General features: G+C 42.8%; 2 protein-coding genes across 2 annotated transcripts; one reads left to right on the plus strand and one right to left on the minus strand.

Moving 5' to 3' along the window:
• The first annotated feature begins 14,355 nt into the window (after window positions 1–14,355).
• CT47C1 (cancer/testis antigen family 47 member C1) lies at window positions 14,356–18,848 on the plus strand. The gene is made up of 3 exons (XM_055106455.2): window positions 14,356–16,149; window positions 17,031–17,183; window positions 18,241–18,848. The coding sequence occupies exons 1-2, from the start codon at window positions 15,348–15,350 to the stop codon at window positions 17,150–17,152; spliced, it is 924 nt and encodes a 307-aa protein (XP_054962430.1). The 5' UTR covers window positions 14,356–15,347; the 3' UTR covers window positions 17,153–17,183; window positions 18,241–18,848.
• Window positions 18,849–20,703: 1,855 nt separating this feature from the next.
• Window positions 20,704–92,652, minus strand: KIAA1210 (KIAA1210 ortholog). Its single transcript, XM_003812631.4, has 14 exons — window positions 92,364–92,652; window positions 89,546–89,666; window positions 65,701–65,771; window positions 58,587–58,755; window positions 51,145–51,271; window positions 50,386–50,520; window positions 47,043–47,198; window positions 38,563–38,760; window positions 36,058–36,165; window positions 35,736–35,844; window positions 28,624–31,824; window positions 27,466–27,629; window positions 25,103–25,208; window positions 20,704–23,592 (listed from the first exon to the last, which is right to left on the minus strand). Exons 1-14 carry the CDS (start codon window positions 92,650–92,652, stop codon window positions 23,417–23,419), a joined length of 5,130 nt encoding a protein of 1,709 aa, XP_003812679.1. The 3' UTR covers window positions 20,704–23,416.
• Window positions 92,653–144,179: the final 51,527 nt, after the last annotated feature.

A 144,179-nucleotide genomic window follows, 5' to 3' on the forward strand; every position in this document is an offset into this window, starting at 1 on the left:
AAAAGAAAAAAAATATGTTTAATAGTTGTAATCAGAGTCAACTTGCTTTAAAATTTTAAAATGTAATACAGTTCAAATTGAGTATTTTTGGTTATTAAACACAGAAATGCCAATTCATATACAGAATTATTCTTTTAGTTTTACTGTTTGTTTATTTACTTATTTATTTCATTTGAATCAGGGTTTCACTCTGTTGCCCAGGCTGGAGTGCAGTGGCCCGATCGTAGCTCACTGCAACCTTGAACTCCTGGGCTCAGGTGATCCTCCTGCCTCAGCCTCCCGAGTAGCTGGGACTAGAGCCATGCACCACCCTGCCCAGCTAACTTTTTTTTTTTTTTTGGCAGAGATGAGGTCTTGCTATGTTACCCAGGCTGGTTTGGAACTCCTGGCCTCAAGCTATCCTTTCGTGTTGACCTCCCAAATTGTGAGGATTATAAGTTTGAGCCACCACACCCAGCCTCAGTTTCACAGTTTAATTATTTCTGAAACTGTGGTTCAAATATTTGAAATTATTATTTTTAAAAGATTGGGTAAGAGTTTAGCTTTTGTTTTACAAGGGATATATATGTATATATACATATTTGGTTTGGAGACAGGGTCTCACTCTGTCACCCAGGCTTGAGTAAAGTGGCATGATCACAGCTCACTGCAGCTTTAACCTGCCAGGCTCAGATGACCCTCCTGTCTCAGCCTCCTGAATAACTGGGAACACAGGCATGCGCCACAATGCCTGGTTAATTAAAAATATATATGTATTTGTAGAGACAGGGTCTCACTATGTTGCCCAGGCTGCTCTCAAACTTCTGGGCTCAAGTGATCCTCCAGCCTCAGCCTCCCAAAATGTTGGGATTACAGGGATGAGGTACTGTGCCTGGTCTACAAGGGATATTGTAATAGGTATATTTAAGAAAAAGACTTGGACATTTAGTATGTAAGCATTATCCTTCAATGTAGAGTAGTTATAAAAAATAAAACTAAAATATTTCTATGCAGGAACACCTTGTCAACAGTCATTTCATAACTACTTTTTATTTTCTGCAGCATATATTATTTTGGTGCTAGTAACATTGATGAGATGTGACTGTGAATAAGCAGGAAGAAAAAACAAATGGGACAATATTAGAAACTGAAAACCAAACGAAAACACTACTACTGGTATTGTATTGAAAACAAATCACATGAAATAAAATAAATTGAATAGCCAAACTTAAGATCTACATGCATAAAAAGAGAAATAAATTAACATTATTTTTATAACAAAAGAAATGAAATCTATAAAATATGCAAATAGCTTTATCTTTTAGGTTCAATAAACACTTATTTATACTTCCTATATGATATGCTTTTCCACATACATTATATTGTGTTTCCTTGATAACATTTTTCCTGATTTTAAAAAGTAGACTGGGCACAGTGGCTCATGCCTGTAATTCCAGCACTTTGGGAGGCTGAGGCAGGAGGATTGCCTGAGGCCAGGAGTTCAAGATCAGCCTGGGAAACATAGTGAGACCCCCATCTCCACAAAAAATTAAAAAATCAGTTAAGTGTAGTGGCGTGCCTCTGTAGTCCTAGCTACTCACGAGGCTGAAGTGGAAGGATCACTTGAGCCCAGGAGGTGGAGGTTGCAGTGATCTGAGATGGTGCCACTGCACTCCAGCCTGGGCAACAGAGCAAGACCCTGTCTTTAAAAAAAGCAATGTATGTGCATGCATGGAGTCAAGATATATATGGGAACTCTCTGTACTTTCTGCTCAATTTTTCGGTGAACCTAAAACTTCTCTAAAAAATAAACTCTATTAAAAAAGGCAATATATACTTATTGTAGAAAATTAAATTTACAAAGGTATAAAGAAGAAACTTAACATAACCCACAATCTTACCACCCAGAGACCACTATTGCCTTTTCTCTTTTAGTTTTTTCTGTGCATATATATTTATAACCATTTAAAAAATAAAATAATAATCATGCTGCAGATGTAAAGCAATTTAAGCATCCTATACCTACAGGAATAGCAAAATGTTAACACCAGAAATTAATGTGCCTTTCAGCAATAAAAAAAAAGAATATATTTTGTTAACCGTGTGGTCAAATAAAAATTTATTTTCACAATTGGTGGACACGCAAAGCAGTTGAAATAGTCTGAAAAAAAACTTGGACATATATAATTAAAGTGACAAACACATCTCTTTTTTCTCTCTCTCATCAGGATCTAAGCCAAGAAACTAAAAATAAAAACATGAATCAAGAATGATCCCAACAACCATGCTGGAAACTAAATATTTCATTTTTGTTTCACTAAAGATGTGTCATTAGTGTAACTAAAGAAAATTATACTCTAATTGGAAACACAACATGAAAAATTATACTGTATTGAATCCTGCACACAATAAATTGAAAAATGAAACCATGAAAAAATGCACAGAAAAAAGCAAATGCGACATTATACATAAAAATAAGAATGTGACACACTGAAAACTATAAAGTATTGATGAAATTGAAGAAGACATAAATAAATAAAAAGATATCCTGTGTTCATAGGTTGGAAGAATTAATATTATTAAAATGTACAGACTACCCAAAGAAATCCACAGCTTTAATGCAATCCTTGTCAAAATTCAAGTGACAAGGGTCACAGAAATGGAAAAAAAATCCTAAAATTTGTATGGAACCTCAAAATACCCCAAATAGCCAAAGCAATCTTGACCAAAAGCAACAAAGCTGGAAGCATCACACTACTTGATTTCAAAATATACTACAAACTACAGTAATCAAAACAGCATAGTACTGGCATAAAAATAGACATTTAGACAAACGGAACAGAATAGATAGCCCCCAGATAAGTCAACACATTTATAGTCAATTGATCTTTGAAAAAGTGCCAAGAGCACACAATGAGGAAAGGACAGTTTCTTCAATAAAGTGCACTGGAAAACTGGATATCCACATGTCTCCTTTGAAAAAGAATGAAATTACACCCTTTTCTCACACCATATACAAAAATAAAAGAGATTAAAGACTGAAATGTAAGACCTGAAATTTAAAACTACTTGAAGAAAACATAGGGGAAATAACTTCTTGACATCAGTCAGGGCAATGATTTTTGGACTATGACTTCCAAATCATAGGCAACAAAAGCAAAAATAGATGATTGGGATTGCATCAAACTAAAAAACTTCTGCACAGCCAAGGAAACAATCAACAGAGTGAAAAGACAACCTACAGAGTGGAAAAAAAATTTTGCAAGCCATGCATCTGATAAGGGGTTAATATCCAAAATACATAAGGAACTCAAACACTCAATGGTAAGAAAACAAATAACTCAATAAAAAATGAGCAAGGGACCTAATAGACATTTCTGAAAAGAAGACACCAATATGGCCAACAAGTATATAAAAAAATGCTCAACAGGCTTAATCATCAGGGAAATACAAATTAACACTACAATGAGATCACTTCACACTTGCTAGAATGGCTATTATCAGAAATATGAAAGAAAAGTGCTGGCGAGGATCTGAAGAGAAAGGAACCCTTGTCTATTGTTTGTGGGAATGTAAATTGGTACAGCCATTGGGGAAAACAGTGTAGAGTTTCCTTAAAAAATTAAAAATAGAACTACCATATGATCTAGCAATCTCACTTTTGGGTATATATTCAAAAGAAATGAAATCAGTATGTCAAAGAGATATCTGCAATCCCGTGTTCGTCACAGCATTATCCACAATAGCTAAGATGTGAAATTAACCTGTGTCCATTGATGAATGAATGGATAAAGCAAATGTGATATATATACACAATGGAATACTATTCAGCCTTAAGAAAGAATGAGATCCTGTCATTTGTGATAATGTGGATGAACCTGGAGGACATTATGCTAAATGAAAGAAGCCAGACAGGTACAGAAAGACCAATACTGCATGGTCTCACTTATATGTGAAACCCAAAAAAGTTGAACTCATAGAGGCAGAGAGTAGAATGATGGTGGCCAGGGGCTGGGAGTGAGGGCAGTGGAAATATGTTGGTAAAAAGGAACAAAGTTTCAGTTATGTAGGATGAATAAATTCTGGAAATCTACTGTACAGCATGGTGACTACAGTTATAGTATTGTATACTTGAAAATGCTAAGAGACTAAATCTTAAGTATTCTTACCACCACAAAATAATAAGTGAGTTGATGGGTACGTTAGTTAGCTTGATTTAATCATTTCACAATATGTATATATATATATATATTACAACATCATGTTGTATACTGAAAATATATACAATTATTTTATTTGTCAATTATACCTTAATAAAGCTGGGGAATAAGTGAGTATATAACTATGTACCTATCAGAATGGCTAAAATAAGAAATAATGATAACAATGCATGCTGGTGAGGATGAATATTTGGCACTTGTGAAAGGTGAGGGTTTGCTAATGGTTATAGTTCAGGAATTTTCCCTGGAGACTCTTCAAATCAGAGGTAGCAGGCCTTTATACACATGTAATTCTATGATTTTTCCATATGTGGGAAAATTTATATTTGGCGAAATGTGCAGCCAGCTGCTTGGCAACATTTCCCAGGAGAGCTGGGATTGCAGTAAAAAGTGACCATTTCTGGCACTGTTTTTGGAACACCCTAGATTGGCTTCAATGGTTTCAAAGGAACATTTTTGCACAATTTCCTCAAAATTAATTATCCCAATTCATTTTATACCAAAGATAATTTAAGGCAGGAAATGCCCCCTGAAAATCCTTCTATCTAAATTGTATTTTATCCCCAGTTCTTCCTCCACAAAACCGTCTTAGACTCACTTGGCCCACAGTGAGCTCTTCCTGTGAGAATTCCTCCTGTATTTATGATACAAGTTCAGGTGGCCTTTCAGAGGCCATGTAATTTAGCACATTCTTCTGGGTCTATGTTCTTGCTCTGTTTGTCAGCGATTGGCTCTCTCCCCGATCAGGCTGTCTACTCCTTGAGAATAAGGTTGGTGTCAGATAACCTTAGTCATACTCCTCCCCCAGCCCTCTCAGTGGGTTAGCATAGTTTAGAACCAAACGTGTGTTCAAAAACATGCAATTGAGAATGGGCGTGGGGATGACATAAAGTCTGTGTCCCTGTAAAGCGCTTAAAAAATGGCTTCAAGAGAGCTCCTTGCACAAACACCAATTGCAATTTTCTCCTGGATGCTAAAACTATGTGTACATTATGTTGGGCTCTGTATTTAACCAGCCTGAAGTCTAGACTTATCTTCCCTGGGCCCTCAGCCAGAGATTACAGAGAAAAAGCAGCCTTGGGTGAATGTCTTGTTTGGAAGCGGAAAGACCTTGTTCAAGTGTTGGTGTAGGAACAGCAGCAGACAGGAGCTGAGCTACCTCCCTACCACCCCTCACTGGGGAGTGATCAGTAAAAAAGGAAATTTCTATGCACAGTAGATTGTGAGATTGTGCTCTATTGGCAGCTGCTGAGTGGTAGTGCTGAGATAGAAACCAAGGCAGGTTGGATCCACAAGCTGTGTTCTCAACCACTAGGTTACACTGTCTCTGACGATGGTCCCCTGTTAATGAACATACTTGCTGTTTCTGGTTTTCAAACATTTGCAGTACTCTTCCTTCATTCATTGAGCAGGGACTCTCTCTCTCTCTTCTTATCTGTCCTATCTATCTTTTATCTGTCTATCTATCTATCTATCTATCTATCTATCTATCTATCTATCATCTATCTGTCTTTTTTTTTTTTTTTGAGATGTAGTCTTGCTCTGTTGCCCAGGCTGGAGTGCAATGGTGCGATCTCTACTCACTGCAAACTCCACCTCCCGAGTTCAAGCAATTCTCCTGCCCCAGCCTCTCGAGTAGCTGGTATCACAGGTGCGCATCACCACACCTGGCTAATTTTGTATTTTTCAGTAGAGACAGGGTTTTACCATGTTGGCCAGGCTGGTCTCGAACTCCTGACCTCGGGTGATCCACCTGCTTCGGCCTCCCAAAGTGCTGGGATTACAGGCATGAATCACTGCTCCCAGCATTTTTCTTTCTTTTATCTGTCTATCGTGTTCCCTGTTGTATCCCCGGTGCCTGACAATGGTTGCTAAGGAAAAGTTGCTGAAAGAAGTCCCTCTTCTATCCCTACAGTGCTCTGTGATTGCCTCTGTCATTTTACTTACCATGCTGTGTTGTATGAGGTGGGGCTGCACTTATTTCAGACATTTCTTTGTTTCATGGAATTTTTTAAATGAACCCTAGTAGGAGGGATGCATCCATACCCCTCAATCATTTTAGTGATATTGTCAATGTCCTTTGGCCAAAGATCACTAGGCACACACATGTTGATCAACCTGGGTTTATTACTTGTTGAAGTGAGGGGGCATGTACACCGTGAAGAACTGTGAGGTATCTCAAGAACAGTATGTTAGAAAAGATTTGTTATAGGATTTGGGCATTGGCTAGATGACTGGGGGAAGGTCAAAAAAAGCTATGATTTGCCCTATATTGGATGCTGTCAGACAGTAGAACAATTCTGTGATCAAGTATTTCAATAAGTTTTAGCTAGAGGGAGGGTAGAGTAGAGGGAAGCTACAGCTCTAGTTAGTAAAGAGTAGCAGTCATTCATTTTAGCTGGGCGAGGGATGTTTTGTCATTTCTGTGGTTTGGACAGTGTTCACATTTTGTCTGGTTTCAGCCATTACAGTTATCTTGCTTCTGCCTTGATCCATCATAGTCACAGAGTTGCCTTTTCTGATATTGGCATTCTGTGGATTTATGTTCAACAGAACAACAAGACCTAGTTTGGTGTTGCTGCTAGTGCTAGGCCAGCTCCTAGCAACAGCAAGGCCTAGCTGATGGTACTAGTCCAACTCCTGGATGGTAGGAGATGCTTTTCTCTTTCTCATATGAGTATTTTACCAGAAGGGCATGCGCAGGGAGCTACCTTAAGTGCATTTCAAATAGGCTCCTGAATACCTCCATCCATCCCACAGGTGTTCTACCTCCAAAGCCCTGTTCTCTGACCCCACTGCATTGCTCTGTTTCCATCTATCCAACCCCTGCTCTATTTCTGGGCCAAGTCCTACCTCTTCTACGAAGACATCTCTGACCACTCCACACCAAAATACTTTCTCACTACTCTGATCTCGGTGCCTTTACTGTTTGATCTGTTTCTTTGACATTTTCTGGTTATATCAAGACTCTCCGGCTCACTACCATATCCTAAGGCCTAACACTACATATGGTCTAGTGAAGCGGTAGCATGTACTGCTATTTAACCTTTAATGCATAGGTTTTGTCCCCCCAGCTGAACTCTAAGCTACTCGAGGGCAGGAATTATATGCTGAGGACCCATATGTTGCTTATGTGCCAGGCTTTGTTCTAAGATTTTACATATATTAGTTCATTTAACACTCACAACAAGCCTATGTGATAAGTGCTCTTATCATCTACATTTTTCGTATTTTAAAAAACCCATTGAAGTTCAGGGAGGCTAAATAACTACCCAAGATCATGCAGGTACTAAGTGGCAGCGCTTGGGTTAAAATCCAGGCAGTTCAGCCCCCGAGTTTGACAAATTCTTTGTTTTATATTCACAGCAGGGAATTAAAAAGTACCATCCTCTGGAGAAAGGCATCCTTATTCATTTTTTCCCTGGACCTGAGGTGCCTCTCAAGGAGTTGGAGAAATCAGAATCTCCCTAATAGAGATGAGCTCAAGGGTAAAAAAAAAAATGTGATGGATAAGATCTAAGCTTACTACACAGATAAATGACTGCGTATTACCCGCATACCAAAGCACTTTTTCCTTTACAAAACCCTTGCCTGCAAATTCCTTCAAAGAGAAAGCACCCTAATGCATTTCAAATAAGCTCTCTGTAGGCAACATTTCCCTTTTCAGCCCTCCCGCATCTCTCCCCACCCGCTCCAACTGTCAGTGGAGTGGCTTGAGTGGGAACTGCTATAGGTTTTTAGAACTTATGGTAGTGAATGTGTGTCCTTTTAACTTCCAGAAGACTCTGGAGGTCAGTGGGCTGGTGAGGCAACCTGTTGCCAAACAGTGCCAAATGGTCATTTGAAGCTAAACCAGCCCAGAGGATGAGCTGTGGGCTGTACTGCAAAGGGAGTTGTTTGGTTGTTGGCATGGGGCTTCCTGAACTAGACCTGTCAAACAGCCCATGGAGCTATCTTGAAATGTTCTTTAGTTACAGTCCTTTACAGTAGCTCCTTCAATTGCCCCATCGATAGCCCTGCCATGAGAAACAAGAACCCCTTCTGCAAGCCATTTGGAATATAGAGGAAGGGGAAATCATTATCTATCTATCTATCTATCTATCTATCTAGCCAAGAGTGGCCTGATTTTTGTCCTCATTTCTTTTTTTTTTTTTTTTTTTTTGGTAATGCTTCTTGCTTTATTTATTTTTTTTAATTTTAATTATACTTTAAGTTTTAGGGTACAATTTTGTTCTCATTTCTTTGAACTGAGGTCCACTCCGTTATAACCTTGCTTTGTTCTTTCCCAGTCCTAGACTGCCATAGATAGTGGGCTTGCAGCTTTGTATGGAGGCATTCATTGGGCACCAGTGCACTGACAGTCTCTGAAGAATTATTAGGTCAGCTGGTTCCAAAGCATTTCAGGCTGATTAAGGCCCTGGAAGAATCTTTTTCCTAGCCCCTTCTGTTACCTCTTCCGTGCCTTCCCCTCCAGTTCACTCAGAGGCTGGTTCATGACCAGTTGCAAAAAGCAGGGTAGTAGTGCATATGAATCTTCTCTCTAAATCCTCTTCAGATGTATTTCACTTATAATACGTGTTCTTGAAAATATGCATTAATAAAATTGTGTTTGCTTGAATAGAGAAGCTACCATCACTGTGTGGATTAGAATGGCATTGGTGTAAAAATCTATGAAGATAATACATGCCAAGTTAGATCAATGCAGTTTGGTAGGTGGTATCTCCTTAGATCCTCACAATGCCACCCTTATCCTCCAGTTACAAGTAAGGAAACTGAGGAAGAGTGATTCCCAGAAAAAGAAGAGGAAGACAAGATAAAGAGGTAAAAGATAAGAGAAGAAAAGTACGGGAAGTTTTGGGCAGAAGGTAAGAGGATATTGGTAGAGCTTTGTGGGGGTGGGTTAGGAGAGGTGAGGGGAAGCTTTTAGGTAAGGACAGATGTCCTTATTGTGAATCTGGAAGGGCACAGAAAAGAAACCAAAACTTAAACATTTCTGGAGGCACTGCCTGGGCCACCCTCCTGGAATGAGAAGATCTGAGGTCAGAGTAGCTAAAAAAAAAAAAAAAAAAAATCCTTCTATAAATTATGCCTTCTCTTGGAGCGAAGTGCGACCTCTACTCTGAAACAGAGTCATACAGCTCCACTCAGTGGCAGTCTCTCGGTAGTGCACCGAGAGTGTCTGCAGCAGCCACCCAGACCCAATGAATCAGAACCTTGAAAGACAGAGGAGAGGCGGTTATGTTATTTTATTTAATCCCCACGAGGTTTTGATGTGATGCCACATTTGAGAATTTCAGGCCAAACTTGTGCTTTCTCTATGATATGAAGACTTTTTAATTTAATCCCCATGAGAATCTGATGTGCTGCCACATTTGAGAATTTCTGGCCACACTTGTGGTTTCTCTATGACATGAAGGCTTTTTCTGATGCCAATCAGTGTGGCAGGAGGCACCTGGGCAAAGCAGAACCTAGACCCTCTCTTTGCTCTTTGCATTCTCTTCTCAGGAGTTTCCTTCTTTCTCATCAACTATCACTTCTCAGTGCATGATTATGTATTAGGTGCTGTGGTGATATAGCATGGCACAAGACAAACAAGATGTCTGTTCTCATGGAGCTTACAGGGAGAAAGACAGCAAATCTATACTTACAGATGGTGATAGGTTCTATGAAGGTAGTAGACAGATATGGCAGTGAGACAGAAAATAACTGAGGTCAGAGAAGGCCTCTTTGAGGAGTTGACATTGAAGCCAAGACTTGAAGATTGAGAAGAAGCCAGCCATGAGAAGAGTAGAAGCAAGGTCTTGCACACCAAGGAGCACAGCTTGGCAAGAGGACTGCAGGCTAGATTTCGGCCCACCCTACACCTCAGCTGGATACCTTTGTGTAGAGAACAATCTGCACGATCTTACATGAGAGTAGGGGGTAAGGGGATTGTTCCAGCAGATGGAATTTCATGTGTAGGAAAGAACATGTATTCTAGAAATTATGAGAACAGTGCCAGGAAAAGACTAGATCACAAAGGGTCTTATGGGGTAAGATAAGGAGTTTGTATCTTATTTAATTCACAAGAAGCCAGTGAAGGTTTTTAAACAGGACGACTGAAAGGATATGAATTATATTCTTTAAAAAACTCTCTAGTTGTGCAGAGAATCCACTGGAAGGGGAAAAACCAGTTAGGAGGCTATTGAGTAGTCGAATCAGAAATGCTAAAGGTTTGCATTAGAATGAGAGTATTAATAGTTGAAGAGATGAGAAGTGGACAGATTTGAGAGACGTTTAGGAGGTAAGCCGACAGATGGAATGGATGTAGAAAAGAATTAAAGAGGGCAACCAGGTTTCCGATGAAAGCATCTTGGTGGGTAGAAGTGCCATTTCCTAAGAGGAAAGAACAAGCAGAGAGGAGGAGCAAATCCAGAATGACATTTTAGCTACTTCAAGTTGGAGAGATCTGTGAGATACTCAAGTGGAGATGCCAAGTCAAATTTGTTATAAACTTGGAAGAGGGGTTTGAGACACAGATATCAATTTGGAAATTATAATCATTGGGTTATCTTCAAGGCCTTGAAACAAAGATTAGATCACTGAGGGAAGGGAGTATAGAAAGGCAAAGTCCCAGAACAGAGCCCAGAGAAACTCTAGTTTGGGGGAATGAGGTAAAGAGTGGCCAAAGAGGAGAAAACTCAGAAAACTGTAATGCCACAGAAATCCTGAAAGGGGCTGTTTAAGGAAGAGTAATGTGGGTAGCTGCTGCTGAAGGATCAAGAAAACTGAGAATAGAAAGAGACTGATGGCTTTGACCACATGGTGGTCATTGCAGACCATAGTCGGAGCAAGGGCACCAAACTGGAAAAATAAGAAGTGGTGGTCAGAGTGTGGAATTCTTAAGATTTTTTAACCTTGAGATTTTGGGAGTGATGTATATTTTCATTAAGAAAGGTCTAGGATCCTTGGCATGGTCCTGAGAGTAAGTGGATGAGGTAGGGTAGATGGCAAATTATTGGAAATGTAGAAGCTAAGAAACAGAAACGTTTGTGTGTTCAATGGCAAAATTGTCAAAGATTTAGGGTGGAGGGAAAGTGTAGTGAAACTGTGGTTGCCAAGCAGTCTTGAGCGTGCTCATGACCACAAATTTTTAGTGAATTTAGTCAACCAATTTTCAATATTTTTATCTACTTCATTTAGTGGCAAGGAAAAAGTAATATAGTGCAATTCAACTAGAGTTTGGGGTTTTGCCTAGTAGATATGATAGACAGCTAAGAGGAGAAAGGGAATGGAGTGAGTGAGTAGGTATCAGTTTCCTATTGCTGCTGTAACAAATCACCACAAACTTTGTGGCTTAAAATACAGACTTAAAATATTAGAGTTGCAGAGGTCAGAAGTGTCATTGAGCTGAAATCAAGGTGTGGGCAGACCTGTATTCCTTCTGGAGACTCTAGAGGAGAATCTGTTTCTTTGACTTTTCCAGCTTCTACAGCCTGCCCACTTTCACTGGCTTATAGTTTCCTTCCTCCATCTTTAAAGCCAGCAACATCAGGCCAAGTCTTTCTTATGCTGCCATCTCTTTGGTTCTCTCTTCTAATTCCCTCTCCCACTTTTAAGGATGCTTGTGACTGCATTGGGCCTATCTGACTAATCCAGAATAATCTCCCTATCCTAAAGTCAACTGATTAGCAACACTAACTCCATCTGCAACGTTAATTCCCCTCTGCCAGGTAACCTAACAGACCCACAGGGTTCTGGGGATTAGGACATGGGCATCTTTGGGGAGGCCAGCATTCTGCCTGTGATAATAGCAACACATAATGGATGGAATTTAAACTGGGTAAGTAGGCAAATGAAGAAGATGGTAGGAAGGTAGAGTGAAAAAGTGGCTAGGTCAGCAGATTGGGGAAATAATCTGATGGGATTGAAACATTGTAGCAGTAGAGAATAAATTTTCTAAATGGTGCCATTTCTGGTAATGGAAAAGGCTAGTGTAGGACCATGGGGGTAAGTATCTGATGTAAGTTTGTAGAAAAGATCAGATGAGGAGGTCACGGAAGTGGAATTCCAGGTCGTGGGATAAGTCATCCCTGTGGATGTTAAAGTCACGAAGAATGATGAACAAACTTCAGTGTAGGAAAGAAGACTGATGATGCAAGAAAGGCATAAACCCCACAAGCTAGATGAGCCTGTAAGTGAAAAGGAGCCTGTGGTGGTGCAGACTTGCCCAGAATCAGAAGAATGGAGCCCTGACATGCAACTCCACTCCCAGGGGCTGAGCTCAAAGTTACAGAGTCTGTGCAATGACCCCCTTGGGATGTGGAAGTCAAGGTCAAATCCCAAGAGAGACCAGCATTCCAGACTGTCCCTCGCCCCTCCCGTGGGTTCCATGAGAAGCAGGAAGTGCTGGGCTTGAGGACCGTGGGCTCTACCTGGCCTGGAAGGAGATGGCACTCCTGTGCCAGAGTAGGCACAAAGTAGGCACCCGCAGCCTACTCTGGCTGTGACACAGTAGACTAGGAGGCAAGCAAGGGACCAAGTCACTCCCTGTATGTCAAGGGTGGGGGAAGGGTCTCCCATGAGGGGTGAGATCCCTCATTGTCCCCAGCCTCACAGCAGAATCACACTAGGTTGCAAGAGCAGAAATCTCACAAGAGGCCAGGGAGACAATCCCAAGAGAGAAAGGAAGAGGGGATAGCAAGGCCCTTTGTAGACAGTCAAGCCCTAGGCAGATAGAAGAGAAAAACACCATTCATGGTGATAGTGATTCCAAAGCCGTTTGATTCATTTAGCAAACATTTATCAAACACCGACCTGGTGCAGAGCCCTGTGGCAGGCACCGTGGGTGTTAACAAACTTGAGACAGGCCTGGACATTCACCCTAAAGGGCCTGTGCTTTCTTGGAGGAGCTAAACCATGTCCACACATACCACTGTCATTCAGGATAGTGTCTGGTGAGGGTGTTGGGGTACAGATATAGAAAAGTAGGCTGCCTGGAGGCGGTGAGTTTTGAGCCAGGCTGTAAAGGAGATCTTTGGGCTGGTCTTCCAGGCGTGTTCCCTGTCATCCCAACATTAAGTGGAAACCTCTGAGGGTTGTTGTGGCTTTAGGTCTCTCCCACTGGCCCACCTTGACCTTGATGGTGGGTCTGCAAATGGAAAGGACTTGGCCACTTCTGTTGACTGACAGAGGGAGGTGGGGTGGGGAAAGAGAGCACCTTTCCCTAAGAAAATCTGAAATCCTGTGTTGTGCCAACTACCTGGCTTGGCAAAGATCAGATGTCATGGGTGGGATAGCTGGAGATAAAGGAAAGGTAGCAACTACACACCAGAGATAAGGGAAAGTGACATCCTGGATGGGTCTACATCTGCAGACAACAGGCTCAGGCAGATAACCAAGGCTATGGAGATTGTTCCATGGACTTCTGGCTCACATACTTGCCATGAAGAGAGCCCCAATGCGGGAGCTAGGAGGACACTCTCCCTCAGTTTCACTTCAGGTAGTTTCACTTCACTTATTGAAAGCACATCTGCTCAGCTTTTTCCTTTCTCTTCTGTTTGCTGGTGCTAACTAGTTTCCCCTCCCAGGGACTTGAAAACAACTGGTAAGATAGCTTACTGCCACTGCAACAGAACCATCTCCTCCAGGATCTGCCTCACCCCTTGACAACAACTTGCTCCATAACAAGCCCAGTGCCCAGTTCTATCTCCCTGCAGAAAGAAGCAGCTACTGCTGTGTACTTTTTGCCCTAGAGACTACAAGATTGACAGCAGTCATCACATTGTGTTTCACACTCACTGATAAGTGGACAAGGCAACTAAAGAGGAAATGATTTAGTATAAACTGGAGTCTCTGCAAATATAGGAACGTTGACACTCTATGCAGCTGGGAAAGCTCAGCTTCCAGAGGTCTTAGCTAACCTCCACCCCAAAGAGGGGCACAGGAACGATGGGGGAAGAGGCACTAGGATGTAAACCATGAGCAGTCTGTCATCTTTGGATTTCATCAGTCAAACAAGCAAGAGGTACAAATGACAGTTGTAAGGAGGCATGGCATTGGTACATGTAACGCACTCAATAAATTTGGTAAATGAATAAATAAATGGTTTAATGAATAAGGTTGATCATTTTAGGTAGGAGGTGAAGAAGATCAGAGGGCACTGACCAGGCAAATACAGAAAATATTGGTGGTACAGGCTGGGCGCGGTGGCTCACGCCTGTAATCCCAGCACTTTGGGAGGCCGAGGCGGGCGGATCACGAGGTCAGGAGATTGAGACCAACCTGGCTAACACAGTGAAACCCCATCTCTACTAAAAATACAAAAAAATTAGCTGGGCATGGTGGCGGGCGCCTGTAGTCCCAGCTACTCGAGAGGCTGAGGCAGGAGAATGGTGTGAACCCGGGAGGTGGAGCTTGCAGTGAGCCGAGATCGCGCCACTGCACTCCAGCCTGGGCGACAAAGTGAGACTCTGTCTCAAAAAAAAAAAAAAAAAAATGGTGGTACAAAGAGGAGTATGTGTCCTATGGAAGGCAGGAAACCTACTTAGTGATAGTAATTACATAATAGTCTTGATATTGCTTCTGGACCTTGCAGAACCTAAAATGTTTCCTCTCTGCCCTTTACAGAAGAAGTTTCCCCAATCCAGGGTGCCTCCACATTGGATCACTATAGTGCTGCTAATAATCGTAAAATTAAAAGGACAGGACTTGTGTGGACCTAAAGGCTAGCCCTGGACACTAAGGCCTCAAAGAAAAGGTAGAGTTCTGGATTCTGAGTTGTCCTAGAGCTTAAGGGCCTTGATATTCATTGGACGCAGAGCATGTCAATCTGATGTTTTCAGCAAATGAGCTTAGAGCTCACTGAGAGCCCCTCCTTGACCCTTCCTGTCCCGCCCCCTGTCACTTACCAACCCGAATCTTTCCCGCCTTGTCTAAGTCCTCTCAGGCCAACCTCAGCGGGAGGCTCCTGGGATCGGCTCCCTGCCCTTCCCACCTTAGGGTGTCCTCAGAGACAGACTTTTATTCCCTCAGTAAGGAGACAGACTCTTATTCTCTCAGCAGCCCAGCCCCTCACCTCCCCTCAGCCACAGCCACGTCAGTGGCCACCGTCTTCACCGTCGTCACCTCAGCCTAGTCGCCACTCCAGTTGAGGCACTGACTGGCGTCATGTCTGCCACAGGGGATCAAGACCCGATCCAAGAGGACCAGGAGGCTCCAGTGAGCCAGGAGGGAGCGCAGGCCGAGGCCGGAGGTGACCGGGAGGGCGGTGACTCTGGCCCCGACAGTGGCAACACTGTGGCCGGAGTCGCAGGGCCCATGAGAGGCCTCGGGGAGGAGGAGGGTGAGCAGGCGGCAGGCTTGGCCGCAGCCCCCGGGGGTGGGAACGCCGAGGAAGACTCAGAGATCAGGATAGTAGTGGAGATGGTGGAGGAGGAGGAGGAGGAGGAGGAAGAGGAGGAGGAGGAGGAAGAGAGGAACGAGGCGGACAACTTCGACTTGGTCGCGGCCGCCCGTCGCTACCCCTTAAGAGGCTTTCGCATGGAGTTTCTGGACATGGTCCACTCCCTTCTCCTCCGCATCTATCACAACGACCACATCCTGATCAGGATGCGTGGCGGCCGCCTGATGCGGAGGCGCCGCACTGCGGCGCCCAGTGGCTCAGAAGAGCCCCGGCTGTTGCTGGTGCATGAGAGGCTGGGCGTGGGGGCCGCGGGTCCTGAGGGCGAGGGCCTGGGCCTGCTCCAGGAGGCCGCGTTGGTCCCAGAGCCTGAGGTGCCAGCAGACCTGGCCGAGATGGCCAGGGAGCCTGCAGAAGAGCCCGCAGAGGAGGCCTCAGAGAAGCCCACAGAGGAGGCCGCAGAGGAGGAGCTTGCAGAGGAGGCCGCAGAGGAACCGGCCAAAGAGGAACCGGCTGCAGAGGAGGAGTCCGCAGAGGAACCAGCCACAGAGGAGGCTGCTGCCCCTGAGGGTGAGGAACGGGCTATCTGCAGTGGCGGGGAGACAGGGACCCGTGCACCCAAGGGTTCCAGGCAGGGCCGCGGTGTGCGCACAACTGGTGAAGCAAGTGGTGAAGTGGGGGTCGGGCCTCGGGTGGTGAAGTGGGGGTCAGGGCCCTCCTGAAACTTAAGGCCAAATGTGTACCAATGAGTCGAAGCCCAATTCTCTAACGACATCTATGATTTTTGAGAAAACATGCCGCCCTCTACCAACCTGTGTTTGATAGAAGATCTGAGATCATCAATGCCATTTGGGGGGCCCACAGATGAATGGCCAGGTAGATAGGGGTTCAGGAGGGAGCTCGGCAGGAAACAAGGGACAACGGAAAGAAAAGAACAGGCAAATGGCAGGCATCCTTTTTTGTTCATGGCTTTTCAAAGTGTAAAGATTCTTAGAAAGTTGATCCCCAAATGATGAAGTGATACAGGGGCCCTTGGTAAAAATGAAACATTCAGGGGGGTGAGGAACCAATGAGCTTCACCATAGAATTTGTCTTTTGAGGCAACAAATATTTTCCCAGCAAAGTTCTGATCAAAACACTTAGAATGAGATCAGACACCATGATTCTGATCTCTTCTCCAAAGAACTAGAAATAATCAGCAGCTTTGGGTGGGAGATTTACTGGAAAAAAGGGAAATAGTGTCACTGTGGAAATGATCAAGCAGCAGCAACGTGAGGGCCATGGAACTGTTGTGAAAACCAGTAGGAAGGTGCCCAGCTATTCCTTTCTTAGTTAAGTCTATCCTCCTGCTTCTCCTGAGGGTGGAGTACTGGGTGCCGCTGCTGGTTATAAATTGGGCTATATTTTCTGTGAATGTCTGGTCCCAACATCTGTATTATTCTTCACTAAAGAAGTCACTAAATATCAGCATGAAAAGTGGGATGAAGAGGCCCAAGATGCTGCAGGCAAGGAAGAGAAAGAAGAGAAAGAGAAGGATGCTGAAAACAAGGTGAAGAACTCCAAAGGGACCTAGACGCAGCAGAGGGGAAGCTGAGAAAATCCAGGTATCGGTGTATAGCTTTGAGAATCACTCAACTATTCCTGGCATTTACCTGTTGCTGACAGTTTTATTTTAAAATAAAATTCCCAGTAAATTAATTAAGAAAAAGTTTTAGTTTAAAAATTCAATTTAGCTTACTTAAAATGTTACTAGAATATTCATGTACGTAGTAATATGAACTGCAGTGTGTTCTGAAATACACTTCATGGCTACTCATTTGTTCATGTTGAGGTCTTTTGTCCTCTAGCTGCAGGACTACTAACAAGTGGCAAATGTATCAGACCTACTACCTAAGATCAAACATGATACCATGCATATGATCAATATTTGTGTAGAAAACAGTTGCCAGACGCAGCATCTAACTTGCTTGGGCCACACATTGGTTGGGACTTCATTACTTAGCCACAGAAATGCAGGCTCCCATAGTAACTAGGAGACAACTCAATGCCTTTTACAAAGTGACTACTAACAAATAGCAAAAAGCTAAGAATTTCAAGTAGGACCACATTTAATGACTAATACCTAAATATTTGTTTAGCTATATATCTTTGTATTTTATGTGACAAATGAAAAGAATGTGTGTAATTAAGTCTTAAGGCATATCTGTCTTTGAGTATATTTAAATGGTTAACATTTTTTCTTTTTGCATTTTCACAGCTGTATTATTTCATAACAGCTTCTTTCCCATATGGTAGATATGGAAACCAAGGGTCTGGGAGAGTAAGGGAGTATCATTTGTGGAACTAGCACAGGCTTTTAAAGCTTGAGAGATTTATTTAAATCCCAGAATTGCCTCTCATGTAAAAACAACAACAACAAGCTTTTCTGGTGCTAGGGAGACAAGGTTGGTGTGATCATTTGACTGGAACCATCAGTTTCACAAGCACCCTGATATCCAAGCTTGCGAGTTACAAAAGGAAAAGGTGTTCTTCTCTACTTGTTTAAGATATAGCACACAAATGTTGCAGATATACACAGAGCTGGCCATTTTCTTCTATTTAGAAAGTCACTGGTGCTGGTTAACGTACCATTGTTTATTTTTTTCTCATTTCATTCTGTAGTTGGGAAGAATAGAAAGAAGATGAAGAAAGAAGACTCTGTTGTTCATTGTTTTTATTTTATTTTATTCAGATGCCTGTGAGAATTTTAACACATATCATTCCAAAGTTCATTACCTTAAAAGTGATATCTAGTGACATCTAACTTTTATCTTTCACAAATGTATTTGACAGTGTTTGTTCAAGTTAGAAATAAAAGTTTGTTTTAAATGAATAAATTGAAACATGGGGAGATTTTTCAATAAATAATTCTGACTCAAATCTCTCTTTTACCTCTTTGTTTTGGCCCACCATACCTTCATTGAAAGGTATTACTTTCCACCATTTAGTAAGACTGTTTTAAATTCTTTTACTGAAGCCAAAAGTCAATTAAAATGTCAAGTTTAAAACCATTTTTGCAAAGAGAGAGATGGGGCTCAAGTCTTTAGAGCTGTACTGTCTACTACCTTAGTCACTAGTAACGTTGTGGCTGCTGAGCACTTGTAATATGGCTAGTCTGTTTGATATGTGCTGTAAGTGTGAAAATAATATTGCATATCTTACTAATGATTTTCATACTGATTACATGTTGAGATGATAATACTTGAATTAAAATGAAATATTAAAGTTTTTGTTGGTTTCTTTTTATTTTCAAATGTGGCTACTAGAACATTTAGAATTACCCATGTAGATCACATTACATGTCTATTGGACAATACTGCTCTAGAGCATGGTTTTGAAGAAAACTTCATGGATGGCCCAGGTTGCCTGGAAGCCACATGGTATTGCTGAACTTGGGCCCAGACTTTGATTTGGAGCAGTGGTTGTCAAAGTTTGGTCCCCAAACAGCATCATCAGCATTACCTGGGAATTCTCAGACTCCACCCAAGACCTATGGAATCCGAAAATCTGGGGTGGGGGTCAGCAATCTGTGTTTTAACAGGCCCCCCAGGGGCTTCTGATGAACACTAAGGTTTGAGAACCAGTGGTTTCAAGCAACAGAGGAAGAAGCTGAGCACCTCCTGTCGAGCCAGGGTTAATTCACTGGCTCGGGGCTGTTTCAGGTAAACTGAAAGGGACAGCAAGGGATGGGCTGGGGAGGAGACTAGAATTCACAGGGGCTGAGGCCTAGAGAGGAAAAATGCATAAAGGAAAAAGTCGGGTCCAAAAGGATACAAACATGATACCATGCATATGACTTCTAAGAAAACATACAAATGATCACCATAAATTGATTATGGGTACATATAGAGAGACTAAAAGATGTGCTTCTAAGAGATGCATACAAGTGTAGCATACAGAAAGGTGTGCATTCGAAAGAAGCACATTTGAGATGGTGGTTACCTCTCAGGGAAAGAAAGGGAGGGGCATTCTAGCAGAGAAGGCTCCACAGCAGGCATCAACTATATTTGTAATGTTACATTTCTTAAGCTGAATAGTAGATATATTGATGTTTATAGTAACATTTTCTACAATTTTGTGTAGGTCTGAAATATTTCTAAAGCAGGAGGAGGAAGGGGAGCAGTTCTTCCCACACCACTGGGGCAGGACTTACAGGAGTCTGAGAATTCTAGAACCCAACCTGGCCTTTGAGGTCATTATGAAGGTACATTTGTCATGGAAGGAGATAAACCATTAAATAAAACATGCTGTATTCGTTTATTTAAACATTTCAAATATTTAGACATATGGTATGTGGATCCCAAGTTGAACTCTTGTTCTAAACCCTGAAAATGTTACAGGTGAGCCAGGCTCATTATCTGGCCTATAACCCCTTTCCCTTCCTCCCTCCATGCCACTTTGTTACCTGAGCACAGTAGGGCCCCTTGCTTCTGAAAAGCGCTTGTTGCAGTAGCCCATCTTGCTATCGGACTTGGACTTTGTCCCTGACCCAGGCTACAGTGCAACCACCAATCACCTTGTCTCTTCTGCTCGTCCCCCAACCACACCCCCTCTTTATTCTCCAGGTGTCCAAACGCAAAACCTCTTCAATGGCCCTTCTCCCCCATACCAAATATCAATGGTCACCTGAAAGCCATCAGCTTGGTCAGGCACACCTGCGTGGACGCCCCTTATTCTCAGCACCACCTTTTAAGAACATTTTACTTTGGCCGGGCGCAGTGGCTCACGCCTGTAATCCCAGCACTTTGGGAGGCCGTTAGACGAGCAGATCACAAGGTCAGGAGATCGAGACCATCCTGGCTAACACGGTGAAACCCCATCTCTACTAAAACTACAAAAAAAATTAACCGGGCGTGGTGGCGGGCGCCTGTAGTCCCAGCTACTCGGGAGGCTGAGGCGGGAGAAAGGCGTGAACCTGCGAGTTGGAGCTTGCAGTAAGCCGAGATCGCGCCACTGCACTCCAGCCTGGGCGACAGAGTGAGACTCCGTCTCAAAAAAAAAAGAACATTTTACTTCTCTGACAACCTTCAGCTCTGAGTTGTCAATATCCTATTTGATTTCCCGCCCCATGTCACAGACAGAGATGGACTACAGAATAGGCTTTATTGAATTTATTTGCTTTGCATATATCTTAAATCAAAAAAGTTAAAGAAGTAGAAAAGTTGTCAGAATATGCCTTTAGGCATTTAAAAAGAACTTAATCTCTTCATTTAAAAACAGAACTTTGTTGTTAACTGTGGAAAAGAAATTGTTATTGGAGAGTTCTCAGAGTGAGAATAGCTGAATACAGGTTCACTGTGAAAAAAAGGAAGGGAGGTGTAACAGCTGTGTTGTTAACTGTGGAAAAGAAATTGTTATTGGAGAGTTCTCAGAGTGAGAATAACTGAATACAGGTTCACTGTAAGAAAGGGAAGGGAGGTGTAACATCTAATCTACCAGGAGTACCCAGATAAAGGGCATCTACCTTAATATACTGTTCACTATGGGAATACAAAGGAAATAAAATTCACTCAATCAAAATAGCATTATCAAAATGGCAAAGGCACAGTATCAGGAAAAATAGATGTTATATAGAGAAAATGCAAAATTTAGCATGTAATTGTACTGTGTCACATTATACCAGCATCAGCAAAACCCAGCACCAAGTGTTTAGCTCTGACACCTCACTACCTCTCTGGATTTTTTTGCATGGGGCAGCACCCCACTCAGAATATAAAGGCACAGTCAGATGTCCAGGCCTGCATTTCTGTTTAACCAAAGCAGCACAGTGTAACAGAGGCAGACACAGTGATAACTACTCAGAAGTCACTTCTGGGTCTCCTAGAAAAATGAGCTAGGTTTACTGCCCAGACATCCAAAGGGAGCTCTCCCTTAGTGTTTGGTGGGTTTGGGGGATGGAATGAAGAGAAAGACAGAGAAAGGAAGATTTAACTAACTTCTAGTGAACCTAGATGAGATTCTAGGGTGGTCTGCATCTCAGAAAGCCAGCCAATTAAGGAACTGGCTCTGGGGGTAAAGGTGCCTACATCTTCATCCTCAGCCGAGGAGTTATTAATGGAGGCTGTGCTACAAAAGAAAAAGACCGCGTGGCAAGATGGGAAGGGAGGCATCAACATTTGCTGGGCCACTTGCCCCCTCCCCTCACAGCTGACCATCCCTCTCATCCTCTTTCTCACTCTCCCTTTTTGGTCTTCCCTCTTCTCCGTGGCTGGGGGATGAGTGGGTCACTGGAAGGTAGGGTCTCTCCAGCCTAGTAACTTTTGAGGTGTGTGCCTCTAGGAATGAGAGTGGGGAAAAGCTGATTTACTCACTTAAAGCTTCCAGGTAGCAGAAAGTTCATTTCTCTGTGGCTTTGGGATTGCACTCTTGCTTTGGGCTAAAACCTTGTGAAGCAAAGACAGCTGAGGGGAAAGGACAAGAAGCTACATGGAGTTCTCCACCTTAATGCTGGAACCAGAGAGGAAGGAGCTCCAGTGGCTCCAGATGTGCATCAAGGCAGTAAGCTTGCCATCTGCCTGATGGAAAGTACAGCTTTTGGCATCTGTAGAACTCTAATTTCAATAGGGTCTTCAGTGCTTAACAGGATATACGTGATAGGCAGTGATTTCTGTGCGATCAGAGAGGGTCACAGTAGTATTGGGACAAGAAGCAAAACATTGATGGACTAACCCTCCAGAGGAGTAAGATAATTCCCAAGAAGCATTCTGCATCATAGGGAGGTGCTCGCTGCAGCCAGGCCTGTGACAGGTCGACGTGGGGTATGTCCAAAGAGGGAGCTTTGTGTAAGTGCTCTGCATGTTACTATCACCCAAGGAGAAAGCATCAGGGGCCCCCAGGGACACAGGGAAGATGTTTCAAGGGGTGATAGGCTGATTGGAGAACTGGCTGTGCAGAAATTTTCTTGGAGACCCAGAATTTTCACTTCCACCGCCTCTTTTAGGATCCCTTGCAAAGCTTAGAGCAACAACCAAATAATTGCGGCATCTATCTAGGCTCATAAAACCTAAAGGCCAATCTTTAGGTCAAATCATCTGAATGTTTCCATTAGAATTACTTTATTTGGTTGAGGGAAATGACAATTTTCTAGTTGCTCCAACAAAATGTTTTTGCTTTCTCCCTTCTAAAGCACATTGTCCAAAGTTAAAGATTTTGCAATTTTACAGCAGTGCAAATGTTTTCGATAGTTTTAATAGAGGAAATGCTGGGTTTCTGGGTGCTGGCAGTGACTACATGGAAGGTTAAGCATTCATGGCATTTATTTCATTCAAATAATTATGTTTTAATTTGCATTTCTAAGGCTATTTTGCTTAATAAATTCTTATTTTGCTTAATAAATTCTTAGTTTGCTTAATACTTATTTTGCTTAATACAAGTGGTCACAGTAAAAAGATCACTACATAGAATTAATACAGCTATTAGCAATTATCATTTAAAATACTGATGCTTGGCCGGGCGCGGTGGCTCACGCCTGTAATCCCAGCTTTTGGGAGGCCGAGGTGGGTGGATCACGAGGTCAGGAGATCAAGACCATCCTGGCCAACATGGTGAAACCCCGTCTCTACTAAAAATACGAAAACAAAATTAGCCGGGCGTGATGGCGGGCGCCTGTAGTCCCAGCTAGTCGGGAGACTGAGGCGGAAGAGTGGCGTGAACCCGGGAGGCGGAGCTTGCAATGAGCGGAGATCGCGCCACTGCACTCCAGTCTGGGTAACAGAGCGAGACTCCGTCTCAAAAAAAAAAAAAAAAAAAAAAAAAAAAACTAAATAAAATAAATGCTGATGCTCCACACAAGAGCTCTTTATTGCGTGATTTCTGCCATGTGGCTCCATGCTTTGGCTTTCTTCCTGGCCAGTGAGAACCAGACAGGTTCAACTGGCTCAACTGGGTTCTGGAACTTGGCTGGGAGAGTTGAAGATCGTTTGGTTTCTTTTTCCATGGCAGGAACTTGCAGTATCTTCTGACCTTCAAATCCAACTGGAACCACAGCAAATAATACACAAGCAATAAGGAACCCCAGAGATATTGGGGTATGTTGTTTATGGAATGCCATATAATGTTTCCTCCTTTCAGGTTTCCTCTGATCCCCCTGCTCTAGTGCTTTCTAAACCCTTCTCCCTTTGGTGCCAGACTTCTAAAAGTTAGGACCTGTGTGATGCCATGGGTAGTATGTCAAAGGGGTAAAATCAACTTGGCTATGGCCACAGGGCCCTGGGCATGGGAAGGCCTGGGAGGTAATACTTATGGCTGTAACTGCCAATCTTCAGGTGGTTATTACTGGATTGTCTTACATCTTTGAACTGAGACCAGAGGGAAACATATTGTATCTACTTAGTTTCTAAAATTTCAAATAAGGTAATGTTATTTGTGTTTGCCAATCCACGATTTCATGTGAAATGAATTGATTGATGACTTAATAGATGCACCCAGTAAAAGTTGATGATAAATAATATTGTACCAACCCAACTACCCCAGCCAAGGAGACTACCTCCCTATTCCTAATTCCACTCCCTCCCTCATCCTGCTTATGGTCAATTGACTTAGTGACTTAGAATCAACCAGTGGTTCTCAATCCTGGCTACACATTAGAATCACCTAGGGCTCTTTTAAAAACACGAAAGCCCATGCCGTTTCCTGAAGCAAATGAATTAGAATCTCTAAGGATGGAGCCAGGACCATCTGTAATTTTTTAAAAAGCTCACCAGGTGATTCTGATGCACAGTGACAGTTGTGATTCACTTGATAGGAGTATAGTGCCCATGAGGCCATTAAAAGCTGTGAGCAAGTCAACTGCTGCTATTTCATGGCCAGAAAATGGGTTCCTGAATTCCTGGTCTAATTTCTTCATGAGCGGGATTAAGGGAGAGGACAAAGATGGTTCAATAAAAATCCATCATCCACTCCCCTGCTCCTGCTGAAAAAATTCTCTCTAGCACACAATTCTTTCTGGTGAGATCACATTCTATTATATCCCAGCAGAGTATTCCTCTCAGCTGTCAACATTTCCTCACCACTTACACAGCCCTGCTCAGAATACAGAGAAGCTTAAACAAGCCTTCTAAATAATTAAAAACAATTGAATACCATTGGGCCTTTAGAGTGAATTATTTTCAACAGTTTCATTGGAGATGTAGAAAGTGAGAAAATACCGCTTTGCTATGAACTGGAAAGTGACTTGGTACTTTCCTCTTGCATACCCAGCCAGAAGAATGTTTCAGTGAGTGACCACAGTTTTGTGCCTAGACAGCTTCTTTGATGAGGCAAAAGACTGGAAGACCCTCTGAAAGTTATACACTGGACTTGTATTAGTCAAAATAATTAGATTTTCCTAAAATAAGCTAATATTTGTATCTAATTAAAGAGCCACGCGAGAAATCATTAAGCTGACTTAAGGTAAGAGACAAGTATTATCTGAGCTTGAAATTGCAAAAGTTTTACAACATTCTGTCGGGGCTGTTTTTTGAGAGGTCAGAATGTATGCTTTTACCTGATTTTGTAGGCTTAGGTGGCTTCATCTGTGCTGTCTTCTCCTGTTTATGGACACTGGAAGTGAACATCTTTTTAGGTTGGTTTTCATTTGCAGAGCCAGCTCCCTTTAATACAAAAATGAAAACAGAAAGCTTGTAAGTTCTGACATTAAAATGGCAGATTGCTTATTCAGAGGACCATAGAGTGCAAGCCCTGTCCTGGGTACTATGAGTTTAACAGTATCCAAAAGGAAAGAGATTAGAGATATAGAGATAGATAAGGAGAGAAATAGCATTGAGCCTTTTGGCTTAAAATTTAGGTTCACAAAACCTAAGCTGGCTCAAGTTTACCACCTTTCAGACCAGAAAGAAAGAGCTGTCTAATTTTACAAATAGTGAAAGCAGGTTAACAAGATAATTATTTAACTTGAGAACAACCTTTTCCTTAGCACTTTACCAGCACTTAACAGCAAGCTAACAGAACATGGTAGTTGCAAACAAATCTGATCAATTCACTGAAGTGAGTTCCATAAGATTTCTACTTTTCAAAACTAGCTGACATATGACTTGAAGCATTTCTCACATTAGAAAGTAATATAACTGTAGGTCTTTCCAAAATTCTGCAGTTTATTCTTTTCAAATTAACCTCTTCATAATTGGTCTAAATTAATGAGTTTATATACACTAATGTATCCCTCCTGACAAAAGCTTTAACCAGGCTGAGAGCAGTGGCCTATAATCCCAACACTTTGTGAGGCTCAGGCAGGAGGATCACTTGAGCCCAGGAGTTCAAGACCAGCCTGGGCAACACAGTGAGACCCATCTCTACAAAAAATTTTAAAAATTAGCTGGGCATGGTGGCGCACACCTATAGTGCCTATAGTCGCAGCTACTATGGCGGGGATGAAGGGGAAGGATCGTTTGAGCCTGGGAGGTTGACACTACAGTGAGCTGTGATTGCACCACTGCACTCCAGCCAGGAAGACAGAGTGAGAACCTGTCTCAAAAAAAAAAAAAAAAAAAAAAAGCTTTAATAAAGGTGGGCTTTACCCCTCTATGTTCCTGTCCCCATGTAAATACTAATGATGAAAAAGAAAAGACCTTTAAAGCAAAGAGTTAAACATCTCCTCACACAGTCCTTCAACAAATTTAGTAAGCACTTAAAAGTATAGGAGCTTAGACATATCTCTTGATATATGAATTTGGTATGTTTCCTTGAGTCAGTTTTCTGCAGGTTTGATAAGAGGGGAGAAAGGCATCATCCCATCATCTCTTATCCACATGTGGTAGTTAGCCTAGTTTACCACATCACATTTTATAACTTACAGGTAGGTGCCACACCAAACCAAATCAATATGTAGAAATCCAAACATCAAACACAGAAAGGGAACTTGTTGTGTACTGATACAGAAAAGTGCCCAGAAATAAAATGTTAAATGAAAAAAACAGTATTTAAGTTTGATTCCATTTATAAATATATATATACATATTGATAGGTATAAAATATCTGTAAAGATAGTCACTCAACTCTTACCCCAGTGGTTACCTTTAGGTATTTTTTTAAGCTATGAGGATGCAAAGGCATAAGAATGATACAATGGACTTTGGGGACTCTGAGGGAAAGGGTGGGAAGGGGATGAGGGATAAAATACTATCAACTGGGTTACAGTGCACCAAAATCTCACAAATCACCACCAGATAACTTACTCATGTAAACAAATACCACCTGTTCCCCCCAAACCTATGGAAATAAAAAATTAAAAATAAAACAAAATGACTTACTCCTTATTTCTCAACCAATTTCGTGGAGCCTTGCTTTAGAATATTGAGGGCAGGATTTGTTTTGCAGATTCTCTCTATGTTCATGACTTTGCACAACACCCCCCCCACACACACTTTTGAGACAGGGTCTCACTCTGTCACCCAGGCTAGAGTGTAGTGGCGTGATCTTGACTCACTACAGCCTCCATGCCTGGGCTCCAAGTGATCCTCCCACCTCAGCTTCCTGAGTAGCTGGGATGTCAGCACATGACACCACACCCAGCTGTGTTTTTGTATTTTTAGTAAAGATGGAGTTTCAGCATGTTGCCTAAGTTGGTCTTGAACTCCTGAGCTCAAGCAATCCACCTGCCTTGGCCTCCTAGAGTGCTGGGATTATAAACAAGAGCCACCGCACCTGGCCTGCACAAACCCTTTAAGAGCATAAAAGCAGGGCACGTTTGTATAAATACAAAGCAAGTCTTTTTCCCTGAAGAGTCCTCCTGCCTTGATTAATGTTCCCAAAGAGAGGGGGAGCTGCATGTTGGCAAAGTTCCCAATAGAAACCTAATCAGTGATTCCAGCAACCTTTTTGGAGTGTTTTATTGGCTACCCCAGGTCCTACCCCATATTTAGGCTCCTTAGTCTCAGCATCGGCTCCAGCACTGCTCTTAGTTTTCAGCTCTTTCACAGGAATGTGGGCCTTGAAACTCCTCTGCTTCTGCTTTGCCATAGTTATCCAAACTGGCTCTGAGACAGCATAATCTGACTGTTGACCAGCAGGCTTTCCTGAGAAAGAAATGAAAGGAGTTAGAACTGAAGCAAGGCAGGCAGGGTCTTGAGCCTGGTTGGGGCTTACCCACAATAATATCCCAAATGGGACCCTTGTTAATTGCCAAAGGAAAATAAACAGATATCAACCAGAGAAGGCCCCCCTTTTTTGGGCCCTCCCTATAGCTTGGCAAGGCAGGAGTTCCTTGGGTAGTAAAGAAGCTGTACTTAAAAGTGGGCATACTGTCCCTTTACTGGACCCTTCCCTTGTCCATCCCTCGTGCCATCTGCAAATCAGAGTAGGACAATGCTTGCCAGGTGGGCTGGGAAAATCCCAAGGATGCCAGAGGCTCAGGCCATTGATGCCATTCCTCTAACTCCTAGAAAAATCTTAGAGTATTTGTTACTTCATAGTCCCTCACACAAGTGTGTGGTTACATAAGTGTGGTTACAGGAATATAAAAGATTTTTCCAAGGATGGAGTGTGAAGGTCCAAAGGTTTTGGGAGACATTCGTGCCCAAAAGATCGCCTAGCTCTAAATTCTTAGATATTTCAGATGAGCGAAGAGACATTTATGGCAAATTAAGATTTCAGGCTGAGAGACCGAACATAGTGCTCTACGAATGAGTTGGCTTTAAAAATCCACATGGTGTTAGGGAGGGGCTTAATACATGTAAAAGTATTTTGAGAAAAGCATAAAATTCCATCCAAATGTAAGGTGTGCAGAGGGTGAGGAAGAGGGAATTGGGAAATGGTCATGTGTCTACTATGGAATGTAGATGGATGTCCAGAGGGGGATCCCATTGGGAAAGGGAAGGCTCAAAATTAACTACCTCCAAATCTATTAAATCTAGAATGGGGCACTATTTTGCTCCCAAACTCATAAACCAGCCCTATCAAAGCCACAATTCAGTAAAAGACTAGAATAGACTTTAATGCCCATTCAAGGCTTTGCTTTCCAGTTGTTTCCACTTGATATCTGCTTGCCATCTGGAGAGATAAAAGCCTTACCTGGGGTCTTGCAAGCAGGTTGCTTCTTGGCCATGCTTTCAGATTTGGGCCTGCTCTGTTGCTTATCTGCAACGTAAGATATTTTGGTGAGGTTCCCTGCAGCATCCAGGAGCCCCTGGGAAGTGCTTCTGATTTTATGTCCCCTGCCTACAGAGGATGAAATTGGGCCCGAGGGCACTGAAGCAAGCTGGGTGAAGTTATCTTGTTTCTCACTCTTATACTTCTGCGAGGGAGGGGCTCTTTTCAGTCGAACTCCAAAAAGCTTTTCAACATCATCCTGATTGGATAGGTTTGCATGCTGGTTATTATTACCATCACCACTCTCAAGATCTTCTTTCTTAGAGTAAATGCCCCCAGAAGTGGATGTTTGCCTGACAGGAGCAATGGTGAACTTCCCAGGTTTGGTAGCAGGGGCTGGAATGCTCTTTATGGGGTTTTTGGAACCTTGGCTGAATTTCTTGGTTTTGATTGCAAAAGCTTCATCTCTTCCTAGGAACCAGTTGTCAGAATTGCTCTCAAAAACAGATCGCCTAGCAGCAGCATTCACAGAACTTGAATGAACCTGTTGCTGGAAAGGACTACTTGAAGGCAGGTGCTTCTCACCACTGCTCTGCTTTACAGGTACATTCACTGGGCCCTTTGATGACATCTGTGGCTGGAATTTAGACCTATCTGAGGCTTGGGAAGAATGTTTGGGAGGCAGCTGCTTTTTAGAATTCCTCCACTCTTTAGGAGAACTGGCAGAAACAGAGGAGACTTTTTGCTCATACTCAGGTTTCCTCAAGGCCTGGGAAAGCTGCCTGGGAGACAGCTGCTCTTTAAAACTGCTGCACTTCCCAGGAGCTCTCTCTGAATAAGAGAAAACTTTCTGTGGGTCTTCAGGCCTCCCCAAGGACTGTAAAGGGTGCTTCATAGGTAGCATCTTTGAAGAAATGCCTCCCTTAGGATTAGCACTCCCTGAATCTGAGAAAACTTGGTGCTTGACTTCAGGCTTTGATAAAGATTTGGAAGGAAGATTGGGAGGCAGAGGTGCCACATCACTGCCCCTCTTAAGAGCAGAGCTCTCTGAAAAGATTTGCTGTGCCATAAATTTCACGAATGACTGGGTCGGACGCCTGGGAATCCGTGATTTGTTAGAAGTGCCTTCAACAGCCATTTTCTCTAGTCGTGAGGTCATTTCCTGAACTTTAGACCTCTTTAAGAACTGGGTAGCATATTGGGGAGGCAATGGACTCCCAGAAATGTCTGCCTCAATAGCAGCCCGCTCGAAATTTGAGGACAGTTGCTGGACTTTATTTCCCACCGTCAGCTGGGAAAGATGTCTGGGAAGCAGCTGCTCCTTAGAAATATCCTCTTCAACAGTAGTGCTTTCTGGATGTGCAGAGAGTTGATACAGTTCCTCAAATTTAGGGGTCACCCATGGCTGGGAAGTGTATTTGGAAGGTGTTGGTGCCACAGGACTGCTCCATTCTGCAGAAGTACTCATTGAGTCCAGGAACTTAGGCCTCTCCGAGGGCTGGGAAAGGCATCTGGGAGGCAGCGGTTCCACATAAGTGCCTTCCTCAACAGCTGTGCTTTCAGAGATTTGCCGGATTTGAGGATCTGTCAAGGACTGAGGAGAATATCTGGGGAGTAGTGGCTCCACAGAAATGACTCTCTCAACAGCAATGTCCTCTGAACCTGAGAACATGTTTTGTTGAACTTTAGGATTCATCAAGGGCTGGCAAAGAAGTTTAGGAGGCAGAGGCTTCATAGAAATGCTCTCTTCAACAGCCAAGCTCTTTGGAGATGAGGAAACTTCTTGCTCCACTTTAGGGTTCACCCATGGCTGGAAAGGGTGTCTTGGAGGGATTGGCTCCACGGAATCGCTCTGTTTTATAGAAGTGCCCACTGAACTGGTGGGGACTTGTTGCTGAACAGTAGGATTCATAATGGGCTGAGAAGGGCATCTGGAAGGCAGCTGCTGCATAAAATCATTCTGCTCTTCAGGAGTATTATTTGAAGCAGAGGAGACTTCTTGTTGGTTTTTGGGCTTTCCCAAGGCCTGAGCAGGGTGTCTGAGAGGCAGGTCTTCCTCTGAGCTGCTGCAATCATCAGAAGTGTTGTACTTTTCAACATAACTGCTTGATTCTGTGAAGACTTCTTCATCTTCAGGCTCCTCTAAAGCCTGGGAGAGGCATCTGAGGTCCAGCTCCTCCTCAGAGCTGCTCAAGTCCTCAAGAAAACTTTTTGATTCTGAGAAGACTTCTTGTTCATCTTCAAACTTCCCCAAGGACTGGGAAGAGTGACCATGAGCCAGTTCTTCAGAACCATCCCCCTCCTCAGGAATATTCTCTGAATCTGAGGAGACTTCTTCAGCATCAGGCTTCCTTGAGGACTGAAAAAGGCTTCTGGGAGGCAGAGTCTTGGCATAAACATCTCCTTTGGCTGTAGTACTTGTCATACCCAAAACACTTGCTGTAAAGGTCTGGTGAACATTTCCAGAAGGCTTTTCTTTGCAGATAGTTTGAACATCCTGGGCTGACTCCATTTTGGATTGGGCCTTTTGTAAATCAAAGCTGAAAGCTTCTTGATCTTCTAACTGGATATGAGAAGGATTCATAAACACCTGAGCCTCTGCTGCTACTGAGAGAATGGCCTCCTCTTGGGTTGTAGAAAGGCTTTCCACCATCAGTGAGAGAGAAGCTCTGGCTTCTGTCTTCTCAGCTCCAGAAGCTGCATCTTCATGGTATGGTTGTGGATCACTAACCATGGAATTGTCCATGTTTTCAGGTATGGGCTGTGCTGCTGATGCTTTTCTGGATCCGAAATCTATGCCAGCATTTCTCCTTCCCATGTCATCTTTATCTGAAAGCAACCCCTGAGGGGTAGTGGTTTCTGGTTGTGAAGTTGTAGGCTGCTCCATGTTGTCCTTCTCTAAGGACAAGTGTGAGAAAGGGACATTCCTGGCAGTCTTATTGGTAGGTGAAGACCCAGCTCTATCGCCCAGGCCATACCCTTCACTGGATTGTTTAAGGCTTCTTCCTTTGAATTCACACCCACTCAATCCTGAAACACTTGCTCCTTTTCTTCTCCATCTTCTTCCATATGCTGCTGACATTGGATAGCCCTGACTCCGAGAAGCATCAGTGTTTGGAGCCTGGTCTGTTGTCTTCTTATCATACATCTCAGTTTTGTTGTTCTGTTTCTGGCTTGAGGAATCTGCACCAAACAGAAATAAGGAAAGGAGAAATATGTGTGACTTTGACTTCCTAAAATAAGAATACTGTGCCCTGGCCCAGTGGTACCTATTTGCTACTGAATTTCCTAGTATGAGGAAGCAGCTATTTGGAAGACAGAGGGCAACATGGTCACTATTAGGTTTCTGCAGTTGGACATTTTTAAGCCAAAGAGAAATCCTAGTTCTAGAAACTGACTCCAGGGTTGGCTTATCACCTTTTTACCAATAGTCTGGTCCACCATTCAGTGTGAGACACATCAGAAGGCAAATTTTGAACCTGTAACAATGACTACCTGTGGGGAAACTGACTGGGGAAGGAGGAATTGAATTTTTTACTTTCTAATTAGCATTTCTATTTTCTACATAATATTTATCTGAACTACCTGAAATTTCATGTCATGTGCATGTATTGCTTTTTTTTTTTTTTTTTTTTTTTTGAGACGGAATCTCGTTCTGTCGCCCAGGCTGGAGTGAAATTGAAAATTAAATTGAAAATTAATTATGGTTCTATTTTACACTCTACCCAAAGACAAATTTCACACTTTGAATTCATACATCATACCAGGCTGCAGTGGCGTGATCTCGGCTCACTGCAACCTCTGACTCCTGGGTTCAAGCAATTCTCCTGCCTCAGCCTCCTGAGTAGCTGGGATTACAGACACATGCCACCACGTCCAGATAACTTTTGTATTTTTAGTAGAGACGGGGTTTCCCCATGTTGGTCAGGCTGGTCTGGAACTCCTGACCTTGTGATCCACCTGCCTCGGCCTCCCAAAGTGCTGGGATTACAGGCATGAGCCACCGTGCTTGGCCATGTTGCTTTTTTTTTTTTAAGAAGGGGTCAATAGGAGTTATCTGGGAGGCAAGATTATGGCCCCCTTTTCTTCTTTTTTTCTACCCTCTTACATTAAAACAATCCTAGTTGTTTTTATTTCCAAGATGCAGATTGGAGGCATTGTTAGCATGTCTCTCCCACTTGGAAAGACAAATAGCATGTAGATATTCATGCTGCGAGCTTTTTCCAAGAAGCAACACAGGAACTTAACAGAAAGAGTGAAAGAAACCACAGACCCTTTGAAAGAAGTGATGGGCAGCAGCCTACACTGTGAACCAGATGGAAAACTCCCCATAGGAGACAGTGAACCTGCGCACACACCCAGCACATCACTACTACAATCAGCATCTGAGAAAGCCATCACACAAAGATACTCTGCAACCAAGGAACTCATACAGAGTCTTCAAAACTGAAAGCACCCAGAGCTGAAGCCAGGTGACAATAAACTATAATAATCCATTAAAAAGTGGGCAAAGGACATGAATAAACAATTCTCAAAAGAAGATATACAAATGGACAACAAACATATGAAAAATGCTCAATGTCACTAATCACGAGGGAAATGCAAATTGAAACACAACGCGATATCATCTTACCTCAGCCAGAATGGCCATTATTACAAAGTCAAAAAACAATAGATGTTGGGATGAATGTGATAAAAAGAGCATACTTATACACCGCTGCTGGGAATGTAAATTAGTGCAACCTCTGTGGAAAACAGTATGGAAATTTCCCAAAGAACTAAAAATAGATCTATGATTCAATCCAGCAATCCCACTACTGAGTATCTACCCAAAGGAAAAGAAGTCATTATATCAAAAAGACACCTGCACACATATGTTTATTGAAGCACAATTCACAATTGCAAGGATATGGAATCAACCTAAGTGCCCATCAACCTATGAGTAGATAAAGAAAATGTCAAGCACATGCTAGTAGTTGTACAGATTACTCCTCTCCTTTCTTCTAGTACTTTTCTAAGGAACTCACTTTGATCCCCAGATGGAAGGGTCCCTCGCTGCCTTTCTTCCCTCACTATCTGCTGCATCCCTAGCTCCATCTAGGGGTTTCATACCCAGCATACGGCGCTGAGAATAGCTGACTGTGCTCCAAACCACTTTCATGATATGGAAAATCAACTAAAGAAAATGTGATACTACTCAGGCATAACAAAGAATGAAATAATGTCTTTTGTAGCAACCTGGGTGAAACTGGAGGCCAATATTCTAAGTGAAGTAACCCAGGAATCGAAAACCAAATACCACATGTTCTCCCTTATAAATGGGAGCTAAGCTATGGGTATGCAAAGGCATACAGAGTGGTATATTAGACACTGAAGACTCAGAAAGTGGGAAGGGTAGGAGGGGGTGAGGAATGAAAAACTACATAATGGGTACAATGTACATTACTGTAATGACAGGTGCACTAAAATCCTAGACTTCACCACTATACAATTCATCTGTGTAACCAAAAACCACTTGTACCCCTAAAGCTATTGAAATAAAAACATTTTTTTAAACCGATCATATGTAATACACATGCAAAGAAATTCTTGGAATGCCTTAAGAATTGCATTGGTCCACAGGGTTCAGGTCAAGCACAAGGTAGTAGTTGTACAGATTACTCCTCTCCTTTCTTCTAGTTCTAAGGAACTCACTTTGATCCCCAGATGGAAGGGCCCCTTGTGCCTTTCTTCCCTCACTATCTGCTGCATCCTTAGCTCCATCCAGTAGTTTCATATCCAGCATACAGCGCTGATAATAGCTGACTATGCTCCAAACCACTTCCATGATATGGAAAATCAACTAAAGTATCTGCCACCATGGATACTGACTCAGTTCTATCCTCTGTGTGTAAAAAGAGACAACTATTAAAAAATAAAGCTCAAAGGCTGGGTGCAGTGGCTCACGCCTGCAATCCCAGCACTTTGGGAGGCCAAGGTGGGCAGATCACAAGGTCAGGAGATCGAGATCATCCTGGCTAACACGGTGAAACCCCCTCTCTACTAAAAATACAAAAAATTAGCCAAGCGTGGCGGCGGGCGCCTGTAGTCCCAGCTACTAGAGAGGCTGAGGCAGGAGAATTGCTTGAACTAGGGAGGTGGAGGTTGCAGTGAGCCGAGATCACGCCACTGCACTCCAGCCTGGGTGACAGAGTGAGACTCTGTCTTAAATAAATAAATAAATAAATAAAAATAAAGCTCAAAAAGACAAAAGAGTACTCATTTAATCTTCCTTTTTCTTTTTTTTTTCTGGAGGGTTTTGTGGTTTTCTTAGTATTCATGGGAAAACGTGTTTAGGAATGTCCTGTCTTTGAACCCACATGTGAAATCCTTTGTGGCAAAAACGTAACATAACTGTTCAACTTAATTTGAGGAACTGGAATTTTTTTATCAAATACTACTAGAAATCAGCTTGCCATCAACTGGAGCCAACATCCACATATGCACCCACATAAACACACAGAGAGATTTTCACTCTGGTGATATTTGTTGTTTGGGGATTTGATAGGTGTTGGCTGCCAAGGACATCTGTCTGCAGCTGCATAAACCCTCTTTGTCCAAGGATGTGGGCAATAGTATCATTATTAACACAGACATTTTCTCTCTACAGGAAGAGAAAGGCAACTTTAAAAAAATGATTTTTTGGCCAATTCTGTTATTCCTTTCTGGTTCTGCTGCTGAGGAAGAATGCTGAAGGGGAAATCAGTGGCTGTCCTCTCATATCTGGGCTCACTGAGGAACTCAGCATGTACGTTAGCCTCGGAGAGGATGAAACAAATTCACAAACAAAACACCTCTCTTGTTGGAAATTCATTTACATAAAATAAGAATCCAGGTATGATCCTTTACCTGAACCCCACACAAGTGGCAATTGTATTACTTTGGCAGTTTAGATGGAGAAGCCTGGACAACATTTTCTGCATATAAAATTGAAAGCTCTCTGAAGACCAAGGGCAGCAGTCTTGGGTAGTTCTTGGGTATAGCTCCTATCAACATAGCACTGTGCAATGAAGTCTGTCATACATGTTTCTGGGTGAGGGTGAAGATATGCTAACCTGCACTGTCCATTCCCAGCTTCTTTTCGTTGATTTCTTTTGGTTTGGTTATGCTCTTTTCTTCTTCAGAAACCAATGGAAGGTTTGGCTCCTCCTCCTTTGGTTCCACCTGAAACAGGAAAAGAAAGAGCTTGAATCCTACTGAAGTGCTTTCCAACCACGCCTGCATGGTTGCCAAAGAAAAAGCATCAGGAAAAAAGTTCTTGATGCTGGGCACGTAACAGTACCTTTAAAGATGGACGTTATTTCAATGGAGATATTTCCAGGGATTTCTTAATGGAATTGTTTCCACCAAGAGATCCTTGGGGATCATTTTACCTACTGGAAGTGGTTCATCCAGGTTTGGAGTTTCTAATGTCTGAGTGACACACTGCAGGGATCCCTCTAAAATACCCTGGAAATGACTGAACCACACTGGAAGGCCACGAATCTGAAAACGGGGTCATTGGGCCTGACAACAATCATGCCCTCGGCCATATTGGGATTCTCCGATTTGCTTCACCAGACCTGTGAGTCAAATTCAAATCCTTTTTGGCTTCTTTTCAGGGAATGTAATGAAAGCATGAATTATCTCTTTCCAGATCAAAAGAAGAAAAAGAATTGGGGTTTTGTTGGGAGGGAAAGGAGAAAAAGCTGAAAGGTTCAGCCCTTACACTGGATGGGCTGAAGTTGGTTTAGTATAAATAAGGTTTTCTGATAATTACAATACAGCTCTGGAAATGTCAGCATAGCACTGCATTGAACAGTGTCCGGAATTTGCTTAGTGTAAGCCTTTATGGCATGCATGTAAAGACAAACATGTAACTCTTTACACTCCCACTCAAAGTGCCTGTGCAAACAGACACAGCTCATAATAATTTATTTTTGAGTAAACGTGGTCAGATTGGCCTGGATTCAAAATCTCTTCATCATTTACTTGCTGCGTGACCTTGGGCAAGTTATTCTCTGAATCACTGTGTCTACATCAATAAATAAGGGACCAGGAGAAACCTCCTGTGGGACTTGTAGATCTAAGAAATTACAGAGCAGGGAGAAAGTGGTAGTAGTCCCTGTGTCATAAATGATCCTGGATCTTTTTTATATTCATCCACATGTCAGGGAGAGAGTCACAGGGAAGAAGTGGATGCTCTGGCCTTCTCAGAGGGTAATGCCCAGGCTTTTTCTCAACTAGGCTATACAGAAAGAAGAAAGTTAGAAGGGTCATACTGCTTCCCTCAGCCAACCTTCCCCATCTCCCAGGTTTGTGGTGAGGTATTCAGGGGATAATGCATGTATAGGGTTTGGCACCTAGTAATTGGTCACCACTTCTTTGACACCAAACTAACAAGGTACTCTCAAGGCCACCAGAGGGCTTCCCTCTGCCGCCCTGCTCCTCCACCTGTTCTTTCAACTCGTATTTTGTCTAAAACCTAAAGTGAAATTGAGATGCCTAAGCTAGAGGCAAGATGGTGGGATGAAAAAAGTGCTGAGCTGGAAGTCAGAAGACTGGATTCTGGCCCTAGCTCTGCTACCACCTGGGTGTTTGACTTTGGGTAAGTATCTGAAATTATTTGTGCTTTAATGCCCTTCTCTGTAAAATGTTTGTACTGTACAATCTTTTAGTCACTTCACCTCTGATTTACAGTCTCTTCCTTTCAGCCTAGAATCACGGGCGAATTCAGTTTTTGATCAAAGTGAGTTTTATAGACAACTGACACATCGTTTTAAACACTAAACACTAACATTTTTTAACTTTTTTTTTTTAAACGGAGTTTTGCTCTTGTCCAGGCTATAGTGCAATGACACAATCTCGGCTCACCACAACCTCCACCTCCCGGGTTCAAGCGATTCTCCTGCCTCAGCCTCCAGAGTAGCTGGGATTACAGGGATGCGCTACCACACCTGGTTAATTTTGTATTTTTAGTAGAGACGGGGTTTCTGCATGTTGGTCAGGCTGGTCTCACACTCCTGACCTCAGGTGATCCGCCCGCCTTGGCCTCCCAAAGTGCTGGGATTACAGGCATGAACCATTGCACTCAGCCCTAATCCTTAACTTTTACTAAAAGCCTTTTCCAAAAGCATTATTTCTCTATCTTTTTAAACAGGGATCACGGAAAATAATCTACTTTTTCTAGATGACTTGGACAAATAATAAAATTATCTATTACATTGGACTATGATACAGTGTGGCCCTGAAGGACATATTGAGGTGGGCAAGGTTCTTGAGCCCCTATATTAAATGGCCCCAGATTGTTTCTGTCATTCTGTCTGCTACCAGCTGTCACTTCTCTTTGCTGTCAGGTCTGAGTCTAATCTGTGGCCATGTTTTTAACACAGTAGGTCTGCTTCCTGGAAAGTCATGTGGCATCTATTTGGAGATCTTTGGATGGGTTAACAACTAAGTTCTGGATGTTTAGGGTTGCTGAAAGCTTGATCTCCAAATAAGTGGAATAGTGCTGCAATTTGTGACTCATGGGTCTCATCTGATTAATAACTGAAAGAATCCTGATCTGGGCTAGGGTTGAATATTCTCTACAAATAGGGCTGAGTGAACTCCCAGATGTTAACCCAATAAGCAGTTTATGGGGGTTTAAATCATTCACTGTTTCTGCTTCCTTTTAGTCCCTTCTAATATAAGCTCCACATGGATAGGAAACCACACCCAGTAGATGCAAGCTTGCTCACCCCTCTGGGGGTGTCAAGCTTAGGACAGCACCCTTGACCTTGCCAAGCTTACTTAGGGCATCAGTCTCCTACACCATACTATTTCCCTAGTAGTAGTTTGCAAAGGTTGGAACTCATCTTTTCTTATACAGGAGTTTAGTGCCATGTCTCTTGAAGGACTTACAATCACTTGAAGGTTCTTCTTTTGTTTGCGGGGATTTAAAGTCATTTTGTGGCGAGCAGCTGAAGAATCCAAACAGCCCTGGGTGGTGGCTGGGGTGCTGAAACCAATGGGCAGCTGGGTGCTGCTGGTAGAGGCAAGTGTGGCAAATGCAGTCAAGGACTGTGAGCAATCAGGTCCAGATGATAACTCAGAGAAGCTCTGGGGAAGGTGGGAGAAAATAGACGAGTCAACCCGTATGATGTTACTAGTCTCAAAAGTTGGATATTCTTCCGGCTGAAGAATTCCCAAAGAAGAAATCCTTCATGAACTATTGTCCCCTTTCCTACATTTCCTGTCAATGGGCTTATTCATTAGAGGTAAGCTCCATAATTTTACTGGTTTCCTTGCAGATGAAAACAAGAAACAGGAAGAAGTTTGGGTTACTCCTCTGCTTAGAAAGCTTTCAGGGGCACCCCATTGTCCTCGGGATGGGAACACAACCACTTAATTGAGTTTGCAAAGTCAGAGAGATTGCATGTTCTCTTGTCCTAGATCCCCTTCTTATCAACAGGACATCTGGCTGGGGTGAGAGGAACAATTGGTATCAGTGAAACCCAGCAGAGCTCTGGGATTTCTATATTGGAGGGTTGGGTGGAGGCAGGAAAATCAGGTTGGAAGAGGGCCTGTCTGCAAGGTGCATTTTCATAGACAGCACACTACCTTTTATTTATATTGACAGTTCATGGGTGCAAGACTGATGGGAGGACCCTCAGGAACTGAATGCTCTAACCTCCAGTGGGATAGTGATGGAGCCTGTAACCCTGTCCTCATTATGGCTGGCCTCCATATCTCCATACTATTTGGTTCTGGGACACCTAGTTGAATTCCTCTGTAGGATCTTCAAAATAGTCTCCTCTGGGCTTCTGGACATAGCATTTTCCATACCTCAAAGAGCCTCCCCAGAGCTCTTTCCATTCCTAAGAAGATTTCGATTTCTGTTAGCAGAAGGCCCTTTGAAGATCAGCTGATAAACTGTCTCTGCTAGATACTAGTAGCAAACCATATATTATAATTTAGCAAGTAGACAGAATCTCCCATTGTGTTTACCCACTAAGTTCTCTTCAGGCTAGTTTTGCACAGTGCCAGGGATCCCCTTGGTACTTGCAGCTTTCACATGCCTTCATGGTTCCCACCACCATTGTATGTTGATGCAGTGATAACCTTAGCTACTATCTTGGTTATGAAGATGGCACTGTCATTCCAGTGCATGGGGACTTAACACAGTGCTAATGGGTCAGGCTGATGACAAATCCTGCAGACCATTCTGTTTTGGATTCAGGGAGAAGACAGAGAAATAGTACAGTTGACTTTTGTGGGATCAATCACACAAAAGTAGGATTGATCCCAAGATTTCCTTTACTTCTTTGTGCAACTTTCATCTATGAATTTATATACTGCTTCTTCCTGATATCATCTAGTTAGATTATGTTATCTACTGGAAATATAAATTTGATATCAGTGTATAGAGTAAAAGCTCTTCTTTTATTGTTCTGAACATCTTTCATACCTCAGAGTGGTGTCATAGTTCTGGTCTTTTGGGGCTGGAGGATAACATCTATGCTCCCACTAACCTCACATGATCTGTCTTCCTTTTATCCCTGACCACATTACCAGCCATTTCCTGCTCCAGACACACTGCTGGTCTGCTGTTCTTCAAGCACTTCAGGCATGCTCTCCCCTTGGGGCCATTGTGCCTGCTGTTCCCTCTGCTAGGCATGCTCTTCCCCCATGTCCATGTGGCTAGCTCCCCTACTTTTTTCAGGTTTTGATTCAAAAGCCACCTTTTCATGGCCTGGTGTGGTGGGCTCACGCCTGTAATCTCAGCACTTTGGGAGGCTGAGGTACGCAGATCAACTGAGGTCAGGAGTTTGAGGCCAGCTTGGCCAACATGATGAAACTCTGTCTCTACAAAAAATACAAAACTTAGCCGGGTGTGGTGGCAGATGCCTGTAATCCCAGCTACTTGGGAGGCTGAGGCAGGAGAATCACTTCAACCTGGGAGGCGGAGGTTTCAGTGAGCTGAGATCACCCCACTGCACTCCAGCCTGGGCGACAAAGCGAGAGACTCCGTCAAAAAAAAAAAAAAAAGGCACCTTTTCAGTGATGTCTTCCCTGGCCAATCTATTTAAAATGTTTGAGCCACTTCATATCCCCTTCCTTACATTGTTTTTCTCCCTGTCACTGTTCTCACTGTCTGACATACAATATGTTTTCCTTATTTAGCTTGCTTATTGTCCATGTCCCCCATTACAATATAAATTCCATGAAGAAGGGTTTTTATCTGTTCTATGTACTACTGTATTGGGGATACAGTACCTCCAACTGTGCTTGTAGTAGTTGCACAAGCACTACATGGTAGTTGCTCAAAACATGTTTTTTGAACTGGTGACTTGATTACGTTAAAGGCTTCCACCAGAAGTTGCCTTTCTGAGATGTCATCAGAGCAAGCTCCTCTGTTCTCTGTATTATTTTAGTTATTCTTTCTGAGGCCTCACTAGCTCCAGCCAAAGGTAGAAGGAGAAAAACAAGGAGCTCTATGAATCTGGAAACCCTAAAAGAACACCGTACAACTTGCTTTGCATGAAAGCCAACTTATGATGCCCACATGGCAAGTAAGTACATATTTAATAAATATAAAGAACTTTCAATTCAGTTGGCATCCCAAACCTTGTGGTATAAACACTAAAGATACTTAATTTACTTTAGTGAAACTCATTCTATAGCGTAACAGAAAAATCAGGCTCAGCAAAAATCTGGCAATTTCTAGATTGGGTATGTGCAGGACAGAGTTTATCTGTTTCCAATCACAGCCGAAGCCAAGAGTCCATCAAACTTAATAACAGCCACTGATCTCCCTGTGTTAGCTTGACTCTCACTAAGGAATCTATAGACATCAGTCTAAACACAGACCCACATCCATTCTCAAACCGGGGCTAAAAATTAAAGAGCAAAACGATCAAGCATTCTCCTCATCTGACTATGGAGCTCAAGCTCAGACATATGATTTAAAACAGTCTTAACAGGATCTCTGTTGTTAGGTTTAGAGTATGTTATGTGGGTATAGATTATATGTATATGTTATGACTTCCCTTAACTCACCAGTGAATTAAATAAACTATACACTCTCTGGAACTCTACACAGTATTTCTCAATGTATGGTCTGGAATCCCCCAGCACCAAAATCACCTGGAATGAGTGTTGAAAAAGCACATTTCGGGGACATATCAAGACCTAATGAGTAAGAAGATCAGGGGAAAGGCTTTAGAATAGCTTTAACAGGGTTTCCAAATGAGTCTTCCAGGAGCCAAAGTTGAGAACCAATGCCTAGTCCTCTAGCATGAAGAGAACGGCTCCCATTTTCAAATATGAGTACAGCAAGTTCAGGAATAATCCCATCAGTTGCCTTAGAACAGGAGTCAGAAATATATGGATTCCTTTTGGGAAGTGTGGCTCCTTCTTAGGCTTTCTTAGGTCCTCTTTCCCTCAGTCCTATTGGTTAGCAGCAACTTAGAAGAGTTACCACAGGCCAGGCATGGTGGCTCACGCCTGTAATCCTAGCAGATCGCGAGGTCAGGAGATCGAGACCATCATGGCTAACACGGTGAAACCCCGTCTCTACTAAAAACACACACACACACAAAAATAGCCGGGCATGGTGGTGCACACCTGTAGTCCCAGCTACTTGGGGGACTGAGGCAGGAGAGTTGCTTGAACCCGGGAGGTGGAGGTTGCAGTGAGCCGAAATTGTGCCACTGCACTCCAGCCTGGGCAACAGAGCAAGACTGTCTTTAAAAAAAAAAAAAAAAAGCTACCACAGAAGCCAACCACAGGATTTTATGAGTTGCCCAAGAAAAGCAAATAGAATCCCTTCCTGGCAGAATTCTGAAAGAAAAACGAGTGGAGAAAGTGGGACACCTTTCTCTACTTTTCCATCCTCACTCCCCTCCAACCCTACTTCTCCTTCCACGCACTCTGACAGCCAACATACCCTGTCTGAACCCAATCTGCATATTATTTTTTCGTTCGTATAAATCTAAGGGGTAGAAGCGTAGCTTATTACATGGATATATCGGATATATCACATAGAGGTGAAGTCTGAGCTTTTATTTTTACTGTAACCATCACCCAAATAATATACGTTGTACTCATTAAGTAATTTGTCATCCCTCACCCTCCTCCCTCACTCCCACTCTTCCAAATCTCCAATGTTTATTTTCCACACTCTATGTCCACCGTGTACACATTATTTAGCTCCCACTTATAAAGGAGAACATTTGGTCCATTATGTATATTATTAAGTACAGCTGAGATGTTTTCATTTCTTCTCCTGTGTTTTAGAGAGAGTTTAGCACAGATATCTTCAGATTAATATCTGGAATTAAATGGGCTCCTTGTGCCTCAACATCTGGGAGATGTGCCCGGCCTGGTACCTACTAATCCAGAATCTTCTTAGAGAAGGAACCTGGGTTGGACCTTGGGCCAGGGGAAAGGATTCTTCAGCACTGGTTAGTAGAGAGCTGGACACTCTTTTGCTGTTAGCTGGGATAAGGGCTGCTCTTTGGAAAATAATAACACATTTTCACTTCTTTTTTCCCTTCTGTCAAGTTTCTAGACCCAGTGCAAAGGAGTTTAGTCAATAATGCACATTTTGGTAGTCCTTTTTAATGATTTCTTTTTCTGTTGTATGATGCTAGGGTTTTCCCCTTTTGAGCAGGGATAGAGAGAAGGTTGACTGTCTTCTTGGAACAAAGGAAAGCTCTGATTGTAATGTCTTAAATAAGGGGATTACCAGGTGGCTGTCTAGGCCCAGATTTCATCAAGCATTTGGCCCATAAAGCTGCCACTCTGAGAAAAAATACATTCTGAAACTGACACTGGGATGTTGGAGAGTTGGGTTCTATGTGAGTCAAAAGCTAAAAGCATGTGTCTATCTCCACAAGAAGAAGCGACTCTTGGTGGGAAATGTGGTTCTTGGTGGGAGACTTCTGCACCAAGAGGTACTGGCACAGAGTGTGAGACCCAATAATGTCTGTAGGGATTTTAATTCCCTGGGTGTGGCAAAGTGGCTTCTGTGCCCATTCCTGAGAGTTCCTGCACAGCTGCTGCTTCATTCAAAATCTATGTTACTTAAAAGCTGTTGTGGTCAATATTTTTGCCAACTTGAAAGTTCTTAGAGATGGAATTTCTGGTATTCCCTGCAGCCCCCTTCTATCACAATCTCTTCAATTTCTTAACTAGTATAGAGAATAAGAACATGGACTTTGAAACCAAATAGGCCTGAATATGACATCCTAGCTATACCAGGATGTCTGACCTTGAGCAAGTTCCCTAGCCCTTTTGAGCCTCAGTTTTCATGTCTGTAAAATGGGAATAATCATAATACATACTTTGGTTTGTTGTTGTAAAGATTAAATAAAATTATACAAGGAAAGTGTTTAACACAGTGCCCGTTACATAAGAAAGTCTTGATAAATGTTAGCTGTCGTTGCTATTGCTGGGCATTGGTTATAAAAAGAGGACTGCTAGAAGCCACATAGTTCAGTGAAAAATGCTATGGATTTGGTTAGGAGTCCTGGGATCAAGCCCCAGCTCTATCTTTGATTGGCTCTGTGGCCTTGGCCAAGTCACTTCACCTCTCTGAACCTCAATTTTTTTTCATCTATAATGAGAATCTTTCCTATCTGCTTTACAGAGTTATTGAGAGAATCAAATGTAACTATATAAGGAAAGTCACTTTGAAAGTTGTAAATTTGTATACAATCATGGGAGGGAGCATTATGTTCTCCTTTGATGTATTAGCGGATTTTAAAACTAAAATTTTATTTCATTTTAGAGACAGAGTCTCACTACATTGCCCAGGTGGAAGTACAGTGGCTACACACAGGCATGATCATAGTGCACTACAGCCTGGAGTTCCTAACCTCAAGTGATCCTCCTGCCTCAGCCTCCCGAGTATCTGGGACTACAGGCATATGCAGCAGAAGATTGCTTTAAAAAAAAAAAAAAGATGGCTCTGGGCTTCGGAGACTTATTTGTATACAATGCTGGGGAATTATGGTGTAAGCCATCCAGGTAAAGCATGAGATATTATAAAAAGAGGCATACTTGTAGCACTCAAAATTAACTCTTTATTAGCCAATTCAGTGGAATAACTTAACCCCCAAATGTTAAATACCAGCATTTATCCTGCAATGTGACTGAGGCCAGGGAATTTAATCAGCCCAAACTTTAAGCTGTAAGAATTTTACCCTGACAATGTATATTGATAGCTTATCTTCACAGGTGTGGGACAAAGGACAAAACTCAAACTCATCCCTCTGCTCACCTGAGACAAATGCATATTTGATTGCTTCTTCTGATGTAAAAATGCAGATTCACTGAGGAAGATGAAGGCATAAGTGACTATTCCTCTACCCCCTCTCACATGTAAATTGTGTATTCAGTGAAAGGCTGATCAAAGACTCAAAAAAATGCAACCATTTGTCTCTTATCTTCCCACACCTTTAAAAAATGTGGTCATCTTTCCCCAATATCCGCCTTTTCCCCCTTTAGACATTGAAGCCCTCAAAATTATCTTTGGAGAAAGGCACAGACCTGCCTCCCAGGTGCACATCCTTAACCATGGCAAAATAAAATTTCCAAATTGTTTCTGACCTGTCTTAGGTACTTTTCTGGTTTACAAACTCAACAACAAAAAGATAAATAACCCAATTAACAAATGGGCAAAGGAGAAATAGATATTTCTCCAAAGAAGATACACAAATGGCTAACAAGCACATGAAAAGATACTTAACATCATTATTTACTAGAGAAATGCAAATCAAAACCACAATGAGATACTATTTCACACCCACTAGCATGACTATAATTTTTTTAAAACAGGAACCTAACAAGTGTTAGCCAGGATGTGGAGAGATTGGAACCCTCATACATTGCTAGTGGGGATGTAATGTAAAGTGGTACTGCTGTTGGGGAAAACAGTTTGGTAGTTCCTCAAAAACTTAAACATAGAGTTACCACATGACCCAGCAATTCCACTCCTAGGTATATACCCAAAAGAATTGAAAACAGGTGTTCAAACAAAAATTTGTCCAAGAATGTTCATAATAGCACTATACACAATAACCAAAAGGTAGATAGGACACAAGTGTCTATCAATGGATGAATGGCTAAACAAAATGTGGTACATCCATATAATGAAGTATTATTTAGTCATAAATAGAAATGAAGTACTGATAAATGTCACGACATGGATGAACCTCAAACACATTATGCTAAGTGAAAGAAGCCGGCACAAAAGCCACATATTGTATGATTCCATTTACGTGAAATATCCAGAGTAGGCAAGTACAGAGATAGAAAGCAGAATAGTTGTTGTCAGGGGCTGATGGGAGATACGAATGGTGAATGACTGCTTAATAGGAACGGGGTTTCCATTTTGGAGAACCAAACAGGTTCTGGACGTTGATAGTGGTGATGATTGTACAACATTGTGAATGTATGTACTGTCACTGAATTGTATACTTTAAAATGGTTAAAATGGTAAATTTTATGTGATCTGTATTTTACTACAATAAAAAATGTTATCTAATTCAATCCTTCCACTAGTTCAGATTATACATCCCAATTCATCTGATTAAGTGGCATTCTGCAGAAAATACTTGTAGTCATAGCCCAGATCCATAAAACAATAAGCATCCATCCACCTACTACCAGTCTGTGCTTTAACTTTGGTTTTAACCTAATTTCTTTGTTGACATATCTAACTGAGGGCTGCTTCACTTCATAGGATCTTTTAACATCAAAATAGAGTTTTGTTCTGACTGGCCAATTCTCTTCCCTATAAATTAGGTTTCTGTTTACTTTTTATTTCCAAAGGTTAATCATTCTAAACTCTACCTCACTCTCAGAGCCTTTTCAAGTTCACCAACAACCAATTCAATTAAACACACATTAGTTTGAGAATGGAAGTGTTGACATGAGCACACACTACTATACGCTGATTGATATTATCTGGTTGACAAACCTAGACATATGAAATAGACACATCGCCCTCTCACGTGTCAACTGATTTTTCACATGGATATGTGTCTATCAAATAATACTATATGTCCTAACCTCTGATATTTTTTGGATTTCTAAGTGTAGAGTCTATGCTTCAGTAAAAGTCTGTATTTTTATCTTCATGAAATAACTCAAAACATCTGCAAACTATTATTTTTTCGAAAATACTATCTTCCCTTGCTTATACATTAAAATGGTGATTATTTGGTTTGTAGAATTGGATGGAAAACCACCATGCAAATCAAAAGCCAAGAATGTCAGGTCCTTCCCCAATCATCCCCCTAGTGTTGAGCTCCAGCGGGAGAATAGATGATACAAGAAGAAGTTATGCCTCTGATCTGTGAGGCCCCTCAACCTGTCCCTTAATATATACTCACCTGAGTCGCTGTCAAACTCTTATGTGGTAAAGCCTTCTTTTGTGGATTCTTAGGTGACTCATGATCGAGAGAGATTTCTACCAAGTTCTTAGAAATTATTTCAGGTTGGATAACAGGTGGGATGATGCTGAGTCGGCGTCGGCGTGATGGTGGGTTCTGTCAAGAGGGAGAATAGAAGGAACAATTTAAAACCTGTGCTCTCTTCCTCAAATTAGTGGTTTTCTCTTATTCTTTAATAAGAGTAAGGAATCCAAAGTTGATTGAAGGACTAAGAATCCAAAGTGAAAAAAATAAGCCCAGGGAAGAATTTCCTACCTCCCCGTCTTCATTCCTAGTACCTACTCAAACCAAAGACTACTAGCCTTGATTTCCCCTCTGGGGTGCTGCACACTTTTGCCAATCCCCAAACAAAGACAGAAACATCAAATTGCTTGTTCGTGCAAGATCAGAATCCTGATGTTATCTCCTTACTGATGTTAAATACAAATCTCATTTAGTTCTGATCTTTGTTTTAATGTCTGAATTTGACTTTGGAAGTCCGGTTCTCATAGAGGCGAGTCTTTGAGTTATGACCTGGAATTGGCATCCAAACTGCACTCTTTGCTCCTATTATTCAAGGAATTATTTGGATTGAATCTTGACTGTGTTAGTTGCTTATCTTAATCATGTCAATAATGATTTTCTGGGATTTTAAAGAAAATCTACAGAATTTAAAAATCTATAGATTTTAAAGAAAATCTATGGAATGGTTTCCTAAAGGGACAAAAATTTATCATTTGGGCTTTCCTTGGGATTCAGCAGACAATTTAGTTGATTCCATTTTGAAGAAAATGGTACACTTGACTTTGAGGCACTGGTCCCTGCCATGGTCCTCTTGATGTGGGTCAGAATCCCTGCTTTTTATCTTTAACAAATACTGGCTAAGCATCTACAATGCATTACACCCCATTCCAGGAAATGGGCCTACAACAATAAACAAAACAAATTCTTGCGGTCATGAAGCTGACATACTTGCTTCTGTTGTAGACTCTGCTCAGCTCAGGGCAGATAGCCTTCAGACAATGTAGCCAAAGAAGGAACCACAGCGAAGCTTACAAAGGTTATGCTCCTGGGGTGCTCCTGGCCAGTGTCTCCAGTGCTTCCTTATTACTACCAGGCCCCATTGGGAGCTCTTGGGGAGAGGCCATATCAACCAATTCCAAGCCCAGCTTTAATAATAATAATTACAATAATGACAACTAACTTTTACTAAGAGCTTACAATGTGCTAAGCAGAGAGTGCTCTCCATAGATACATCTCACTGAAGCCTCACAACAATTCTTTGAAGCATTTGCTATTGTGGGCTCCATTTTACGGATGGGGAAAACAAAATTTGAGAGATGATGTAACCTGCCCTAATTCTTTCAGTGGCAGAGCAAGCATTTGAAAGGTCTGTCCAGCTTGATAGCCCTTGTTCTTGATCACTGTGAACTCGTGTCTCCTAATTATAAGAGCCAGAAAAGGGAGAGCTCATACTGAAGCCCAAGTTCAAGACGTTTAAAGGCAACAACCAGAACATGTGGTGTGCCTGCTTCCTTAAGAAGGGCTGAGGGACAGTCAAGCCCGTGAGCAGTAAGAAAAACTGTTTTGAAGTCTCAGTTTCTTAAATGACTAAATTCAATTTGATTCAACAACAGCAAGATGCTAATAATCTGCCATTGTATCTTTTTAACTATTTGTGCTCAAATAAAGGGAACAGAAAATGTCTTGGAGAGTAATGTAGGCATCCACATTCCTAACACTTCAGATAGGACATCAGGTGAAAATCTGGCAGGAAATAAAATTGGCTGAGTGTCAGTATTTCTGACATAACTGTATACCTGGATTTCTTCTTTAACAATCTCCTCGTTGTTCTGAATGTCACTTAATCCATTAGAATCCTGCCCCTTCAAGGGAATTGACCCCACTGGCCAATTTCACGCTTGCCCCAGCTTTTATGTAGCACTGGGTGTCAGGACCCTTGACTTAATGCTATCAACCATCCTTCCATTGGGGTTGTCATTTTGGTACTTAAGGGAAATTTCCCATGCAAAGGTCAGGTTGGTTGTTGATAACTTAGGTCCTATTAATACCCTATGTTGTCTTCAGCCTTGTTTTCCAGGGTATCAACTAAGGGATCAGGCCAAAAGTGTGAGGTATAGGCCCAAGCCAAACATTTAAGAAAGCTTGCCTTTAGGCTATTGTGGCCTTGCCCAACCACTTCCTTGTGAGAAGTAATGCCCCTAGAATATTTTCCTTTAATTTTCACAAAAAATAATTTTTTTAAAAAAATGGAATATCTCTGCTATATGAGTCTCTCTGTTGCTGGGACTTAGAGAGGAGGGGAAAGAAGGAGGAGTCCAAGAAACCAGTTTCCTCTTTCTGAATGTGAGAACCCTGTGCCACTTGGTCATGGTCATGAGGCTGCAGGGAGTGTAACTATGGAGGTGAGTGAAAGCTAGTGTTGATGTTTAAAACTGAAGATTGAATAGTTCATGGAAGTGACTTTTCCTGCTGTAGTACAAGAGGGAAATAGTCTTCTGACCCTAGGGGCTGCTTAACAACTTTAGGGTCAACACCATTAGTGTCTATCTCAGTGTTTTCTCCTCTATAGCTAATGGATCCAGAAGAAAGGAAACCAGAGTGAGAGATGTGGGGTCTTAACAGACATGTCAGAAATAAGCCCCACTTACCTCTTGCCAAATGGAAAATAATCATCTCTCCAGTGGAGAAGGGTCTCCTCCTTGTTCTCTTCCCACTTACACAGGGACCTTTGGGCATAATTCCACCCACAGGCTGAGACGGGGAAGGCAGCTGTTAAGGGTTGTCTCCTTGACAATATCTTCAGCTCCCCCTGAAGCATTTCTGGATCAGAGCTATACTCTGACTGAGCAATGGATCCCTACCATAAGTTTAGGATTAGCTGGAGGCAAGATGCTACATACATGCTACATTATGTAGGTGCTAAGGTGTACCCTTCTTTCTGTCCAGGCAGGTATAAAGAAGTTGAGCATCTTGGGGTAATGGAAAGATCATGGGGTTTGAGTTTAATACACCTGGGTCAGATTTCCAAGTCTACAATTTACTACCAGGGTGGGCTTGAGCAATATCTTTAACTTCTCTGAGTCTTCATTCAATCCTCACAAGCAACCCTTTGAGGTAGATGTTAATATTATACCCACTGTAGATGAGGAAAAGAAGGCCCAGAGAAGTTAATCAACTAGCCCAGGGGTCACACAGCCAGTAAGTGGCAAAGTAGGAATTCAAGCATAGATCTGTCTTTCTGACTCAGCTGCCCATGCTCTGAACAATTCCACTTTGTTACCTCAGTGATCTTGGGGCCAGCAACCCAGACTGCACTTGTAGGCACATTTTGAAGCACAGCTCCTGACATGGCTCCAGACACAACTCCAGGAACCTTACTCCTAGGTTTAGGCAGAGTTCTGGAAATATGGGATCTCTGTATAAGAGAGAGAGAAAAAAACTTGAGGATTGGTATGCCAGCACATAAACAGTGGAATGTCGCAGCCAAAATAATTATTCTTATGGTGTGTTAAGAGAAGTGAATATAGGCCAGGCACGGTGGCTCGCGCATGTAATCCCAGCACTTTGAGAGGCCAAGGCGGGAGGGTTGCTTGGGCCCAGGAGTTTGAGACCAGCCTGGGCAACATGGTGAAACCCTGTCTCCACAAAAAGTACCAAAAAATCATCCAGGCGTTACAGGCCTGTAGTCCCAGCTACTCGGGAAGCTGAGCTGCGAGGATCACCTGAGCCTGGGAAGTTGAGTCTGCAGTGAGCCATGATCATGCCACTGCACTCCAGCCTAGGTGACAAGAGTGAGACCTGTCTCAAAAAAAAAAAAAAAAGAAGTGAATATGGCAATACTAATCAACACTGTGTGCCAGGTAATAGGCACATTATATATTTATACATTCTGTCACTCAAGGCTTACAACAGCCCTGTGGGGGTAGGATCAGCTGAGAAGCAGAAACAAGTTCCCACTCCTTTTAATTTTGGCAGGGTTAGAGTAGGGAACAGAAGAGAAGTAGTCCAATTAGACACTGATGCTCGAGTCCACTATTACCTGCTGAGGTCTGCCTCTCTGGGGATCCATAGAAGGAAACATTTTACTTGCTGATCTTTCAGGCTCAGGACCCAACATGAAGATGCTATCATGGGATAGGGCTTTGCTCCCCATGCTGCTCTTGGCCCTGGACAGAAAGGAAAGGTCTTGTAAAAGCAACCCAAGGGCCATGGGAACTGAAGACAAATGTATATTCATAATATGGCCTACCATAGATACCTCAGAAGGAGAGCAGGGATGCATATGTGCTGACATAGAAAGTGGCTCATGAGATAGTAAGTGAAAAAGATAATAGTATGGTCCCATTTAATATATACACACATATATAGTTCATATTCAAAGAAAAAAGTCTAGAAGGATATCCACAAATTGTTAGAGGTGGTTCCCTCTGAGGAATGGTGCACTAGGGACAGGAATGAAATTTTCATTTTCTACTTCATGTCCTTCTGTATAATTTTAATTTTTACATTATGAGCACATATCCTTTTTACATAACAGTCTTACTGAGATATAGTTTACATGCCATACATTTTGCCCATTTAAAGTATATAATTCAATAGTGGCAATTCCGGGGAATGGGAGGAAAGGCCATGAGTTTTGTTATTATTACAGTGAGAATTATAAAAGATCTTTCACATCCAAATTTCTCTCGTGATTTTGTTTTGATTTTAAAAAATATCAAAGATCTTCACAGATACACAAGGCTTTAATTCATCAGATCCTTTCCTCTTTCACACAAGAGCTCTACAATATATCTATCCTATTTTCAAAGTCATCCTATGTACCACCTGCACCTCCCTTCCCCAAGCTTTCTAAATCCAGATGAAAATACCTTCTGATTGGGAATGGTGCCAGGTTGATGATAATTACATGTTAAGAAAAATCAGAAGAAAGATAAAAACAAATGAAAGGCTAAAGACATGAAAGACTCCTTTTTGGAGTGTGGTAATGTATTTTACCTTTAAAAAATTTCAACCAAAGACATCACAGGAAGAGCAAACTACAGACCAATATCTCTTATGAATATAGATGCAAAAATCCTCAATAACACACTCACGAACTGAATCCAACAGCATATAAAAAGAATTGTATACCATGACAAAGTAGGATTTACAAGGAATGATTGGCTTAATGTATGAAAATCAGTGAATGCCAAACACTGTATCAATAGAATAAAAACAAAAACTATATGACCATTTCAATAGATGCAGAAAAAACATTTGTAAAATTCAACACCCTTCCATGTTAAATGCACTCAATCTTGATAGAAGATATCTGTGACAAACCACGGCTAATATCATGGTGAAGGCTGGATATATTCCCCCTAAGATCAGGAACAAGACAAGGATGACTGCTTTTATCATTTCTATTCGACACTGTATGGGAGATTATAGACCGGGAAATTAGGTAAGAAAATGAAATTAATGCCATCCAGAATGGAAAGGAAGAAGTGAAATTATCTCTATTCACAGATGACATAATTTTGTATATAAAACTCTTAATGAATACACTAAAAATGACTAGAAGATATGAATTCATCAAAGTTGAAGGATGCAAGTGTATTTCTATACACTTGCAATGAACAATCTGAAAATGAAATTAAGAAAACACTTCCCTTTACAATAGCAACAAAAGAATAAAAACTTAAAAGTCAATTTAACAAAAGATGTGCAAAACTCATAATCTGAAAACTATAAGACACTGATGAGAAAAAATGCCAAAGTCCTGAATAAATGAGAGGAAATCCCATGTTCATTCATTGGAAGACTTAAACTTGTTAAGATGGCAGTACTTCACAAAATGATCTACAGATTCAATGCAATAGCTACTGAATTTCATGCTGGCTTTTTTTTTTCCAGAAAATTGATCTTAAAATTCATAGTGAAATGCAAGGGACCACAAATAGCCAAAATAATCTTGAACAAGAAGAACAAAGTTGGATAACTTATACTTCAATTTCAAAGCTTACTATAAAACTACAGTAATCAAGACAGTGTAGCACTAGCATAAAGATAGACATATAGATCAATGAAATAGAGTTGAGAGTTCAGAAATGAACCTATACATCTATGGTTGATTTTCAGCAAGGGTGCCAAGACTATTCAATGAAAAAAGAATAGTCTCTTCAACATATGGTGCTGGAGCAACTGGGTATCCACATGCAAAAGAATTAAGTTGGACCTTTATCTCACACCATATATAAAAATACTATAAAGACACATGCACATGTATGTTTATTGCAGCACTATTCACAATAGCAAAGACTTGGAACCAACCCAAGTGCCTATCAGTGATAGAGTGGATAAAGAAAATGTGGCACATATACACCATGGAATACTATGCAGCCATAAAAAATGATGAGCTCATGCCCTTTGCAGGGACATGGATGAAGCTGGAAACCATCATTCTCAGCAAACTAACACAGGAATAGAAAACCAAACACCGCATGTTGTCACTCATAAGTGGGAGCTGAACAATGAGAACACATCGACATGGGGGGTGGTACATCACACACTGGAGCCTGTTGTGGGGTGGGGGGCTAGGGGAGGGATAGCATTAGGAGAAATACCTAATGTAGATGATGGGTTGATGTGTACAGCAAACCACCATGGCACATGTATACCTATGTAACAAACCTGCACTTTCTGCACATGTATCCCAGAACTTAAAGTGTAATTTTAAAAATTAACTCAAAATGGATTAAGGGCCTAAATATGAGAGCTAAAACTATAAAATTCTTAGAAAAAACATAGGAGTAAATCTTTGTGATCTTGGATTTGGCAATGGATTTTTAGATATGACACCAGAAGCTCAAGTAACAAAAGAAAAAATAAATGGATAAATAGTGATATGGTTTGGCTCTGTGTCCCCACCCAAATTTCACGTCAAATTGTAATCCCCACATGTCGAGGGAGGAATTTGGTGGAAGGTGATTGGGTCATGGGGGCAGTTTCCCCCATGCTGTTCTCGTGATAGTGAGTGTGTTCTCATGAGAGCCGATGGCTTAAAAGTGTGTGGCATCCCCGCTTGCACTCTCTCTCCACTGCCACCATGTAAGACGTGCCTTGCTTCCCCTTTATCCTCTGCCATGATTGAACTGTGAGTCAATTAAACCTCTTTTCTTTATAAATTACCCAGTGTCAGGTAGTTCTTTATAGCAGTGAGAATGGACTAATACAAATGGATTTCATAAAAATTAAAAATGTTCGTGCATCAAAGGTTACTAGCAAGAAAATGAAAAGATGACCTACGTAATGGAAGAATATATTTGCAAATTATATATCTGATAAGTCTTGGATCTGAAACATATAAAGAACTCTTTCTTACTAATAGGAATTCTTTTTATTGAATTCTTAAGGAATTCAATAATAAAAATTTAAATAACCCAATTAGAAAATAAAAAAAGATGTGAATAGACATTTCTCCAAACAAGAAAGATATACAAATATATTTTCCAAAGATATACAAATGGCCAACAAGTACATGAAAAGATGCTCAACATCACCAGTTGGCAGGGAAATACAACTCAAAACCATAATGAGATGCCATTTCACACCCACTAGAATGGCTAGAATCAAAAATTCAATTCAGCTAATAACAAGCATTGGCAAGGTTGTGGAGAAATTGGAACACCCATACACTGCTGGTGGTGCCCCCATACATTGCTGGTGTTAAAGTGGTCCAGCCACTTTGGAAAACAGTCTAGCAGTGCCTCAAAAGGTTAAATATATAACGGCCATTTGACCCAACAATTCCACTCCTAGGTATATATCCCAGACAAATAAAAATATATATCTGCCCCCAAACTTATACACAAATGTTCACAGCAGTATTATTCACAATAGCCAAAAGGTGGAAACAACCCAAATATCCATTAACTGATGAATGGATAAAATGTGGTATAGTCATGCAATGGACAGTCAGTAGCAAAAAGGATGAAATTCTGATACATGCTACAACATGAATGAACCTTGAAAACATTATAATGAGTACAAGAAGTCAATAAGAAAAGACCAGCTTCCACTCATGTGAAATGTCCAGAATAGGTAAATCCACAGAGACAGAAAGCAGGTTAATGATTTCTAGGGCCTGGCGGGCGTTGGGGGAAGGTTGAATAGGGAGGACTGGTCAATGGGTACAGGAGTTTATTTTTGAGGTGATGAAAAAGTTCCAAAATTTATTATGATGATGATTGTACAACTCTGTGGATTTACAAAAAACGTTGAATTTTACCATTTAAGTGGTTTAATTGTATAATATATGAATTATATCTCAATAAAACTGCTACCAAAAAAGAAATCAAGTTCTTGATGCATGATTTTAAATAAATGACCCTTGAAAACATACTAAGTGAAAGGAAGCCAGTCAAAAATAGCCACATATTGTATAATTCATTCATGGGAAATGTTCACAATAGGCAAATCCATAGAGGCAGAAAGCAGATCAGTGGTTTGAAAGAGGAGAGGGGAATGGAGAATGACTGCTACTGGGTGCAGGGTTTCTTTTTAGGGTGACAAAATGTCCTAAAATTGGATAATAGTGATAGCTGCACATGCTAAAAGGTAGAACTTTGTAGTATGTGAATTATATTTCAAGAAAGCTGTTATATAGAAACATAAAAATTTTAAATGATAAAAGTTATTCCTGTTACGTAGGAGAAAATGTGTATGTTTATATAAAAGATGAGATTAGACACGAAAAAATAAAGGAAGAAAAGAAGAAAAACGCAAGTAAGCTGATACATGCTACAACATGAATGACTCTTGGAAACATGCTAAGTGAAAACATACTAAGTGAAACAACCTTTGTATGATTCCACTTACATGAAATATCCAGAATAAGAAAATTTATAGAGGCAGAAAGTAGATTAGTGGTTATTTAGGGGGGAACCTGTTAATTGGTACAGGGTTTCTTTTAGGGAGGGGTAGCAATGTTTAAAAACAGATAAAATAAACTTTAAAATGTTTAAATGCCCTTTTTGTACTTATTATCTTTATTACAAAACAATACATTTATGTTAGCACTTAAAAAAACTTCAAATGGTAACTAGAGTAGCAGCTTGGGCATTGTGGGGCTAGCACCTGCCCTGTCATTATGAGCCTGTGGGGACTTCATATGGATATATTTGATAATGACACACTATAAGGACAATCTCATGTTATGGGGATTAAAACAGAACCTGCTCTAAGATGGCTTGTGGGCCAACAGGAGAGGAGAGGAGAGAGATGTCTGCTGCTTTTTACTAAACTCCTACTTAGCTTTTCCCTATAAAACTCTGCTATCCAGGTGGCCCTGGTGTTGGAAACAACGTAGTCTGCTTTATAAAACAGCAGTCCAGCAGAAAATTACTGTGACTCTCTAGATAAAGATAAACACTTAATGGATATATATATGATTGATCCAGCATTGAGAATGTAATGTTTCCAGACATCTCTATATACACGCATATGCTCAGTATGCACATACAACACGCTTTCATTCACTGCTGCTCTATGATCTACTGGCTCAAATCAGGTTCAGAACCAGTGTAGCATCTGTGACTACCTTGCCTCCTCTGCTTTTTGCAGAAAAACTGAGAGGAAATCTTGGGCTATGAGTGGGCTTAGAAATGTCTCTCATTTCCATGCTGTGCATTAACCAAAGTGAAATGGTTGAATTGGCTCTATAGTGCCAAGCCCTCCCTGATCAAAACATTAAATTAGCACCAGTTGTGGCCAAGTCTGTCAGAAATGAAAACTCTTGTCCACTTAACATATCTTGTGCTCATTGATCTGTTCCCTGGAGGCGAAAATAAAAATAAAAATAAAAACTCCCAAACAAAATCTCAGCCTTAATTAAGGGCAGTGAAGTATATTATTACAACAGCACTCATTAAGAAATCAAATGAAGGAACGGGATTTGTCCATTCCATCAGATACGGCTTAATACAGTCTTGGAAATAGATGCTGGTCCTATGGTACAGGCCAGGGGAAGGCTGGTCATAAGTTTCGTTATGACTAATTGCTTCAGTGAATGAAAAAAGCTGATCTCCCTTCTCCGGAGTGACATTTTCCAGGGTTTCTTCCCCTAGCACATTAAGCAGAAGACTGAGATCAGGGGTGATCTTCAGGCCCCCTAAGTTATATTATTTGAATTTCCTTTCACACAAAAAAATCCCCCCCTTCTCTCTCTCTCTCTCTCTCTCTCTCTCTCTCTCTCAGGTTCACATGTGCACACACTTCTGGAAAGGAAGGAACAAGTAAAAGGGAGAAATGTAGAACTTTAGCAGAGATAGTAAACCTGAATGCCCCTCCCTGACCTCCCCCTGGGTTTTAGCAGGGCTAGTCTTAGTCTTACTGAACACTGCAAGGCAATGGGCTATAATAGTATTACTTGTGAGGTACTACATAAGCCCCTCTTTCAAAACCATCTGCCCTACTCCCAGCAAGACTACTTGAAATTCCTTACACTGGATGCACTCATGAAGGTTGTTCTTAAGGAGCCATATATGATAACTATCAGGCCATTATGTTATAGAATGTATTGGGGGAGATATTGGGGACAGTATAACGTGTCAGCTAACTGCCTCATTCCCTCAAGGCTTTGCCTGGTTGGAGCGGGCAGCAGGACTGACTGGTGAGCTCTGTGGGGAGTCCAGATAAGTCTGGCATTTAAGGCCAGAAGAACAGGCCTAAGCAGAACTTCATAGAGGGGGATCTGATTGATCCAGAGACAGCTGGGAATCCTAGGTGTCCAGATAGCACAATAGGATGTGGAAATTTGGGCACTGCAGATGAATATCTGAACAGCGGTGGCAGTGGTAGCTGGAAACAGTCTTCCCCATGCCCCCTGTGACTATAGCATTTCCCCTAGTCTCCTGAAATGGAGGGAGAAAGGGATCTGGGTTGTTTGCTTGCATGTGTGTTTTTACAGCAACACAGTGATCTCATGCTCATGACCCACCCCACTCCCAGCTAGATAGCTTTACTATAGGAGGCTTTCATCACTTGTTATGAGATCTTGGCTAGATCAGTAGTCTGAGGGCCAGGCAAGCAAACCAGACCAAGCCTCCTGAATGACGTAGGCCCTTCTTACCAGATCAAACAGGCCTTCAGCTCCTCATTGGCTGCAGGCCCCACATCTCAAGTTATTTTAGTTGCGACAGGCAGGGCTTCCCTGAATATCTGCACCCTCTTATTCAGTGCTCTCAGGAAATGGGGTATGCATTTGCCATGCTCCAACCCACTGAGATGTGCAGCTCAGACAACAAACATGCATATGCACACAGAGAAAAGCACCACCCCCCTCCCCCGGACATGACTGCATTGGCAATGGCTGCAAGCCTGGCCCCCACAGGTGGGGACTTTTGGTGTCCCTGGTGATTTGGCTGCCGAAAGGTGACCTAGATCCAACTGCCTGCCTCTTCCCCTGTCCCCATCACTCTCCACCGCATCTGAGCTGACCTGGCCTTAGTTGGTTGATTTTCCCGAACGGGCTGCAGAGAAGAGATGTTAATGTTGCTGCTGGACAAGCTCAGTTCTAGCATTTCTTCTTCCTGGGTATCTTCGGCTTCTTTTTCCTTCTTCTTAACAAAAAAGCTCTTAAGGGCTTTAAATTTGCATTTCTTCTTTCCTGGAAGTGAAAAATGAAAATGAGGCAGAGTGTGATGGTAGAAGGGAAGACAGGAGAGGAAAAAGAGCCTTCATGAGAGGAACGAGGACCATGATCCCACCCAGGTGGCCTGCAGAGCTTGGACTCAACCCCAATGCTGACAGCACCCTTCAACATTCATTTGATTAGTCGTCCCCTTAATAACTCAGTAACAAAGTGTCTGAGTTACTGGTAAAAGCAGAAGCCCAGGCCACAGCTTGTGATCTCTGGGCAGCTGCTATTCAGGCCAAACTCACTAGGAATTCACTTGCCTCTCAATTTCAGCTATTAACATATACACCTCTTTCTTTGTCGTAAGAAGTTCATTCATGTGAAGCAATGATTGAGGCAATGAAAGCACTTAGTACTCCCCTGACTCTACCCCAGTGGCTGGAGTCATTGCAATCCAATAGGAGAGCCAAGCTCCCACATGTGAAAAACACTTCAGAACCCTTAGAAATCCAAGTCTAAGTGGCAGTTGATACTTCCTAGCCTGCGTGCTCAAAGGATGCAGACCCAAAGAGTGAGTGCGGTTGGTTAGTGCAGTCCAGGAACACTTCCTTGAGGAAGGAATTTATGAGCAAGGGAGATGGCCGGGAATCAGAAAGAAGAAAGGGCTGCCCAGGCGAAGAAGCTGCCTGTGTAAAAGGCATGTCAAAATCAGATACCAAAGAGTTTTTCAAGGAGTGTGTGTGTGTGTGTGTGTGTGTGTGTGTGTGTGTGTGATGATGATGATCATTGTGTGTGTTCTTCAAGTCTTGCCAATTGGTTTGGATTATCTACAGGGCTGCTGCCCTTTGCACATGCAGATAAATGAGAGTTTGCTCTATCTATAATAATTACCAGGGCAGCAGTGAGGAGTGTGAGCTTTAAATGCCCTTAAGGTGCTGTCTGTTTGGGCTTTACTTTTTTTTTTTTTTTGAGACAGAGCCTCACTCTATCACCCAGGCTGGAGTGCGATGGCATGATCACGGCCCACTGCAACTTCCACCTCCTGGGCTCAAGCGATCCTCGCACCTCGCACCTTGCACCTCAGTCCCACCCCAGTAGCTGGGACTATAAGCACGCACCACCACACCTGGCTAATTTTTGGATTTTTTGTAGAGACGACGCTCTAGAAACTAGAGTTGAGTTCTAGAACTAGAGTTGAGTTCTAGTCTCAAACGCGAACTCTTGGGCTCAAGTGATCCACCCGCCTTGGCCTCCCAAAGTGCTACAATTACAGGCATGAGCCACCACGCCGGGCCTCTTTAGTTTCTTAATAAGCACATATGTCTTTATTGTGCTTATTAAGAAACTAAAGGGGAGAAGGGGGAGAGGGCTCGTGCTGCATTCTTCAAAGGGAAGGAATTAGCTCTTATTGATTTCACATGCAACAAGTGCCAACTAAGTTGTCTCATTCCAAGTCTCAACTGTCTGGTCTCCAGAAGGTCTCATCAGCACAGCAATTCTGTGCTGGCAATGAAGGGTCCAGACAAGGGAGTTGCCAATGCAGCAGCCATCATGAAAGGCTTAATGGTGTAATGGAAAGCACCATCCAAGAGTCAGAAAATTCTGGAATCCTAGGCTTGAATTCACTATCAATTAGCTCTGTGACCTGGAGAAGGTCACTCAACCTCTCTGGGACTCAGCAGGAAAATTAAAGAATTGCACCTGATCAGCATCTCCCAAAGTGTGTTCAGAGGGATGCTCATAAGGTTTGTTGTATGAGAAAGGGATCCGTAGTCCAGTCAATCTGGAAAATTCTGGATTAGACAAAGTTCAGTAGCCTGCTTTTCAACAAAACTTTTCTGAAACTTCAAAATGGTTATGTATATGGTGAAGTTCCAAGAAACCAGGCAACAATATTATCTCCCAATGTATGTAAGCGGAATGTCTGGGAAAAAACACTTTGAGAAATGCTGAACTAGAGTTCCTTTAGCTCTGAAATGCTATGACTTATTTGTGCACCGATTACTCCTGAGCCTGCCAGGGTAAAGGTTCCTAAACTTCAAGGCCTGCCTTAAGTCCAGTTTCCCACCAATCAGTGAAACTCATGCTTCTCTCTATCTTCTGGACACCTAAAACTTGGCTGTTAGCATCAAAAGTTTTGCATCTGAATGTTCTTAGCCTCCTCACTCATTCATTCGTTCATTCATCTATTCAACAAATATTTATTAAGGTCAAGTACTTACCATGTTCTGGGTATCCGTGAGAAAGAAAGAAGTTATAGCTCCCTATATCTTAGCTACCGCCCCTACATCAAGGCTGTAGGCAAGCCCTCCTTAGCATCCCCCTTAGCAACTAGCACAGTGCAAGGCATGCAGTAACAGCTGTGTCCACTGGGGGGCGCAGAATACCAACACAGCTTGTCACTTCCTTTGACTTGAGACCACTGAACAGAGTCATCCTTCAGCATACGATAATTTAAACACTGGCCCTTATAAGGAGTTGATGCAAATTATAGATGACATAGGTAAAGAGCTTAGCATATGATCTGGCATGTAGTAAGTGTTCAAGAAATGTAAGCTAGTGTTAGGGACTCAGTAATTACTTGTTTATCAGGGCTGGATTCAATTCTATCTCATTAGAAGCAGCCCCATATCTATAACTGAATAGTGAACTGTACAATATGCATAATTGGAGGCAGAAGCCAGCATGGAGTAGAGCAACGAAAGATTATAGAACTGTTTGCTTGATAATTGCTGCTTAAGTAATTTCTGTTTTGGATGACTTGGGCAATTTCTTATCTACTAGAATTTGCCTATATAGGGGCATGGTTGGGAAAACTTGGCAATTCTACCTAAAGAGAGAAAGAATAAAAAATGAAAATGAAATAGGAAACGTATATTTTCTGCAAGATCCCTTTTAAAAGTGTTTTCAGAAAAAATAATTTCTACAATAATAAAATATTTAAGGCTGGGCATGGTGGCTCACACCTGTAATCCCAGCACTTTGGGAAGCCAAGGCAGGAGGATTGCTTGAGCTCAGGAGTTCGAGACCAGCCTGATCAACATAGCCAGACCTCATCTGTATTGAAAATAAAAAAGGCCGGGCGCGGTGGCTCACGCCTGTAATCCCAGCACTTTGGGAGGCCGAGGCGGGCAGATCACGAGGTCAGGAGGTGGAGACCATCCTGGCTAACACGGTGAAACCCCGTCTCTACTAAAAATACAAAAAATTAGCTGGGCGCGGTGGCAGGTGCCTGTAGTCCCAGCTACTCGGGAGGCTGAGGCAGGAGAATGGCGCGAACCCGGGAGGCGGAGCTTGCAGTGAGCCCAGATCCAGCCATTACACTCCAGCCTGGGTGACAGAGTGAGACTCCATCTCAAAAAAAAAAAAAAAAGAAAGAAGGAAAAGAAAAGAAAAATCAGCTGGGGGTGGTGGTTAGTGCCTGCACTCCCAACTACTCAGGAGGCTGAAACAGGGGGATTGCTTGAGCCCAGGAGGTTGAAGCTGCAGTGAGCTATGACAATGCCACTGTACTCTCCCCTGGGCAAGGAAGTGAGATCCTTCTACCTCTGCCTCCCAAGGTGCCAGGATTACAGGTATGAGCTACTGTGCCCAGACGATTTATTGATTCTTGACAGGTGGATCTCATTCTGGCCTTCTGAAAGGGGAACAACTTTATGCTCAGAAGATTTAGAAACACAGCAATTGTTGCCCTTCTTGCTTCAAAATCCCATAGTGGAAGAGAGGAAAGCAAAGCTAGGATTCCCCAGCAATTCCTGAGTTGCAAACCTGCTTCTAATAATCCAGCAAAGACAGGGAGAAGAGAGTCAGCAGCTAATAGCTCCATTTGTGACACAATCTATAAACACTGAATAACTGGATAAAAACATGTCTAATAAACTATTTAGGCTGTAATAATGAATTCAACAAACAATCATTGTATGAGCAGAAAAATTGTACATTAACACATTTTTATGTTCCTAAATTAACAAAATGACTAGTGACTTTGGAACTGTAACAGGTGCTGAAAGTTAAGTATGCATATAGTCCAATTTCCCCCCAATTTTCCATTCTTTTCTGGGCAGAAACAACTTATTTTCCCGCAAAGATTCAAAAATAGCTAAAGCAATGGGTGTCTCTTTTAACCATGGACCCTAGAAGAAAAAGAATGTTTCCATTCCATCCTGTAGTGTGGCTCTGAGTGTGGTGGTGGTATAGCTTTGTTAGCAGGGAGCTGGGGAGACACGGAGAGATGGTAACTGCCAAATATGGTAGGTTGGCTGCTGTTGCTCTAGGTCAGTGGCTTGAAAGCTGGATACGGCCTTTGTGACAACCCATTGCCAGACATACAATGTCAGTAGCAAGGGTCTATGTCTTCAGCCTGCTTTCCATTAGGAGACCGCCCTATCCCTAACTGTATCCAACACCCCCCACCCCCGCTATCCCATGAATGAAGACGAGCCCTGGTCTCAGCCCTGGGAGTGAGATACAAAGCTGGGTACTGTCCATGTGCTATGTTGCTTTTGAAACCCTAATGGAATCTGAGATAGTTGCCATATATTCAAGTCTATAAATTTGGCCTTTGAAGCTTTCTTTTTTAAAGTGTGGTGGGGGCACCTTTCAATCACCAGCAGCTGAGCCCTCCACAGGCTGTTTTTCAAAATCTAGGAAAAGCACAAAGGGTAGAGAGATCTAGACAGCAGGTATGGGTAAAAACTCACATTTGTACCCAGCAATGTTTATATGGGTCACCTATACACTGGATAACTTATGCCATCACAGGGTACAGCAGTTGCAGTCAGTGAGCTGACAGCTGAGAGCTGACAGCTGTCAGGACTTCTATAACAAAGCCACTGATTTCCCTGTCTCAGCCCAAAGACTATGCATTCCCAAGCAGCAAGTAACTTTCAACATACTCATCCAGTCATGGTCTGCAGTGTGTCACATGCCAGAAAACAGCTCATTGAAGGCTGTTTTTTCTCCAGAGAAGAAAACACAGCTAAATCTAATGAGAAATGGTTGCCTCTAAGTTGTATATTTGCTTATCCACAATGCATACAGGCAGCCCATCTGAACTGAAATGAATGAGCTTTTAAAATACATCGCATAATGATGACTTTGTTCTTTTGCATTGCTGCTTGGAAAGAAATTTATTTTTTTAGTTTTTATTTATTACTATTTTTTTGAGACGGAGTCTCGCACTGTCACCCAGGCTAGAGTGCAGTGATGCAATCTCGGCTCACTGCAACCTCCACCTCCCGGGTTCACGCCATTCTTCTGCCTCAGCCTCCCAAGAAGCTGGGACTACAGGCATCCGCCACCACGCCCAGCTAATTTTTTGTATTTTTAATAGAGACAGGGTTTCACCGTGTTAGATAGGATGGTCTCCTGACCTCGTGATCTGCCCGCCTAGGCCTCCCAACGTGCTGGGATTACAGGCGTGAGCCAGCGCGCCCGGCATTTTTTTTTTTTTTTTTTTTTTGAGATGGAGTCTTGCTCTGTAGCCCAGGCTGGAGTACAGTGGCGCGATCTCAACTTGCTACAACTTCCACCTCCCAGTTTCAAGTGATTCTCTTGCCTCAGCCTCCCGAGTAGCTGGAACTACAGACGCCTGCAACCACACCTGGCTAATTTTTAAAAATATTTTTAGTAGAGACAGGGTTTCACCGTGTTGGCCAGGCTGGTCTTGAACTCCTGACCTCAAGTGATCCACCCACCTCGGCCTCCCAAAGTGCTGAGATTACAGGCGTGAGCCACCACGCCCAGCTGGAAAGAAAACATTTCTAACTAAACTTTCTTCCCTTTAACCTCCCAACAGCCACCTTATTCTCTGGCCAGCCCTGACTAGTTCTAAAACTTCTAAAACTGTACTCAAATATTTGGTCTTACAAAAAACAAACTTGAGAACAGAGAAAAGGCATTTCGTTGCTACCACTCTTCATCAAGATATACTGTGCTGCCACCTTCTTTTATAGGCATCTGTTTAGTTCATATCCAAAAAGTCAATTGGTTTGGTAGTTGGGTTTGCTTTGGTGAGAAGGCCTTTCACTCATTTATTCATTCATTCATTCATTAAATATTTTGGAGTGCCTAATCTCTTTCTCTCTTTTTCTCTCTGTCTCTCTCTCTCTCTGAGACACAATACTAAACAGTGATAACACAGAGATGAAGAAGACCCAAGCACTGCCACTAAGAATCCGTGATCAGGCTCTCAGCATCCACTGCCCCACATCATGTGTGAAGCCAGGCCCCCAGGAAGCCACAAGGAGGTTTCCCTCTGTTCTTCCAGACAAAGTTTTCTGTACCATACACCACTAAAGAAAACTCAGCAAAAGAATGGAAGAACAACCCAAAGAACTGTTCAATTCAATTCTGTCTTTACACTCAATGTCTCACATTGCATCTTATGATTTCCTTTTTATTGTGTGTGTGTGTGTGTGTGTAAAGCTTATCATTGTTTAGTGACATTTGCCTCCCTTTCTAATTATTCCAAGCATGATCACCTATCACTCATAGATTGTGCCACAATTTAGGCAATGGATACACGAGTAAGTTTTGCCAAAGAGAATTTTTGTAAATTTAATCCTATTTAACAGAAGCCTGTGGAGGCATCTTTTGTTTCTACCTCCTTTTACTCCTCAACAAATTAATCTCTTTCTTAGATCTGAATTACTATCTACAGCAAAACCTCAGCTGAATTTGTCAGATCATGGTCTGTTCTGATTGGTTTTTTCTGATGAAGCAGAAAAAGCCTTAGTAAGTAAAACCTGGTAAAACCTGGTAACCATTTTCAAAGAAGATTGCAGGACCTCAGGCAAATCTTTGACTATCAGAGTTGGAGGTGCCAAAGAAGAAATTAGAAAACTGAAAAGTAAACGTGACTGAGTCTAATGATCTGAACTTGTTTTCTTGTGCCTTGCTTCTTTGTCCTAGGAGCTAAATAAACACAGTAAACAAATCTAATTCTGGTTATCAAAGTTTTATTGGGTTGCTTACCCTCATCACCGGCCTCCAGAACATCCAGACTGTCAGAAATTTCACTTAGTGATTCAGCCGTTGTAGGATGACTAAAATAAAATACAAAGCAAAAAAGCAAAATATCATCATTTGATATTCAGGGCGTAATGCAATCCTTTCACCCTACCCCTTATCCTTCAGTTATATTCTTAAAATAGCCTAGAAAACATATACAAATGGAATTGCCATTACAGAGAATTATCCTTCCTTTAAAAAAGACAATGATTCCAAATGATTCCATTTACATAAAATGTCCAGAATAGGCAAATACGTAGACACAGAGAATGTCTTGCTCAGGGCTGGGAGGATGTTTTTTGTTTTGTTTTGTTTTGGTGGGGGGGGCGTTGGTAAAGTGTACAAGATTTCTTTTTTGTTTTGTTTTTTTGTTTTATTGTTTTTTGTTTTTTGTTTTTTTACAGGATCTTGCTCTGTTACTCAGGCTGGAGTGCAGTGGTGTGATCACAGCTTACTGCAGCCTCAACCTCCCAGGCTCAGGCAAAACTCTCACCTCAGTCTCCCAAGTAGTTGGGACTACAGGCGCATGCCACAACACCCAACTAATTTTTGAATTTTTAGTATGGACGGGGTCTTGCTATGTTGAACTAGAACTCCTGAGCTCAAGCAATTCTCCTGTCTTGGCGTCCCAAAGTCCTGGGATTACAGGCATGAGCCACTGTGCCCAGATAAGGTTTCTTTTTGAGATGATGAAAAATGTTCTAAAATTGATTGTGGTGATGGTTGCACAAATCTGTGACTGTATTTAAAACCATTGAATTGTATACTTTAAATAGGTGACTTGTATAGTATGTGAATTATAGCTCAATAAAGCTGTTACCAAAAAAAAGACAAATGCAAAAAACCTGATCTATTGTTTTGTGGGTTGGGGCCCATTAACTTTGGATGCCTATTACTATTCACGGGTGTGCCCAGGGAGACAAAATTGTTTTGATAAACACACAGAGCCATAAAGAAAAGACTGAAACATCTGACTACATGAAAATTTCAGGCCGGTTACAGTGGCTCAAGCCTGTAATCCCAGCACTTTGGGAGGCAAAGGCAGGAGGATCACTTGAGCCCAGGAGTTTTGAGTTGAGGCTGGGCAATATGGCAAAACCTCATCTCTACAAAAATTTTTTTTAATAGCTGGGCATTGTGGCATGTGCCTGTAGTCCCAGCTACTAGGGAGGCTGAGGCGGGAGGATCACTTGAACCCAGGAGATTGAGGCCGTAGTCAGCCATGATCATGCCACTGCACTGTAGCCTGAGTGACAGAGCAGGACCCTGTCTCAAAAAAAAAAAAGTGAAACTTATGGAGAAGAAATAAGTCAATAAAAGAATGACAAACTAGAAAACAATACTAGCAACAAATATAACAGATACAGGGGCCAAATTTCTTAATTTATAAAGAGCTCATATAAATCAATAAAAGACAAACAACTTGGTCTAAAAGGGACAAAGACTACGAAGCACTTAGCAGAAAAAGAAATACAAATAATCACATATGAAGAGGCTCCGTCCCACTGACAATTAAAGAGATAGAAATAAACATATCATATAAGTATTGTCATCTATCAGATTGTGAAAATCCTTAATTTGGATGATATTGCATTGCTGATGAAGGTGGGAAAAAATAGGGACTCTCATGCACTCTGGAGTAAGTAGTTCTAACTCTCTAAAGAGCAATTTGGCAATGCCTATCAAAATTTAAAATGCACATACCTTTTGATCCAGGAACATCACTTCTCGAACATTACCTTATAGATAAATAGTCACACTTGCACACAATAATATACATACAAGAATGTGTATCACAGCATTGTTTCCAATAGTTAAAAACGGGAAACAACCAAAGTGATCATGAAAAGGATAATTCTCCCATGACTCACTCCATGTCATGCTTCTAAGGAAGCATGTCGGTTGATAATCAAACTTTTAGAAATCAATGCTGACATTATTTTTAGAGACAGCGCCTTGCTCTGTTGCCCAGGCTGGAGTGCAGTGGTGCAATCATAGTTCACTGCAGCCTCAACCTCCTTAGCTGAAGAGATCCTCCCACCTCAGCCTTCATAGCATGCCCAGCTAATACATATATATATATATATTTTTTTTTTTTTTTTTTCTGGAGAGATGGGGTCTCAGTCTGTGCCCAGGCTAGTCTTGAACTCAAGTGATTCCCCTGCCTTGGCCTCCCAAAGTGCTGGGATTACAGGCATGAGCCACTGTGCCTGTCCCAATGCTTTCATTCTTGATGAAAGTTTGTGTGGGGGGTGGGGGTGGGGTGGGAGGGAGATCTGAGGAGCACCACAACCCAGAGAAAGGGTGCTATAGTCATCTGTGCCAGAAGGCCATAGAAAGGCAAGCAGAGACTTTGCGCCTATGATAACTCTCCTTGAGGTCTTGATGTAACTGAATGAACTATTGTAAAGTGGGGTTAAGTAGATTCTAGAATCCCCTTGCCACTCCAGATCTGCTCTTTTCCCAGACATAGCTATGCTGCCATTGCTGTTTCATTGGTGGGCTTCAGGCCCATCCTGTCCTGCTTTCTAGCTGTAAACCCCTGATGCATCTCCAGAGGTGGGGGGCCGGGGGGCAGGGCTGGTGACCACAGGCTCTAAGGCTAAGGAGAACTTGAGAGTTCACATAGCCAGAGTGACTGAAGCCTTGGAGAGCAAAAGGTTCCAAATCACCATGAGAACTGACAGGGCTGTGGTGTCAAGATTGCTTCAGACCCACTTACTGAGATGCCCTGTGGTTCCCCACAATTCCCCCTCACTGCCACAGGTAATAAACCCAATTTGTTCAACGACAGGTATGTTCCTGGCTGAAAGGTATTGATATTTTAAGTCACTCAACTTTTATGAGTTAATATTACAATTCTGCCTAAAGATGACTTGAGTCCCAGGCCCACACAGTGATCAATAATTACCCCGCTCACACACACACGGAGACACATGCACACACACACCCTCTCCACTCCAATAACCACACCGCCTTTCTTATCATATGCAGACCATCAGGAGAGCCCACATCAATGGATTTACACACCAATGCATTGTCCCAGAATGAATGGCTTTACCCTTGGCATTCCTGTCTCTGCTAGTTTTCCAAGATCTGGAGATCTGGCAGGAGCAAAGAGGAAGGAAAATTCAACATCTGACTGGACACAGTGGCTCACACCTGTAATCCCAACAATTTGGAAGGCCAAGGTGGGTGGATTGCTTGAGCCCAGGGCTTTGAGACCAGCCCGGGCAACATGGCAAAACCCCATCTCTAGAAAAAATACAAAACAAATTAGCTGAATGTGGTGGTGCATGCCTGTAGTCCCAGCTACTCAGGAAGTTGCGGTGAGAGGATCACTTGAGCCTGGGAGGTCGAGGGTACAGTGAGCCAAGATCATGCCACTGCACTCCAGCCAGGGTGACAGGGTGAGAACCTGTCTCAAAAAAAAAAAAAAAAAATTCAAAAGCTCTTAGGAAATTCAGAGGGAGAACAGGAGGAGTTTGTGTCATTGGTAAGTTCCTGGCCATCTTAATAAACACAGCAGCACCCCCACCCCTGCCACTTTAGAAGCCTTTTTAGACATTGGGGAAATAAACTATCTTAGAGAAGCCTGTGGGAAAAAAAGCCCGTTAACCAAAATGTGGGGCCATGGTAGGCTAACATTGTCATTGACCTACCACTGTCAAGTGTAGAAGATAGAAAGGGAAAAAAAACACTAAAGAGAAAAATATGAAAGATGAGGGAGAACAAAGAAAGAGGGCATCTTGGCTACATCTGAACGTTTAGAGCACTAATAGAATCATTGCATTTAACCCTTGAGCTTAGACTGTCCTGTCTGAAATTCTTTGTAGCATACTTGCCTTATTTCCCTAACCAAATCCTAAAAGCCCTGAGGCTTTTAGCAGGCACTCTGTTGACAACACCACCATCAACCAATCCAACTGGACATGTGGAACTGTCTCCTCTCCTAAACAGCAAAACACAAATCTCCCCTTGAGTTCAAATTCTCTTCCTGTTACCATCCCATTCCTCTGCATCTCTTTAAAGTAAAATTCTTTAAAGAGTTATCTATACTTACTGCCTTTATGTCCTCACTTTCTATTTTCGTGAGCTCTCCAATCAGGCTTCCAAACTGAACTGCTTCCAAGCCAGTCCACCAACACTGCGCTTGCTGAATCCACCAGTTCCTTTAACTTTCAGCAGCATCTGACGTGATTGGCCACGCCCTACTTTTTGAATAATTTTATCACTTGTCTTCTGGAACACCACACTCCCTTAATTTTCCTCCTACCTTATTGGCTGTTCCTTCTGGGTCGCCTTTGCTGGATCTCTCTCCTCTCCCTGATTTTGAAATGTAGCACTGCAGGGCTCTGTCCTTGGCTCTCTTCTTTGTCTACAATCACTTCTTAGAACCTCACCATTAAATAGAAAAGTTAACCTGAGCAGAATTGCAAGCCACGTATTTTCAATTTTCTAGTAGCTACATTTTTAACAAGAAAAAAGAAACAGGTGAGACTGCTTTTAATAATATATTTTATTTAACCCAATATAACCACCATATTATGATTATTTCAACATATAGTCACTACAAAAATAATATTAATAGTATATTTTACATTATTTTTGTTCACAGTAAGCTGCCACATCAGCTGCATCAGCCTCCTGCTCCGAATCCCCAGTGGCTTCCCATCAAGCTGAGAGTAAAATCCCAGCCCCTTACCATGGGCCTTATGTGATGCAAGCCCACCCCCATGCTCCACTGATCACCAAACCCGCTACCCCCCTACTTCATCCCTTCACCTAGCCTCACTGGCCCTCCTGGTAATGCCCCCTTTCAATCTCAGGATCTTTGCATTTGCTGCTTTCTCTGCCTGGAGGACTCTTTCCCCACATAGTTGCATGGCTGGCTTTCTTGCATCATTCAAGCATCCAATGTTACTTCCCCCAGAGAGCACGTCCATGATCATCCTAGTTAAAATGCTCCCACTCTCTCTCCATCCCATTATTCTTTTTTTATTTATTTTTCATTTTTTATTTATTTTTTGAGACGGAGTTTCACTCTTTATGCCCGGGCTGGAGTGCAATGGCACAATCTTGGCTCACTGCAACCTCCGCCACCCGGGTTCAAGTAACTCTCCTGCCTCAGCCTCCCAAGTAGCTGGGATTACAGACGTGACACACCACTCCCTGCTAATTGTGTATTTTTAGTAGAGATGGGGTTTCTCCATGTTGGTCAGGCTGGTCTCAAACTCCCGACCTCAGGTGATCTGCCCACCTCGGCTCCCCAAAGTGCTGGGATTACTGGCGTGAGCCACTGTGCCAGGCCAATTATTCTTTATTAACATCTTCATAGCCCTCACTGCTGCCTAAAATTATATTCTATGTTAATTACTAGTTTTTTGTCTATCTCCTCAACTAGAATGTAAATTCCATAAGGTCAGGGGCCTTGTCTATTTTGATCATCATTGAATCTCCCAGGACCCAGAATAGTGCCTAGAATGAAAGAGGCAAAAGATTTACTGTTGGATCAGATGTGGTGTGTCAGGGGAATAGCAGGCACTCAATAAACGTTTGTGGAATGAATGCATAAATTCAATAAAAGAAAAAAAATTCTTCAATTTTTTATTGAAAAATTCAATAAAATCCACCTTTGTGGATTTCACTCTGAGCTTGATGGCAAGTCACTGGGGGGTTTGGAGCAGGGGGCTGATGCAGCTGATGTGGCAGCTTAGTGTGAACAAAAATAATGTAAAATATATCATTAATATTATTTTTATAGTGATTATATGTTGAAATAGTCATAATATGGTGGTTATATTGGGTTAAGTAAAATATATTATTAAAATAAAAAGTGGTTCCTATCAAAGAACCACCTTTGTGGTCAGAAATTTCTTCAGACACAGAGGCATGCTATACGGGGCAGAGGAAGACTTGTCCTAGCAGAAGAACCCCCTTGTTTTCCAGTTTAGCAAGACCTGTCTTCCCTCCCAGCCCTGGGTTATTCACCTGTACAGAATCAAGCACTCTTGGACCCCTCTTTCCCTTGATACACAGATCCCATTCCTAGATATCCTAGCCACGTGAACCGTGAGTGTGGAGCCCCATTCAGCTGGGCTAGGTCTGGACCCTCATGGAGAAAGAGGTTTCAATAAAAGAAACGCTGCCTCTTCCTACTTTCCAGCCACCACCTTTTCTGTCCTTTTTCCCCCACAAGCTGATCTTATTAAATAATTTCCTTCCCAAGTATCTCCTTTTAGAGGCATCACTGTATATTTCTTTCACGTGCCTCATTATGGCTAATAAAAATTTAAAATAAATTTGTCCCTTAATCATACCATGATTCATTGGTAGTGACCTTGGGGCTGCCTCCTCTGAGCTATACATTTATTTATGATATTTAGAAAAAGCTACAGTCACCTCACAATCTCAAAAAAGGCACAGTGTTCTCTCTGAAATATAACCATGAGCCTCCCCGCTTAAACTTGTCCACCAGCTTCCTGCTGCCTGCAAGATAAAAGCCAAGTTCTTAACACTCAAGGCCCTCTGCAATCTGGTGTTCTCTGCCCACTGGAGGGGGTCCAGTCTCCCAGCAGCCCACCCCTGACTCACACCCCCATGCTCTGACCTCCCAGAATCACCATGTTCTTTTGTTTTCTCTGTGTTCCACACAGGTTGTGCACTTGGCTTGGAACATCATCCCTCTAATTCCCACATCCTTGAAATTACACATATGCTTCAAGACCCAGCTCAAAGGTACCGGCCACCCATGCCCCATGCTCTCAGACCTTTGCGCATACCTGTTGTCATAGTTGATATCACCTTGAGAACAGTGACCATGTTTTGATTATCTGAGTATTACCAGCACCTAGCACAATACCAGGCACACAGGACGTGCTCACTATATATTTTTGTGGATGGATGAATGCAGGGGGTGGAGAGGGTCTTGCAGTGGCAAACAGAAATCAGTGGGAAAAGTGGTCTTTTTTAAATATATGGGGACGCATTGAGACACACTTTCAGTAAAAGACCCTTCTGCATGAAGTCCCATGAAAAAGCTGGCAAACCGAATGAGGGAAGAGGAACTATATGTTTTTATCCAGTAAATTATGAGAGGCTTTCGGAACCACTTCCAAGGACCAAACATAGTCATGTAATAATGGTTATCAGGAAACCTGGCAGAGCAGAGGTATCGAGTCTCGTTATCAAGTCATTATTAAAGTGCTTTGTTTGCTTCTCTAGGCCAACCCCAGATGCTTAGGCCCCAGAGCTGCCTTTTCCTTCTGAAACTGGCTCATTTGAGGGTTGAACAAGGGTTTTGGGGGAAAAAGAGGGGAAAAAAAGGGGAAAAGGCCCTTCTTCCAAAGTTGTTGAATTTTTTTAAACCACAGCCTGATTTGGCTTCAGGGATTCAGAAGACTTTTCCTGACAGCTCTGTTGCCCTCCCGGAATGGAGAATGCTAATGGAAAGCAGCTGGCCTCATGTTGTTGGTTTTCTTTAAACAACGTAATAGGATGAAATGTATTTCACAGAGTCTGCGGTAAACAGAATTCTTAGATGACCCACAAGATTCCCACCCCCTGGTATGCATGTCCTGTAAATCCCCTCTCCTTCAGTGTGGGTGGACCTAACCTAATCAGGTGGGCCTCTGAAAAGGAGGGTTTACAAACACCACATGCTCTCACTTATACGTGGGAGCTAAACATTGCGTGCGCATGGACATAAAGATGGGAACGACAGACAGACACTGGGCACTGGGGACTACTAGAGGGGAGAGGGTGGGAGGGAGCAGCGTTGAAAAACTACCTATAAGGTACTATGCTCACTTCCTGGGTGATGGGATCAACCATACCCAAAACCTCAGTAACATGCAATTTACCCATGTAACAAACCTACCCATGTACCCCCGAACCTAAAATAAAAGTTGAAAAAATAAACAAAACACACATTTGAACATAAGTAAATAAAAGGAGGATTTAGAGATCAGATAATAGAAGCCAGAGAGAGTCAAAGCTGCAGCAGATGCTGTCCTGTAGGCCTTGGAGTAACCAACTGCCATGTTGTCAAGGGCCACATGGCAGGGCATGGCAGGACATGACATGTGGCCTCTAGTAGCTGAGAGAACCCCTTAGCTAACAGCCATCAAGAAACCAGGGACCTCAGGCAGGGCACAGTGGCTCACGCCTATAATCCCAGCACTTTGGGAGGCCGAGGCAAAGGATCACTTGAGCTCAGGAGTTTGATACCAGCCTGGGCAACACAGGAAGACCCGTCTCTACTAAAAATACAAAACGTAGCCAGGCATGGTGGTGCACACCTGTAGTCCCAGTTAAGGCTGAGGTGGGAGGATTGATTGCGCCCATGAGGTTGAGGCTGCAGTGAGCTGTGATTGCTCCACTCTAGCCTGGGTGACAGAGTGAGACCCTGCCTCAGAGGGGGAACAAAAGGAAATCAGGAACCTCAGCCCTATAGCCTCAAAAAACTGAATTCTGCCAACAACCATTCAGTTTAAAAGATAACCCTGTACCTAAGAGGAGACCTCAGCCCTGACGGCGATTGAGCCTTGTGAGACCCTGAGCAGAGGACTCAGCTAAGCCCAGTCTGGACTCTTGACTCATAGAAACTGAGAGATGGTATATTTGTGTTGTCATAAGACAGTATTTTTTTTTGTCATTTGTAACATAGCAATAGAAGACTAATAGAGTCCTAGAGGCTCTAGCTCTAATTGCAGATGAAGCCAAAACTGGGGTAGGTTTGGAGCCATGTAAGCTGCAACACAGACCTGGTATAGAAGCACACGAGGGGATTATATGCTCCCTTCCCCCAGCACACCCCACTGCAAACACTTCTTTACGAAGAACTTAAGTTGCTCCTCTCTCAAGCAAATTGTCAGCTGGACTGATTAGACCCTGCCAAAATGTTAGAACATGCAAAATCCCCTTAAAGGCTCAGCTTGTTTGAGATGGCTTTCCCTACCCTCAGGACAATGTCTTTCACCCCTTTCAAACTATTTTATTTGAGACAGGGTTTCACTCTGTTGCCCAGGCTAGAGTGGAATGGCATAATCATAGTTCACTGTAACCTTGAACTCCTGAGCTCAAGCAAGCCTCCTGCCTGAGCCTCTTGAGTAGCTAGGACTTACAGGCATGTGCCACCATACCCAGCTAATTTTTTAAAAAACTTTTCTTGTTGGGGGGGTCTTGCTATGTTGCCCAGGCTGGTCTCAAACTACTGGGCTCAAGCAACCCTCCTGCCTCTGCCTCCCAAAGTGCTGGGATTACAGGCATGAGCCACTGCACCCAGCCTTTCAAACTATTGCTGTACTTTGTGCCCTCAACCAAGAGTATGTGCATCCACCAAGCAGTGGCTAAAGAGCCCTGGAGTTGAACATTCTGAGGTATGGTAAGGGGAGAGAGTGGTGGTGATTGGATTCTTCTAGAGGGAGCGTCTGATGCCAGGATGCCAACTCACTGAGGAACGAGGAACCACCCAAAATGAAAGTATCAGAAAGGGCCCCTATACCCCTTAATTGCAAAATAAAGTATCCTCCAGGGGAAAGGAGGCTATAATCACCCCACAGCTTCCTCTTTTCTTGCAGGAGGTTGGCAGGAGGGCATCAGAGGTCCAGCCAGCTCCTGAAATGCAGCCCTTGGACACTCCGTAATGAAGAAGGCTGCCCTTCAGATCACACAATGAGCTCCAGAAGTCCTACTCCACGAGTCCACCAGTAGTCAGTATGATTCCATTGTGGAAAGTCACCCCACTGATTGGCAGAGTTCATTTGGTGGGGTAGGGGTTTGATACCAGGTTCCACCCAGGATACAACTATGTCCATGCACAAATCAGGGCTGTGGGATATAGACGGAATGATTGGCATTTGCCCAGCAGGGGCCAAGAGCAGCAGCATTTCTCAGCAAGCCCAGGGCCAGCTAGCTAGCCTTGAACTTCTGTTTGTTTGTGCTCCTAGGAGCAGGTGTGAGCACCCTCACGGGAACCTGGGTAGAGGAGGAGAACAATCTTTTTTTCTTTTTCTTTTCTTTCTTTTTTTTTTTAATACTGTGTCTCGCTCTGTCGCCAGGCTGGAGTGCAGTGGTGGAGGAGAACAATCTTGATGGCCATTTATGCTGGCTCTGAGAGCCCTGGGTGGGTATCTACCCAAAGCAGAAACTGATGCATGGCTTTGGTGGCACATTATTATATTTTTTAATTTGGAAATTTTGTATTGATACATTATGTTTGTACATATTTATGGGGTACATGTCATACTTTGTTACATGCATAGAACATATAATCATCAAGTCGGTATTTAGTAGATATTCATCACCTCAAATATTTGTGTTGGGAACATTTCAAGACCTCTTTTGTGGCTATTTTGAAATATAGAATATATTATTAATTATAGTCATTCTACTCTGCTATGGAACATTAGAACTGTTTCTTTCTATCTAACTGTATGTTTGTATTAACCAACCTCTCTTCATTCACCCCTGCCACCCATACACCCTTCCCAGTCTCTGGTAACTATCATTCTACTCTCTACCGCCATGAGATCAACTTTTTCATCTTCCACATATGAATGAGAACATGTATTATTTGCCTTTCTGTGCCTGCCTTATTTCACTTAACATAACATCCTCCAGGCTCATTCACATTGCTGTGAATGACAGGATTTAATTCTTTTACATAGCCAAGTAGTACTCCATTGTGTATATATACTGCATTTCCTTTATCCATTCATCTATTGATGGACAGTTAGATTAATTTCACATCTTCACTACTGCGATGGCACACTACTTAAAATGACATCTTCAGCAAATTCTGCAAAGTCAACCCTCCAAATGTCCATGGATGTCAGCAGCAAGACATACCAGGGAGAGAAGATCATCTCTCTACATTCCACACCCTCACCTGTGGGTATTTGAACATCTGGATCATCAAACAGATGCCCAAATAGGCTCTAGGGGATGCCTGCCTCAGATACTTGCTGCAGGACAATTGTCACTGAGGCCTTTCTTACACACTAGAAGGCCAAAGAATAATGGAATCCACCCTCTCCACCTCGCCATCACGAGGAAGCCCATTTCAGAAATACCTCTGAGCACCCTGATTGTCATCCAGTGAACATGCAAAGAACTTGGCCTAAAAGGTCCTTTCTGAGATCTCTCTAGTGGCCTAGAAGCCTAGCAGACAGGGAGTCCTATTCCATCTTACAATCCACAAATCCTATGATCAAAGGCTCTGTTCTTGTGCAGTGAGGGGCAATTAATATTATGCAATTAATCCAACTAATGAAATTGCTGAGTCCTCAGTCTGTGCCAGGCAGGCACTGTGAAAAATTATTTTATGTGCATTATCTAATTGAGTCCTCACAAGAGTTCTATGTAGTAGGCATTGTTATTTTGTTTTTATTCTTTTCACACCCACTTCCCAGATGAGGAAACTGAGTCTTGCTGAAATTAGGCAGTCTGTGCAAGGTCATACACGTTGTGAGTAATAGAGTTAGGACTCAAACCCAGTTCTGGATTTTAAAGCCCATGATTCGACCACTACACTCTTCTCCTTCCTCACTTGGCAAAATCTGGTCAATTTGAAATGCCCACTCACTGCTGCCGTAGAGAATCTTCCTTACTGGTCTATTACATGACCCGAAAATAGAATAGTTCACCAGGCCATTAGCAGCCCCTAACACCTTTGCAGATATTTGCTGACATTTTAACAATGCACAGAGTCCTGCCAAAAATGACCCACTAGATACATATATTGTGATGAGGGATCTTAAGGGAGATAGGTCTGCAGCATGGGGACCCTTGGGTGGTCAGACTGAAGTGCTGTTCCAGCATTGGGGAGGAGGGGCAGGAAAGCATGAGAACACTGGGAGACTCAAGAGAAAAGTCAGAATTGAGGGGCCCTAAGGATGGACTTCACAGCTTTGAGTGTGTGTTGGGTGCCAAGAGCTCTGCCCCCAAATGCTCTGCTAGTTCTCAAGCCCATCCCAGCAGAATGTGTCTAAGGCTTTTGATCTTGTTGTTGAGTTACTGCAGTAGCTGTTATTACTGCTTCCAGTGGTCAATAATAACACCAGTTGAGGGAGGAGGTAAAAATCTCCAAAGAGGAAAAAAAAGTAAAAGTAGAAGAAGGCCAGGTGCGGTGGCTCACGCCTGTAATCCCAGCACTTTGGGAGGCCGAGGCGGGCGGATCACCTGAGGTCAAGAGATTGAAACCATCCTGGCCAACATGTTGAAACCCCGTCTCTACTAAAAATACAAAAATTAGCTGGGTATGGTGGCGGGTGACTGTAATCCCAGCTACTCGGGAGGCTGAGGCAGAGAATAGCTTGAACCTGGGAGGCAGAGGTTGCAATGAGCCGAGATTGCGCCACTGCACTCCAACCTGGTGACAGAGCAAGATTCCATCTAAAACAAACAAACAAACAAAAGTAGAAGAAAGGGGGTTGCTAGTGGAGGATGTGAATTTTACATAGCTCATTGGATTCTGTGGGATTTGATATAGATATCTCCTGCTCTTAGAATTCAAAAGCCGTCAAGGAGTGGAGACACCAGGAGTCATTTTCTGGCCAGGGGAGGTAGGGGAGATAAGGGAGAAAGAACAACCAGTCCTCTGGAATGTGTCCCCAGCCCAAGCTGAACTATCTGTGTCCTTTGTGCAGGCACATTGTAACTTTCTGGTTTCATCTTGCAGCCTTTTGGCCCACAGGGTGGAGGTTGGGAAAAGCAATCTCAGCATCACCCCATGGTTATGAGAAATAGCCTTTTGGTCTTCCAGTTCTGGAGGGATATAGAAGTCTCCGAGTGAATTTCATCTTAGCAGGAAGGGAATGGGCATAAGGAGGGGTGATGCTGATGTCTTTGTCCCCAGAGGGCACATACCCACAGAAATAACAATGCCATGGCCAGGTGCAGTGGCTCATGCCTGCAATCCCAGCACTTTGGGAGGCTGAGGCCAGAGGATCACTTGAGCCCAGGAATTCAAGAGCAGCCTGGGCAACATGGCAAGACCCCATCTCTACAAAAAAAAATTTCTAAAACTTTAGAAAATTTCTAAAAAAATTTTAGAAAAGAAATAATGCCTCCAAGAATCTGAGATCACTGGACATTCACAGTCAAGGTGACATCTGAGAATTTAGGACCTCAGATTTCTTTAACCCTGATCCCATGTACAGCCCTGCAGCTCGGCAGAGGCAGCTCCCTACCTGGAGTTGTGGGAAGAGTTATCCGAAGGTTCTCTAGCCCCAAATCTTTCCTTTAACCCCAGCCATGGCATCACCCTCTCTTTCTACCTGGCCTAAAATATCCACCATCAGAATCCTTCCCCTTGAACCAGACAGCAAAGTCAGAACATTATTTCCCAGAGCCTGTCTCATTAGTAACCCCAAGGTCTTTATGCACAGCTACTATGTGCTTAGACCTGTTTCAGGTGCTATGTAGGCAATGACAAAATAAAATCGTTAACATTTACTTGACAATGAATATGTGCAAATGCTGTTTGAAGTGCTTCAGATACATCATCTCATTTAATCCTCAGAGCAATCCTATGAGGTAGGTACTAGTTATTTTCACTTCTCCCCCATTTTGTACATGAGGAAACAGAAAGGCTAAGTAACTGCCCAGGGGCACATGACAAGTTCGAATTCTGAAGGTAGGATTTGAATCTAGGCAATCTGACTCCAGAGCCAATAAGTGCTACAGAAAATGACCAATTCCCTGATGACAAAGAGAAAGAATACACATGAAACAATTGAGAATAGAACTACATTAGGAATTACAAAGCCCGCGTCCTGAAATCTGCTGTTCCAAAAAGTTGTCCTTGCAGCCTTGCCCGAGTCATAGCCCCTCTTTGGACCTCAGTTCTCACATTTGTAAAATAAGATGAGGCAAAATTATCATGTGTTAGGACAAGGATTCTCAGGGTTAAACTCTAGGGCAAGCTTGTCCAACCCACGGCTCCTGTGCCGCATGCGGCCCAGGATGGCTTTGAATGTGGCCCAACACAAATTCATCAACTTTCTTAAAACATTATGAGATTTTTTTTACAATTTTTTAAAGCTCATCAGCTGTAGTTAGTGTATTTTATGTGTGGCCCAAGACAATTCTTCTTCCAATGTGGCCCAGGGAAGCCAAAACATGGGCCACCCCTGCTCTAGGGCACTGGCTACATGTGGAAGGAGTCTGCAGGCCCCAAGAGTTGTGGAACAAAAAGCTGGAGTGTACTTTGCTTACATGTGTGGTACAGGGGGCTAGATGCCAGAAATGAGGCAGAGGGGTAAGATCAAGTCAGAAAAGGGTGTCCATAACACATGGCAAAGCTGAGAATGGCAAGGAACAGCAAAGCAAGGCTAGTATGCTGAGATTTAGATGTAAATGAGGTCAAAGAACAAGGGAAGGTGAAACTGAAGGGGAACAACATAGGAGGCCGTCAAGCTACAGAAGGGACCAGAAGGTGCTTTTATGGGTGGCTCCATCTACAGCAGAAAGGACTAAAAGGGACCTTTCCATGAAGGCTGAAGTCACCATGAAAGACTCAATAGAGAAGGCAGAAGTTTGGTTTGGTTTGGTTGTTTGTTTTTTTTTTTTTTTTTTTTGAGATGGTGTCTCGCTCTGTCACCCAGGCTGGAGTGCAATGGTGCAATCTTGGCTCACTGCAAACTCCGCCTCCCGGGTTCAAGCAATTCTCATGCCTCAGCTTCCCGAGTAGCTGGGATTACAGGTGACCACCACCATGCCCAGCTAATTTTTGTATTTTTAGTAGAGACGGGGTTTCACCATGTTGGCCAGGCTGGTCTCGAACTCCTGACCTCAGGTGATCTGTCCGCCTTGGCCTCCAAAAGTGCTAGGATTACAGGCATGAGCCACCGCGCCAGGCCGAGAAGGCAGAACTTAAGATACGCCAGGTGCTAGGCAGAAAAGTTTGCTGACAGCTTGAGCACTGAGGCACTGAGAGTCAGCACAGATGAGTTACAGATGAGGACAGAGAGGGCAGGTGACATCCACAAACCCTAGTGACCAGGAAGGAGTAAATGATGTGCCCAGGCTCTTCTTCCTAGAGTGTACTACCTGGAAGGAAAAGAAAAGTGGCAGTGAACCCCAGAAGAGCAGAAATCTGTTGGGCTTCTCTAAACTTCAGGCACAAGAATCCCTAGTCAGAATGACCTAGGAAAAAGAAAAAGCCACACTGGAGTAGCATCTGTCCTCACAGTGCCCGGGAGAAGCTCCTAAATGGGGGTGGCAGGTGGTTGGCCCCTGACCCAGCTGGACACTGCCCCGTTGTCCACTTGAGCATGAGAGAAAAGCATACCCCAGCATGTGAGGAATAAATGAGATGCATAGAAAGTAGCACAGTGCCTGGCACAAAGAAAGTGCTCAATAAATAGTGAGGTTTACAAAACTCCCATGACAGATAAAGGCAAACTGTGAGCACAGGGTTCAAGGAGGAAGGCTGTAAGTCAAGAGCATGGGTAACAATCACTGATTCCTTGGCACTCACTCACAGGGATGCTGCTTCTTCAGTGGGAGTGGGGCCCAGGAACCTGCAAGTCCAGAACCTTCCAGGTGACTCCTGGGAGGTGAGGGCTCCAAATACCTAGCTTTAAGGAAACCCTGCTGTAAATCACCTTGGGTACAGGGCATGGCTGAAACAGAAAACCTGAATTGGGAAGCCATAAGAAATGGATGGCAGCTAGAGAGTGGATTAATAGACATTGGAGCCTCAGGAAAGTGGGAAGGTGGGAGGGGAGTGGATGGTGAGAAATTACCTATTGGGTACAATGTATACTATTCGGGTGTTGGGTGCACTAGAAGCCTAAACTTCACCAAGTATCCACACTATATCACTCATACAAAGCTCTTGGCAAGAGACATAACACACAGTAAGCACTCGATACATGTTCACTGTTATTGGTATTACTCTCCCTTCTGCACAAGAAGGCTGTCCTCCCCGTGGTGGTAATGACATGTGTTCCCTGCTCTTCATCAGTTTCCCTAAAGTAGGGGATGAGATGTTCTGCAGTTACCCACAATATATCCATGTAACACAACTGCACTTGTACCTCCTACATCTATAAAAATAATAAATAATAAAAAGAAATGGATGGTAGGACAGGGCAAGTGTGGTGAAGAAAAAGCAATTTGAATGATATCTAGAGAGAATCGTGACCACAGATGAAGGTATTTTTCTTCCAATAAACACCTCTAAGATGTGAGCCTCCAATGAGGCCTCTAGCAATTTTTGGACAGTTCAAACCCCAGCTCTGCAATTAACTAGCTGTGAGGCCTGGGGCACATGGAGTCCTTTCCTGGAGCCTCCGTTTACTCCCCTAAGGACTAAGGGGTTGAACTAGACTTGAAGTCTAGGGTTATTTTTAGCTCAGGCATTCTTGGATTCTATTATTTCCTGAGATGATCTTTCAAAGTTCCCAGTTCATCCTAGAGTAGCCAGATTTTGCAGAGGCTCACTATAAGCCCTCCCTGAGTGGGCCAATGGTGGCCCAGCCTTCACAGCAAGACTTTCAGAAGCCTGTCAATATTGCAGAAAACTGTCTTACTTTCAGATTGTTTAGAAACCAAAGCTATATTTCCCATTTAAAAAATGCACAGGCCGGGTGTGGTGGCTCACACCTGTAATCCCAGCACCTTGGGAGGCCGAGGCAGGTGGATTAACTGAGGTCAGGAGTTCGAGATCAGCCTGGCCGACATGGTGAAACTCCATCTCTACTAAAAATACAAAACTTAGCCGGGTGTGGTGGCATGCGGCTGTAATCCCAGCTATTCAGGAGGCTGAGGCAGGAGAATTGCTTGAACCCGGGAGGTAGAGATTGCAGTGAGCTGAGATTGCGCCACTGCACTCCAGCCTGAGCGACAGAACAAGACTCTTTCTTTTTAAAAAAAAAAAAAAAAGCACAGGTTGCAGATTTAACTAAAAATTCCCTATTCATTATTTCCTCCACTTCTAAAGAGAACTACCTCATCCCAAAGAGTTTCCTCCTTCCTCTAACTCTGAAGAAGCAAACATAAGCCATTTCTGTATAAAATAAGTCTCAGGATCATTGAGGTTTGGCTTCTGGGGCCACAAGGACAAAAGAAACAAACATTCTTCACGTGTGAAGTTAAAATTATGTCCTTCAAAAATAGGGCATGGCTGGGCATGGTGTCGCATGCCTGTAGTCCCAGCTACTGGAGATGCTAAGGCAAGAGGATCACCTGAGCCCAGGAGTTCAAGGCCAGCTTGGACAACACAGCAAGACCCCATTTTAAAAAAGGGTTTTGGAGGTTTAGTGGGGATATTCCCCCTCCTCTTTCCCTTAACAGGTTTCTGGATACCCCTCCAACTATCACAAATGAACAGTGAACTAATGCAGAAACCTCTGTTAATATGCTTGATGGCAAACTCTAGAGAGGAAGCTTTCCCTGATCTACTGGGTTCTGGTGCAATTCTGAGGAGGCAGACGCGCCCGTGCTCCCAGGACCCTTTCCTTTCTCCCATGGGCTCAGAAGACTCTCCGTTTGACTTACTTCCCTCTCCATTTTCCCAGGACAGTTGGGCTTCTGGAAAGGGAAGATCTAAATGCAGTAAGGAAGAAGTATCATGATCCTTAGTTCATAGGATGGGCTAGTTAGTACTTAGCTCATGAAGTTCACAGGCCAGGAAATAAGAAATAAAGACCTTGTTAATGTAAAAATGCAACATGACTTTATCAACCTTCTGTAGCAATATTTTTCTGAAATACACTGCCTCCTGTGCTGTTGCTCTTTTCTTACTCATATCTGGACTTTCCCAGGTCCATATCTCTTCTTTTCCTGTTCTCTTGTTTCTATTTCTTATTTTGAACATCTCCCTTATATGTTATAGTAGATAACTGAATTATATTGTTCTAAGTTTTTGTGTTTGTAGCAAGAAATATGGTTCAAAATGTTCAAATTAGATGGGTAAAATATTTTGTTTCTACTTTTAGAAGTTCAAGCAAGTTGATTTAACAATATGGGGCCCTTTGTTAATTTTTTCCCCTGGGGCCTTGGCCTCATTAGATGAAACTCTCCCTCTTCCTATCAGGCTGGGGAATTTTTGAGGACCAGAACCTCAGACTAATGCAGATCTTGACAAGCTGAGTGGCCTAAGGTAAGTCATATAATCCCTTCATGCCTCAGTTTCCTGATTTATAAAATGAACATGATAATAGAAGGGTCTGGGGACAGAAGTTAGGAGATGAAGGAAGTAGGTGGAATGAAAGAAGTATGAACATCATAAGTCGTCTTTGTGTAGTGCTCTTGACTCTCTGATCCAGTAGTTTCTAAGCAGATATGCTTTTGTCACAGAAAGAGAAATCTGGCACATTGACCTTCTGAGTAGGAAGCATAACATAATTGTGAAAGGGTTAGGCTATGAAGCTGGACAAATCTAGGTTTGAATCCTAGCTCTTGTCAATTACTAGGTGTGTGATCTTGGGCAAGACACTGAACTGCTGAAAACCTAAATTTCCTTAGCTGATAAGTGGGGCTTAGTACTTTCATCATAGGCTAACTGTGAAGATTCATTCATTTAATAATTGTTCATTGAGCTCCTGATATGTGCTAAGAAGAGCCCAGAGCAGTGCTCAATAAAGAGAAGGGCCCTGCTCTCACAGACAGCTTGGTGAACTAACTCACTGTGTTTGTCCATTTTGAATTGCTACAAGGGAATTGAGGCTGGGTAATTTAAAAAGAAAAGACTTTGATTCGGCTTATCATTCTGCAGCCTGTACAAGACTACCAGCATCTGCTTCTGGTGAGGACCTCAGGAAGCTTCTAATCATGGCAGAAGTGGAGCTGGTTTGTGGAGATTACATGGTGAAAGAAAGGAAGGAGGTGGGCACAGTGCCTCACGCCTGTAATCCCAGCACCTTGGGAGGCCGAGGTGGGTGAATCACCTGAGGTCAGGAGTTCAAGACCAGCCTGGCCAACATGGTGAAACCCCATCTCTACTAAAAATACAAAATTAACTGGGCGTGGTGGTGCATGCCTGTAATCCCAGCTACAGGAGGCTGAGGCAGGAGAATCACTTGAACCCAGGAGGCAGAGGTTGCAGTGAGCCGAGATCATGCCACTGCACTCCAGCCTGGGCAGCAAAGTGAGACTCCATCTCAAAAAAAAAAAAAAAAAAAAGAGGAAAGAGAGGGGAGGAGGTGCCAGGCTCTTTTTAACAAACAGATCTCATGTGAAATAATAGAGTGAGAACTCACTCATTACCACTGGTAGGGCACCAAGCCATTCATGCGGGATCCATTCCCATGACCCACACACCTCCCACTAGGCTTCACCTTCAACATTGGGGATCAGGTTTCGACATGGGACTTGGAGGGGACAAGTATCTAAACTATATCACTCATATAAAGCTCTTGGCATGAGGCATAACACACAGTAAGCACTCAATACATGTTCACTATTATTGGCATTACTCTGTCTTCTCCACCAGAAGGTTTTCCTCCCCATGGTGCTAATGACCTGTGTTCCCTGCTCTTCATCAGTTTCCCAAAAGTAGGGGGTGAGACTTTCTGCAGTTACCCATACTCTCTCCATCAGCCTCCCAGTAACCAGCAGGTTTGTCCAATGGTTACCTGCATTGGGGGCTGGGGCCCATGGGTGTGTGAGGGCAAAGCCAACTGGATCCAACCTGTGCCCTTGGCCCATTAGCCACCATTGGATCAATAGGCCACAGATAAGGCTTGAGTTTCAATCCCAGACTCCTGGGAAACCAGCTGTCCCCAGAAAGCCTCTCTCTGGGTTCACAGAATGGAGTGACTTCTTTGAGGCAAGTATCAAGCCCAGGTGAGGCTGCTCAGGCTTCTCCTTAACTGTATTTGTGACCACCCAGGCCCTGTGCTTTTTATATTTCACCCGAGGCTATTCTTAAACAGTTCAGACTGCTCTTTTGGACACTGTAGTGGCACAGCAAGGAAAATCCTCCCCCTTTCCTCTTCTCCAGAAAGGACTAAATGGCTTTCCTATACCAACAGCAGAAACTTTCATTTCCTTTGGCTGTCCCAGAAGAACAGAAATGGGATCATGACTACCTAATTGGTTAATGGTCACTCTTTGTTTGTCAACATAAGGTGACAAGGGAACTCATATTTACTGAGGGCAACCTATGTGTGCCTGCCAGTTACCTAATTTAATCTTTGTGACAACACCATGAGGTAGGAATCATCTCCATTTTACAAATGAGAAAATTAAGGCTCAGAAAGGTTAAGGCATTCACCCATGGCCACATGGCTAGTAAGTAGCATTGTGAGGATTCAAACCCATATTTGACTCCAAAGCCCCATGCACTTTCTACTATATGGTACCAAAATATTTTCCACGTGTGTACATATGTATCTGTCAGTCCAGACACTCTGCCTAAGTGGCTGAACCCTTGGGAAGTATGGCCTTTGATGGCACACTATAAGCTGCTCTTCTTTCCCCTTGGACCACATGACTTGCTCCTTCATTAGGAGCCTGGGAGGCAGGTTTGTCCATATAGTGCTCTGGCTTCCCAGCCCCAAATGCCAAGCTTCAATGCATCCTTAAAATGGTGCCTGGGCTGTCCTGCCATACACTGGTCAGGTGACCAACTGAGCAGGGCCTAACATCGTGAGGAACTCCCGGTTTCCTGCTGCTCTCTGGTACAACCTTCCCAATTCGGACACTTACATTCCAAATTTAAGACAGTTTTACCAAGGCAGGACTTTTGTACTGAATCTGGATGAAAGTACAGCTGTGTAATGTGCAAACTTTTGGCACAAACCTTATGCTTCCAGAGGGACTTGTACTCTTCAGAGCACAACCCAACAATGCTGTAGCATAGACAGCTAGGGGAGAAGCACTACTATGATTACCATTTTATTATTCCCACTTTACAGATGTGGCCAAAGAGGCATGGGGACATGACTAGAAGAATCCTGTGAGGGCTGAGAGTTGGAGCTCTGCCTCTGAAGTGGCCTTTAAATAATATTCCAGGGGAGGTCTTCTTTTTAAGCCCTGCACAAGCCCCACTTACATGATGACAATTACTGTACTTATCACAAATCTCTAGCAATAATTGCTAACATCTCTCAAATTCTTACTGTGCTAGATACTGCTACATGTTTTATTTCTCATGCATAATTTAATTTGATACTCACCATTCTGAAAAGTAGGTACCATTGTTACTTCTTGTTTTACAGATGAGAAAACTGAGGCTCAGAAGGCCTAGATGACATACTCAAGACCATAAAGCTAGAAAGTGGTAGACTGTGGACGTGAACCAAGGACTATGCTCCACTAGACCATAGTGCCTCTAACACCGAATCCAATAGGAAAGCCACTAGCCACATGTGGTTGTTTAATTTTAAATTACTCGCAATAAAATAAAATTAAATACTTAGCTCTTCAGTTATGCTAGCCACCCTGCAAGGGCTCAGTAGCCACACGTGGCTAGTGGCTATCTTATTGGACACCACAGATAGAGGTCATTTCCATTATCACAGAAACTTCGAGTGAACAGTGCTGGTCTAAACACTCTTAAGGTGGGTCCTCCTCAGACTTCTACTTTGGGAAACTGTTATTAGTTTAAGGTAGAGTCTCATAATCTCGGCATGATTGACATTTGGGGCTGCAAAATTCTTTGGTAGGAGGTAGGGAGTGGCTCTTCCTGCTCATCCTTGGATGTTTAGCAGCATCCCTGGACCTCTAACCACTAGATGTCAGTAGCATACCTTGGCCCCGGTTTTGACAACCAAAAATGTCTCCAGACATTGCCAAATGTCCCCTGGGGAGCAAAATTATCCCCCACATGCCCCTGCCACCCTCCAGTTGAGGGTCAAGGTAAGTACTATACATGCATTTGAAGTAACAGCATGCAACAGGGGCCTGCAACCCCCAAGCCACAGACCACTACCAGTCTGTAGCCTGTTAGGAACTGGGCCACACAGCAGGAGGTGAGTGGCAGGTGAGGTGAGCACATCCAGCTGTTAAGAGAACAAGTACTTACCTTGACCCAGAAGTACTGGGTCAAGGCAGTACTATATATGCATTTGAAGTAATCAAATGGCAAGCCTTCATTAACTTAACTTGGCCTTCTGAAAGCAAGCCAATTCACTAAAACTAATTTCTTCTAGCGAATTATAAAGTTTATAGCAATTTGAATTGAATGGGCTGTTTTAATAGCTATTGAAGATTTCATGAAAGAGTAAAACCGTTTAAAGCAGTAGAAGGAGAGTAAAGATGCCAAGAGGGATTACTATAATACATTGTAGGATTCATTCCTCAAATTTGCTATCCACTGACTATAACTATGGAATTGTGAAGGAAGCATAAGAAGCAGATTGGTTTAAAAAGCTAAAAGAATGCTAAAGTAGAAAATCATTAGGAAATGACAAGGGCAATCACATCGCATTTTACATTTTGGTTACTAATTTCCAGAAATAACACACAACAAAAAATTATGGTATATGAGAAACTGATGAAAGAATTCTAAAAATGCTAAAGTTGACACAACTGAAAATGCACTTTCAAAGGATTCAAAAGAAGCTAGTGCACAAAAAATAAGTATATGAGGTGATGGGTATGTTAGTTACCTTGATTTAATCATTCCACAATGTATACATATATCAAAACATCAGGTTGTACACCATAAATATACACAAATATTCCATTGTCAATCAAGAAAATACACAAATTTCTCTGAAGAAACAAATTTAAGCATTCCCATATAATATGCTGAAATTTTGGCTCCTGATGAAATAATACACTTTTCCAGATTGTTCATATATTCCCAAGGAAACCAAACCTCCCTACAACAAGTGGAACATCCCTTAGAATGCTGCTAAAGACCAAATGAAACCTGTCAACTACATCTTTAGAGACATCTCCAAAAGCTTTAAAACCATTTTCTCCTAAATGAATTTTTGCAAAGACTTAAATACTTTATGTTGTAAATAACTGAAAGAAAAAACTTTAGGTAAACTGGTAAATACGGCAAATAATTTATTCAAGAAATTGCCCAAGAGCCAGTTTCCCCCTAACTCCTTACAGAGGGTGAGGCTGGGGGCCTGGGAGAGTATCTCCTCCCTCTGACCCCTACACTGGTACCTGCCACTCCATTGGCACCCATCAATTCTCCTATCGCTCTCATGAATGAAAAGTGCAACTCAGTGAATGCAAGTTAGCAAAATGCGATACCCAGACTGAGCCCCTTGCCAGGGAATTAGAGTTAACAATCTTTCTTCTAAAACTAGGGGGAAAGAAAAAAAAAACAGGAAAGAAGGGAGGGAGAGAAGGAAGTGAAGTGCCACAGGGATCTCTAATGACCACATTAAACACATCTAATTACAGTGAGGAGTGGAAGTTGGGTCTGATCTGGCAGGCTAAGCTGCAGCTACACATTTCTGGTGCTTTCAAATGGCCTAAATTTGCCTTCCCTAACTGGAAGGTGACATAGAGCCAAATTTCATGTTCATCATTGTTCTCTCCGTGCAGCTAGGTATGCCGCAAGGTCTCGGGTTCCGGAGAACTGGTTGCAGATGCTATGGGGAGATGGGCCCAGGTTGGTAGAGGGCACTTCAGGGTTGGCTGTCCTCTAGCATCTGGATTCCAGGGGGCTGCTCAGGGCCAAGAAAGAATGCATGGATCCTCAGAATACCAGCAACTGGACCTCATTACAAGTCAATATTTGTGGCTTCTAATCTCAAATTGTAACCCACACTGCTTCCAGGGTCATCAGGGAAGTTTTGCAGCCAAGGGGAGCAGGCTGACACATAATTTACAATAGTAATTCCCTGGTCAGGTGTCAAGTACCTGTTGCAGAAGCTCTCAGCCTCACTTTCCTGAATCCTGTTCTTGGAGTAGGAGAAGCTGACTAGCATGATGTGAGGGGCCCACTATCCTGGCCAGATCCCCAAGATTACCAGCAATCACTGCAGTGACACAAAAGCATCCAGGTCCTGTTGAAATACACATTATCAGGAGTTAATCATTAATGTCTACTAACCTATCATCACAGGTCAGTTGGCTAAGAGCTAGCCCCTGGGCCACAAGATGGCAATGTGTTAGCCAAGAGGAAGTCCACGGCCTAGAAGGCCAGAGGCCTGGAGAAGACAGGCTTGGAGAGAAGGGCAAAGTTCAGGCCCAGAACACCTGGGGTGGAAGGGGTACTGAAATTGGAAATGGGTTGTAACAGGAGAGACTGGGGTTGCTAAAAACAAAGTTGCCCTGGGCTAGGCACGGTGGTTCATGCCTGTAATCCCAGACCAAGGTGAGAGGATCACTTGAGCCCAGGAGTTTGAGACCAGTCTGGGCAACATAGCAAGACCCTGTCTCTATAAAAGATTTTTTTAAAATTAGCCAGGCCATGGTGGTAGACACCTGTAGTCCCATCTACTTGGGAGGCTGAGGCAGGAGGATCACTTGAGCCCAGGAGTTCAAGGCTGCAGGGAGCTATGATTGTTCCACTGCACTCCACCCTGGGTGACAGAGTGAGAGACCCTGTTCAAAAACAACAACAACAAAAAGTTGCCTGAGCTCACCATTTTGCCTTAGGCTGAATTGACCTCTGCAGCAGTCCCAGAGAGAGGCCACAGTATCCCACAATGTATGCTTTTGGTCTACTACTCAGATGACAATCTTTCCTCTATCTGAGCTAGACAGCTCTGTGCTGGGAGTCAGGGTACTCAGGAGTCTAATCTTTGTATTGCCACTGACTGTATGACCCAAAGAGAATAGCTAAAAACCTCTGGGACCCACTTTGTTTACCCTTAAAGTGAAGACATTGTCACCCACCCCACAATTACAGGGTCTTGTCAGATTTTAAAAGTTCTTTTGCTTTGCCTTCATCTCCTTCTATACTTGTGCAATATGGTATCACATAATTTAAGCCTACTGCTATTTTCTCCCTTCTTCCAAAAAGTGTATTCACCAATCTCTTGATAATTCTCCTGTAAACTGCTGTCCTTCTATCTCTATGAAAATAGTAACAGAACTTAATAACTAGTTATCTTGAACAAGATCTATATCTACAGTAACTAGTTTGGAATTTAAAAACCCAAACTGGGTTTTTAAACTAGAGACTCATTTGATTAGAGCAAAGTGCCAATGAGGCTCTTGGCATGGAGTCAAGGCCCACAAGAATATGGATGGCTGCTCTGAACATACCCATTTCCACCACTGGCCAGACATTTCAAACATCTCCACGATGAGAAATGTATATATTTATACATAAAATCTAGACTGCAATTGTATGTGGGAGAGGAGACTGTGAACCAATCCTGTGTTTCTGCCCAAATTTGAATTTCAAGGCCTATTGGGCTTCCTTGAGAAAGTGCAACCCTGCTGATTTGGCCAAGTTGTGATCCTAGGAAACCTCCTTGTGTTGGGGGGAGGTGGGGGTGTTAGGGGGATGGAGGGTGCGAGAGTGCCCAAGGTTTACGGGGGAGCAGTGAGTGTTTGAGCCAGCACCATTTCCCTCCCAGTCTTCCTCTCCCACAACACCTGGAGCCTAGGAAAAAGCTCAAAGAAGAGGACCCGACAGTTCTTCCATGTGCTCGCTTCCAAGTGCTCCTACTCTCATTTACATTCTCTCCTACTGAGCTTATGTCCCCATCCTCTACCTCTTGCAAACTGCTGTTTACTGGCCTGGTCACCCCCTAAGAAGGCAAGCTCCTTAAGTGCATCTTCGTTCAGTCAACAAGATTCTTTCAACAAATACTTGTGCCAGACACTGTGCTTGCTTGGCTCCAGGAGGGGAAAGGAAAAGTTTCTCCCAGAGGGAGAAACTAGCTTTGTGCCGAATTGTCAGGGCCAAATGAACCCATGCAACGCTCAATGATTGGAGACTTGCAATGAGTGAGGTGGGTTTCTGGCTGTGATTCCAAGTTGGAATAGTTAAGGGAAAAGAAGAGTGTTCACTCCATGATTGAAAATTGGCAATAATCATGTACACTCACATACCCACTAATTAACCATATGACTAAATCTATTTTGGTTAATATCTTCTTCCTTTTGGAATTGCTTGCAATATGTAAACATATGCACATACAACATCCAAAAACAACACTGTGGACACATAATAAGAATATACTGCTTGAATATAATACCCCATCAAGTAACTGGGAGACTGCATATTGTACAGCTTGGAATAAATTTAGAAAACTAAGACAACTCAGAAAATTTAAGGTGATTCTTCTCTACTCATCCATGTTTCCCTCTCTCTTTCCATCCCTCTCTCGGCCTTCCTCTCGTCTCTCTTCCACTCCTTGGCCCCAGTCCCCCATCTCCCTTATCTCCCTACAAGATCATTTATTGTCAGTCATGCTAGCTGCTTGCTGGCTGCTTACTAGTGCCAAAACATCATGTTCTGATGTAATTGAACCACATTATTTGACGGAATTATTGCTGTCAGTTATTTGAATGGTGTTACTAATCAATGAAATGAGCCTTGTAAAATCCAGGTTTGTGTGGTGCTTTACTTTGAGATGATGTTGGCTAGGTTTCTTGACACACAGAGAAGCTATAGCTTTGTCCAGTCTCTCTCCCTGGTCTGTCTGTTATATAAACATCACCCTTGTGCAGCTCTCCCTTCTCAGACTTGAGTCATTTCTTACAAACTCTGTCAAAGTCAAGGCTGTAGGAGTGCCACAAAGTACCCCTGCACCAAGTGGTAGGGAATCGCGGTGTGCAGGGCAGGAAGCCCCGGGAATAACTAGGTATTTCCAGGTCAGTCACTGCAGCTGGGCCAAGCTCCCCCTTGGTGCTTCCCTCCTTCTTGCCTTTGTAAGTCAACCAAAGACAACTGCAACAGCCTTGGGAATACGCTCGACTTCCAATCCTGGCCCCTCGGTCCCTGGGGCCCAGGTGAGCCAGGTAGGGGTGCCGGCCAGGAAGGAGAGAAGTGTGAAAGGCAGAGAAGCCTCGAGGCGTCCAGCCGGCCCTCATTTCCCCGCGTAGAGTTGACCTGTCTCTGTGTCCCCCGACCTGCCGAGTCCCAGAAGCTGGGTTGAGGGCTCTCCCGCTGCTGAGCTTTCCCACTCACACGCACACGCACACCTGCGCGAGCTCTCCCAGGAGGGCACCGCCCCCAACCAGCGGGGTGCACAGGGGAATGATGTTGCAAGTTCGAGCCCAGAGGTGTCTCGCTGCCCCCCGCCCACCCCCGGGTCATTCCTCGCCGCCCGTTTTTGCGGCGAGAGCACCACTTGGGCGGTTAGGAGCCCCTGCAAGGCCGGCTGGCGTTCTGCCACCCTCCACTCTGTGGTGTCTAGGGGGAGTAGGTCGGCTGCGCCCGCCACTTACTCTGAAATCTTGAGGCAAGCATGAAAGCTAGCCATGGTGCTGCTGAGGGAGCCGCTGGCCGGTTACGTGCCTTGCCTGCTGGGGTGCATGGGAGCCCGCGCTGTGGGCATGCCCTTAGAGGCTGCCACGTGGGGGCAGCTCGGCACTTCAAGCGCCCACCCGCACGCAGCCCCAGACCCACAGGCCGAAGCAATAACCAGCCAGATAAAGTTTCTTTTCCAAGGCCTCTCGCTGTCTTCTGATCTCAGTCCAAAAAGGGTTGGGCTTGTTCCTTACATGGTTAGGAACTGTTAACTCCCCTTTTCCCTCTGTCTCCATCTTCCCGCCACAACAGCATCCTTAGAGCAAAATACCAGATGCTCTTTCTTAGCCTCTCTGTATCCCTGCAGAGCTGAGCGTGAGAAGTAATTTGGAGATGAAACCCTAAGGAAAGAGTAGAGGCTTTTATCCGAGCAGGAAAGGACACTCAAGGGCTTTGGGAAGGCGATGTAAATAAATCGCTTTCTGGCATTTTAGATGGTGTGGGATGGAGGGAGAGGGGAGCAGAGGGGAGAAGAGAGAGGTCAGGGAAGAAAGAAAATTTAAGTAGCAAGGCTGCAAGCATTCCCATCTAGATGTGAACACTGTTTTTGAGGTGTTCTAAGCTGTTCTTGTTCAGTCTTAAGGAAAACTATTTACTCCCTTAGCCAGTCTGGGGCCATGAACCAAAAAAGCAAGAATTTCCTTAAATTTGTGAAATCTTTTCTGCTCTCGAGATGAAAGTCCCTACCAAAGGTTGTGTGTACACGGGGAACCCCAATTATAACATGGCTTACATTACATGGATTCAGAGATGTTGCAGATCAGATTGTGTCCACAGAAAACCAAAAGAACTGGAGACAGAGAGACAACGAGCAAAAGTGTGACCTAATGTTGACTGCCTGGAAGACCCAGTAGGGCACCTTTCCCAATCTCAGTCCCATAAAGAGGTGTGTGTCCCTACCTTGGCCTCTGAGATGCACAGATCTGAAATATTTTGATTTTTTAAAAGTGCCTAGTGGGAGTGCGACACGCAAAACAAATGCAGATGCAGGCTTTTGGCTTTTTAAAATGACTTTTGAGGAATCAAGAGTTTCAAAAGATTGTGATTTCTCCTGTGCATGTATTCATGAGGGGCATTAAACACTGTCTAGCTGGGCCTAATCTGACAGGCTTTCCAAATTGGGTTTGTCCAAATAAGAATAAGAAGAAAAAAGAAATTTAGCTGGGGTCCCTTCAGGGGGTCTTCGCAAGTCTGGTAGCGGAGGCCTGTTTTTCCTTTCAGTCTGAAATAGGCAACACCCTGCTTCTGGAATTTCACTGGGTGGGTAGGCTGGGGTCTCTGGACAGGGCAGTACATGTGACCCTCTCTTATTAACTTTGGGGAAAAGGAACATAACTGAGCAAGAACTAGATTTATGTTGCAGATGCTAAAGTCTGACCTGTGGCTAGAATTTCTAGCTAGAATTCCTTTCTAAGTCAAATTTGTGGTTAGTTCTCCATTATTCATATGTGGCTTTGCTTACCCACTTAGTACATTTCCTGTAATTGTGTTTTTAATCAAAGAATAACTTCTGGAATACCTACACCGGTTGTAATGTCAGCAGGCTGTTAAGAAAGACCAATTTTAATATTGGCTAGAAAAGAAGCTAATTAGAAAGGCAAATCTATATCATTCCCTTCCCACCCAAAAAGAACACACTTTGAAAACCATGAGCTTTAGTGTTTGGATAATGCATGCTTTGTGATTCTCTGCCTAACTCCTTCCTTCCATTACTTCAAATAATCAGAAGTAGAGAGTCCACAGAAAATCCATCTTATAACCCCCAAACTGCATTGATGGCTCCTTCTACTGAAATCTCATATCACCTGTGGTCAAGGCTCTGGGGTCAGAGTTGTATTCAAATTCTGACTCTGGTTAAGTTTCTGAGGTGCGGTAACTGCATTGTGATTGTGTAGGAAAATGTCTTTGTTCTTAGGAGATACATGCTGAAGTATTTAGAAAGGAAGTGTAATGATATCTGCAATTTATGCTCAATTAGGTCAGAAAAAATGCATAGGAGTGAGTTTGTGTGTGTGTGTGTAGTGAGAGAGAGAGAATGATGAAGCAAATGTGGTAAAATGTTAATAGTTGGTGAATGTAGGTGAGGCATATACGGGTCTTCATTACAGTATTCTTCAACTTACCTGTAATTCTGAAGTGTTTTCAAAATAAAAAGTTGGGAATGAGATGTTAGCTCTGCCTGCCTTTACCAACTGCCTTACAGCAAATTATTTACTCTCTTAAACCTGAGTTCCCTTGGCTCAAAAGTGGAGATATTAATAGAACCCATCTCAAAGGGTTGTTATGAGGATTAAAATGAGATAATAAGTGTGATGCCTTTAGCATAGTGCCTGTCCCTTAGGAAGGCCTCAATAACTGATAGGAATTGCTATTATCATACCATTCCATTCCACATCTTATTATATACTGTCTTTTGTTGTCCTCGTGGTGTTTCAAATGCACATAACTTTTCTCCTTAACTTAGATTAGAAGTCTCCAGAGGTAAAAAACACATTTCTTACATTTTCTTTTCTTTTCTTTCTTTCTTTCTTTTTTTTTTTTTTTTTTGAGATGGAGTTTCACTCTGTCACCCAGGTGGAGTGCAGTGGTGTGATCTCCACTCACTGCAACCTCTGCCTCCAGGGTTCAAGTGATTCTTGTGCCTCAGCCTCCCAAGTAACTGGGATTACAGGCATGCACCACCACACGCGGCTAATTTTTGTATTTTTTGTTGGGACGGAGTTTCACCATGTTGGCCAGGCTGGTCTCGAACTCCTGGCCTCAAGTGATCCACCTGCCTTAGCCTCCCAAAGTGCACATTTTTTTCTTATATCTGCCCATGGTACAGTGCTGAGTGAATCATAGGTAGTGAATAAAACACCTTGTTGAGGGACTTTGTGGTTACTGTTCTGTGGGATCTGTGGTCATAGCATTGACTTGAAAATGACCACATGCCCAAAAGCCAGTCATTAGGACAGACCAGTAGAAGAAAATGTTAGAATAACACGGTGGGAGCTGGATAAGGCTGGATAAGAAGACAGGACTACAAAAACAAAAACAACTATTTGGGGAATAGTTTTTTTTTTTTTTAAGCTCTGGGTTTTGGAAAGTGTTCATCCTTTGTAAATCCCAAGAGGGCATACATTCCATTATTTGGCATTCCGGATGCGTATAACCTCTATTAAGAAAGTTGGGCACATTCTTAAGATGCCGGCCCAATAACGTAGATTTCCAGGTGCAGCATAGCTCAGCCACTTGCTTCCAGCAAAAGATAAAGTACAAACACCATGAGTGAATCCCCCCAAACCGCAGTTCCTAGATAAATGCCTCCATTGCTTTGGGGGAAATCTGATCTTCCTAGCTCTAAGAATGATTCCAGTGAGTCTAAAACATGCAGGATAAATTTAACTGAAACCTTCAGGGCTGATTCAGAAACTCCACCAGGCTTTTTAAACATGCGGCTCTGGAAAAATCTCTATAATCGGCCAGGTGCAGCAGCTCATGCCTGTAACCCCAGCACTTTGGGAGGCTGAGGCGGGTGGATCACTTGAGGTCAGGAGTTCGAGACCAGACTGGCCAACATGGTGAAACCCGCTTTCTACTAAAAGTACAAAAAATTAGTCAGGCATGGTGGCTGGCACCTGTAGTCCCAGGTGCTTGGGAGGCTGAGGCATGAGAATCTCTTGAACCCGGGAGGCGGAGGTTGCAGTGAGCAGAGATTGCACTCCTGCACTCCAGCCTGGGTGACAGAGCAAGACTCCGTCTGGAAAAAGAAAAGAAAAGAAAAGAAAAGAAAAGAAAAGAAAAGAAAAGAAAAGAAAAAAGAAAAATCTCTATAATCAGTAGATCCAGAAATGGAGAATAGTGAAACGTCCTTACTTCTGAACAGGGGCAAACCATTCCAGAAGGTCGCTCTCAGTCTCTGTCTCTCCTCCCCTTCCTTTGGCTCATGTCTCCCTGCTTTCTCTTTCCCAATCCCCTCAGCCCACCTCCTGAGGCTCACTGAATGAGCTCCCACTAAAGGCTGGCAAAGGTGTGGGTGGGTTTAAGGGTGAGAAATGAGAGAGACAAAGCGGTTTAGTGTCTAAATCCATGTGACCCTGCTGATTAGAGCATCTCAGATGGAGTGACATCTCACGAAGCCCAGGAGGCTGAGTTAGAGATCTGAGTTATGGCTTCTATGGAGCCATTTCACCAGGCTTCTCAGAGTGCCTTGAGAATATCTGCCCTCACAACGCTCTAGGGGCAAGTGGGACCACCAGATCCAGAGTTGTCCTTAAGGGAGCTAGACTGGAGGAAAGTACACTTGGCAGGGCAGGGACCTCCCCCAGCCCTCCCCCAACATTTGTAAACAGGCCAAGTCTGACATAAATTCACATTATGGGCAAAAAAGTAGGGTGGAGGAGAGCCAACAAGATACTATGGTGGGTTAGGGGGAGGAGAGGATGCCTTCTAGGGAGGAATGCTTACATAATGATGCTTATATAGGCATTTGCTAATGGCAGTTATCAGTCCTGACTACTTCTTCCTCCTCCTCTTCCCATTCCTCCTCCTCTCCCATCAGGCAGTATTCAGAGTCATTGGACATCTCTTGGCTGGGGTTGGAGTAGTGGGGGAGGACAACCAGAAAAGTCACCATGACTCACCACACTCCTGGCTCGTTCTTGTAGTGGAGGAGATTTAGAGGAAGTCTGTATAGTATAGAATGTCTACAGTACAGTTTTATTACTTTCGGGCTATATATCCAATAACACAACACAAACTTGGCTCTAGGTGTGGTCCTAGGGGATCTGCCTGACTGAGCAGAGATGAGTGGAGTTTGTAACTAGACATTGCGCAATGTTTCTAAACACACACCTGTCCATCCACCTGCCCGCTTGTTTGCCTGTATTTCAGATTGTCCCCTTCAGGAGTGGAAACTGGAACTCAGATGGGGTCAATGATGCTATCAGTAAAGGTGCAAGGATGTGGAAGGCCCTTGCCAGTTTCTTGCTGGATGCCTTCATCTCCTTTCTCCTGGCTGCACAAAACTCTAAAATAATTCGCTCCACTCCCTCCAGCTCTCTGGTCCTCAGGAGCCTGAGAATGGAACAGTGCTCAGGAAGGAGGAGGAAACCAATTTTTTTCCCTCACCTCCAGCCATGGCCAAAGTCACAGTCTCCAACCTGAAAATCCCCAGCAGGGAGAAAACACACACATTTATCACTCATACTTCACTTAGCCCAGAGCTTGGAGGGGTGAGGCACTGCCCCCACATGCAGCCTTATCCAAAGCCTGCACGCGTCCCCTCCCCTCAACATCAGCCAAGGGAGCAAGGGCCCAGCCAGGTATGCCACCCCCATTGGAGGAGGGACACTTGCTTGGCATAGTAAATGGCATTTTTACCATCTAGCCAGGCAGAGAATTCTTCTGCCTTCCTTGGCCAGGCAGCTGAGAGGAAAGCAACCCCCTGGGACTGGAATCAGTGATTCACACTGGCCTACCCAAACAGCCTCCTGCTGTCATTTTCTTTCCTTCCTTCCTTCCTTAATATCCTGGAGAAGGAGTTTTCAGTACTTCCTCCTGGGCTGCTGACATCCTGAGCTGAGTGACTGGTCAATGGGAAAAGCAAAGGCATGTAGCCAGGGTACCTGGCCTCCAAGAACTTCCCCAAAAGACAAAGAAAAAAAATGGCTGGAAAATTCTAATGGTAGACAAGGTATAAAATGATGAAACATGAAAACCCATCTCTACCCTTCACCACCACCATGTCCCTACCTACTTCTTGGTTTCCTTCCAGGAAACAAAAGAGCCGTGTATGTGTGTGTGTGTGTGTGTGTGTGTGTGTACCTACATGTACATATATATACACACACATATGTATATATACATATGTATGTACATACATACGCATATGTGTGCATATAAATGTATGTATATGTTAAGTGTATGTGTATATGTAAGTTATTACTATACATATATATGTTATCACTATACATATATATATATAAGTTATCACTATATATATATATATCTTTGCTATCTTAGCAATCTCTTCCTCACAGGCCAAGGTGTTCCTCATACTTTGATAACTGCAGCCTCTCGAATGATCCTTGGGAAGGAAAATTTGAGAACAGATACATTGGCTTCTCTCTTATACTCAGCCCCAAAGTCTCTGTCCTGCTTGCTTAGCATCTCAGAGCCTTGCTGTGTGCCTGGTGACAACAGCTGGTAATAGTAATCAAGCCAAAGAATCGATGCATTATTTGTCTCAAAACACAAAGAGCCTAGGCCTGCGGAGAGGGTACCCAAAAGTGGTGTTAATGGCAGGAGGTTCGAGTATCATGCTGAGTACAGTGCAGAGGCTATTTGAATTGAAGTGGGGTGGGGGAAAAAAAGGTGTAGATTTTCAGGCCACCTCCTACATGCCACCTACTCAACTACTGAATTGAACTGCCCTGCTGAATTACTGCCATCCTCAAGATGACTTAGCATTTATACTTCAATGTTCACCTACACAAGGGACCCAAGAAAAGGGGATAAACAGAGGAACAGAAAGGGCTTTTCTTTTTAAATTAAACTTTTTATTTTGAGGTAGGTTCACATGCAGTTAGTTCACATGTAAATTGTAAGTTATCACAAGTTGTAAGAGAGATCCCACATACCCTTTACCCAGTTTCCCCCAATGGTAACATATCATTAATATAAAACTTAGTATAATATTAAAACCAGAATATTAACATCAATACAGTCAAGATGCAGAACGTTCCATCACTACAGGGATCCCTCATGTTGCCCTTTTATAGCCACACCTATTTCCCTCATTCCTTTTCTTTAACCCCTGGAAGTCACTTATCTTCATTTCTATACTTTCTTCATTTTCATTTGACATGTTATATAATGGAATCATGTAATATGTAAAGTTTTGGGATTGGCTTTTTTTAACTTAACATAATTCTCTGGAGATTAATCCACATCATTCTATGTATCAATACTTCATTCTTATTTTGTCATTGAGTGTCCATGGTATGGATGTATCACAGTGTGCTTAACCATTCACCAATGAGGCACAGCTGAGTTCTTTACAGCCAGTCTCCATCCAGATGGGAGATATATTTCCTTGAAAATTCATGAAAAGAATGTCAAACCTCCCGGTATCCAAGGTGAAAGCAGAGCCCAAGAGCACACATAGCAGCTATGTGCCCACAGACTGCTGAGGCTCAAAACCTGACAGTTCACCCAAAGCTCTGGGCCCTGCTTCTGCCCAGCAGGGCACTGAGGCTAATGGGTGCCTTGATAAAGGGGTATGGGAGGGAGGCAGGCGTCTTATTCAGAAACTTGAATCTGGACTTCAAAGCAACTAAAGAAATGAAATGGCAACCGAATCCCAGGGGAGTGGGGGAGCAGAACTTCTGCCAAATCTGAAATCTCTTGCATTTTTTTTTCTGACCTTTTGGGCAAGATGTGGGAGGAGGAGTCACTCCTAAATGACTTCCTACAGGGCCTATAGGGGGATATATGGTTTCTCTCAGCAGTGGTTACCTCTGGAATGAGAATTCGGGGTGGGCAGGATGTTTCCTTTTTAAATTAATGTAGTTCTGAACCAGATCGTTTTTTCCCACAATGAGTATATATTCTACTTTTGTCATCATAGAAACAACTAATTTTAAAAAGTCATGGTAGGGTGTGGCATGGGGGAATGAAAACAACTGATTGGCTGCAAAGGTGTTCTGAATGGAGGGTCCCAGTTGAAAAATGTCTTGGGCATTCCTTCACTCCTACTTTTATTTATTTATTTATTTATTTTACTTTTTACTTTTTTGTGATTAAAATAAAACTTTTTAATGAGATATTTTGCATTTGCATTTTCTCACAAGTCTTTAAAATGGTTATTTTACATGTAATTTTTTATTTTTAAGTCTTGGGGGTACTTAGTAGGTGTATATATTCATAGGGTACATGACATATTTTGATACAGGCAGGCAATACCATCACATCATGGAGAATGGGGTATCCATTCCCTCAAGCATTTATCCTTTGGTTACTAAATCCAATTATATTCTTGTTATTTTAAAATGTCAATTAAATTATTATTGACTATAGTTGCCCTGTTGTGCTATCAAATACTAGGTCTTATTCATTCTTTCTATTTTTTTGGTACCCATTAACCACCCCCACCTCTCCCCCAGCTCCTCACTACTCTTCCTAACATCTGGTAACCATCCTTCTACTCTCTATGTCCCTGACTTCGTTTTGATTTTTAGATCCCACAAATAAGTGGGAACATGTGATTTATTTGTCTATCTGTTTATCTATCTATCTATCTATCTAGTTATTTATTTATTTTAGAAACAAGGTCTTGCTCTGTTTCCCAGGCTACAGTGTAGTGGTGCAACCTTAGCTCACTGCAGCCTCAACCTCCTGGGTTGAAGCAATCCTCCCACCTCAGCCTCCAGAGTAGCCAGGCCTACAGGTGCACGCCACCACATCCAGCTAATTTTCTTTTTTGAAATGTTTTGTAGAGACAAGGTCTTGTGATGGTGCCCAGGCTGGTCTCGAGCTCCTGGCCTCAAGCAATCTTCTCGCCTAAGCTTCCCAAATTGCTAGTGTTACAATTTGGACCACCGTGTGTAGCCCCACCCCATTTAATTTTGGGGGCACCCACTCTTTAATGCCCTCCTCCGACCCCCAGCTTAGTCTCAGTAGACTGAACATAGCTTCAGGACCTCAGACACCATGCCCCCTGTCCCCTCCAAACACAATGTTTTATCTGGACTCTGCTCCCACATGCAGGAAACTGCTTTCTGATGCATGATGATGAAAAGCATATATGGGTCAATCAGAATCAGTCAGATTATGAAAACCCTGTTGGAGCCAATGTGAAAAATCTCCAGAAACACAGTACCATCAACCCGTGGGGAAAGACATAAGGACCTCAGGAAATTCTTTCACTTTTTTCTAATGCTGATAATGAATATTTCAGCCACAGCAGTAGGTTTCTCAGTTAGGACAGTTTGACTGGACAATGGCCAGGACCATCTATGACAGTAAGATTCTGACCCACAACCTCTACATCCACCAGTCAGGAAACCAAACCACAGTCTCTCAGCAATCACTCCAGAGCAGTCAGGACATGGTCAATCTCACATCCCAGATTCACTATCTTTGCCACTGTCCCTTCCACTTCCAACTCAGGAATAACCAGAGAAAGTGAAATAGGTCCCGCACACCAATCATGTAGGATGCCTTGTTTCTAGTTAAACTGGTCCAGTTTTCTCTTGCCAACAGCCTCCAATCAGGGCATATGTTTAGCCTTCCCTTTTTTCACTATAAAGCTTTGCCACCCCCTGCCTGCCTTTGAGTCTCTGCCAACCCAAATTGTGGTGGCTGACCCCTTTGCTATAGCAAGCTCCGGATAAATACCCTCTTTTGTTCTTGTTTGGGTAATCTTTGTTTATTCTACAATGTCCTACCACATAGCTGGGTTCTTGCTCCAGCCTGCTACCTGCCACTGGCCAGGGCTGCCCACAATGTCCACACTGGCACACTTGAACTGTTCCAACCACATTGAAATCGAGCACTTTCATGATTAAGTACTGTCCCCACAGTTGCTACCGCCTTTTGGCAACTTGGTAGCTTGGTGTAGTGATAAAAAATATTAATATTGAAGCCAGAAACTCCAGCATTTATTAGCTGCATGACTTCAGGCATGTTACTTACCCTCATTACCACATCTGTCAGGTGGAGGGAATAATGTCCTCTGGATCTCTTTTGTAGAACTGTTGCTGCATCTTGGAGGGAGGCAGCCTTGACCTAGAGAGGTATCTAAATGTTTGGGTCCCTGTCCCTCAAAGCAGTGGTTTTAGCCAAGTGCTCACTGCTAAGCAGTGGGATAAGAAGGGAAAACTTAACAATCCTCAAAGCCTTCATGTGGGAAGTATGGATGAGGCTTTGGCCCAAGTCACTGAGAGGTTATCATACCTGGCTTTTCCTGCTCTTCTGGCCCACGGCCAGGGAAAAGAATGCCTGTCCTTCTGATGGGCTTGCAAAAAGATTTATTGAGGAATGAATGAAAAGGTCCAAGAGTCTTTGTTTTCTTCTTATTTAGCCACACATTGGGGCTTTTGGAAAGCCACTTAATCTTCCTGAGTCTCAGTTTCCCCATCTGTAAAATAATAAAATAACCTCCACCCTTCCTGAATGACTAGATCATTATGAAGATGTGATGGAATAATGTATGTGAAGGTATGTTTAATTTTTTTAAGTGTTATGCAGTTGCAAGTAACGATTCTTAGGGGACATATATTTACAATGGAAGTCTTGGCAAAGAGAGGCCAAATGAGGAAGGCGAAGGTTCTTCATGTTTTGGAGCTGGGCTCCAAGTTCAACCCCAAGGGCCCTGCCCCTCGCAAAGGACTCTCCCTGACTCCTCGTGATCCTAGAGTGCCCCAGAAGTGGCTTTTCCATGTCAATGAGCCCTCATTCTTTTCAGAGTATGCTCAGAAATGAAAACCCTCTCTTGCGTCTCTCATACACAGCACTTAACAGTCTACAGGCCTTCCTCCTATTCTGGCTCCTCACAGAAGCCAGGTTTTAAAGCTGGGTTGTTTGGTGACATCTCTGTTCTAGAACATGCTGCCTGTATGGCCTTAGGCAAATTACGTACTCTCTGTAACCCAGTTTCCCCATTTGTAAAGTAAACATGAAAATAAAATAGTACCTACTTCACGGTATTGTTGGGAAGATTAAGTGAGCTGATATGTGTAAACACTTAACAGTGCCTGGCACTTAGTAGGTGCTTGATAAAGGTTAGTTACTGTTATTTTCGGGCAGGGCAGGCTATGCTATCCCCATTTTAGTCAACTGTAGAACTAGGATCAAAACTGGGACCCTTATTCTAAGAAAAGTCATTTTTTTTTTGTCACTCTATCGCCCAGGCTGGAGTGCAGTGGTGCAATCACAGCTCACTGCAGCCTTGACCTCCTGGACTCAAGCAATCCCTCCACCTCAGCCTCCCAAGTAGCTGGGATCACAGACACATGCCACCATGTCAGGCTAATTTTTTGTAGAGACAGGGTTTCACCATGTTGTCCAGGCTGGTCTTGAACTCCTAGGCTCAGGCGATCCACCCACCTCGACTCCCCATAGTGCTGGGATTAGAGGCTTGAGTCACTGTGCCCAGCCTTAAGAAAAGTCATTCTATAAAACTGAGAGCACTCAAGGAATACAAGAAAATATTAATATTTGCAAACCATATATCAGATAAGGGATTCATATTAGAATATATGAAGAAAACATCAACAACAAAACAACTCAGTTAAAAAACAGGCAAAAAACCTGAATAGTCATTTCCCCAAAGAATAGACAAATGAAAAGATAACAATCACTAATCATCAGGGAAATGCAAATGAAAACCACAATGAGATATTACTCAGACCCATTAAGATGGATACTTTTTTTTTTTTTTTTGAGACAGAGTCTCCCTCTTTCGCCCAGGCCAGACTACAGTGGTGTTATCTCGGCTCACTGCAAGCTCCGCCTCCCAGGTTCACGCCATTCTCCTGCCTCAGCCTCCCGAATAGCTGGGACTACAGGCGTCCGCCACCACGCCCGGCTAATTTTTTGTAATTTTAGTAGAGACGGGGTTTCACCGTGTTAGCCAGGATGGTCTCGATCTCCTGACCTCGTGATCCGCCTGCCTCGGCCTCCCAAAGTGCTGGGATTACAGGCATGAGCCACTGCGCCGAGCCCTGGATACCATTTTAAAAATGGAAAATATTAAGTATTGGTGAGGATGTGGAAAAATTGGAACTCTTGTACACTGTTAGTGGGAATGCAAAATGGTGCAACTACTATCAAGAGCAATACAGTGGTTCCTCAAAAAATCAAATAGAGAATTACTTCACAATCCAGAATTCTAATTCTGGCCATATACTCTAAAGAATTGAGGCCAGGTGTGGCGGCTCACACCTGTGGTCCCAGCACTTTGGGAGGCCGAGGCAGGCAGATCACGAGGTCAGGAGATTAAGACCATCCTGGCTAACATGGTGAAACCCCGTCTCTACTAAAAATTAAAAAAAAAATAGCTGGTCGTGGTGGTGGGCACCTGTAGTCCCAGCTACTCAGGAGGCTGAGGCAGGAGAATGGAGTGAACCCAGGAGGCGGAACTTGCAGTGAGCCGAGATCGTGCCACTGCACTCCAGCCTGGGCGACAGAGAGACTCTGTCTCAAAAAAAAAAAAAGAAAACAAAAACAAAAACAAAAGAAAACAAAACAAAAAAATAGAATGGAAAGCAGGGACTTGAAGAGATATTTGTGCACCCATGTTCACAGCATTATTCACAATAGCAACTGAAATGTTCATCAATGGATAAACGGATAAACAAATGTGGTATATACACATGATAGAATATTATTCAGTCTTGGGAAGGAAATTCTGACACGTACTACAAAATCAATGAACATTGAAAGCATGCTAAGTGAAATAAGCCAGTCACAAAAAGACAAATATTGTATGAATCCACTTGTTTGAGGTACTTAGAGTGCTCAAATTCATAGACACAGCAAGTAGAATGGTGGTTGCTAGGGGTTGTAGGGGTCAGGGGGAATGTGGAGTTACCATTTAATGTTACAGTTTCAGTTTTGTGACATGAAATGAGTTCCATAGATGGATGGCAATGATGGTAGCTCAATAATGTGAATGTAGTTAATGCCACTAAATTGTACACTTTTAAATGGTTCAGATGGTAAACACTATATGTATTTTACCACAGGCTTAAATTTGTTTAAATTTTAAAATTAGTACAGCGGCTGGAGAGGATATAGAGACATGGTATAAAAGGAAGATCAGAATTGGGAAAATGCTACTAGAGGAAAAGTGCCAGACCCTTTCCCAGCATGCCACAGTTCTCATTATCTTGTTAGGCTCTTTCCAGCCTAATGATTTCTGCTCAATTTCAGAAGGACTTTTCCCTTTGGAATCCAAGAAAGTAGGAAATGAGGTTTACTTATATGTTAATACACCACATATGTTCAAAGAAGGAAAACAACTCTTTTCTTTCCTAAGTAGCAATTGCTCCTCAAACAGTATGACATTTTCAAAAGGAACTTGATCAAGAACATCACCACTCCTATTCAACATAGTGTTGAAAGTTCTGGCCAGGGCAATTAGGCAGGAGAAGGAAATAAAGGGTATTCAATTAGGAAAAGAGGAAGCCAAATTGTCCCTGTTTGCAGATGACATGATTGTATATCTAGAAAACCCCACTGTCTCAGCCCAAAATCTCCTTAAGCTGATAAGCAACTTCAGCAAAGTCTCAGGATACGAAATCAATGTACAAAAATCGCAAGCATTCTTATACACCAATAGCAGACAAACAGAGAGCCAAATCATGAGTGAACTCCCATTCACAATTGCTTTAAAGAGAATAAAATACCTAGGAATCCAACTTACAAGGGGCGTGGAGGACCTTTTCAAGGAGAACTACAAACCACTACTCAATGAAATAAAAGAGGATACAAACAAATGTGGAAGAACATTCCATGCTCATGGGTAGGAAGAATCAATATCGTGAAAATGGCCATACTGTCCAAGGTAATTTATAGATTCAATGCCATCCCCATCAAGCTACCAATGACTTTCTTCACAGAATTGGAAAAAACTACTTTAAAGTTCATATGGAACCAAAGAAGAGCCCGCATCGCCAAGTCAATCCTAAGCCAAAAGAACAAAGCTGGAGGCATCATGCTACCTGACTTCAAACTATACTACAAGGCTACAGTAACCAAAAGAGCATGGTACTGGTACCAAAACAGAGATATAGATCAATGGAATAGAACAGAGCCCTCAGAAATAACGCCGCATATCTACAACTATCTGATCTTTGACAAACCTGAGAAAAACAAGCAATGGGGAAAGGATTCCCTATTTAATAAATGGTGCTGGGAAAACTGGCTAGCCATATGTAGAAAGCTGAAACTGGATCCCTTCCTTATACCTTATACAAAAATTCATTCAAGATGGATTAAAGACTTAAATGTTAGACCTAAAACCACAAAAACCCTAGAAGAAAACCTAGGCATTACCATTCAGGACATAGGCATGGGCAAGGACTTCATGTCTAAAATACCAAAAGCAATGGCAACAAAAGCCAAAATTGACAAATGGGATCTAACTAAACTAAAGAGCTTCTACACAGCAAAAGAAACTACCATCAGAGTGAACAGGCAACCTACAAAATGGGAGAAAATTTTCACAACCTACTCATCTGACAAAGGGCTAATATCCAGAATCTACAATGAACTCAAACAAATTTACAAGAAAAAAACAAACAACCCCATCAAAAAGTGAGCAAAGGACATGAACAGACACTTCTCAAAAGAAGACATTTATGCAGCCAAAAAACACATGAAACAATGCTCACCATCACTGGCCATCAGAGAAATGCAAATCAAAACCACAATGAGATACCATCTCACACCAGTTAGAATGGCAATCATTAAAAAGTCAGGAAACAACAGGTGCTGGAGAGGATGTGGAGAAATAGGAACACTTTTACACTGTTGGTGGGACTGTAAACCAGTTCAACCATTGTGGAAGTCAGTGTGGCGATTCCTCAGGGATCTAGAACTAGAAATACCATTTGACCCAGCCATCCCATTACTGGGTATATACCCAAAGGACTATAAATCATGCTGCTATAAAGACACATGCACACGTATGTTTATTGTGGCACTACTCACAATAGCAAAGACTTGGAACCAACCCAAATGTCCAACAATGATAGACTGGATTAAGAAAATGTGGCACATATACACCATGGAATACTATGCAGCCATAAAAAATGATGAGTTCATGTCCTTTGTAGGGACATGGATGAAATTGGAAATCATCATTCTCAGTAAACTATTGCAAGGACAAAAAACCAAACACCGCATGTTCTCACTCATAGGTGGGAATTGAACAATGAGAACACATGGACACAGGAAGGGGAACATCACACTCTGGGGACTGTTGTGGGGTGGGGGGAGGTGGGGAGAGATAGCATTAGGAGATATACCTAATGCTAAATGACGAGTTAATGGGTGCAGCACACCAGCATGGCACATGTATACATATGTAACTAACCTGCACAATGTGCACATGTACCCTAAAACTTAAAGTATAATAATAATAAAATAAAAGAAAAAAAAAGAATACATATAGGATAATTACAATTTTCTAAAACATCCTCTCTGTGGAAAAAAGATTGGAAGAAAAAATGTCAAAAATGTTATGTGATTGTCCTTAGGCTGCTGAAAGATGGGTTTCAAATATTTTAATTTTTCATTCTATTTTAAAATTTTCCTATAATGAAATGTATTACTTTTGGAATGGAAAAAATGCTTTAAAACCGCCCCCCCCCCAAAAAAAGACAAAAAACAGATTTCTCCATGTACCTGATACAAAATGATCAGTAGTCATTTGAAAAACATGACTGAACACTTACTCCGTTACAATGTTCTGGCGCATTTTACATGGGAAATAAAGTATTGTGTTTTGATTAAAAAAAAAAAAAAAAAGCTTCCCATAGCTTTTAAGGTTAAGACCAAACTTCTTAGCGGACTCCTTAAAGGTCTGTCATGATCTGGCCTTGGAAGCCTGCTGACTTTGCCAGCCTCAGCTATCACCCTGCTTTTCCTTGATCCTCTGTTCTACCACATTGGTCTTCTTGCAGGCCCTCCATGGAGCCTTTGCACATACAGTTCCCTCTGCCAGAAATACCCTTCCTTCCACCCTTTGCCTAGTTAAAGTCTACTCATCCCTCAGGTCTCAGCAAAATCTTCACTGCCTCGAGGAAACCCTCCCTGATCTCCTGAAAAGTCAGAACATCCCTATTATGTGTTCTCATAGCATTTACCTCTCCTTTCTAGAATTTTTCACAATTGTATTTTAACATTCATTTCTTGATAATGTACTTAATGTCTTACTCACCAACTAGTCTATACGTTCCATGGGGGCCGGGACCATGTGTGGTTTCGTTCATCACTAGGGCCAGCACAGTGCCTGGCCATAGTAGAGTGCTTAATAAATATTTGTTGAATGAATTAAAGAATTAATGGCAAACAAAAGGAAATAATTTTTAAGATGAAACTGATAGACAGTCAAGTTTCCAAAGTACAGAGATATCTGATCTTAAAAATCCCTAATAAAACTATTGGGGTGTTTCTCTGTGTCTTGAAGCTCCTCAAAGCCCCTTCTCTTGAAATGATTATATTCTGATTAAATGGGACAGGTTCATAGGAACTGTATCTATTTCCCTCCCTCCATATCCCAACTTACCTGCCAGTTTTATAGCTCTTGAGTGCACCAGCTCCATGCATCAGAGGCACATTCTGCTGATGCCCATCCAGCCCTGTTCGCCACTCCCTTAACCCAGTAGGCATAATGCATGATCCAGAATCAGTGTAGCTACAGCAAGAGGATGGCAGTTCCTCTGAGCTCCCCGCTAAGGGCTAACAAGGCTAGAGGCCAGGGATGGATGGCGAAGTCCTGGGTACCTGGAATGCAAAAAGCTCAGGGTGACGGGCAAAGCCTCAGGGCTGGGGAGGAGGGAAAGAAGCACCCAGTTACCCACTCTGGAGTCGAGTCAAAGAATACATACCTGCTGCTATCCACCTATCCCCTAAGCCCTGTCTAACTGGAGTCAGGAAGGAACTGTCAACAGATTCCAGATGGGAGTCAGGAAGATATTTTTCCTCCAGAACTTGGCACTTCTGTTCATCTGCAGAGATTAATACAGACTAGCAGAAAGGATTGCCTCCTGATTTATGAGGACTCTATGACAAGGTAGTCTGGGAGCCAGGAGAGGTGGGATTCCAACCCCCACGTCCTTATGTCTGGAGAGCCACATTTTTGTGGGAGGAAATGCAAAGTCAATTAATTTTTGACACCATGTAAAAAACTGGTATTTCCTGACCCAACACCAGGGCAGCTAGAAGTTTATAAATGAAGACTCTATGGTTCCTTTGTTTGAAAATATGTAAGTTGTTGTTGGAATAAAGCAGCTTTAGTTCTTTATTGGAAATATTCTGTGTTGGGTAAATAGAAGCCAGAAGCATGTTCCACTGACGGTATGACTTCAGCATGGGCAGGCTAATGAAATGTACACTGTCAGCCTGGGCTGCAGAGGCACATGGCAAGAGCAAGCTGCACATTGTTGCCAGAGTCAAAGGAAGCCCACAGAGTAGGTGGAATCAAAACAAAACTTCCCAAACTTTGCTGAAGTGTGCCTTGGACAAGGTGGCTTTGTGACTGTGCCTGGCCTGATTCTTCTCTGTGCTTGACCTCTCAGTCAGCACCTCTAGGACTTTGCTCATGCTGGTCTTCAGCCTCTCCTGCCCCACTAACTGGGATGTCAGGGACCCTAACCTGGGCAGGTCCCCACTTTTCTTTTGCTATGTTTCTTCATCTAGGAAATGAGAAGTTTGGACCAGAATCTAGTAACCAGATGTTCTCTCTGGTGCCTCCAATTCCTCACCCCATCTGTCTCTCTTCCTTCTAGGTGGGTAAACAGCTAACATCTCCTCCAGGAAGCCTTGCCACCTTATAAATTCTAACTGGCCCTACACTGCATAATCACACTCAAGTCATTTCATGGGTGCACAAGCCAGATAGGTCTTTGGATACAGGAACCATGCTTTCTAGTTCTTTTGTCTCACACCCCATCTTCAACATGTAGTGGAGTTTTCTTTGTAAAACTAGTATGCAATCCAGGCTGCTGACTGACTAGCTGAGTAATCAGGTGGTTACTTACCAAAGATAAAAGAAAATTAGAAGAATTTTTGAAAGAAAAGCAATAAAAATGAGAGTTAAATGGCATCAAGTATGGTTGAGAACAGGGATTCTAGAGTCAGTCAGCTGCAGGCTTAAAACCCAGCTTTACTGAGTACTAACTCTGGGTTCTTGAGCAAGTCACTCACATTCCACGTGCCTTAGTTTTCTCATCTATAAAAACAGGGATAATAATAGTCCTACCTTAGGGCGGTTACCAAGTTTCAGTGAGATCATGCATGAAAAGTCTGCAGCATAGTGCCTGACATATAAGAAATGCTCCAAGAAATGTTAACTCTTTTATGTTCATGATGGTGATGTGAACCCATCCCTGGAGGGCCGAACTCAAGGCAGAATGTCCACAGGATTGGCCCACTGTTTCTTCCTCCCTACTCCTAAAAAAGTAGATGTGATTTCCAGAATCTTGAATAAATGCTCAGTTGCCTTTGGAATATCCACACTTGACTTCAAGGAGTCAGGAAGTGGTGATCCGAGGTCCTCTTTTACTTGTCCTCACAATTTAAGGAAATGTCTTTAGGAATCATGGAAATTCAAGGGTACATATGTGACCTGTTACAAATGGCGGACATAGGAGAATTAGGGAGGGGAAAATATAGATTCGGGGATATCAGCAAACTCTATTCTTAGAAGTTTAATAAAAGCGCAAAAGGACACATAAGGAGGGAATTCACACAGAATCCAGAAATCCCTCCTCAGAAACACCTCAAAGCTGGGCCTCTCTCTTGTTATGAAGCTGCTATTGGACATCTCCACCTGGATGTCCCATGGGCATTTCAAACTCAACTTGTCCAAAGTTGAGCTCCTTCTCTCCCCTTTATTCATAATCTCCTAAGCCTCTCTTTACCACCCAATTTGCCAAATTAAGAAATAGAAGGTCATCCTCAGCACTGCCTTCTGTCTCAGCACACGACTGTCAACTAATCCACAAGCTGTGTGGATCTGAATTCCTAAATAGCTCTCTAATGCACTTATGGCTTGTCTTCCGCCACTGCACTGCCCCCAATTTATCAACTCTCCTTGGACTGGAACAATATTCTTCTCAATATCTCCTTTGCTATTACTCAGTTAATTTCATCCCCCTGCCATGTACAAAACCACCAGAGGGAACACTGTAAAAGTCAAATCTGCCCAGGTCAATTTATTGCTTTCAAAACACCTCCCTGTCTTCCCAGAGCCTTTGCAGTGAAGTGAAAATACTTGGAGAGACACAAGCCCTGGCCCCAGCTAAATTGTCTCCAACACTCTTTCTTCTCATGGGGGCCTCAGATAGTTTACATCAACAAGAGGAGGGACAGATTATAGGTCTATGAGCTGCCCTAATTCATTATTGGCATGCCATGCTATTTTACTCTTGTATGCCACCTCTATCCAAAAAGTGCTCCCCTTCCCCTCCTTTGACCTGGTGAATCTTACTCAGTTTTCAAATTTTACTCAAACCTCACCTCCTCTTTGTATGTCCTCCCTTCACTACAGCCTCTCCTTTGCATGCTAATGTTCCATATAAGACCTTGAACACGCTCCTCGTACTGTAATTGTCTGCTCAAACTGAGGCCCTTCCTGGGCAGGGACCATATTTTATTGATCTCTATCTTTAGCACTCAACACAAGACTGAGACCAAAGAAGGCATTTGAAAAGGTTTGTGGAATGAATTCATGGCCTCACTAAGTCCCTATTCCCTATAACAACAGGTCAGTGTCTAATGAGAGCTCCCAGACTTTGGCAGGGATGGAATCTGAGAAATTTCAAGGGACTTGAGTTCTGGCCTTGGCTGGTACTCAATGTGAATGACTTTTTGTTCCGGGCCCAACTGTTCCATCTCCACTCCCCAGAGAAGAAGCACAAAGAGAAACAGGGCAGTGGCACTATCATAGTCTTGATCCTCTAGTCACATAATTCCTCTGCCCTTTTCAAATCCTCCCTCCATCCCTCAAGGTCTAGTTTGGACCTTTTCCATGAAGAAAGAACATTCTCACCCGAGCCCAGGAAGGGATTCCTTCTCTTCTGAATTCCTGTAAAGTTCATTGCCTGGGCAAGTCTGAGACATTGAGGCTCAGAAAGAGAAGTGACTTGCCATAGACCCCAAGTCTCCTGGGGAATGTGATCAAAATAGATTCCTGTGCCAGACCCTAGACCTATGAAATCAGAATAAGGATCTGGGGGACATCTTTTGAAAAGTACTAAACTATCTCATGCCAGATCTATGTTGTGTCTCCTCAACTGGCTTACCAGGGGCTGATGGCAGAGGCTCTTTCTTCTTAGTTCTCTGTGTCCTCCATGGCCTCATATTTGTGTCCTCCACAGTTATCTGTGTCCTCCATAGCCCCAAACTACAAAGGTTTTTTCATTGACTAACCCCTGGGCTGCTTCCCCATGAGAAAATTAAAATGAATAAAGAAACCCAACTTAAAGTTAGTCTCAGGGCACCAAGGAAAAGCTGGCCTTGGCAGTGGCAGCCTTCCTCGGATGCTGCTTTCTGTCTGATTTTCTAAGTGCCAAGGTTATCCTTAACCAAAATTATTCCACGTTGGAAGATTCTGTTTCTTAGGATGATAAAGGGTCATTTACTTGGACCCCCTCAGACATTTTTCTCAACTCTGTTTTGGGAAGAAAAATGAACATTCCAAAACAAAACAAACAAATGAACGCACCAATGCATGAATACCTGGACATACACTGAGATCACAGTCAATTTTTTCTTTTTTTGAGACAAGGTCTCGCTGTAACTGTAGGGTGCAGGGGCGCAATCGCGGCTCACTGCAGCCTCAAACTCCCCAGAGCTCAAGCGATTCTCATGCCTCAGCCTCCTGAGTAGCTGGAACTACAGGCATGTGCCAACATGCCTGGCTAATTTTTGTATTTTTTTGTAGAGACCGGATTTTGCCATGTTTCCCAGTCGTGTCTCTAACTTCTAAGCTCACGTGATCCTCCCACCTTGGCCTCTCAAAGTGCTGGAATTACAGGCATGAGCCACGGCGCCCGGCTTGAGGCCACAGTTTTATACTTTGTTGATTTCTATCCCTAGCCTGGGCAATGATTCCAGATAATCAAGAAGATGAACCACCTCACGAAGGTTCGTTACAGTCACTAGGCTGAGCTCATTAAGGCAGGAAGGTAGCCTCAGATATTGTGGTAACTCTTCTGACAAGGAGGGTGACAAAATAGGCTTTCTGTTTGAGCCTCAGTTTCTCAGAAATTCCTACTAAGCCCCTTCCCCAGGATTCTGATCAGTTAAGGTTCTACTTGGCTGAGAAGGCCAGAGTTATCTAGACCTCAGGCCTAGGTCCCCACTGACTCCACTGACCCTAGCTCTGGGAAGAAAAGTGGCCTACATCCTTGTCACCCATCAGAAAATAGACACAGGATCAGCCCCAGCCTGACCCCAAAGATTCTTTCTCATACTAAAAAGCCATTGCCCTGTCCCTGGGCCTTTGGGCACAGCTGGATAGGCAGGAACCCTGGTTAGAAGAAGAAAGGGAGCTCACTCATTCACTTTTGTCACTAGTCATCCCATGCACAGAGACGTGGCCAGCAAGTCCTCTCTAGAGTCCATTAACACTCATGTGCATCCAGAGCTTCTCTGGTCACCCCTCTGGGAGTAGAGGGGTGACCAGGCAAGCTCCCCTGAGAAGGATGCCTAGGAGTTGAATATACTCAGGCAAGACAATTACCTCAAGTCTCCAAAAACGTACAAGATGTTTCCTGGGATGCCAGAGGGTCAGTGTGGGGAAGGTTTTGTTCGGTTGTTAACTTCCAAGGGCAAGTGCAGAGTGAGAAACAAGAGATAAGACCTGAAATGTCAGGCACCAGGTAGACACTACAGTGGAGGCAGGATTGAAAAACAAGGGTGTGGGCAAAGTGAGAAAGCCCAATTACATTAGGGATGGCAGAAGTGGGAGTAGGGGTAGGAAATTGAGGCATAACTATAGGTCTCAAGGACATGAACAGATTATTCTGAGTTAAAGCTCCAGGTCCTGGATGGATACTAAGGTTTTCTAGTGGGGCCTCAACAAGACCTTGCCCTCAGGGAGTCTGAAGTGTAGCAGGGCCTTTCTGTACTTAAAGAAGAAACTGCAGTACCTCCCAGCCTTGGGTCGCCAAAGGCCACCAAAATGTTGAAGCTAGAAAAAGTCATTGGCATGATAGTAGGCCCTCCTCTGTGTAGGAAGGTGTCACTAGTCAAAACTTCTGCATTGGTTTTGAGTTGTTTTTGCTACATGTGAGATGGACTGGCCCTGACTTGCCACATTCTCTCATGGAGTTTGCAGTGTAGCTAAAGAAATATATTTGCCAAATCAGGCTCGCTTCATTATCAAGGGTTTCCTGACTGATGCACTATGTTCCTAAAAACTGATATAACTTGACCGCCAATCCCTGAAGGCACCTAAGGAAAGAAACATTCCAGTTTCACCCTGGCCTATGTAGCTTGATAAGCACTAAGCTCTACAGTTTTCTGGGCTTTATTCTTGTTAGCTGAAATCAGTGGAGGCCCAAGGGCCCATGAATCATATGAACTTTCTGACTTTCTGATACCTTTTGAATCTCTACAATTCCATGAAAAGGACAATAAACCCTTATAATCCTGGGGGAAGGAAGGGGAGCCATTCCATCGTCTTTCACTGTGGGATATTTTTAACAAGAATAAGAACTACTGAGCTAGGCTTGGTGGCTCACACCTGTAATCCAAGCTACTCAGGAAGCTGAGGGAGGAGGATCGCTTGAGCCAAGGAGTTAAAGGCTGCAGTGAGCTATGATTGCATCACTGTACTCCAGCTCTGGACAGCAGAGCAAGACCCCATCTCTAGAAATAAATACATAAATAAAGAATTTCCATCCAATGGAGCGTTATTCTTCATGCAAGGCAGTATGTAGAAGTGCTTTACCTACATTACCTGAACTAATTCTTACAAAAGCCTTAGGGCAGAGGTGCTAGAAGTAGGTCCACTTCACAGAAAGGTTTAATGACTTGCCTAAGGTCACACAGCTAATCTGAGGCAGAACCCAGATTTAAACTCAGGTCTATTGAATCTTAAAGCCCATGCTGTTAATCACTGCACCTGTGTTTCTCAAAGCAGGATTTCGGTAAACATGAGCAGATTCCCAGGCCCCACCCCAGATCTGTTGACTCAGAATCCTGAAAGGTGGGGCCTGTGAATCCACATGTTTAACACCACACCAGGGGCTCTTCTACATTCAGAAGTTTTAGGGCCCTGGTGACACTATATGGCCTCCTGCGTTTGCCATACAGTACAGGCAAGAATGGGTAAAGCTTCCATGCCAGGCCTGACATTTCTCAGCACTTTTCCCAGCAAATCTGCCACCTGGGAATGGTCACTGAAAATCTTTTAGCAGGACCAGGACATCCTAGCCCCTTCATCTAGAACAGGGACTCTTAGCCCTTATGGGATCATATACTTCTTTGGGAATTTGTTGAAAGCTCTGGGTCTCTCCTCTTTCCCACACAGGCACATACACACAGAGGCCCACACTACTTTGGTGGCCTCCGCTGAAAATATACACACATAACCCTTTGCATATATTTTCAGGGAGTATATATATCTTCTGAGGCCCCTTCATGAGCCACTCTGCAGCTCAAGGACCCCACATCACAGAGGCCTCTGACCTAGAAATGTGAACACAGACTAGGTCCAGTGGGCATGTTGTTTTTAAATCCTTTCTATGTTAGAGATGCATACTGGAGTATTATAGATGATGTGATCTGTTGTCTGAGATTTGTTTGCAAATACACCCAGCTATGAGGGGATGACAGGCATGGGGAGCAGCAAGATAGCTCCAGCAAGAATGCCCATAAGTTGCTCATTGTTGAAGCTGGGAGATGGGTACATGGGAATTCATTCCACTGGTCTCTCTACTGTCTGTGTATGCTTAGCAATGTCCATAATCAAAAGTTATATAAAAAAATTAGGGTGAGTGACTTGGTATGTGAAATGTGAATTATATCTCTGTCAAAAGACAAAATGGCAACAAATACAGTTTAAAGATATGAATTGGCTTTAATTGTGATTCTAGAATCTAGCAGCACCTCATTCTATAAAATAGAATAAGTGTTCACATGAACTGAGCAGGGGAGTTTGGTTTTATAGACAGAAAAGGGCCGAGGAGAGCAGAAACAGAGAACAAAAAGCAAATTCCAAAGTTACTTTCCTTGTAAAGGTTAAAGCAGAGGGGACTTTTCATGCTGGCTAAAACTGGCTTGTGGTATTTGGCTATTCTCTCTCACTCTTTTGATTTCTCAGAAGATCAGATAAACAACTTAGTTTCAGCTTGGTGAAATGCAACCTTGGCATGAGTGACTGTTTTGGTTTGGTCTGTTGGGTCTAGCGCAGGAGCTCAGTCCAAATCAATGGGCTCCTATAAATTTTATTTAATATCTTCATACGACTGCTTTTAAAAACAATTAACCTCCTTATCTGATCCACCTAAATCTGCCAGTGGACACATGTACTAAAGGCCAAGAGAGAACTATTTAATTTCCTGCTTGCTGTTCTTTAAAGTCATAACAGTTAATCAAAACCCCTTCATCTTGCTAAGATGGCAGAACCACACCAAGCAGGCCTCATTAGGGAATTGAGAAGACCAGTTGCTGTATATGAAGGACTACATGTACAAGGACTACTCTGCTAATAGCACAATAATGATAATCATCATTTACATTCCAAGGTCAGAGCACTTTATGAAGAGACATGAAACTGAGAGTTACCAATACCCTCTCCAGAAGCAAAAAAAAAAAAAAAAAATAGCAGAGATCCCATTAACAGGCCTAATTCTCTGCTGTTTAAAGCTTGGAATAAAAAAGATGTTTCCTGAGTGGATTTCAAAGTTCTTAAAGCTAGCAATTTGTGAGGTTTCTTAGCAAGGTCCCATAATAATCAAACAGGTTTTCTATGCAGGAGGATATGGGGGTGGAGGGTGAAGAGTGACATCCCCACCTGTGTGCAAACATTTGCAAAGAGGCTCCCTCCTCTCCCTTCTTGTCCTGAAATGCTGAAGGGACCTTCCCCTCATAAGCTCCCCATCCAAAAAAAAAAAAAAAACAAAACTGTGGTTCTTGCTTGGGAGGTAAATAAACCTATAGCCATCTGCAGAGTTGACTTAACCACATCTCCATTTTTTTGTAGCATATGTTCCTCTACCACTGCAACTTCTTTATAAAACGGGAATGACAATGGTCCCTGCCTCAGAGGGTTGATGTGAGGTTTAAATGAGATTTTCTGGGTGAATACCTCAGAATGAGGCCTGGGCACACCACAAACTCTCAATAAATGTTAGTTATTCTTATTCATGTTGTTTTCTTTGGCTCACTGCAGTACAAGCCAAGCCATTCCTTAGATATAGCAGAGTGATAGCCAATAGCATCCATCTGGCCCCTTCCTCTCTAGTGGACTTACATAGGACCAGGCTGCTAAAACTATCCAGGGGGCAGTAGGAAGGGAGGAGGAAGTAGAAGGGAGGTGGAGATAAGAAGACAGTGGAGTCTCCGCTGGGCTTAGAAAGACCTAGAAGTCTGTTCTGTCCGGTCGCACACACTGGTGTAGGTTGCCCATCCTCTTTCTTTTCTTTAATCTGTGTTAGTGATATCTCCATGCCTTCTTTTTTCCCTTTATGACTGTCCTTGATGTGCATTTCCCCAAATTTCATCTGGATGTGTGCTAGGCCAGAAGGAAATGACCACAGAGTGTGATACCTGCCTCTAATCTTCACCCAGGGCTGGCCATCAATTTGCCACTCCCACTAGTGTGATGATGTTACCCCTAATTGAGTGCACTGAATCAGTGCTTCACCATTCAAATGGTAATTGTTCCCTCTCTCAGATTCTCCAAATGGAAGCCCTACTTTAGCACCATGTTAGCAGCAAATGGAGAAGTGGTAGCCATCCTTCCCAAAACCTACTCCTTCTCTATTCTCTTGTTTCAATTAGTTTTGTTTACAATAACTTTGGTTATTTCTTTAAACAATTTTTCTATGCAGAAGGCCATGAAGGCATTTTAACCAGCCCTATCCTCTAAAGGATGCTCTCTGAAGTCCAGCCAGTCTACAACACTGTGAGGGGAGCCCTGTAATCTGCTCTTCAGAATATACCCTGATCCTTATTTTGATATTCTGTAAGTGGTACTTAATAAGGATGCCACCTGAGTAGCACCAAACAAATAAGACCAAAAGAAACTTCCACAACTCCTGGTAAATAAGCAACACAGAACATCTGATTTTACCTAAATCGAATCTTGAGTGTCTCTTGGATGAAATTTTTAAAATAAAAAATAAAAGTGAATCCTTATTTAGTGGATATAACAAAAACCATAAGAAGAGAGTAACCAGCATGCTCAGAACAAGTCCAACTACCCCCACAAAACAGACTCCACTGCCATTGGTCACAGCCACATTCCTCTGGGACCCTGGAGACTACATATGCAAAGAGCCACAGGTTTTTGGGGCCTGGTGAGCAAGGGTCAACAGATGACAAATTGTGTGGGGCCCAGAGCCCAAAGAGCCAGTTAATATCTCTCCAACAATGGCCCTTCTGGAGGACACTGGCCCCATTTTTCTCTTGGTCCCATTGTTCTGCCCAGGACCCAGGGTTTCAAGGGCAGGCTCCAGCTGCCTTTGATGACAAGACTCAGTTGTGAGAAACCACAGATGGGAAATGGTGGCATATGCACTCTGGGTCACACTTACAGAGGCCATTAGAGCAGGGACATTCAGCACCCAGCCATCTGGCCACTGCAGGAGGAGAGCAGGACACTGCCTTTTGAACAACTCTCCAAGGAGCCCCTCTGTCACCAACTTATCACTGTGCAGTCCTGTGATCCTCCGGATCTCTCTTTTTTTTTTTTATACTTTAAGTTTTAGGGTACATGTGCACAACGTGCAGGTTTGTTACATATGTATACATGTGCCATGTTGGTGTGCTGCACCCATTAACTCGTCATTTAACATTAGGTATATCTCCTAATGCTATCCCTCCCCCTTTCCCCCTCCCCCCACCCCACAACAGGCCCCAGTGTGTGATGTTCCCCTTCCTGTGTCCATGTGTTCTCATTGTTCAATTCCCACCACTTTTTTTTTTTTTTTTTTTTTGAGACGGAGTCTCGCTCTTTCGCCCAGCACAACAGGCCCCGGTGTGTGATGTTCCCCTTCCTGTGTCCATGTGTTCTCATTGTTCAATTCCCACCTCTTTTTTTTTTTTTTTTTTTTTTGAGATGGAGTCTCGCTCTGTCGCCCAGGCTGGAGTGCAGTGGCACGATCTAGTCTCACTGCAAGCTCCGCCTCCCGGGTTCACGCCATTCTTCTGCCTCAGCCTCCCGAGTAGCTGGGACTACAGGCGCCCGCCACCTCGCCCGGCTAATTTTTTGCATTTTTAGTAGAGACGGGGTTTCACCATGTTAGCCAGGATGGTCTCGATCTCCTGACCTCGTGATCCGCCCACCTCGGACTCCCTAAGAACTGGGATTACAGGTGTGAGCCACCGTGCCCGGCCTGAATCTCTTTTTATATCACTGCCTCTCCATCCCCAGCCTGGTGCCAGATGCCAAGGCAATAGCCACGCTTGTGGGGCCAAACCAGGAACCCATGTGTTAACAAAGCAGCTGGTTCTTCCATGCAATCTGGATCCAGCTGTAAATATGGCAGTCATGAGGAAGGGCACAGAGCTGGTGAAGAAATGCAGCAAGTCCACTTTTCCTTAGGCATGTGGAAATCATATGCTTTGCTGATTGCTGTGACACTTTTTTTTCTTTTGAGACAGGGTATCACTCTGTCACCCAGACTGGAGTGCAGATCTCAGCTCACCACAACCTCTACCTCCCAGGCTCAAGCGATTCTCCTGCCTCAGCCTAACGAGTAGCCTGGGATTACAGGCGTGTGCCACTATCGCCCGGCCAATTTTTTGTATTTTTAGTAGAGATGGGGTTTCACCATGTTAGCCAGGCTGGTCTTAAACTCCTGACCTCAAATAATCCACCCCCCTCAGCCTCCCAAAATGCTGGGATTACAGGAGTGAGCCACCGCACCTAGCCTGCTGTGATGAATTTTTAAATCAATTTTAGATTGGGTTCACTCTGATTGCCAAATCTCTACTGCTAACTGCTGTGCACACAGGGAGATCACACCGGTTTTTGTTATGAATGTAAGTCAGGAATGGATTGAAAAGTCATAGATGTGCTGTAATAAACTCTCAGACTGGAATACAAAAATATTTTAATTCCCTTGGAGCCAGACCTGAACCTCAATGAACTAGAAACTTCTTGACCAGTGACTTCAAATAACCAGCAACTTTCTCCTGGCTTGCCTCAACCCCTTATAGGAAAATGAGCTATCTCTTTTTATATCACAAGAGAGTGGAAAAAAAATTGAAGTGGGGAATATTTTGAGCACATCACATTCAGCCCAGTCTCTATTTCTCTATCTGTGGCACTTGGTCATTTGTTGTCAAATTTGAGTGGGCACCAGAATCATCTGGAGTGCTTGCTTAACAAAAAGAGTCTCAAGCTCACCTTCAGTCATTCAACTGGAACATCACTAATATCCAGAAAATACCTGCTATATGCCAGGCACCATGGTAGGTACCAGGGATCCAACACTGAAGAAGAAAGAGTCCCTGTCCACAAGAAGCTTACAATTTAGTGAAAAAAACAGGCAAGAAAGAAAGAAGGTAATAGCAGGCATCTATGAGTGCTATGAAGTAGATAAAACATGGAGGTGATAAGGAGAGACTAGGGTGGGGTTATGGTTTTAGATAGGGTGATCAGGACAGACTTCTTTGAGGAGGTGACATTCTGCTGAGGCCTGAATGGATAGAAGGAGCCAGCCATGGAAAAGGCATTATATCAGAAGGACAAGCAAGTGCAGAGATCTTGCTGTGATAAAAATGTGTTTGGTCCATTCAAGTGCAGAAGGACAGACAGGGCCAGGTGCAGTGACTCACACCTGTAATCTTAGCACTTTGGGAGGCCGAGGCGGAAGGATCACTTGATCCCAAGAGTTTGAGACCAGCCTGGGCAACAAAGTGAGAACTCGTCTCCAAAAAATAAGAGCAAAATTAACCGGGCATGGCGGAGCATGCTTCTAGTCCCTTCTACTTGGTAGACTGAGGTGGGAGGATCGCTTGAGCCCAGGGAGGGTTCCAGCCTGGACAACAGAGTGACAGAGGGAGACCCTCTCTAAAAAAGTAAATAAAAAAATAAAAATAAAAAACACAGAAAGAAAGCCGAGAGAGGTCCAAGAAGCTGAATATTGAACAATTGCCCTCCTCCTCCAGGTGATTCTGAGATAGAGGCCCAGTTGAAAATCCCTAGAATAGACAGTCATTCAGAACCCTGACCCTGAGGCTTGAAACATCATCCCAATCAGCAAACCTGTGCTGTGCTATTTAACGAAAAGGAAAAGATTTCCCAGAATTGTGACTGGTACACAGTAGTATCTGATGAATGAATGGCAGCCAGCACCAAAAATCTCCTGATGCTCGATGAGTTCATTTTCAAAGAATCAGAATTTTTCTCAAACAAAGCTTCAAAAGAAGTGAGATAAAAAAACTTTCTCAAAAGCCAAAATTGACAAATGGGATGTAACTAAACTAAAGAGTTACTGCACAGCAAAAGAAACTACCATTGGAGTGAACAGGCAACCTACAGAATGGGAGAAAATTTTTACAATCTACCCATCTGACAAAGGGCCAATATCCAGAATCTACAAAGAACTTAAACAAATTTACAAGAAAAAATCAAACAACCCCATCAAAAAGTGGGCAAAGGATATGAACAGACACTTCTCAAAAGAAGACATTTATGCAGCCAACAGACACATGAAAAAATGCTCATCATCACTGGCCATCAGAGAAATGCAAATCAAAACCACAATGAGATACCATCTCACACCAGTTAGAATGGCGATCATTAAAAAGTCAGGAAACAACAGGTGCTGGAAAGGATGTGGAGAAATAGGAACACTTTTACACTGTTGGTGGGACTGTAAACTAGTTCAACCATTGTGGAAGACAGTGTGGCGATTCCTCAAGGATCTAGAGCTAGAAACACCATTTGACCCAGCCATCCCATTACTGGGTATATACCCAAAGGATTATAAATCATGCTGCTATAAAGACACATGCACACGTGTGTTTATTGCAGCACTATTCACAATAGCAAAGACTTGGAACCAACCCAAATGTCCAACAATTATAGACTGGATTAAGAAAATGTGGCACACATACACACGAAATTCTATGCAGCCATAAAAAATGATGAGTTCATGTCCTTTGTAGGGACATGGATGAAGCTGGAAACCATCATTCTGAGCAAACTATCACAAGGACAGAAAACCAAACACCGCATGTTCTCACTCATAGGTGGGAATTGAACAATGAGGACACTTGGACACAGGATGGGGAACATCACACACTGGGGTCTGTTGTGGGGTGGGGGGAGGGGGAGGGATAGCATTAGGAGATATGCCTAATGTAAATGACGAGTTAATGGGTGCAGCACACCAACACGGCACGTGTATACATATGTAACCAACCTGCACGTTGTGCACATGTACCCTAGAACTTAAAGTATAATAAAAAATAAAAAAATAAAAATCTGTTTCTTCTTGCCCACTAGTTACCCAAGAAAGCATTGTGAGAATCTCCCACTTTCTGAGCAGCCATGTCCAGGGTAGTCACTGCGTTCTGAGGTAGGAGCTCAGCCTCACTGTGGAGCCCTGTGGGCTTACAAGAATAAGAACTGATTGAATCAGCTGAGCTCACTACTGGGATCAACCAGCTGTGGCCACAGCCAACTGGGTTCCTTGGAAGGCCCACATCAGAATTTGTTGATGCCAGGTGCCACCTACAGGCTGCTGGGAGCCTGGCCTATTCACTCAGGAATCCCGGCCAGGGTTGCTATGGGGCCTGCCCAAGCCTCCTGGAACCTCTGCATGATCCCATTGAGTAACGAGGGTCTAGGTCATGTTTTGGGGCCTCTCCCCTGTCCCTTCATGCATCTCTCCCAACACCTCTTACCTCAGGCAGCCAGGACCACGTGGGGCAACTTTAACCTGGACCAGTGGTGGTACCTGGTGCCACACCTAGACAGGTTTATAAAATCTACACTTCAGATCTCTTCCTCTCCCTCCTGCTTCCTTTGCCAAACGAAGCCTTCCTGTGGAGGCTTCTACTTCTGGGAAGATGGAATAAATGTACTACTTTTCCCCATTCCTCCCACTAAGTACAAATAAGAATGCTAGACTGTATATACATTATGTACATTATATACTTTTTAAAAGAGAAAGAAAAAGAAGAAGATTCAAAGGTGGAGACAGGGGCCAGACATGTGGGGTCACACCTGTAATCCTAGCATTTTGGGAGGCCAAGGCAGGAGAACCCCTTGAGCCCACGAGTTCCAGACCAGCCTGAGAAACAAAGGGAGACTCTGTCTCCATACACAGATAAAATAAAATAAAATAATGAAATAAAATAAAATAAAACAGAGACAGAAAGCCCAGAGAGGTCCAAGAAGCTGCATTTTCAACAAGTGCCCTCCTCCTCCAGGTGATTCTGAGATACAGGCCAGGTTGAAAATCGCTAGAATAGACAGCCATTCAGAACCCTGATCCTGAGGCTTGAAACATCACCCCAATCAGCAAACCTGTGCTAAGTGCTATTTGCTGAAAAGGGAAAGATTTCCCAGAATTATGACTGGTACACAGTAATATCTGATGAATGAATGGCAGCCAGCATCAAAAATCTCCTGATGCAGAATCCCGTCAAGCTTATTCAAAATGTATATGAAGAGCCAGCGGAACTTATGAATAGACAAAACAATTTCGATAAAGAACAAACTGGGAGGAATCATTCTATCTGATTTCAGGACTTGCTACATAGCTACAGTAATCAATACAATGTGGTATTAGCAGGGGGGTGGACACATTGATTAATGAATAAAATAGAGAAGCCAGAACTAGACCCACACAAATATGCCCAATCGATTGTTGACAAAGGTGCAAAAGAAATTTAATGTAGAAAAGATGGCCTTTTCAACAAATGGCGTTGGAACAAATGGGCATCAATAGGCCAAAAAAGATAAAATAACGCAAAATGGATGATGGATTTAAATATAACATGTAAAACTAGAAGACTTTTAGAAAAAAAACAGGAGAAAATTTTCAGGATCCAGGTGTAGGCAAAAGTTCTCAGATGTGACACCAAAAGCACAATCCATGAAAGGAAAAATTGATAAGTTGGACTTTATCAAAATAAAACCTTTTTCTCTGTGAAAGACCCTGTTAAGAGGATGAAAAGACTAGGAGAAAATATCCAATAAAGGACTAGTATCTAGAATATATAAAGAATTCTCAAACTTAACAGTAGAAAAACAATCCAATTAGAAAATGACCAAATGACACGAACATATACACATATACAGATGGCAAACTAGTATATGAAAATGAGTTCAATATTGCTAGACATTAGGGAAATAAAAAATAAAACCACAATGAGATACCTATCAGAAAGTTTAAAATGAAAAAAAAATAGTGACAACACAAATGCTGGTGAGGATTTGGAGAAACTGGATCATTCATACATTGCTGGGGGGGTGACAAATGATACAGCCACTCTGGAAAACATCTTGGCCATTTGTGCTTTCTAGGGGGAGGGGAGAGTTTAAGGGAATTTTTATTATACAAGTAGTTCCTCACAGTGATTTGAAAAAGTATGAGACCATATGAAGAAAGTTTAGTAATTTCAGATTTACTTTGTAAAAGCATGCTGACAAATATTAAATGTTATACTTGCAACATTTATATATATATAAACATCTATATATCTGTAGAGATATATACATATCTCTACATACATAGAGATACATAGAGATGTTTATATATATATAAACATCTATATATCTGTAGAGATAGGGTCTCGCTATGTTGCCCAGGATGGTTTCAAACCTGTGGCCTCAAGAAATCCTCCTGCCTCTGCCTCCCAAAGTGCTGGGATTACAGGTGTGAGTCACCATGCCTGATCAAATGTTATACTTGCATTTTGAACGCTGTAATATGAACATGAAACACAAAACATCCAATGTTAAACACTGATCTCCCCTGCCTGACTTGGATTTAGATATTGAGTATTTTGTATTTTATAGAAAGGAACTTTCAAAGTTTTGTTAATGTATGTACTTATAGTATATATCATTATTCCTCACCAAAATTGTCATGAAATTTAAAAGACTGGTATTAAAAGTTTTTTTTTTTGAATATTTTAAAACCAGTTTGGATTAACCTTCAGATTTTCAGGGCATGATCGATATGCAAATAGAGAACCCAAGAATGGGTTTTAGGACATTTAGGGTAAGTTTGTTTACAGTTGTGACAAAAATACCTTCAACTTTTAGATATGAAAAAAAAATACCCTAAGCAAACATAAAAGTAGTTGGGTCAAGTTACTTTTTAATACAAATAATACATTGTGTCAATCAATTTTTAAATCAAATTCTCAAAAGCATTTAGAAAACATTTGTATTTTATAATTGTCAAACAATGCATTTATGTAGTGGAAGAAGATACAAGTAAAGCTTATAAAATCAAAAACTCTCAAACTTTTCCAATTTCCAGGATAAGAAATTTGCAAATTAAGAAATTACTGATTTGTTGGAAAATATGCCTTAGTTTTACTCTCAACTGCTTGACATACAATTAACTGCTTGACATACAATTAACTGCTTGACATACCATTAACTGCTTTACATACATTAACTGCTTGACATACAATTTAATACTTAAAAAGACTGTATCTAAGCTATTTAATAATATTCATAGAGTATTACTTCTCTGGACAGACGTGTTTCATACAACAGTTTTCAACTGCTAAGAGGAATTCACTTGATAATTTTAATCATAATTTAAGATTGATTAAGGAATTAATTTATTCAGTAATTTAGATGCAATAAACACCAATAAAAGGAATAATCCAGTAATTGCTCATTGTGCAATTCTGCCCATTAATACTGAGCTAAGAATTTGATAGATATTTCACTCAGTTGAATTATGTGTTTCTATGTGAGATATTGATCAACAAAAAAAAATAGGTACACAATGTTAAGCTTTTTCCTTTTTCTTTTTTTGTTTTAACAGCAGGTCAATGATTTAGGGAGTTGGTTAGTACAATCTACGAACATAGCAGAAAAGTACAAAATGTCACATAACACCAATGCCAGTACTTGTCCCATTATGGTTTTAAATAAGGGTATTATTCATTTTTATGTTGTTTTCTTCTTTAAAACGTAAAACAAAGCCATTAACTTGAATTTGAGGTATATACACAATACATACACAATTGTATGCAAAATACTTTTCTTTTTTTTTTCTTTTTTTTTCTTTTTTTAATTATTATACTTTAAGTTCCGGGGTACATGTGCACAACGTGCAGTTTTGTTACATAGGTATACATGTGCCATGGTGGTTTGCTGCACCCATCAACCCGTCACCTACATTAGGTATTTCTTCTAACGCTGTCCCTCCCCTAGCCCCCCAACCCCCAAGAGGCCCTGGTGTGTGATGTTCCCCTCCCTGTGTCCATGTGTTCTCAATGTTCAACTCCCACTTATGAGTGAGAACATGTGGTGTTTGGTTTTCTGTTCCTGTGTTAGTCTGCTGAGAATGATGGTTTCCAGCTTCATCCATGTCCCTACAAAGGACATGAACTCATCATTTTTATGGCTGCATAGCATTCCATGGTGTGTATGTGCCACGTTTTCTTTATCCAATCTATCACTGATGGACATTTGGGTTGGTTCCAAGTCTTTGCTATTGTGAATAGTGCCACAATAAACATACGTGTGCATATGTCTTTATAGTAGCATGATTTATAATCCTTTGGGTATATACCCAGTAATGGGATGGCTTGATCAAATGGTATTTCTAGTTCTAGATCCTTGAGGAATCGCCACACTGTCTTCCACAATGGTTGAACTAATTTACAGTCCCACCAACAGTGTAAAACTGTTCCTATTTCTCCACATCCTCTCCAGCATCTGTTGTTCCCTGACTTTTTAATGATAACCATTCTAACTGGCGTGAGATGGTATCTCATTGTAGTTTTGATTTGCATTTCTCTAATGACCAGTGATAATGAGCAAAATACTTTTCATAAGTAGCATTACATTTTAAAATATTGGAAATGCTATCTGTACTGATTTGCATTTTGACTTAATAGAACAAGAAGAGAACAACATTCAACTAAAGAAGGCTATACTGATAATAAAGCTCTTAAAATTCAAAATGTCTTCCTCTCCCTTTGTATTTACCACAGGCTACACAATGTCCTGAGAGGATTCATTATGAGAAAAATGTCAATCACAGCTTTAATAACTTACTTTTGAGGGAACTAATGAGAAAGCAAATTGGAAGGTGAGACTTATCTGCTTTCAAGTAAGTAGTCTTAATTTTTCTTCTTATAGAAAAAGCTTAAATAGGTTTATTATTAAATATATTTAAACTATTAATTTTTGCAGCTTTCATAAAGGTCAGCACTTCGTATATACCAAGTCTATGAGAAGACGTCAGCAAAAATCATTTGATCTTAAACGGTGACATCATCCATTCAAATCCTACCTTTAATAGAAGTTAGCGTCAAAAAACTGGGAGATTTCCGCTACAGTCATGCATTCTTGAACATCTTGTTAATTAGCAAAAATCAGCAATCCAGTTTTTCTTAAGTCCTCATTTGCTAACATTTTACAGTGTTCTTCTCTAGTTACAGAAATCCTGTCTGTACCGTCCACACAACTATTACAAACTCCGTGTTAGTATAGTAAACATTCCAGAAAGAAAGAAGAGACTCTTGACCACCAATATTCCACAGTAAGAAACGTGTATTATTAATCACTGTCTGCTTTACGTTACTTCCTATTGTACGGGAGTTATGTACAACTTCACTCACAGAAAATTTGAAAAGAATGATAGTTTTCCCTGCGTTATCCAGTCCCACGATAATAACTTTGTGCTCCTGGTGACTGAACAGTCTCCATGTTTGGTGAATTCCCACTCTCGGGAAGCAAACCCCCCTCCAATCCCCCTGGACTGCCTGACCGCCCCTGTCTCAAGCTGAGTGGGAGGAGAGAGCCGCGCCAGAGTCTCCGCCTCTGCTGCTGGGGCTCCTGCTCTCCTAGCTCGAGGATATAGCCATCTTGTTGTCAGCCATGAGCCTCGAGGGCCACCATCCTCCCCAAGATGCTCTGGGCAGCTCCACGTAGGCCATTTCTTTAAAAAGTTCAACATTCTTCCTAAATCATACAACTACTATATGATCCAGCAATTACACTTCTTGGACATCTCTCCCAGAAAAATGAAAACTTATGTTCACATACAAACCTGCACACTAATGTTCATAGCAGCTTTATTCATAATAGCTCAGAATGAGACAAGAGAAAAAGATCTGGAGGCAGGGAACCTAAGGCCGTTTCACCCTGAATTCCTATAACAAAATTGAAAGGAAAGCCCTAACTTTCCATACCTAAGTAAAAAAGGACCAGAGGCTACTCCTTTTGCAAACCCCCACCGGCAGATGGGAAATTGAAAGTACCTCTAATTGTTTGCTTTTTGCGGCCAAGTCTTTGTTTGCATAGAAGTGCAACTTTGTAACTTCTCTTTAGCCTCTGATTGGTTGCTTTCCACAACCAATCAGATGTTTGCATAAGAGTGTGACCTTCGTAACTTCACTTCAGCCTCTGATTGGTTGGGGAAAGCTTTCTGCAACCAATCAGACTGATTGTGGGCCACCACTTCATTTACATGAGGTAAACACCAAGTGGCCAATGAGAAACCTCTAGAGGGTATTTGGCCCTGAGAAGATTCTATATCTGGGGCCCTTGAACCACTGCTCCACAGCTCCCACACTGGAGTGTACTTTCTTTCTTTCTTTTTTTTTTTTTGAGACAGAGTTTTGCTCTTGTCACCCAGGCTGGAGTGCAATGGCATGATCTCGGCTCACTGCAACCTCTGCCTCCCAGGTTCAAGCGATTCTCCTGCCTCAGCCTCCCAAGTAGCAGCGATTACAGGCACCTGCCACCATGCCCAGCCAATTTTCGTGTTTTTTGTTTTGTTTTGTTTTGTTTTTTGTTTTTTATTTTTAGTAGAGATTGGGTTTTACCATGTTGGCCAGGCTGGTCTCGAACTCCTGACCTCAGGTGATCCACCCGCCTCCGCCTCCCAAAGTGCTGGGTGGGATTATAGGCGTGAGCCACGGTGTCCGGCCCTGTGGAGTGTACTTTCATTTTCAATAAATCTCTGCTTTCATTGCTTCATTCTTTCCTTGTTTTGCTGTGTGTTTTGTCCAATTTTTTGTTCAAAATGCCAAAAACCTGGACAACTTGCAGTCGAGACCCTCTACCGGTAACAAAAACTGAAATCAGCCCAGATGGTCTCAAACAGGTGAATGGTTAAGCAAACTGACACATCCATACCATAGACTACCCACTACTCAGCAATTTAAAAATAAAATGAAATGTATGGATACATGCAACAACCTGGATGAATTTCCATGGAGTTATGTTGTGTGGAAAAGGCCAATCCCAAAAGGTTACATACTGTATGGTTCTATTTTTGTAACATTCTTGAAATGACAAAATTATAGAAATTGATATACACCTACTATATACCCACAAAAATTAAAAATTAAAAAGATATACAGAAATGGAGAACAGTAGTTGGCAGACGTTAAGGAGGGGATTGGTGTGGGAGGAAAGTAGGTGTAGTTATAAAAGGGCAACATGAGAGATCCTTGTAGTGATGGGATGTTCTGCATCTTGATTGTATTAACATCAATATCCTACTTATCATAGTGTACTATAGTTTTGCATGATTTTATCATTGGGGAAAACTGAGTAAAGAGTACATGGAATCTTTCCGTATTATTTCTGACAACTGCATGTGAATCTATCTCAAAATAAAAGTTTAATTTAAAAAGAAATGGCCTTTCTGTTTATCCTCTTCTCTTGGACTCTGCTATGATAATTCTTGCTGAGGTGTCAGTGGGTAGTAAAGGCACTGATATTATCCCACCTCTCACTTACATCTCAACAGGGGCTTTCTGGAAATTGTAGAAGGCCAACATTTTGTAGAAAAAACTACCTTTAAATTAAAATCAAGATACCTTGAGGCCTGGTCTTAACATGCTTTGCGACACTGGGCAAACTGCTTAGCCTCTCTGAGATTCTATTTCATCTGTAAATAAAATAAAATAAAAAATATTTGAGGGTTAAGTGAAAACACTTGGTAAATCTTGGTAAATTATAAAACACTACACAAAAGGAAGGTCTTCTTCCCTCTCTTCCTCCTTTCCTGTCCTCATTAATTCAGCTCAAGGAAGCGATCGTGTCCTAGGTCTTCTCGTATCCCTACGGCTTAGCTTAAGTCTGTGCTCTAGGAGGTGTTTCATAAATGATGGTTAATGCTGATAATGGCAGAATGCTTAAAGCAAGGGTTTGGCTCTAACAGATTAAAGGTGGTTCAGCTCCTAGTGGTGAGAATTTGAAGAGCCCTTCATAGCATCCCAAGTAGACAGTGCCCTGCCCTGGGCAAAACTTTACTCACAGACATCAAGGGAAGGAAAGTCAGAGCCCATGGAACTGGCCAGCTGCCATTTTGGGGAACCAGAGAGGTAATGGCTAGAAGCAAAAAGCTTCTCACTTTGACCAAGAACTTTCCTACCCATTATCTTCTTTGCTCCTCACCATCCTCCTGAGGCAGGCATAGCATAGATCATCCCCATTCTACAATTTGCAAACACTGAAGCTAAACAGGACTGTGACTTGCTCAAGGTTCACACAGCGAATGAATCAGTAACACAGCTGGGGACAGACTCGTGGGCCAGATATTTTCCACAGCACAGATGGTTACCAAATGGAAAAGCTAAGACAAAGAAAATGCAGGCCTTCCCCACCCCAACTCAGCGCCTCTCCCCAGAGAATTGTGGCTAGGCTTCCCAGGCCTCTCCACACAATCTCCCATCTAAAGAAGCTGCTGTTGCTGCAGGCCTGGCAGTGTTGGGATGCTGCCTGAGACAGCTTCCCTCCTTCCAAGCTCTGAGCTTTCAGTGACCTATTTAAAGGCAGAGAAATCAGTCTAGGGTTAGGGCCTCTCCCGAGCAGGCAGTGCCTCTCACAGATGGCTCTCCAGAGCCTTCCCAGGCACTTCTTCCAACTTCTCCTCGGTGATGACAGCTGGGGGTGGGGTGGGCAGGGAAGCTCACTTCTCATCTGTCCCTGAAAGCCCAGAATGTCCTAAGAGGCTTCCCAGGGTCTAAAGAGAACCAAGTTAGGGCCTCCCTGGAAGGCAGGCTAAGGAAAGGTAACAGCTCCCCTCCCTGTGCCCTGGCCAGGGTCTGGATGCTTTTCCCAGGGGCCCTATCTCTCCACTGCTGCCTCCACCGAAGCTCCAGGATGAAACTGAAAGGGAAATGTGAAAATGCAAATGCTGCTTGGGAGGGGAAGTGTCAGAAGCCATTTGCTTGGATTAGTTCATCCATTTGTAGGTTGCCAACTTGGAAAGCAGAGAGGACCGCTGAGGCCAGGACGAGACGAATGGCAGAGGAGCGGGGTTTGAGGTTGCAGTGAGGGCTCCTGAGCATCCAGCCTTTCAGTCAGCAAGCCATTCAGCAATCCCTTACTGAGTGCCTGCCCTGTGTCTGGCCCTGTGCTGTGTCCCAGGGGCCACTGTTTCTGCCCTCCTATTGCCCTCAGTCTAGAATGAAGGGACAGAACTCCCAGAGGAGACATGAGGCAAGAAGTATGAAGACAAGAGCATATGCTCAGGCCAGTCTGTTTTGGCTTCCAGTCATCTTGTGGGACCTTCAGCAACTGGCCTAACCATTCATTTGTTCGTGCATTCATTCACATTAACCATTCCTTCTCTGAATAAGTACTCATGGAGTGCTTACTATGTGCTGGGCACTGGAGATACAGCTGTGCCCTTCTGGAGCTTACAGCCTAATGGGGGAAAAGACAAAGGAAGGGAGTGGGGAGGAGGTGGCGCTCCTTTAGATAGGGTGTTAAAAGAGACCTCTCATTACCATGAAGTCACACTTTAAGAGTTACCCCTTAAAGATCCACAGATGCTTTCCAGCGAGCGCTGCCAAACCTGAAATCGAACAGCATCCTGAAGAAACTGCCAACATTTTGCAGACATACAAGACTCAAAAATGGGTCCCTAGCACCTCGTAAAAACCTTCCCCCTTACAAGGCCTCTCACCAGCATACAGGGAGGTTTGAGTAGGGAAGGAGAAAGGGCGTTGGAATGACGCTCTTGAACATCCAGCTGTTCGGTCAGTGTGTCATTTAGTACTGGCTTACTCCCTATAGCTCCAAAAATTTCCTCCCTGTCTTAAAGGCACAGTAACTTAGGACCAGTCAGCTTTACTTTCCTTCATTCATGTGTTCAAGAAGAATCTACTAAACATCTACAAAGAGCTGACACTTCTCTGGAGTCTGGAGATTCAGGGGTGAACTAGATAGCCATGGCCTCTCTGGGAGCTTACAGCCTAGTCCATAGGAGAGACAGAGATTAATTAATTGCATGAATAATTAATAACAATTGTGCTAAGTGCTTTAAAAGAGACTATAATAGGGAGAACCTCATTCAATGGAGGAGTCAGCGAAGGTGTACCTGAGGAGGTGACTTCTGCAGCTGAGGCCTGAGGGATAAGCGGGATTAGGCCAGGTGAGGAGGTAGGAGAGGAGGAAGTGTTGTCTTACAGACATGTGGAGGAATGTGGAATCCCAGAAGCCAGATAGTGTGGTACTTTGAAAGAACACACAGGTTGAGGCTGAGTGAGGTAGGAAGAGAGGCTCAAGATGAGTTCTGGGAAATAGGCAAGGAGGGACCAGACAGGCAGAGCCTCACATGCCTTGATAAGGATTTGGGTTTCATCATAAGAAATTTGGGGAGCCACTGAAGGGCTTTGGGCAAGAGGCCAAATCAAGTTTGCACTGAGGGGAGAGGGGGCAGCCATAGTCAAAGTGCAGAGACAGCTGGAAGGCTGCCACAGTCATCCAGGTGGGAGATGATGACAGGAGCTTTGATTCGTGTGGCGTGGTAAAAATGGAGAGCAATGGACAGAGTCCAGACATATTTAGGAAACGGAATCAACAGGACATTGTGATGGATTGCCTATGGAGCTTCAGTGAAGGGAGGCTTCATTCCCATTCTCTAGAGTGGGGCTGAGGACACATAGGAGAAAATCTTCAAAACCAAGGGCTTGGTAAAGACTTGGATGGATGTCACGGGCATTATGCTGAGTGAAAAAAGCTGACCTTCAGGCTGGGCACAGTGGCTCATACCTGTAATCCCAGCACTTTGGGAGGCCGAGGCGGGTGGATCACGAGGTCAGGAGACCAAGACCATCCTGGCTAACACAGTGAAACCCCGTCTCTACTAAAAATACAAAAAGTTAGCTGGGTGTGGTGACATGCACAGTAGTCCCAGCTACTTGGGAGGCTGAGGCAGGAGAATCGCTTGAACCTGGGAGGTGGAGGTTGTAGTGAGCTGAGATCATGCCACTGCACTCCAGCCTGGGCGACTGGGCAACAGAGTGAGACTCCATAAAAAAAGAAAAAAAAAAAAGCTGACCTCCAAAGGTTGCATATGATATGATTCCATTTATATAACATTCTTGAAGTGATAAAATTATAGAGATGGAGAACAGATTAGTGGTTATCAGATAAGTGGTATTCCTACCAGGTGAAGGGAATTAAGTGAATGTGATCACGCCACTGCACTCCAGCCTGGGTAAAAGAGTGAGACCCTGTCTCAAAGAAAAAAAAAAGAGGAAAATAAAAGAAAGCATTCAATAAAATGAAGCTACTATTAAAACCAGGTACTGCCCCCTGTTTTCAGGAAGCCTCCAATTCAGCCCTGTGGACAGGGAAATAAGGGAACCTGTGCCTAGGGTGACATTCATGAGTCCGGGAGACTCATATTGTATTAAATAGAGGAGGTGGGAAAAGAACGGAGAGGGTAAGGGAAACCATGAGGACATTTTAAAGAAAAAACTAAGAGTACTTAGGCAAATTAGAAGTTGAGGTTACAGAAGGAATACCTTAAAAGTCTTTGAAAGACAAGCCTGCATTTATTAATGTGTTCACAGGTTATTAACTCTTTAACTGAAAGTCTGAGGAGTAAATGTCAGGGAAACTTCAGCATTGGGAGCCCCCTTAATGGCATGTCAGTGGAAATAACTGTGTCCTACTAGGGACATGTTACTTCTTTAATAATTCCCTCCTGACCAAAACTCATCTTTTAAAAAAATAGGCTATTTTTAGATATATAGAATAGTTTTAGGTATATAGTAATATACAGGAATAATACATATAACTATAGAATAGTTTCCCCATAGATTTTCTGTCCTTTAGCTTAAGGCCAGACTCCCTTTACAATCCTAATCTTACCTAAGAGTAGATTTTCATAGGGGGAGACTACGACATCTCTCAGGTGACAGAAGAAGGGAACAGGGAATATGGGTAAGAAGAGGGAGAAGTCCTCTCTTTCCTGTGTAAGTCTGCCAGGCCTGTGTGGACAACTTATCATGTCAGGGTGTATCCTTCACCCTTCTTATTCATTGCTGAGAGCTCAGTTCAGTAGGGCAGAGCAAGCAGGCCCATGATGATGATGAGGAGGAGGAAGAGAAAGATGACATGAGCTACCATGTTTCAGGTACCTACCATGTGCCAGAAACTGTGCATGCATTTCCTCTAATTTTCACAACAAATCTTACAAAGAAGGTAGTACTGTTAGCACCTTTTAAAAGATGTAAAAACAGCTTCAGATAGGTCAAAAAGTTTGGCAGAGCCGCGTTAAGAACCCAGGTCTAGTCTTGTCCCAGATGTCCACTTTGAAGGAGACCATAATAGGGAGGACTTCATCTGATGGAAGAGTCAGGAAAGGCCTTACCGAAGAAGTGTCCAAAGGCCTCTTCTCCAGACACCCTCTCCTTCCTTAAGAGTCAGCCAGCACTTGCTCACACATGGCTGTTAGGCTCCCATTTCCCTGGTGACAGGCAGTAAGATGAAGATCAGATAAAGAGCCAGAGGATGATCAGAACCCCAATTTGGTCACGTGTTTGGATTCAAATCTTCTGTTCCATCAAGTTGGGCACCCCCCACCCCACCCAAAAACCGAGGAGGCCTAAAATCTGCACAGTGTAATTTCAGAGTGCCTACCCCTCCTCTCATTTGCTGTACCTGAACTTGCAGCCTTCCTTTAGCCTAGCCCTCTTTTCTCCCATGTGGGGTAGGGACCCACTAGGTCCGCTAAGCTGTCAACATGCAAACCTCTCCAGGAGAGGCCATGGTGGCCTCATAGTGAATTCCAAGTGAATCCCAAGTAGGATAGAAGCTTCTGATGGATGTGGAGATAAAAGAGAGATGAATGAGTTAGAAGGGAGAAAGACCATAATAGAATGAGGGGAGAACTGAAGAATGATGTTGGGGAAGGAGTGAAATTGAGTATACTAACTTTGTGAATGTTTCAGAAGAGAAAACCAGTGTCTCCTAAGGTAGCCAAACAACAGGCTTAAAGTCTTGATGCGAAGAAAACCAATAAATGAAACCTGGCACTGAAAAAATGACAAGAAAGAAGAACATTAAGTTAATTGTAGTTGACTCTGGGTTATGGGAATATGGATATATGTATATGTATATACATATATATGTGTGTGTGTGTGTACACACATTACTACAATATAGTACAGTAATATGTACATAAAGAAAGAGATGCGTTCCCTGGCATCCAGGAGCTGCCCTGGTACCATCAGCTAGGTCTTGGTGTTGGTGGTAGCTGTCCTTGCACTTACAGCTGGACCATGGTGATCTCCTATTGAGCATGAACAATCTCACAGAACAGCAACATCAGACAAGGCCACTCTGTGACAACGATCAACCAAGGCAAAAACCAGACCACACCATAATTATGTCTTAACAAAGACTAAACATGAACATTGCCCAAGCCACATAAAGAATCAAATGTCCCCCTCTCCTGGCTAATAAGAGTGATTGCTACTTCTTCGTTGCTTCTTTGCCAATTGCAGCTTTAGCCTCACTAGCTTGCCCTCTCTCTGGATACTCTCTAAATAAGAATACCTAGTCACAGAATTGGCCCCGCTTCCTGATAGCATCCAATCTAGAGCCAACACCAGCTTCCTTAAATCCTCCAAAAATCACAGGACACAAGCCCAAGTCCTATAAGTGCTTTCTAACACACCCTTCTTGAGATGGCCATGGTTTCCCATAGTGTGTATTATTCCTTGCTGCTGGAGAGTATGGAGTATGTGTGCTTGATAGACAGATAGATAGATTAGATAGATAGAGAGATAGATAGATAGGTGAATAGATAGATGTATTTCACACATGCATATTTTTTTTTCTACATGATTTGGTCTCAGCTTTAAACTCTTCATTTAGCATGAAAATGGAGCCTTGGTTTGACTTCTGAAAAACAGAATGAAGTCATTAGCAAAGACAAGGGATCAACCCAGGTTCCCATCAATGGTGGATTGGATAAAGAAAATGTGGTACATATACACTATGGAATACTGTGCAGCCATAAAAATAATGAAATCCTGTCCTTTGCAGCAACATGGATGGAGCTGAAGACCATTATCCTAAGCAAACCAACACAGAAATAGAAAACCAAATACCACATATTCTCACTTACAAGTGGGAGCTAAGCATTGGGTACACATGGATATAAAGATGGGAACAACAGACACTGGGGAATAAAAGGAGCGGGGAAGGGAGGTGGGTAAGTGTTGAAAAACTACATATTGGGTACTATGCTCACTATCTGGGTGGCAGGTTCAATTGTACTCCAAACCTCAGCATCTTACAATATACCTTTGTAACAAACCTGCGCATGTACCCCTTGAATCTAAAATAAAAGTTGAAAAAAAAAAACAGAGTGAAGTCTCATTAATTGAAAGAGCCATAACTCACAATACTTTATGAGTACTATAACAGGCAGCTGAGGTTTACCTTTGCCCCAACTATAAAAAATGAACAGCAAGCTATGAAAATTAATCATCTGAATAAAAGTGACTGTGAGACAGTTCAGCTAGTTTAAAAGTGGAATCAATTTGCATGCTAATTATGTGCTAATTACTTTATTCATTAACAAAGGTCAAGGGAACCTCTACTTAGTTACATCCTGTTAGGTGTTAGTTGAGGTTACTGTTTTACTTGAAAACAAAAAGTCTATAAATCAGACTTCTTATTAAATCAGACCCCCTATTGCAGGGGGCCTTTATCTACTAAATTATTTTGAAACAGCAAGGCCAGCTACCCATCACATACCATCAGGGGTCCCCAGTTGATTCATGGAGCAAAGTCACATTGAGTGAATACAGTTATTCCGGCCATTTCAGCAAAGTAATTTGCCATCTTGTCTCAGTCTATTTGTGCTGCTATAACAAAACACTTGAGACCTGGTAATTTATAAAGAACAGAAATGTATTTTCTCACAGTTCTGGAGGCTGGTAAGTCCAAGATCATGACACCAGCGTGGTGTCTGGTAAGGGCATCTTCCCATGGTGTCCTCACAATGTGGAAAAGGCAAACGCCGTGTCCTCACATGGCAGAAGGGTAAAAGGGGCAAAAGGCAGCTAGGGCTCTCCCTTAAAGCTTTCTTTTTTTATTTTTAAAGATGGGGTCTCACCTTATCACCCAGGCTGGAGTGTGGCGTGATCATAGCTCACTGCATCCTGGGCTCAAGCAATCCTCATAACTCAGCCCTCCCAAGTAGCTGGAACTATAGGCATGAGACACCATGTACGGCTAATTTGTTTTATTTTATTTTTTGTAGAAATGGTGTCTCACTATGTTGCCCAGGCTGGTCTTGAATTTCTGGCCTCAAGCGATCCTCCTGCCTCATACTCCCAAAGCACTAGAATTAGAGGTGTGAGCCACCACACCCACCTAGACCCTTCAACATCTTTTATAAGGTCCCTAATCCCATTCACCTCCCAAAGACCCCACCTCATAACATTATCACATTGGGGATTAAGTTTCAATGCATAAATTTTGGGGGACACATTCAGACCATTGCACACATCTCTTCACCATTCAGGGCATTTCAGGGCCGCATTCTTCACTCCTCCCTAGTCCATGGTTTCTCAACTTCGGCATTATTATTTTGGTGCAGATAATTCTTTGTTGTGGAGGATGGCTTTTCTGCCAATTACAGCTTCAGCCTCACTAGCTTGCCCTCTCTCTAGATAAGATTTATTGAAATACCTAGTCATAGAATTGACCCTGCTTCCTGATAGCATCCAATCTACAGCAAAGCCTAGTTTCCCTAAACCCTCCCAAAATCACAGAACACAAGATGTATATTTTACTGTACTATATTATATTCATATATACACACACATTTACATATACGTTTGTATATATATACATCCATATTCCCATAACCCTGAGTCAATTACAGTTAACTTAATGTTCTTCTTTTTCATCTTTTTTTCAGTGCCAGGTTTTCATTTATCTAAAGGTCTGTCCCCACAACATTAATATTCATTATAGGATATTTAGCAGCATCCCTAGCCCTCTACCCATTAGATACTAGTAGCACAACCCTCTCCTAGTCACAATAATTAAAATAGCCCCCAGATTTTGCCAAATGCCCCTCGGGGGCAAAATAACCCAGTTGAGAATCACTGTTAGAATCCCCCAGTTTTACTGAGTGGCTTGCACTTCTAATCTCTTTTGACCACCCCCCAACCAGCAATCCCCCATATGGTTTGTCTGTATCCCCACCCAAATCTCACCTTGAATCAATTGTAATTATGCTCACATGTCAAGGGCGGGGCCAGGTGGAGATAATTGAATCATGGGAGCGGTTTCCCCCATACTGTTCTCATGGTAGTGAATAAGTCTCACAAGATCTGATGGTTTTATAAATGGGAGTTCCCTTGCACAAGCTCTCTCTTGCCTACCACTATGTAAGACGTGACTTTGCTCATCATTCGCCTTCCAACATTATTGTGAGGCCTCCCCAGCCATGTGGAACTGTGAGTCCATTAAAATCTTTTTCCTTTATAAATTACCCAGTCTCAGGTATGTCTTTATTAGCAGCATGAGAACGGACTAATACAACCCACCCCCCACCCTCACACACACACACACACACACACACTTACTTAAAATAGATAACAGAGAGTCATCTGGAGTCTTGACCCTAGGCTTATTGCTGCCTCCACACAGATGCAAGGGCAGCATACAACCAGGGCACAGTTGGAGAGATGAGGCTCAGATAACCCCCCAGTCAGCCTCCTGGAATAAAGGAGGATTTCCAGGTGTCTGTCTGTCACTGGCCCCTTTGCCTTTGAGGGGACTCCAGTGGTTCCCCTTGTTTAACCACCTTTCCCCTCTACAATTATAGGAGGGACCCCTTGCCTCCCAACTGTTTAAGTGCTCAGTGCTAGAAACCTACTCTGTGTTGGCCCTGGGTTAAAAAGATAGGTAAGGCAAACAAGTGACAGACAATCCCAATACAGTTTGGCCAGGGATGTGAGAGAGAGAAAAGCCCCAGGAGACTGTGGGATCCCCAAGAAGGGGGCCTGGCCTAGCCTGGAAAGTCAGGGAAGGGGACCTGGAGGAGGTGGCATTTAAGCCAAGTTAGGAAAGAAGAATGAGAATGAGCAAGGCAAAGACTGCACTGGGCTGAGCTGGTCTGGGATAGGGCCAGAGAGGGGTTTAGAACAGAGGGGTTTAGAACAGATGGATGTGTGTGGAGGGCAGTGGTAACTCCAAGTTGTTGGGTACTGCCCTAGCTTGAACAGGAGCAATGAGAGATGGAGCAGAGTGATAGGCAGGGGCTTGCTCAAAAAAAGCCTTGTATGCCAAGGTCAGAATGACATTCTTTATCCTGAAGAGTTGTAGGTCTTGAAGAACTCCTAGAAATGTTACTGGATAAACTCCGCTTGGTCATAGTGCATTATTCTTTTTATAAGTTGCTGAATCCCATCTGATAATATATTGTTGAGGATTTCTGAGTCTATATTCGTTAGAGATATTGGTCTGTAATTTGATTAATTGACTGACTGACTGCTTGACTGATTGATTTTTGGACTAGCTTTGTCTGTTTTTGGTATTAGGGTGATGCTGGCCTCATAAGGTAAGTTCTATTTTCTGAAATAAATTATGTAGAACTGCTGTTATTTTCTATTTAAATATTTGTTAAAATTTACCAATGAAGCCATCTGGGCCTGGGCTTTTCTTTGTGGAATGTCTTAAATAACTAATCCAATTTCTTTAATAATTATAGAGCTATTCAGGCTATTTAATTCATTTTGGGTAGTTTTAGTAGTTTGTGGTTTTCAAGGAATTGATCCATTCCATTTCATCTTTGTTTTTTTTGTTGTTGTTTGTTTGTTTGTTTGTTTGTTTGAGACAGTCTGTCTCTGTTGCCCAGGCTGGAGTGCAGCAGCACGATCTTGGCTCACTGCAAACTCCACTTCCTGGGTTCAACCAATCCTCGTGCCTCAGCCTCTTGAGTAGCTGGGATTGCAGACGTGCACCACCACACCCGGCTAGTTTTTGTATTTTTTGTAGAGACAGGGTTTCACCAAGTTGGCCAGGCTGGTCTCGAACTCCTGGCCTCAAGTGATCCACCTGCCTCAGCCTCCCAAAGTGTTGGGATTACAGGCGAGAGCCACCACGCCAGGCCCCATTTCGTCTTAATTGTCAAATTTATGTGTACAGTTGTTGGAAGTACTTCCTTATTATTCCTTTAAGGTCTTCAGTGCCTGTGTTGGCATCCCCTGTTTCATTCCTGGTACTGATCATTTGTGTCTTTCTTTTTTTCTTTGTCAGTGTTGCTAGAGATTTGTTATTTTCATTGATCTTTTCAAAGAACCTGTTTTTGGTTTCATTGTTTTTTCTGTTGTTTTTCTATTTTCAATTTCATTGATGTCTGCTCCTTATTATTTCCTTCTTTTGGTTTGCTTTGGGTTTATTTTACTCTGTAGGTTTTTCAGGTAGAAGCTTAGACTATTGATTTGAGATATTTCTTCTTATATAAGCCTTTAATGCCATTGTAGGGGCAGAAAGGGGGTGATTCCTTTTCTCCCCATTTATAAAAGGTCATAGCCAACACCCCTATAACAAAAAACAAGTTAACAAGAGAAAAACATAAAAAATTTATTATGTGCACATGTGTGCATGGAAGTCATACAAAACATGAACTCAAAGAGGGACCAGATGGTTGAGGCTTAAATGCTCTCTTCATAGGGGAATGGGAAATGGATGAACAAATAGGCCCAATGCTCAGACAATGGTTTGTAAATGATTCTCCTTGGAAAGATGAGGGGCAGAACTGCACAGGAACCAAAGTTGTCTTATTATGCAAATAAAGTCTCTCAGATAATCTCTGGGAGCTGTTCTTAGAATCCATGAAGGTTTGTCTGGGCATGGTGATGACTCCCAGTCTCTTCTCTTCTCCAGTGGTTGATCTTTCCTGGTTATTTCATGAGATCCCTAGGGTGGAGGTCTTAAGACAATTGCATTTCTTTTGGAAAAAAATCTTTCTTAGGCAGATAAGGAAATTCCAGAGAGAGAGAGAGAGAGTCCTTCCCTGTGCTTGGGGGAAAAGGATCAGAAAAACAAGGAAGTGGGGGATGGCGAGCGGGGGTTGTTCAGAGAGAGACCTTGGCTATGAGGCTTATTTCTGAGGCCTTTCAATTTTCAAAGCAGTCAGCATGCCAAAGAGCTATGTTTTGGGGGATTTTTTCTGCACCCCAAAACTACAAATTTCCATCTCAGCTTTGCATTAACCACAACCCACAAAATTGATATGTTGTATTTTCATCTTCATTCAAAATATCTTCTAATTTTCCTTGAATCTTTCTCTTTGACCCATGGGTTACTTAGAATTATGTGGTTTACTTTCCAAGTATTTGGAGATTTTCTTTTTATCTCTCTGTTATTGATTTCTAGCTTGATTCCATTGCAGTCAAAGAACATATTCTGTAATTTCAATTCTTTTTAAAAAACTTATTTAAATTTTTTTATTTTTTATTTTATTTTTATGTTGTTGTTGTTGTTGTTGTTGAAATGGAGTCTTGCTCTGTTGCCCAGGCTGGAGTGCATTGGTGCAATCTCGGCTCACTGCAACCTCTGCCTCCTGGGTTCAAGTGATTCTCCTGCCTCAGCCTCCCAAGTAGCTGGGATTACAGGCATGCGCCACCATGCCCAGCTAATTTTTGTATTTTTGGTAGAGAAGGAATTTCACCATGTTGGCCAGGCTGGTCTCGAACTCCTGACCTCAGGTGATCTGCCCGCCTTGGCCTCCCAAAGTGCTGGGATTACAGGTGTGAGCCACTGCGCCCGGCCTAAAAAGTTTTTTAAAGATGGGATTTCGCTATGTTGCCCAGGGTGGACTCGAATTCCTGGGCTCAAGCCATCCTCCTGCCTCAGCCTCCCAAGTAGCTGGGACAAGTAGCTGGGACTATAGGCATGTGTCATCACACCTGGTTCTTAACTCTTACATTTGCTGAGACTTATTTTATCACTGCTATGGTTTGGATGTTTGTCCCTTCCAAAATTCATGTTGAAATTTAATTGCCATTGTAACAATATTAAAAGGTAAAACTTTTAAGAGGTAATGAGATCCCAAGTGCTCTCCCCTCATGATGGAATTAATGCCCTTATGAAAGGGCAGGTTTGGCCTCCTCTTGCCTCCTTCCTCTTTGTTCTTCTGCTATGTAAATAATAGCATTCCTCCCCTCCAGAGGATGCAGCATTCAAGGCACCATTGCGGGATCAGGTCCTTGCCAGACACCAAACCTGCCAGTGCCTTGATCTTGGACTTCCTAGTATCCAGAACTCTGAGAAATAAACTTCTGTTCTTTATAAATTACCCAGTCTCAGATATTCTGTTATAACGGCACAGAACAGCCTACAACGATGACTCAGGCTATGACTTATCTTGGTGAATGTCCCATGTGCACTTGAAAAGAATGTATATTTTGCTGTAGTGAGTAGAGTGTTGTTTCAATGTCAATTAGATCTTACTTGGTTGATGATGTTGAGTTCATCTATAACACTTGCTGACTTTGTCTTAGTCATGTACATTTTTACCAGATTTAGGGAAATAAAGTGCAGCCCTCACTTGATACCCGCTGCTCTGGGGATTGAATGGGGGATGGTGAAATCTGATTTAAGGGGTGCCAGTACAAAAGGTCTCCCTGACTTCAAGTTTCTCTTACACACAGGTGCAAAATTTGATGATGTTCACCAACCTAAAGCTTCTTCTCCAGC

This window comes from Pan paniscus, chromosome X (assembly GCF_029289425.2).
Source record: "Pan paniscus chromosome X, NHGRI_mPanPan1-v2.0_pri, whole genome shotgun sequence".
Taxonomy (NCBI): domain Eukaryota; kingdom Metazoa; phylum Chordata; class Mammalia; order Primates; family Hominidae; genus Pan; species Pan paniscus.

Bases quoted from the DNA above. Each gene is read 5' to 3' on its own strand.
- KIAA1210 (XM_003812631.4), bottom strand. From the start codon at position 92,652: ATGAGGGCCGGCTGGACGCCTCGAGGCTTCTCTGCCTTTCACACTTCT. The intron at 51,272-58,586 runs GTCAGCTCAGAT...CTTTCTGTCCAG, and splicing joins AATCAACCAACTAAGGCCAG to GGCCAAGAGCAGCATGGGGA. The intron at 31,825-35,735 runs GTTAGCATATCT...TGTTTGGTGCAG, and splicing joins GCTGGGAATGGACAGTGCAG to ATTCCTCAAGCCAGAAACAG.
- CT47C1 (XM_055106455.2), top strand. From the start codon at position 15,348: ATGTCTGCCACAGGGGATCAAGACCCGATCCAAGAGGACCAGGAGGCT. The intron at 16,150-17,030 runs GTGAGGAACGGG...TCTTCACTAAAG, and splicing joins GGAGGCTGCTGCCCCTGAGG to AAGTCACTAAATATCAGCAT.